At 37.1% G+C, this 144179-nt stretch overlaps 14 protein-coding genes across 15 annotated transcripts; 7 read left to right on the top strand and 7 right to left on the bottom strand.

Moving 5' to 3' along the window:
- Positions 1 to 6387: 6387 nt before the first annotated feature.
- LOC137746610 (mechanosensitive ion channel protein 10-like) lies at positions 6388 to 14811 on the bottom strand. Its single transcript, XM_068486618.1, has 5 exons — positions 13568 to 14811; positions 8896 to 9019; positions 8404 to 8697; positions 7556 to 7758; positions 6388 to 6880 (listed from the first exon to the last, which is right to left on the bottom strand). The coding sequence occupies exons 1-5, from the start codon at positions 14779 to 14781 to the stop codon at positions 6610 to 6612; spliced, it is 2106 nt and encodes a 701-aa protein (XP_068342719.1). The 5' UTR covers positions 14782 to 14811; the 3' UTR covers positions 6388 to 6609.
- Positions 14812 to 26141: 11330 nt separating this feature from the next.
- On the top strand, positions 26142 to 29728 carry LOC137747144 (serine acetyltransferase 5-like). Of its 2 annotated transcripts, none has more exons than XM_068487173.1 (3): positions 26142 to 26513; positions 28499 to 28922; positions 29101 to 29728. In XM_068487173.1, the coding sequence occupies exons 2-3, from the start codon at positions 28557 to 28559 to the stop codon at positions 29590 to 29592; spliced, it is 858 nt and encodes a 285-aa protein (XP_068343274.1). In that variant the 5' UTR covers positions 26142 to 26513; positions 28499 to 28556; the 3' UTR covers positions 29593 to 29728. The 2 variants fall into 2 exon arrangements, with proteins under 2 accessions (XP_068343274.1, XP_068343273.1); XM_068487172.1 differs by having other exon boundaries at positions 26144 to 26513; positions 28496 to 28922.
- A 371-nt stretch (positions 29729 to 30099) lies between these two features.
- LOC137747145 (uncharacterized) lies at positions 30100 to 33114 on the bottom strand. The gene is made up of 5 exons (XM_068487174.1): positions 32930 to 33114; positions 32723 to 32772; positions 32162 to 32267; positions 32018 to 32076; positions 30100 to 30490 (listed from the first exon to the last, which is right to left on the bottom strand). The coding sequence occupies exons 1-5, from the start codon at positions 33041 to 33043 to the stop codon at positions 30439 to 30441; spliced, it is 381 nt and encodes a 126-aa protein (XP_068343275.1). The 5' UTR covers positions 33044 to 33114; the 3' UTR covers positions 30100 to 30438.
- Positions 33115 to 38814: 5700 nt separating this feature from the next.
- LOC137747142 (putative pentatricopeptide repeat-containing protein At5g37570) lies at positions 38815 to 42082 on the top strand. The gene is made up of 5 exons (XM_068487169.1): positions 38815 to 40969; positions 41306 to 41382; positions 41490 to 41595; positions 41690 to 41829; positions 41926 to 42082. Exon 1 carries the CDS (start codon positions 39037 to 39039, stop codon positions 40714 to 40716), a length of 1680 nt encoding a protein of 559 aa, XP_068343270.1. The 5' UTR covers positions 38815 to 39036; the 3' UTR covers positions 40717 to 40969; positions 41306 to 41382; positions 41490 to 41595; positions 41690 to 41829; positions 41926 to 42082.
- A 4606-nt stretch (positions 42083 to 46688) lies between these two features.
- Positions 46689 to 48489, bottom strand: LOC137747143 (probable pectinesterase/pectinesterase inhibitor 51). Its single transcript, XM_068487171.1, has 2 exons — positions 47538 to 48489; positions 46689 to 47456 (listed from the first exon to the last, which is right to left on the bottom strand). Exons 1-2 carry the CDS (start codon positions 48475 to 48477, stop codon positions 46777 to 46779), a joined length of 1620 nt encoding a protein of 539 aa, XP_068343272.1. The 5' UTR covers positions 48478 to 48489; the 3' UTR covers positions 46689 to 46776.
- A 4731-nt stretch (positions 48490 to 53220) lies between these two features.
- Positions 53221 to 56711, bottom strand: LOC137747141 (probable pectinesterase/pectinesterase inhibitor 51). The gene is made up of 2 exons (XM_068487168.1): positions 55305 to 56711; positions 53221 to 54305 (listed from the first exon to the last, which is right to left on the bottom strand). Exons 1-2 carry the CDS (start codon positions 56329 to 56331, stop codon positions 53626 to 53628), a joined length of 1707 nt encoding a protein of 568 aa, XP_068343269.1. The 5' UTR covers positions 56332 to 56711; the 3' UTR covers positions 53221 to 53625.
- Positions 56712 to 59516: 2805 nt separating this feature from the next.
- Positions 59517 to 66791, bottom strand: LOC137747140 (uncharacterized). The gene is made up of 10 exons (XM_068487167.1): positions 66566 to 66791; positions 66087 to 66480; positions 65209 to 65415; positions 64442 to 64663; positions 63498 to 63564; positions 63232 to 63375; positions 62749 to 62840; positions 62018 to 62197; positions 61799 to 61935; positions 59517 to 59961 (listed from the first exon to the last, which is right to left on the bottom strand). The coding sequence occupies exons 1-10, from the start codon at positions 66679 to 66681 to the stop codon at positions 59724 to 59726; spliced, it is 1797 nt and encodes a 598-aa protein (XP_068343268.1). The 5' UTR covers positions 66682 to 66791; the 3' UTR covers positions 59517 to 59723.
- A 13486-nt stretch (positions 66792 to 80277) lies between these two features.
- LOC137746445 (RING-H2 finger protein ATL52) lies at positions 80278 to 81529 on the top strand. Its single transcript, XM_068486460.1, has one exon. The coding sequence runs from the start codon at positions 80358 to 80360 to the stop codon at positions 81408 to 81410; it is 1053 nt and encodes a 350-aa protein (XP_068342561.1). The 5' UTR covers positions 80278 to 80357; the 3' UTR covers positions 81411 to 81529.
- A 7242-nt stretch (positions 81530 to 88771) lies between these two features.
- LOC137747971 (plasma membrane-associated cation-binding protein 2-like) lies at positions 88772 to 89299 on the top strand. Its single transcript, XM_068488091.1, has one exon. The coding sequence runs from the start codon at positions 88772 to 88774 to the stop codon at positions 89297 to 89299; it is 528 nt and encodes a 175-aa protein (XP_068344192.1).
- Positions 89300 to 112472: 23173 nt separating this feature from the next.
- LOC137747972 (uncharacterized) lies at positions 112473 to 113000 on the top strand. Its single transcript, XM_068488092.1, has one exon. It carries the CDS (start codon positions 112473 to 112475, stop codon positions 112998 to 113000), a length of 528 nt encoding a protein of 175 aa, XP_068344193.1.
- Positions 113001 to 113767: 767 nt separating this feature from the next.
- LOC137746771 (BTB/POZ domain-containing protein At5g17580-like) lies at positions 113768 to 115360 on the bottom strand. Its single transcript, XM_068486775.1, has one exon. It carries the CDS (start codon positions 115223 to 115225, stop codon positions 113768 to 113770), a length of 1458 nt encoding a protein of 485 aa, XP_068342876.1. The 5' UTR covers positions 115226 to 115360.
- An 8913-nt stretch (positions 115361 to 124273) lies between these two features.
- Positions 124274 to 125848, top strand: LOC137747973 (uncharacterized). The gene has a single exon (XM_068488094.1). It carries the CDS (start codon positions 124274 to 124276, stop codon positions 125846 to 125848), a length of 1575 nt encoding a protein of 524 aa, XP_068344195.1.
- An 8038-nt stretch (positions 125849 to 133886) lies between these two features.
- LOC137747974 (uncharacterized) lies at positions 133887 to 135482 on the top strand. The gene has a single exon (XM_068488095.1). The coding sequence runs from the start codon at positions 133887 to 133889 to the stop codon at positions 135480 to 135482; it is 1596 nt and encodes a 531-aa protein (XP_068344196.1).
- A 2608-nt stretch (positions 135483 to 138090) lies between these two features.
- On the bottom strand, positions 138091 to 139936 carry LOC137746551 (transcription factor bHLH91-like). The gene is made up of 3 exons (XM_068486567.1): positions 139067 to 139936; positions 138501 to 138920; positions 138091 to 138309 (listed from the first exon to the last, which is right to left on the bottom strand). Exons 1-3 carry the CDS (start codon positions 139934 to 139936, stop codon positions 138208 to 138210), a joined length of 1392 nt encoding a protein of 463 aa, XP_068342668.1. The 3' UTR covers positions 138091 to 138207.
- Between the last annotated feature and the right edge of the window lie 4243 nt (positions 139937 to 144179).

Here is a 144179-nt window from a genome sequence, read left to right on the forward strand (position 1 = left end):
TTATCGGGAATCGCAAGATTACATAGATCAATAAAACTGTTAAATTTCGTGTTACAAGGAGTACGATGCCCATGGGTAGATCGCATCACCTAATCACTGCCATGATCCTAAAGAGCTAGCACACCAAAACGAAAATTTAAATTATGCACTCTCCTATAGAGAGAGAAATCAAACCAAACTCCATGACAATTCTTGGAAATTATTAAACAGAAACAAAATAAAAGGATAAATTATGTCACACTCCACATCTTGTGGACATCTGAAAGTCATATCACTGCATCGGCTAAACCCAAAGTGTCATACTGACTAAACTCAATCCCGACACAATTTGACATCTTCCATGGCTTCTTGGTTCACCCACATATCGAATGTGATAACTAGATACAAAACCTTTTGTTAAATGTGTGTTTGGGCGAAAAGATAATGATTATTACGGTGACTACAATGTCACATCAATAATTCAACATCAAATAAAAATAAACGAAAAGTAAGAGCGAAGAGACGATGATCTATTAATTTTTCATATCAATAAACACTACGTATAATTAAAGAAAAAAAATTGTATTTCTCATTATTTTCTTTTATATATCAATATAAATAGTTTTAAAATTTTAATTAGAGACGAAAACAGTTTTACCAATAATAAAAATAAAATAAAAAATCAATTCGACGCAAGCGTGCCAAAAGAGTAGTTCAGTTTAAATTTTATAAGTTGTATTGTGATTTCAATTTTATATAACTCGAACCCAGAAGTCAAAGCATACCTTAATTCCTAGTTTTGGTTTGCTACACCGACGAGGAGTGATGTTGATTGTAATAAAAAAATTAGAGTGAATTGCTAATTTAATTCTTGAATTATCATATGAGTAAAAATTAGGTTATTAAATTACTTTTTTAGAAAAATTAGTTCTTGAATTATAAAAATATGTCAATTACGTCCCTAATATTAGATTTGAAGATACTATATTCAATTTTTCGTCAATTTAAGTCACGTTACTTGCATGTGATACACATTGGTGGGTAGATTGGTAATTTTTCAAAAAGAAATAGTGTATGGAGTCAATTTAGAGGGTAAATTAGACGTTAGATTCACAACCTATATGAAATGTTAAGGGCTTATAGGTGGAAAATGATGTTATTACATTCTAAAGTGTGTTAAGTGACTTAAGTCGATGAAAAATTGGATAAAATAGCTTTGAATATAATAGTAGGGATGAAATTAGCAATTTTAATGAATTTAGGTACTTATTTTACCAAAAAAATAATTCAGGGACCTAATTTTCATTGAGGTGATAGTTCAGGGACTAAATCGGCACTTCACCCTAAGAATTATAGGATTGAGTACCTAAAACTTCCCAACTTTTTAGTGTCATTTCAAATTAGTCTCAATTTTTTAAAACATTTCAAACAAGTAGCCAATCTATTGAAAATGTCACATTCGTTAAGCCCCAGTTAAAAATTTGTTAAATTAACTAGAGATTACTATGTCTCCAAAAACAATTGAAGATCATGGAAGCATGGCCTCCACCAATTAACATCACCACAACCACCACCACCACCATCAGGTCATCACCTCCAAACCCAATGCAAGACCAACAACTCCACCCTACAGCTCAAGCAGCCAACATTAAAAAGAATGTCATGAAAGTTGCGGAAATGTCATGGATGTTGCGGAAATGGTATAGATTGCCATGCCCGCATAGAAGAACTCAAAGCTTTACGATCGAAAATCAGCAAATGAGGAAATCACATGAGCATAAACAAGCTCCTTGAAGATCTATATGAATTTTTAACCCTCTTCTTTGTTAGGAGATTGTCCCCTGACGTAACTTCAATTTGAGTCCATTTTTTATTCAGTTCAATACCGTTTGATCATTGGGTTCCTTATTATATAATCTATGTTTGAAATTTAGATTTTGAGTCAACTAATATTAATGTTGACCATGATATACCTTGTTGGTGAGTTTTAAATATAAACTATGTTTGAAAAATTAACTAGGGCTTAATGGCTGTGACATTTTCAATAAGTTGGGTACTAATTTGAAATATTTAAAACTGTTGAGACCAATTTGAAATAACACTAAAAAGTTGGGGAGTTTTAGGTACTTAAACCAAAATAATATTTAAACCATAATCTAATTCCAAGTCTTGGTTTGCTACATCAGTTGTTCACCAGCAACCTGACTTTCCGGCTGCTTTCCAGCACACGCTCAGGACTTCGTTGGCTTCAACCAGTTGCGTTGCTTGACGAGCTTGCGCACGCACTTGGTAAGCCGGGGCGGTGCTCGGCTTGGGATGCAGGATGGCTTGCTCAGCGCTTCAAGAGATTTTGAACCTGGGAGGAACTCCGGCGTGAGCTTCGTCATCGTCGGTGGACTTCCTTTTGCAACTGTTCGGTTTGCTTGGACTGTTTGGATTGTTTTGGTGCAGTTGTGGTGAGTATAGTACGGGTTACGGTGAGAGAGCGTCGGCCATGGCGGCGTCGCTGCAGAGTGAGAGGACCAGGTTGCCAAAAAAAAAAAAAAAAACGAGAATTTAAGTCAGGATGGTTTTGGATTTTCCAGAAATGAGCTGCTTGGAGTTTTGTTGAGCTATTTCGAACAATAAATTCAAAAAATAAAAATATAAAATATAAAATAAAAAAAATAAAAAAAAAAGAAAAAAGAAAAAGAAAGAAGATTTTTCGCTTCCTGGAGTTGAACTCGGTAGATCAATAATCCAAGTTTAATAATATTTAAACAAAATCTCAAGAGTCATTTGTTCATTTATTTATTTTTCTACTAGGAGAGTGATTTTATGTACAATTTTTTTTTCTTTATATTTTGAAAAGAATTTTTTTTTTATTTGAATCCATATAGCATCGCTCTATATCCAATTTATCCATTTCACTCGTACTATTTTTAATTAAAATCTACATTTCTTTAAACTTAAATTTACCATCTAAACTACATTCATAAACCAAATTCACCATGTAAATTTATCTTTATTTAAAAAATAAAAAAATCAAACTCAAAACATATGTGCTCTCCTTCCAATTTAGACCATCAATCCTAGTACAATCGCCTTGTAAACATATATAAAAATAATAAAAGATAAATATAACAAATAAAAATGGATAACTTGTCAAGTATTCACTGGTGTGGAGCCAAAAATAATCTCAAAAATCCTAGAGATGACATGTGTACTTTATCCCGAAGAAGACAAGATTGGCTTCATTAAATTGGCAGAGCACACAAATATTCCCATGCATAGCTCAGCATCCCTGGAAGTAGCAGATTACAACTGCTAAAAACTCCTTGCTTATGAGTCATCAAAGATAAGATTAAGACCACAACGAATAGAACATCCTACGTTCAAGGATATAGACTAGACAATGGAGATCATGATGTGGCCCCACGCTATCCTTCCGTGAGGCTTAACACAACAACTTTACCACCACGGAACACCGCCACTACAGTTGCTCAGGGTGTGGATCCAGTGGCTACAAGGACTGCCTAAGTAGTAAACCAAGGCCAGCAACCCACGATGGAGAAACAACAATAGCTGCAGCCCATAAGCTGCATGCCCAGGCACGAGAGGCAGCCCAAACTTGGGCCTCATGCAAGGCCCATAGTACACCATAGACAACATAAGCCTAGGAGAGGGGTGGACCATCCCACGGGCTAAACGGGCCTAACTGACATTTGGCCCAGCTCGTGGCACCCAGCCTAATAGTCAACTAGGCGGGTTAACCCATACCCACACCTTGACCCGTTCTAACTGCCTAGTTATCACTCTAGACCGTTCCCAGAATGGTTCAACTGATCCAGTTCCAGGTTCCTAAACCGGTTCAACCAACCCAATTTCAGGTTCCCAGAATGGCTAAGGCTGGATAGACCCTACATGTTTTTTCACATATTTAACCTATCTCGGCAAGAATTTTGCACCTAGAGTCCATTACACTTCCACTACTCATGGAGACGCTTGCCATCCAAGCTCTTCCATCCGAATGGTGAACCAAACCTGTCTCGATAGGTCCAGATTTGGCAAGCGCCCTTGCATAACAGATAACTTTGGTGAATCAGCTATTGTAGAACATCAAGAATTAGAGCAATCTGAAAAGGTCCCAAAGTAAGACGAGGGTAGGCGACTACGTTTCTTTCCAGCAGCCTCCCAATAAGTAGCAACTCAACTAGCCACAAACCGACCGTTCTGGCAGTGTTCACTCCCGCCTAGGACCTGAGATATTGTTTTCTCTCATCTCAGCGCGTAGAGAACGTTTCACTCCCACCTAGGTCCACTGGCAAGTGTGCATTCACGGTTGGGCACACACTCCGATGAGCATCCTGGGCACAATTTTAGGAGTACAAATTCTGCCAATCACTATCAATGCGTTCCTTTGTGGAATATTACAAAATGAGGTTTATATAGGACAACCACTAGGCTTTGTGGTTTCTCAGAAGTCTACTTATATTTGCAAGTTACATAAGTCTTTTTATGGTTTAAAACAAGCCTCAAGGGTTTGAAATGAGAGGTTTACTAGCTTTCTTTCTTCTCTGGGCTTTCTTTCCTTTTATGCAAACTTATCCTTATTTGAGAAATATGTTTGACAGTTTGTTCTGATCATTGATATTATCATCACAAGTAGTGCCATTGTTGCAGTCACTGAGGTTATTAGTACTTTAACCAAGGAATCTGATATTAAAGACTTGGAACCATTGTATTACTTTCTTAGGATTCAGATTACTCAGAATTCTGATGATTTGTTTCTTTCTCAAGCCAAATATGTTTCTAAGTTGCTTGTAAAGACTGAAATGAAACTATCAAATCTATGTGCTACTCCTTGTTTGCCATACAATAGGTTGTTAAATGATGATGGGAAACCTTTTAACAATTAAGAGTTGTAGAGAAGTATTGTAGGGGTTCTTTAATATCTTATATTCACCCGGCCATGTATTGCATTCTCAGTTCACCAAGTCTGTTAGTTTATGCATTGTCCTTTGGAATCTTATTTTCTTGCTATCAAAAGAATCCTTATGCATTTGAAAAGTACACAGACTTATGGTATTCAATTTGTTAAAGGTGCTTTCGATGGACATGCATTTAGTGATGTTGGCTAGGCTAGGGTCCTTGGGACCCTAATGACAGAAGGTCAACAACTGAATTGGTAGTTTTTTGGGGTCTAATCCTACTTCATAGTCCTCCAAGAAACAGGACACATCCTCTAGGTTTTCTACTAAAGCAAAATATAGAGTCATTGCTTCTACTGTTGCTGAAATTGATTGGATTAGGCAATAGCTTTGCCTTCTTGCATATCTTTGTACCTACTCCCTCTACATTGTTTTGTGATAATTTGTCTGTTATTACTCTTGCTTGTTATCCAGTCATGCATCAAAGGACTAAACACATTGAGATTGATGTGCACTTTGTTAGAGAAATAGTGGCTAAACAGCTTCTGCATATGCAGTTTGTTTCATCTAATCAACAGTTTGCTGACATATTGACTAAAAGTTTTTCATCCCCATTGTTTCATACTCACTGCTGCAATCTCAAACTTGGACCTTCCTCTCCTAAGCTTGAGAGGGAATGATAACAATATGGAATCAATGGTTGTATTAAGTGTCGTGTGGCAATAGATTAGGGACTTTGTAATGATAAGGTTGTTAAGTTGTAGATAAGGTTGTTGAGTTGAGTGTTTGCTTAGTCATTAAGCAAGTCTAAAGATATATATCTCAATTGTATATGTAAGAAATCATTACAGAAACTTCTTTCTTCTTCCTCAGGCTCTCTTTCTCTCTCCGAATCTCTCAAACTTACGGTCTATACTCTGCAACATTCTCTGTTGTTTTACATCTTCTGCCGTTGCTCTCCTAGTTTCTTGTACGCAATTTCTTTGGCCCCTAGCTGTGACCCATGTACGGGGCTTGAACTAATTTTGCAGTCATTTTATTAAGTGAGTTTGTTAACGACTCGAACAACAATTGCACCGTTTTTTGTGCAGTTTGCACGTTAGTGCAGCCTTCTTATCCAACGTGTAGGCTTTGTACAGCGGTCTTCTTCTTCGTCAGCATCTAGGGCAACAGCACACCATTTTGGTGCACTATATATGCGCATTAGCCTTCGTTTCCAATAATGCGCATTAGCCTTTGTTTCCAATACCGGTAGTATCCATCTTCGTAGTCAGCAATTTCTGTTCTTCTTGACTCCAGGATGGCGGTGACAGGATTGCGTTTTGTCTTTCATTTGCTACTATGTTGATACTTGATCACCAACTCTTGTTTGCCAATTTGCCAACTTCATCAAGCCCAATCCCTCCTCCTCGTAGCTAAATTACCATCTCCTACTACCATAAATATCCACCAGCAACTTCATAGTGTGCTTCACAAGAAACTGAACTCCCAACCTCATGATGGTATTAATAAGCATTACTGTAGTGCAATGAAAACACAACTTCTTCCTTTTATATTAAAAACATTCAAATAATTTTTACATTAAAACTTCAACCGCTTGAAAACCCATTAGTTGCATCTCTCATGTTTGCTTGATTCAGTTTGTCATACAAACGACATGCAAATCTAGCATAGTGAAGTGCCGGTAAATTTACAGGCTCCTCATGGAAAGTGGTAGTGATTAAGAAGGTATGGTTAACCTCTCATTGCTTGCGTTGAATTGCGGGAGGTTTACTTCTTGAGGAAGAAGATGGTACTTTATGCCAAGATTTTGGAAAATCTTCTTCAGTTCAAACACGAGCTCTGATCTTCGAGCACTCTTTTCCCCATAATTTTGATGGTTCATGGTGTGTTGAACACACAGCATCATTTTCATCTTGTCCACATTCTCAATCTCCTTCACTATGACTGAGTGTTTTGAGGACCAATACTTTGGCTTGCTGTCAATATATCTGCATAAATTCCATGCAGCATTTGTAACCAAAAAATAATTCCTCAACATATATTAAAATGTAGTGATATTGTAGTATTATTGCCACCTATCAGTGTGTGCCAAGTGTTATAACGTAACTTTTCGCTGTAAATAGTAGCAATTGCACACGTGAAAAAAAAAAATATGGAAGAGAGAATTTAGCAAGAAATGTGAAAGAGATTAATTTTTTTCTAATATTTTTATATAGAGAAAATTACTAATCTATCATTGTTGATGTACAAAATCAATGAAACTTTGGAATAACCTAAAGTGTCAAGTTTGGTTGCTCCGGTCACCCATTGAGGATAATATGTAAAGAGATAGAGACAAGAAAGCAAACACAAAAGTACGTGGTTTATCCTATATTTGGCTACGTCCATGGGGTAGAGGAGTTCTCATTAATAGTGAAGGGTATATACAATACATAAGCAATTATTATAAAAACGATCCACATGGCACTTTTTGTGTTTGAATTTGATGTTCTTAGTAATGAAACACTCTAAGCTTCTTTTCAAAAAAAAAAAAAAAATTGGTATCACTAGAAATAGCTTTTATAATCAGTTGTATTTTATTAGCTTGATCATTTCATGGTTATACAAGCAATTTAACAAGTCAAAAATGGAAATATGAAAGGTGGATGAGGCGGGTTGCTTACAATTGTATGGCCTTCTTGAGTGCAGAAACATCATCAACAGGAGTAGAGACATCAATTGTGAAATCAATACTGTCAGCCATATCTGGACTCCTTCTGAAATTACTAATAGGCTTTGTAAGAAGCACAGAATTGGGGTAGAATATTTTTTCATTGTCGTATCTTAAGAAAACGGTTGACAAAATGTTCATCTCTTCTACAACCATCTGCATAAAAATAAGCATTGAACGTTATTATTTCATCCAAGAGGAATAAATAACAAGACGAATAGCAATAGTCCTTATGCAATATGTTAGTATTGCTAGGGCTACTTAATTTGTTCACTAAGGGGTAAATTTCAACGGATTTAGGCATAGCAATGAACAAATAGATCATAAAAAGTTAGATATGAGGAATTACGAATGCCCTACATGAACTAATCAATAGGCATATGCGAAGAATTTTCAAATAATTACTTGAAATATGTCATTTAAAAATCTTACAACTTTGAAATACTCATATTAGCTTCTTTTCCATCCCCTACTCATGAAACCTTTTTTTTAGGTCATTATCATACATACTATATTGTATTTACACCCTATAAAGTTCTCGATCGCCATAAGTTTTCTAGCTTTTTTGGGTCAAATTTTCAGTCGGTCCAATTACAAAATTATTCCCCAAAATCTTCTTTACGTACCTATGTATTCAATTGGGCCATTCGTCAACAAATGAGCCCCTAAATTCCAAATTAGGGAACGCATGATAAAAGAAAATTTCTTAGGAGATGACTAAAGAAAAAAGGTTTGGGTTATTAATTAGAATAATTTCCTGAAGGAGGTAATCCGAAAAGTAGAGTATATAATATCTCTGACCTGAACTCCATCCACCACACAACGATCACCAACATCAAATGGATGCATCACAAACACAAAGATGATAGACTCGAACACAGTTTTGCACATGTTCTGGAACATGAATCCCACAAGCAGCAGTTGAGAAGTAACAACAAAGATCACCTTAGTTGTGGCCAGACCCATCACCAAAAGAGTCACCACAGTTATAATCACAATTACGATTGCACTCGCCAACTTGTGAAGTTGATGGACAGCAGTCTTGGTGTCATTCAAGGAGTGAGCCAATGCTTTACGCTCAATATAGGCATGCACCTATAAAACCCGTCAACCAATTTTATAAAATTATTAGGAAACGAGTAGTGCTATATATAAAATTAGCTTTGGATATCTAAATTGGTCAATGTGTGCCGTTTTGATTCGATTCAGTTTCATGTCTCTTTCTTTAAGTTTTGGTAACAACAGCTATATTGAGTGAGGAAATTGCTAAATGTGAATTATGTTGAAACTCACCACCCAATTTTTAAAGGACGACTTTGTAATTTTTCCCGTTTCAATAGCTCCTTCAAAGAGAGGAAATATGGTGTGAATTTCATCACTCTTCAAGAACCGTAGTAAATCTTCCTCTTCTATGTATCTGTATAAGGACGGCCAGACGAAGAAAAAAAAAAAAAAAAAACTTTGAGCCTTTGAGAATTGTATCATCGAAGCCTGGTCGGTCTCAATTATCTAGCCTACGGTGCATGAACAAAAAACCTAATTAAGCCACACAAAAAATGTTAACTGAAATGATATTATTGAGTTCATGTCCTTCGTGTGTGCCAGTATGCGATATGTGTGTGTGTGTGTGTGTGTGTGTGTGTGTGTGTGTGTGTGTGTGTGTGTTGTGTGTGTGTGTATATGTATATATGTATATGTATATATATTCACAATCACTATCGTCGTCAAGGACGTACGTTGGAATGAATGAAGGTGGATGTGAACATTGCAAGAAACTCTCAATTAAAAGGCACAAAATGACTGAATGATTGAATAAGTAAGAAGCTCTCAATTAGGAGTCATTAAGATTCCTTTGAATCGTTATTATATATAAAACAAGTGTAATCATAAACCAAGTCTCGTGAATGCATACTTTTGTAGGCTTAAAAAATTGAAAAGGCGAGACACTTTTTGAGTATCATTAACAATTTAATTTTGTAATTCGAATAATACTGTCTTGCTAAATATTCTGTACATGCTATGTTCCAGGTGTATCACACAATAAAACATATTATGTCTAATAAACATCCAAAATTAAAAAGAATTTGAGATCAACTTAGATAACAAACAATATATTAAGGGTAGTGTTATCCACACCTATTTTTACTCCTCACATACCCCTCTCAATTTTCAGTATCAAATTGAATGAATTGAAGAAGATCAATGACAAAATTGACAAGGGTGTTTGGGAGGTAAAAATAGGTGTGCGAATAGCACTATCCTATATTAAACGGTCTAATAAGAGCACTGTTTATATATATATATATATATATATATATATATAACAATAAATTTATTGTTATTCTTGGCCAAGAATAGTAAACCATGTAACTTAATGGCATATTTACTTACAAGAAATGAAATTCGAAAGAATGAGTATCATTCTCAGTCATGTATTCACTCGTTAACAACCAGATGAATGAAGAAATAGGTGGCCCCATAAGTTTTGGGTGTGATAGATATTAAAAATGAAGGTATCCCATTAATATAGGGAATTGCTTATCATATATCATTCCTTCTCATACTAATTTCTTAAAAAAAAAAAAAAAAAGCATAAGTAAACACGCTACTATCAGAAATTACTATTTGCCCGATAAAAGGTAATTCGTCGAGCAAATAGTCCTTACTTGAAGGAATACAAATTGTTGTCAGGCAAATCCAATCAATGTTTTGGTCTCTTTAGAGGCTTTTGCCTGGCGAAATAAGTTGGACAAGCAAAGTGTCCTTCGTTAGGTTAAGGTTTCGTGCCAAGAGAAAAATTCGTCGGACGAATGTATATTTTATGTTTTAGGGTTTAGGAACACGTGTCATACTTTTAAACCCTTGCCTTACAGACCCTTCCATCGAGAAAGGTCTGATATGTTACAACACCGAGAAGCTTTTTCTTCTTCTTCCTCGCGGCACGTCCTAAACTTTATCTCTCTCACTCCCTCTCTCTAATGTCTCACTCTACTCTCTCATCTCTTATAAAGGTCTCTCTAACTCTTTTTCTAATTTTGTTTTTTTTTTTGTAAGGTTGCATGATTGTGACATTTTGAAAATTGTACAAATTATTGTTTTTTTTCTTTTCACAGATGTCATCATGGTTGATCACTAACGGCCACCGCTTTGCCTTTGCTTCGGGTCAGAGTGACCTAGTGGTAGAGATACCCAATGGCATCCAGTCGGCCACTATCGAGTCGGCAGTCGGCCTCAATACTTCTGATGCATCAGGGCGGGTGCCACAATCTGTCAAACATGTTCATATTTGGAGATAACATGAGCATGTGCCAACCCTAGTCCACCCTGTTGAGGTTGCGGACCTCGATTAAGCAGTCGTGGATCCGAAGGGAGATGGAGAACTCCTAACCTCGAAGGAAGACAAAGTGCGGGGAATCTATAGAAGCTTGGCCTCCAACCAGATCACTTGCTTTTCGCAAAATCGGATCGTGGTCAATTATAACTCACACCATTATCGAGCGAGCACGAAAGTCAACAGTTTGTTGACTTACGATATGGGTGCCTTCATCTGTACGAAATGCCCCATGGTCGCCCTTCACGGAAGATGCTTACCCTTCCCTAGGTGCATGGCACATGATGAGATATGTAACATCCCACATCGTCTAGGGGAGTGATCCTTATATGTATATTCTCATCCTTACGTAGCACGAGGCCTTTTGGGAGCTCACTGGATTCGGATTTCGTAGGAACTCCGAAGTTAAGCGAGAGGGGGGCTAGAGCAATCCCATGATGGGTGACCCACTGGGAAGTTGCTCGTGAGTTCCCAAAAACAAAACCGTGAGGGAATGGTAAGCCCAAAGCGGACAATATCATGCTACGGTGGTGGAACGGGCCCGGGAAGTGATCCGTCCCGGGCCGGGATGTGACAAGATAGATTTCAGTGTGTGGAGTTTCGTTAATTAATTAATTCTTTTACTTTTACTTATTTAATGTACTTTTTAATCTAATACACTTGTTTCTTTTGTCTATTTCGGACCAACTTCTCCATCAACATGAAGCAGTTGGATACAAATGAGTACATACATTAGGTGTGGGTTGAGCGGTGCAAGTAGTGGACGTTATTACAAGACTTGTGCATCTCCAGATGGACTCTTACAAATCGACCCCCATAATCTAAGGAGAGGATTGGGCAGTGGGAGTGGTTTTTAGAGCCCGACATTTTTGGTAAGTTTTTTTTTTTTAATTTTAATTTTCAATTTCTGTTTTTTATATTTCTGTTTATTTTTTTAAGTTTAATTAATTTTTTTTTAATTCACATAAAAAATTGGCAGCAAATAAGGCTAATCGGGAAGCAAAGCTGCACCATGATCAATCTGGTTCTCAGCCGTTCATCTTTCAGGTTGAGGAACATCGTGATAAGAGTTTTCTTTTCCCGGAAGTCGAGGCTTGGGAGATACGCATGCCAAATATGGAAACAACATTCATGTACGTATTCCGTTCAAATTTTAATTTCAAACTTCATTGGCTTAAAATTTTTAAAATTATGATTGATAATATTAATTGATTACTTTTTTTTTTTTTTTTTTTTTTTTTTTTTTTTTGTAGGCTTCTATGTTGCAGAAGAAGGACGAGTATATCACCCAACAATAATCAGACACGTCAATGGAGGAGTTGACACTTGATCCAGAGGTATCTCTACAATTACGGATGGACGGGATTGGCCGACTAAAAGCAAAGAACTTCCCAGCCTAGGAGCGCGTCGGATTCGAGACCTCGGTGATCTTCTTCATCTAGCTGTTAGACTATAAGCGGGACGTCTTCCAGACTATAGCAGTTGGAGATGGAGTTAGTGGTCCTACGCCAGCGAGACGAAGAAGTTAGAGAAGATGCACGCTAGCGAGAGGAGGGCATTATGCGGTACATTGTTGGGATAGACCAATCAATGTCAGCCTGATCTTCTGAACCTTCAGCAACCATCCAACCAGCCACCTCAGCAGTCACCTAGTAGTTGTACTAAGTTTAGTATTTTTACGTATAATTGTTATAAATATTTTATTTTAATATAATTAAATAAATTTCTTTAATATTGTGATTTATTTTAGCTTTTTAGATTAATATAATTAGAATTAGTTAATTAATTAATTCTAATTTAAAATTTAAAATTTTGATTTTTTGGAAAAATGTTTAAATACTTTGCGCGACGAACAATTTCGTTGAGCAGGTATTTCTTGTTTTTTTTTTTCTTTCAAATAATGGCCCGATGAATATTTCGTTGGGCAAAATGTTTTTAATTATTATATTTTTAGAAAACTCGATGAAGTAATGTCATCAAGCAAGTTTCTTTCATCAGGTCAAGTTAGTCAATGCTCTTTTACCCGAAGACTTTATTTCGTCGGGCCAACTCTACTTGTCTGATGAATGTTTATTATTCGTTAGGCAAATAATTGAGCGACAAGTTTTGCATGATAACTTTTGTCTAACGAAATGTTGCCGGAAAAATAAAAGGCGACGGACATGTATTTAGTCTGACAAAGTTATTTCATCTGGAAATGAGTTTTTTTTAGTGTGCCCTAATAGCAAAGCTTCATAACATTATGAATAGGTGTGTTAAGTGACACTATAATGCACCTACCCAACAACCTGTGGACCTGTCAACCATCAAGGAGATAACTGCTAGAGATAAAAAAAAAATTAAAAAAAAATAAAAAATAAAAGAAATAAAAAAGAAATAAAAGAAGAAGAAGAAAAGCAAAAGTAAGAAAGGGGCCATTTATCTACCTTTGAAAAGAAAAAAAGAAAAAAGAAAAAAAAAGGGGACCATTTATGATTACACTTCAAATATATGATGAACCATCATTGTCACAAGAAGTGAAAAAGCAAATTCATAAAGAGGGTTGGCATGCACCATTTGTTATTTTATATATATAAATTATGTAGTGAAAGTAAAAGTATAGTAGGCAGGGACAGTGAAAAGTGAAAAACTTACTTAGCACCAGGCTTAGCAACATTCTTGAAAATCCTTTGAGCACTATTTCTCGCCTCCCATTCACTTGTAATCTCCGACTCTGCATTTCCAAAATCATCTATAGTTCTCGAAATCGTCGACAATCCCGAAGACCTAACGTAGTTTACAAGCCTCTTCACGCTCCATGCCGTTGCTCTACTCGCCATGCTCAACCTTTTAAGTTTCTCCATGTCAATCCTCCTTGACCCTTCTCGCCTATAGGACCTTGAAACCCCATGAGACTTGTCTCGCAGCCTTGCAGGCAACGACTTCGACGCCTGAAAACGACGCTGTGGAAGCTCCCTTTCTTCCTCGTCCAGTGGAGGCCCAGATAGGGCTTCCAAAATGTAGTGGTGGAAAACACTCTCTTTCATGCGATCAAAGAATGTAGCTACATGAAATGAGGATGCCAAGACTTTAACAAACAAGATCTTAAGCAGCCATATCGTGGCTCCGATCAACACTGCGATCAGAGCACGAAAGATATTCTTGAGGACCTTGTTGTGCTTGTCAGGGAACATGCTCATCCAAGCAACTAAAACTAGGCCTAACCAAGCACAATTTTGGAAACTCTTTCTCAAACCAAACACAAAGTAAAGTACCTTTTCTCTAAGCATGAAGTTTCGCTCTATGATAAAGACAAGAAACCCCACAACCCAACCAGAAACTAAACGCCCACAAAACGTAACCATGACCATTACACACCATTTCCATATCTCCAAGCCCCATTTCACTTTGTTTTTAAGAGAATCTAGGGTTAGAGAGCATACCAAGCAAGTCATTATTGTGAGGAACAAAGTCCACTCAATTACAGCTCGCTTGTTTATCTTTCTCTTCCTTCTCTTTAGGTGCTTTCCTTGCTTGCCATCGTTATCATCTTCATCGTCTTCTTCATTTTCGTACCAGTCTTCATCGTCATCTTCATCTGCGGACGAGTTGTTGTCTTGATAGGGGTCGAAGGGTTGGAGTTGTTCAGATTCATGAATTGTTTTTGGTGGCAAAGGGTACTTAATCTCCTCAAACCGTGACCGGGGCTTCGAAAAGTTTAGGCGTCTAAGGGTTTTTGCACTTGATAAGGGTTGTGGGATTGAAATATTAGAGTCTGCCTGGGGTGACTGTTTGAGTTTGGGGTTTGGTTGGTCTATGGTGACTACTACATGGTCTGTGTTGCTCTTCTGGACCTCCATGGCTTGCATTCAACTCTCAAAAAAAACCCCAAAAGTATATTATTGGATGGAAGGCTGTGGAAATGTGTTGGGTTTCCTCTAGGATAAAAGAATTAAGAAGAAAACATCATTGATCAATGGAGCTAGCTGTCGTTCTCTCTCTCTCTCTCTCTCTCTCTCTCTCTCTCTCTCTCTCTCTCTCTATATATATATATATATATATATATATATTCATTCTAGATTGTAGATGAAGACTGCTATTGTCGCGTTTTAGTTATGGATCATTACTTTAACTTTTTGGTGAACATTTCCGGTAATACAAATTAGGGACTGCTCCTATAAATTGTATGTCGCAGTCTAAAACCAACATTAATCAGTCCACAAATTTTGATATATAAAGGAAAAAGTCTTGGATCATAAATACGTCAGTAGTGTGTATATGTTCTTATTGAATTTTAACCCTGCTTTCTTGAAACTCTTTATACACTGAGGATTAACGTTATCAAACTCACATGTATAGGAGCCAAGCAGAGTTTGACGATTCCACCGCATCTCCACTCTACGCCACCATCTACCACTGCAAATCGACATAAAAATATAAAGTTCAGATCAAATTTAGTGTAAAAATGTGATATGTTTAGCATTATTTTTGTTTTGTTTTGGCACACTTACACCATTAAAAATAGTTACCAACAAAACTTTATTGAGTATGAAAACATTCACGCTAAAGCAGCCCCCTTTTCCCCTTTCCATCTACGAGCCATCCATTAGATTATATGATTCTTAATATGTACTATTTTAGTCAACTAAATAATTCTTGTCAACCCAAAATTAAGGAAAGGAACATCTATGTCGTCCTGTCGAATTGGTTATGCTTTTTGACGCTTTAGAACCGTTCCATTAATAGATGGTAACGACAGATGAGAATTTGTGTCCAGTGTCAACACCAACTTTTGAAAATCGAATGAAAAACAAACACTTCTAATACTTTCTTTAAAGTAAATCTATATATTATTGCATTATGTGGCGTGATTATCTCCAACAACGACTTGAGGTTAACAGTAATGCCTTGAGATTTAAACTCATTAGCTTTAATAGTTGGCAAAAAATTAGGATTAATGCTATTCATATCATGTCTTTGTAGAACATTTTCATTCCACTTTAGGTGACATTTGATGTGGACAGCCACATTATTTGAATTAATCAGATTTTTAAATTTAGTTCATTATTTAATAAAATAATAATTAAGAAAAACTAGTTAATTAAATGATGATTGTGGTATACGAGGAGTCTTTCTCCTTCCTTTCCTTGGGTTTGCAAATTTTTCAAATGATGTGACTGTCCCCATCAGATGCCACCAAGGTGGTATAGAAATATGATATAAATATATGGTATGAGTAGCATTACTCAAAAATTAGTTCCACTATATGTAATGACATGTCATGGTGACTGCATTAATGAACTATAAGTTATACTTCCTCCATGAAAAAGTCTTTAATGTGTTATGGATCATTTATTATTCAGCCAAGTGTTAATTTGAGTATGGTTTTAATTTCTTGGCCTAATCAGATAAATAGTCCTCGTCGTGATAAGGTAATCGTAAGATAGCCATCGTGGAAAAAAAAATTAGGATTTAAACCCTCGTAGTGTAGTCTGTTAGCAAATTTAGTCCAAATGTTAATTTTCTGTTAAATGTCAGTTAAATGCAAGGGTAAAAATGTACTTTGATGTGTGTCTGCTTCTTCCACATCTCTTTGCTCAGTCTATGATTTGTATTAGAGCGGCCATGTGAGTTTGAGTAATGAGAATGAGAATGGTGGGAGGGGACATTACTTGATGGGAAGCTAAAATCTTGAATCAGCTCAAGGAAAAGCCTGCAAGGATTGAGTTCATGTGGTTATTTTGGAGGAACATGACTGGGTTTTCGTAGGGACTTATGATGGGTTTAGTGGCCCTGATGCTCCTGATTACTTGCTTTCCAATTACTCTGTTGTGCCCAAAGAACTCAAAGGTTGCTCTGGAATGACAAAGTTCGAAATTGAAATCGAACCCGCAGAAATAAATTCTTTTTCTTTTGTCGTTAATATTAATGTGTATGAATCAAAATCCAACCACTAACCAGACATCCACATTTTCTCCCAGAATAAAACTAAATCTTCACTTAAAAACTTAACCGAAAAAAACAAAGAAAAATTACTATACCAAAATGAATCATTTACTTCATGATTTCCATAGATTGAAATCAAGAAAGGTGATCATAAAACCGACAACTACGACTACTTGAAACACTCGAAACAAGTTTTTCATTCATAGAAACCAAGACTTAGTTAAGCAGAAACCAAACAGACCAGCAGCATATGCAGAGATACGGTGAAATGGAAATGACTGGTTCAACCCCTGTCCGGGTACTCCCTCACGAAATTGCCAGACTCAGTGCACTGGTAGAAGCCTCCAGAAGCACCTCTGCCTCCACCACCGTTACAACCACCACCTCCATAACCGCCTCCGCTGCCATAGCCTCCAGTCCCTCGCCATGTGTCCAGACTCGCCACACTTGAAGAAAGAATGTGAATAGAAAGAAACAATGAGTTAAAATACATTTTTATCCTGCATTTAACTGAAAACTAACTTTTGGACTAAATTTGCTAACGAACTACACGAGGGTTTAAATCTTAATTATTTTACCATGAGGGCTATCTTCCGATTATCTTATCACCACAAGGACCATTTATCCAATCATGCCTAATTTCTTAACTTAAAGTGATATTGGAATAAGATGTGATTGGTTGTGATGTACCAAATTTACCGATTATTACAGATGGCGCTCTATTGCAATTACGGAAATCTATCATGCCTACACACCTTGGTGTGAGTTTAATCCTTATCAATGCTCCACAACTAACTATCCAACTCACTATAGTAAATTGTAGCAATGGTCCCTTAACTTTAACCCAATTAGAGCAATGGTCCCTCAATTAAAAATCAATTACCATTGGTTCCTCAACTCATCAAAACGTGCATCTATGGTCCTTTTGGTCAACTTTGTTAGAACTTCCATCAAAATGAGTCAAGTGCCATGCACGTGAGGCTAAATCAAGGGACAAATATGAAAAATCAAATAAGAAAAATTGTATCAATGGTCCCTCAACTTTAATTCAATTGGAGAAATAATCTCTCAACTTTAACCCAATTGGAGCAATGATCCATCAACTATAACCCAATTGTAGTAATATATGGTCCTTCCAACATAACTCGTTTTGACAGAATTCTGACAGAGTTGACCAAAAGGACCATAGCTACACATTTTGATGATTTGAAAGACTAAGAGTAATGAATTTTTAGTTGAGGGGCCATTGCTCTAATTTGGTTAAAGTTAACCATTGCTATAATTTACTCAACTCACTAACCTATAACTAAAATAAATAAATAAATGAATTTACCAACATGTCTTGTTGGTGAGTGTCGCATTGTGATAATTGATGATATACGATTAGAGTAATGCAAGGTCGACCAATTTTTTAAACCAAATAAACTAAATTATGTGTCACATGTTGATGCACAAAATTAATGAGACTTTGGAACAACGTAAAGTGTCAAGCTTGTGGCTTTCTCAAGGTTCCTCCAATCGCTAAATGTAGGTGAGTATGTAGATAGATAAAGATAGGGAAGCAAACGCAAGATGTAAGTGGTTCACCCTAAGTTGGGCTATGTTCCACGAGAGTAGAAGAGTTCTTGTTAATAGTGAAGAATTTACACAATACATAGGTTCAAGCATAATCACCATGAGTGGGTTCTAATGATGAGTTAAAATACAATAATGATATTAGCGATTAATTGTAGGAGAATGATCTCCTTTTATAGTTGAGGAGAGTCTTTGGCTTTCGTTCGCGGTCGATGTGGGACTCTAGGAGTTTTATTTTGATGTTGACACGTGTTATGTTGGGATTGGCATCCTGATTGAGAGAAACCTTATGCTTCGGCATGGGTGCCTCAACACGAATCCTTCAGTGGTCCCTGAAGTTATCAACTTGACTAATGCTCGATAGTTTTGGGACTGGTGAAGTATGGTATAAACAGTATTCCCCCAAGTTTTCGAGTAAGGAAAACTTCTCGGTTGGGGACTTGAAAAACTCAAGTCACTGAGTAATCACGAAACTTTCGATTACCAAGTCTAGGTTACAGAGCTGGATTTACATATGTTCACACATTTTGGACTACTCATTATTCTAATCTATTCTAAAAGGTATGGTTCTTGGATAACTATCCATCATCAAGGAAAACGCCCTTTCAAAAGCATAGTTAGAGGCATTTATGGGACCATGAATTTTTTAGGGTTGGAGTAAAGCGGGTCAAAATACTATCGCCTATGTAGTCCAATCACGGACTAACCGACTCTAGCTAGGCTAAGTCGTACAAATGGACCAGTAGTGCTACCACACAATTTGAATCCCATAATGGTAGCCAAGGCTCGCAGATCTTGTCAAGAATGACCATGCTTGTTCCGCAAGACATTGGATATGGTTTGGCGACCTAATTTCCTATTATCTTGGAGATTCCTACAATTTAGGGATTAGCTTAAGCCTTAAGTAATCAAAATCCTACAAGGAAGGAATATCTTGCTAGATATCCTTTATGATTTTCCCAGCTTTATGAGGATTCATTATCCTAAAATGATTCATTCACGATCACTATAAATACACTCAATATAGGGTTCATCAAAGGTATTTAGATATCATGCATATCGATTTCGCTCTCTTGCCCACTGCTTGAATTCCATAAACCTTGAGTAACTAGACCGTTGGAGAACCTTTGGCCGGTACCACACTGGTACCTTGGGGATTTCACAGTTCATTTGTTCTCTTCTTGCAAGTTGTTGTTCAAGCACTCCTCCCTAGATGATGGTGCGCCAATTTGGTTCCAACACATGTTGTATTTGTCTACCTTATCATCATGGAAAGGTTACATCAAATAAAAATCTCCACGGCCTATTTATTTCCACATTTGTTTCTTACTTGATAACTGATGCTGCTTGTTGACGCCTAACATGCAGTAACCATAGCCTCTCCAGGATTAGAAGAGGCTAGGCTACAACTTGTTCAATTCTGAACAGAATGACTCTCCAATTTTGTAATTTGAATATAGAAACCCAAAACTATTCCAAACTTCGTACTCCAAATTTAAACTTAGAGATTTTGCAACCCTACCCATGGTATCTAAAAATGAGGAGAAGAACCCATCTGTCATGTGGCAGAAATACTTGGTGTTTGAATTGAAAGTTGAAAGTAGGACACACACACGAGTTCTTTTATTTTTTGTTTGAAACAAATTAATAGTTTGACGTGGAGTTTAAGTAGAGATTGTGGGGTGCGAGGGTACTATTAAAAAGTATGTGGGGTGAGTTCAACTATATGTGAATTACTAATAAAACAACTTTTTTTTTCTTTTCTCACCACCCTATTTATCGCCAATGGATAAGTTTAAATTTTGAAATCTATATAGTCAATAGACACAAATCTCAAAATTTGAACGCATTCAATAACATTAAATAAGGTGACAAGTATTACCATCACTTGAAAATGGTGTGCAAAAATAGACCCTTTAATAATAGATTATACGAACATGACATGCATGATTTAATGGTCTAAGAAGTTAAGAATTAAAGACCTCGTTCTAATAGCTCACCTCACGTTCCCAAAATCTCAAAACTGGCCCTGCACAAAATAATACTAGCATTTGAGATCATCAACCTTGTATTTTGAGGTTTTTCTTGTTATATTAGAGGGCTGCGAACTCTTGTTGCGAATTAGAGGGTTCAAAATCTAGATGTATCATAATTCTAATCTCATATTCCACTACCGCTCACCACTAGTGTCAACCCAAAGGATTCTCACGGAGTTCATACATATAATATACGTCAAGAATCTTATACGTCTAATATTATAATGTTGTCATACTATCACACACAAAAAGTTTCATATATATATACATTGAGGATATTAAGTTCCTTATATTAGTATTTGGTGGGAGACATATTCCTGCAAAGGTATGAAAGTGCTTTATCATCTTCAGTGTTTTGCTTCAAGTCCGCTCTAATATATCTTTTCATTTATTGATTTTGCTTGAAATTTTTTGGACTAATTAAAATAGTTTTAAAGATCCCCTTATAATGATAATTCTTTGTCGTTAATTAAGGAACTGAATATTGAACATACATGTATGAACTAATTAAAATTGTTTTGGAAGAACTTGAAACAATTTTATTAGATACTAAATGGGCAATTGGTGATCTCTTCCTTTCCCCTGAACCCCTAAATAAAATGGTCCACCTTTGTGAAAAACTAAAGTCACTAAACGCAACACATAGTACATGTATGGCCTTACAAGTGCAATGGTTGTGATTCATGATTCTATCTAGCTTGCTTATTTTGTCTGAGTGAAAATAAAAGATGTAGAAGTCATGAAGAAAACTTGTCTGTCTCATTCTTATTATTTTGGTGAGAATTAAGGTTGATAAGTTTTCTTCATGACTTCTCCAGTTTTTATCTTCAATTGGACAAAATATACAAGTTAGTGTCCATATTTTCATTCAACATTCATTGAATTAGTGAGTTGTCTAGCCAAACATACCGAAGCATTAAACGAGACCAAAAAGTTTTCTAGTAAGTAATAAGACAAGTTAGGGTACTTTTAAAACTCAAACCAACGCATGATATATAGATAATTGAAATTCACTTGCTGACAAGAGATGATAAGAATTAGGGAGTGGACGGCCAAAGATTGGTAGAATCCGATAATAAAAAAGGAATAAAAACACATTTGGTATATAATGTAAACACTCCATGTTTACAATATCAGCATCGATGAAAATATCGATATACAAATTTGTGAATATCGATATCGATTTTGATATCGGTTGCTTTCGATATAAATGATGAAATTTAAAATGAAACTTTGAGAATGTCAAACACTGGCTTAGACAAAATATAAAACTATTTAACGATATGTCAGAAATATCGGCGAAATCTGTTGCTTTTAGCTAAATTTAAGAGGATGACTATTGTTATGTCTTTGACTTTCTTCCATATCTTTGTTTGATTTTTTGGATATTTCTATAAAAATATTGACATTTTCGAACAAATTTTAGACATTGTCTACACTTGGTATTTCTAATTAATAAAAAAAATTTATTTTGTTTCGAAATAAGGAGGACAATTGTGATAGTGAAAGTCAAGCACTTTTGGGACGTTCTTCACTCTGATTTGAGCCCCTCCCCTCGAAACCCCACTTAACTATTGACCGAAACATATCTTCTAGTTTTGGAATTTTTTTTCTGGAAAAAACATACAAAAAATCAACTAGATGTTCTACAAATCTCAATACTCAAACGGTAACATGACATCATCCAAACACTAGTTAGCAATAGCTAGCTAACGTCAGCTGAAGTCATGTACATAGACGTTGGAATTTGAATTTTTTTTAGACAAAATTAAAAAAAAAAAATTAAAAATTCTAATTTTGTTTTCCCTATAAATACCTAAGCCATTTCTACACTATTTCTCACACTCTTTTCACCATTCCATACTATTTTACCTCATTTTATTTCAATTCTTCACATTCTATTCTCTTACCTCTTCCAATAATCTTTCCTTTAATTTTTTCAATAATTTTCAAATGGCCACATATTCAACCAAAGAAAGTCTTGGACCCAAAAAGAAGATGATGTTCTTTGCAGGCTAATTGTTGACCCTAAAAACTATCAAGCCTACGTGGCGCATAGGCCGAGTAACTAATGAGCTAGCTACGTCCCTTGGTTATGTGTGGGGCATGCCAACTCGACGGCCAAGCTTGGCTGGAAAGTAAAATGTGTTGATGTTGCGTTGAGTGCGCTGCTAACTTCTTGATCTTGCGACTGTGCTCGAGGAAGGAACACGTCTTGGCGTTCGGGTTCTAGAGCTTAAAGACAAGGCTGCTAGTTTTGCGAAGTTCAATATCAGATTTGACTTTTAATGTGCCGAATGTAGTAACCTGGTAACACCTCACTTCGTCGAGAAGGCTGATGAGATGACCTCTACCAACAAGGACTTGTAAATCCTTGTCGACTGAGACTTGGAGAGGTAATCAGTCGACTTCGAAGCAGTCCTATTTATCCAAACTAAAAGTGCTCTGCGATCAATTGACTCTATGGTAACAGTGTTGTTTATCCAAACTGAAGATGTGTTGGCGAAAAAAAGAAAATAAAGATCTCAAGGTTGTTAAGAGGTTTCACGTAGAGCGAGAGTTTGTGCATGGCAGTTTGTGTGTTGAATTGGAGGGGGTTTAAATGTATGCTCCCTCCTATATTTATAGTAGCGAAACTCTTCATAGCAGGGCAAAAATCATACTTGGATTAGAACTTCTCAACCTAACCTGATTAGGTTTCGACCAATCCTAACTCCGAAAAGACTTTGAACCAAGCTAATCATCAAACCAAATTCATCTCCTAAGTCTTAGTCATGTCAGACTCCTTTCCACGTGGCATCTTCTTGGCACATTTGTCCTCTAATAATGACTCCTAAGGCGTGTAGACACTAAAACGCTATTTCGCCATAAAGTCACCATCATATGCAATTGGGCAGCCTTGATTTGCGAGCTTTTCGGCATCCCTAAGTCATGCGAACATTGAAACGTCCATTCATCATAAAACTCGCTGTCACATATAATCGTGCACCCTCAATTCGTGAGTTTTTCGGTTCTAGACTGAAAGGTTGCTCGTTGACTTTCCCATAATTGCTTTCTTTTTTACTGATCGTGTCTCAATGGTCATGAACTTCGTAGCTTTAACACTGGGTCTCACCGAGCGTGCCAAAATGTTAACCGTAAAAACTACTAAGCCTATGTGGTGCGCATGCCAAGTAACTAATGAGCTAACTATGTCCTTCGGTTATGTGCGGGGTGTGCCAACTCGACGGCCGAGCTCAGCCAAGGAGTAAAATGTGTTAATGTTACGTTGAGCGCGCTGCTGACTTCTTGATCTTGCGACTGCGACTAGGGATGGTAATTTTAACCGTTAAACCCGATGACCGTGGATAACCACCCCGAATAGATTGGATTTGGATATGAAAATTTAGGTATGGTACGGATATGGGGAAAAACCATGAACTTTATTTGGTTATGATTTTGGATATGGTTATAGGGGTCCCTAATCCATGTCCATTCCCAAATCCAACCCGAATATTATATATATATATATATATATATATGTGTGTGTGTGTGTGTGTGTGTGTTTGATATATAATATAATTTTATTCAATTTACCGAACCCTCCCTATATTAATTCATTATGTATGCATCAAACCCTATACTATCTTTATTATGCACCAAACATCATGCATGGGGCATACCAACAACCTCATCAATTCAATACGCTTATTGTTATACTCAACCAAATTAATTCATTGAATCATTTTATATATCAATTATCAAATGTTACAAGTTTATCAAATTCATCTCTCTTCAAGAGTCTCACTGTCAAGAAATTGGTGCATGCTATCATGAACAACTTCAAATATATTGTTATGTTTTTTGTAATTGGATGTTGCTACTTAATGACGGAATTAGTATCTACTCAAATTTATAGTGCATCAATTGGATGAATATAATTTATTTTTTTTTGGACGAAGATGGATATAACTGATAACCGATTGAAAATCCGTTACCCGGTGGATATGGTTATGGATAATCTCCGATTGTTAATTTGCGGTTATGGATATGGTTAATTTTCATGGTTATGGGGATGGATATAGCATTTCCGTCCCCAAACCGAACCGTTGCCATCCCTAACTGTGACCGAGGAAGAAACACGTCTCGACCTTCGGGTTCTAGAGCCTGAAGACAAGGCTATTAGTTTTACGAAGTTCAATATCATATTTGGCTTTTAATGTGCCGAATGTAGTAACCTGGTAACACCTCACTTCGTCGAGAAGGCTGATGAGATGACCTCTACCAACAAGGACTTGTAAATCCTTGTCGACCGAGACATGGATAGGTAATCAGTCAACTTCGAAGCAGTGATGTTTATCCAAACGAAAGGTGCTCAGTTGACTCTATGGCAACAGTGTTATTTATCCAAATTGAAGATGTCACCGGTTGCCTTTACGATGTTGTTTATCCAATCTGAAGATGTGTTGACGGAAAAAAGAAAATAAAAATCTCAAGGTCGTTGAGAGGTTTCACATAGAGCGAGAGTTTGCACAAGGCAATTTATGTGTTGAATTGGATGGGGTTTGAATGTATGCTCCCTCCTCTATTTATAGTAGTGAAACCCTTCATAGCCAGGCTAAAATCATACTTAAATTACAACTTCTCAACCTAACTTGATTAGGTTTCGACCAATCTTAATTCCAAAAGGACTTTGAATTGAGCTAATCATCAAACCGGATTCATCTCCTAAGTCTCAGTATCCTTAGCCTCTTAAGACTCCTCATTGCACTAGTTCTCAACTACTCCGTCCTTATCTAAACCAAGTCATCCTACAATAGGATTCGGCCGATCCTGAGTGGACGGCCTGCAATGATTGGACGGCCCATGACAATTCTAGAAGAAAATTACTGTGCCGAGAACAACTCCTAGCTCGGCCCAAAATAATATTTTGGGCCCAAACACTTATAGATGAATTTCGGAAGATAGTGTCAAGGGTGTTTCTCAAACAAGTGAAGGCATTAGGACTCGTACGTCCAAAAAGTACTATGAGTTCTACAAAGGCCCCACTCCACTGAGCCCTAGAAACCACAAGAGTTGTTTTCACGATGGAAAAAAAAAAAAAAAAACATCTTCATCCAAGTTTGAATAAATGGCATCAAGCTGTGATAAGGGCCAAAAGGAGATATGACAGCGGAGCCAATCTATACGACAAAGTAAGTGTTAACACAAGGTCTTTTAAATATTTAAATTATATTACATTTAATTTCATAAATTAATTTCCTTTCATTTTTGTAATTATATTTTCTAGGAACGCCAAGCGGAGCAATTGTATATGGATGACATGAAAAAAACCTTTACTCATCAAGGTTGTTGGGAAATTTGTAAAAGGTGGGTGTTATTTCAAGATTCACCACAAGAAAGATTTGGTTCTATGCCGATGTTCGGAAATGTTTCCTCAAATACAGTTGGGGATGAACAAGTATCTCTTATCATTGAAGAAACAAGGCTATAAAATCCGTCTCCGGGTCTCAATCTTCCATACCTAGGCAAGAAACAAGGGTAGAAAATTGAAGGAAAAGGGCCAGGAAATGAGGAGTTAGCCTTTCAAGAGGAAATAGCCTGCTCATTGCGATTAATAGAGGAGCAAAATGTCATTGATTTGGAAGAAAGGAAGCACACGAAGAACGGGCAAAACAAACATAAGAAGAGCTACTTCTTCTCCCCTCACTCTTTTTCTCGATAGAAGAGCTACTTATCTTCTTTTATAGCTAAAACGGTCGATCGGTTCGGATTTATGGATCAATAGGCATGCGGATCTATTGTTAAGCTTATTAGCTTACACTCGCGAAAAATACTTTTGGGAAACTGACCCTCACTCTCACTCTCTTGCTTTTCTTTGTTTATCAACATAGACGATAACGTTAGTTTGCCGTCAACTCCGTCAGATAAAAATTAAAAATAAGAAGAAACTTCGGCCCTTACATGCGGTGATTACATTTTATCAATCGTCAATCCCATCAGCCTCCAACCTTCACCGGCAACCGGCGGTCGTCCCCGGCAATCTGATTATCGGCTCCTGTGAGGTAATCTCAATTCACGAACACGTTGAACACAGAATTCAGTTTGAATTTCAATTGTAGTAGAGTTAGTTGATTTATCTTTACTTTTTCTCGTCATTCGTTGAGCTTTTATTTCTACTTGTTTTTCCTTTTGAACCATTTACAACCCGAATTTGATTTTTCTAGCTTGCATAAAGCTTTTGAATTTTGAGAACTGGGTTTTATTTACTTGTAAATTTTATGTAGTTTTTGAAAGAGATGTTCTGTTGGTTGGTGTTTATAGGGGTTAATGATGATTTAAAGGCCGATTGTGTATTACAAGTTTTGTTTAGCAAATGGGTTTCTTGATCATATTCTACTGACTCAAGAGATTATAAGGGTATTAAAGAATCTGGTTGAAGATAAAACAAATTGACTTTCTCTAACTTTCTGTAATATCTGGCGCTGTTAAGTTAGAAAGTTTAGGTGCTCTTAGTTATGAGATACCCTGGTTGTCTGTTTAATTGACATTTTGAGAAGCTGAGAGAGACGGAGAGATTATGATAGCATAAGTTTTTCTCTGCTCTGTAACATATCCTGCTACTGCAATTGCGACGTAAAGATAACATTCTGAAGCTGGCCAACTTTAGTTTGAAGTTCCGTTTGAATACTTTAAACAAGGAATGTCTTCTTGTTCCACATAATTATATTGCTGCCTCGGATCATAAAATTCAGTTAACAATGAAATCTTTTGGCATCATTTCATATGAATCTTTTTTTTTTTTTTGTCTTAGCAGACTTTGAGTGCCCTAAGTCACATAATGACCCAATTATGCTATCATTCTACTTCCATTTTTGCTATTAGAGTTTCCCTATTTAGACATCGTCAAAGAAGCTGTCCTAGTTGGAGCACGGAACCTTATTGTGAATCCTCTGCATTTTTTTTCTCGCTATTTATCTGCATTCTCGGTCTTGACAGGTCTTTGTTTCTGTCCCTTTAAGGGTTTTCCATCTCCCCTTCACATCTTGTCATTTCTTGTGGATGAAGTGGGTTTATTTCGATGCTCTAATAGGAAATTTCTGACACAGCCAATTTGGACAACCGGGTGTGGGCAGGAATTGATCGTCCTCATTATCTATTATGTCTTTTCGTTCGATGTTGTTCAAATGCATAATCCTGCCTAAACAAACTTCTGTCAAGGAAACAGAAATTCTCAAACAAAGTTGATAAAAAACAATTCTAATCAAGTAACTTGTTTAATTTGTCAGCAGAATGTGATTCTTAAAGTCTTTGAACTATTATGCAGCTCTTCAAGAAAGTGAAAAATAGCAAAGAGATGCAACATACAAAGAAAACATAATATCTTCAGTTAACCATCTAGCGAAGTGTGTATGACATGATAACTGATGCTCTTCTTTTGACGTGGATGCTAATATTGGGTTACATTTGTCAATTTAAACACAATGGAATTGATGTTCATATATCAATGGGATTTGGTGAGGTTTACTGGGAATAGACTTAACTTTGCATTGTGTTCTTTCATTTATGGGGCTATTTATCTACAATAGGTAATTTTCACCAATTCCATCACTTTTGATTGTTGGTGTATTGGCCTAATTATGTTATGTCGGATGATTAGGTTATTTGATCATTAGGAGGTTCGGTTGTTGATATCATGTGTTTCTTGCAAATCGGTTGCCATCTGTTTTTCAATACATGGGATTCAAACTAATAGTTGCTAATGATTATCTGTTTTCTTCAATATGAGCACGTTTTTTGAAAATGGTCTAGGTATAATTCTGTAAATAATATTCCGGTTGCAGTTTTGGGTTTTATTTTAGGTTTGCCCCTTGCAAACATGAATTGATAGTATACTGTATATGTTTCGAATGGCAAGATTAACTTCATGAAGTTAAGTTTTTTGTTTAATGTCATGATCATAGGAAAAGTAACAATATAGTGATCTGTGTTTTATTTATGATGGTAAAGTGGACTAACTTAATTTTGTGTGGTCATTTAATGATAGAAGCGGTGTCATATTCTAGCATAAGTTTTACGCCAGTTCCACCCCACCATCTGTGGTCAAGATGCCAGCAGGCGAGCTTTTGCACGAGTCATCAGAAGCCGAGGGCGAGGTGCGGGTGTGGGCCCAGATAAAAACTGAGGTAAAACGTGACGCTGAGTCTGAGCCAGCACTTGCAAGCTATTTGTACTCGACAATACTCTCGCATTCATCATTGGAGCGCTCACTGTCATTTCACTTGGGGAATAAGCTGTGCTCGTCTACTCTCCTCTCGACACTCCTCTATGATCTATTCCTCGATGCGTTTTCCTCTGATCCCTCTCTACGCGCTGCCACGGTAGCTGATCTATGCGCTGTACATGAACGTGATCCTGCTTGCGTCTCATACTCTCACTGTTTACTCAATTACAAGGGCTTCCTGGCCTGTCAGGTAAATAATCAAATTCAAATGTTGAATTCAAAGTAACTACTAGTTTTCAAATTATGAATTAGTTTAATTTTATAATTGCCTTTTGGATTAATTTTATATAATAATCATGAAAATTGCTATAGTTCGGCTCGTTTTTCGGAAATTTTAAGAAAAGATAATAGTTTGTGTCATTTGTTAGGCTCAGCGAGTAGCGCATAAGTTGTGGAGTCAGTCACGTAAACCACTAGCACTAGCACTCCAGTCACGAATTGCGGATGTGTTTTCCGTGGACATTCACCCAGCTGCAAGGATCGGTAAAGGTGTTTTGCTCGACCACGCAACGGGCGTTGTGGTTGGGGAGACAGCAGTTATAGGAAACAATGTGTCAATATTGCACCACGTGACACTAGGTGGGACGGGAAAGGTGGGTGGAGACAGGCACCCAAAGATTGGTGATGGTGTACTAATTGGTGCAGGTGCAACAATTCTGGGAAACGTGAAGATCGGTGAGGGTGCAAAGATTGGGGCGGGGTCAGTGGTGCTTATCGATGTGCCACCGTGGACGACGGCAGTGGGGAATCCGGCAAGGTTGGTCGGAGGGAAGGAGCGGCCCTCTAAACATGAGGATGTGCCAGGGGAGTCTATGGACCATACCTCCTTTATGTCTGAATGGTCTGATTACATAATTTGATAAGTTTTTGCTTTGGTTATGTTAATATCATGTGAAGCGAGTCTGAGACCTATAATCTATGACGTTTACCTCTGTAATGCTACAATGCAGTCAACTGCTCTTTTGTAATGTATAAATATTACAGAAGTTGTTTTCATGGGAAAATCTCAAGGGTTTGATTCAAGGACCTGATTACGGGTCGGGCTCAGAACCGTATGTAGCGTGACTGTATACACGTTATAGTCGGAGTAATACGGTATATAAAGTTTTAGAAGCTATGAAGGGGAGAGATGGAAACAGGGGAGTTGGTTGATAAAGCGGACTAACAATCATCGAAAGCAAGTTCCAGTTGCTCAGAAATTGTATGCTGTTGTTGTAATGTATTTTTACTCCACAATAAAAAGAACACATTCGAGCAACTTGTTTTCCAAGTAAAACTCTCTCCGTCTTAATAGTGATAGAGCAATAATACCTCCATTTTCATCTGTAACAAGATGAAATGCAGATGTTTGCTTTCTCATACTGAAATTCAAAAATATTGGTGTCCCGATTATGATTAGGCTAACCTCAGTTTCGTTCAAGCACATTATAGTAACTATTGAACAAGTCAGAAACATTCTCGTAATCATACGGATAATTTCCACGTCGGCTGAAGACAGAACATAAGCCGTAATGTCAGACACTCTGGACAGCCTGAACCTGGTGTGCATAGAACATTGCACTACATGCAAGGGGAGACAACCAAGAGATGACTGGGAAATGAAGTACGACTTCTGTGTTACCTGTTTTCTTCTTTTTCCAGTGGAGAAGAAATCCATGGCTTCATATGAACTTATTCTACAAGCATTAACATTGCCACCTGAATATTTAATAATTAAATGTACCCTTGATACCCTCAAGGCTCTCCCCCAAAGATAACCTGCAAGGCAACATGAATCGAGAGTTACAAAACAACCCAAACTAATTCGTCAATTACCATGATGCGGTTATGTATGTATGTAAACTGTCTCTTAAGTCGGTGGGAAATTGCAAGATTAACATGAAGAGGAGAAGCTAGAAACTTTTATGAAAGCACCAAAATGATCAAATGCCGCGATTAACCTGACTAAGCAGGCGGAAACTTAAAGAATAGGGCAGAGGCAAGCAATCAGCCAATAAGGCTTGAAACATCTGCAGAAAACATTCCTATGCTAAGCCTGTTTGCTTACGACGACATGCAGCTCATCCTTTTTTATCGCCAAGCACACAAACAGGCATATAGTTTTTGGATACTATATAATAAATTACACTGATATAAGTAGCCTAAAAATTTACTCGTGTATATTGTTTATTTAAGAGAAAAAAATGTGTGCTCATAATTTTTCGGTTACAAGGGAGAAAAAGAGAAAAGCAAACTACTATCCAGCTCTGGCAACACCAGAACAATTATCAACAGTAGCTTGTACTAAATCAGGAAAGGCTCCGCAAGCTCTTGAAAATCCATCTCACTTGTTAGACCCAACTTGGCTAACCCGTAGGCTGCAAAATTGTGTTCTCTATGAACATGTTGCAGCTTGCAATTCCAGTTCCCTTGAATCAAATTTCTACACTCCGAGACAAACACTGTAAAGAGGATGATTAATGCTAGCAAAACCACGAATGAAGATTGACGACCAAAGAAGAATCCACCTCCAGAATCAGATGAGAAAAGTTTCTTGTTATAGCCATCTTCAAACCATAATACATTGCCCAAAGCTCAGTATGGAGAAACTCCCCAACCCTTTTCTTAGCAATAAAACCAATAATCATTTAACATGCCAATCCCAAATTAATCCTCCACTACCAATCACCCCGTTGGAACCAAGCCACGAAAAGTCTAAAAGGAGAAGGTTGCCAAGCTAAGAAAGCCTGGACATGGTTGGTTTATTAGAGGTATCAACATTGGCCAACAAGCCTGTTTATACCAGCAAATGTGAAACCCAACCAACACTAATCCCCTAAATTGCCCCGACACTCAACTACAAAATGCACACCAAAAACAAACTTTTCCTTCAATCAACCCTTGTAATGTTGTCTAAAAAGTACTGCAAGAAATTTCGAAGTTTTCTGTATTCATAATTTCATATACTCCTGTACAAGCAGACAACACTATATTCCAACAAAGACTAGGCTTTTCACCTTCACAGTGAACCAGTTGGCAAAAGGAAAAAAAACAAAATAGATAAAAGCCCTTATGAAGGAATAAGAAACTCGGTGATTTGATGTTCCCGGTAATTTTTTGCATTAACACGTGTTTCCTCTGTTAAAAAATTCTATCTAATGTATCCACAAATGAACCCTAACAGAAATCCAGCTATGTAAATAGTTTGTAACCGTGGTCTTATGAAATCCTAAAAAAATATAATCTTCACTTTGCGCAAACTGAATTAGCAATAACATTTCATATCCATAAAGACATGGAACTTACTTATGCATACAATACTTGAACTCTTGGCCCCTAATCATATCTTTTTCACCTTCTTCGAGCTACAATGAAAACACACCCCATGTAAAATAAGAAATGTAACATGTCGAATCCAATAACAGAGAATCTGAATATTATCCATCTTACCGGATCACTCTCGTAGATAAGCTCATAGCAAGTCGGAGAAAGGCATCGCAAAGCACAATTCTCTTTTGCTATCAAAGACGACTTGCAATGCCAACCCCACAATCCGCTACTCCGATCATCGAAAACAAGGAGCAGTCAGAGACTACTCATTTTCAAAAAAAAACCCGCGTGCCAGTCCATCATCACATCTCTTAAAGCATGTTGCATATGCATTGAAAGAATTTTTCTCAAGCAGTTTTAATTCAATACAGTTTGCAGGTAGGCCATATCACTCATACAACTACCAAAAGCAGAAATTCTTGTTCCATTAAGTTAAAACAATTAAAGAATTCTTGTTCCATTCAGTTAAAACAATTAAAGTAGGGAAAAATGATTTCTTTAATAAATATAATTCGAATATTTTGGTGGGGTTAAATCACATCGCACTCTAATCACAGATCCATTGCTTAAAACAGAAATTAAACTCTTTCTAATTTTCTTGTCACAGATTTTCTAATTTCCAAGGAAGAAATAGTAAATTTAAGAAAATGGGAAAAAAAGGAGAGAAGGAGGTGGATGTACCTCTCAATGTCAGCATAACACTGGCTTTTCTTCTGCCTTGCCTCCATATCCTGTCAAATATACCAAAAACAAAACCCACCATAAATTAAGAATTAGTATTCAAAAATAAAAAGGCCCAGAAACATTGAAACAGATCAGAAATTAAAAGAAAATTGACAGAACAAGAAGAAGAACAAGAACAAGAAGAACAAGAGGAATTTGGAATACAGAGATTGGGCGATGAGACTTGGCATTTGTATTGGTGGGAGAGAAGAGCAAGAATACTAGTAGAAGAATTAGAATTCTGAGCGGGGAAGAAGATGAAGAATTCTGATTTGTCATTTGTCTTCTGTTTCTTGTTTCTTCTTCTGCTTCTGTTGGGAGTTCGGTTGAATTTAGGACAACGATGTAAAAACAATTATGTTATATTTACTTATGTTTAAATAAATTATGGGTTGTCCTATTTTTTAGGGAGTTTTAATGAAAAGAATTTGGGTCAACTTTTTTTTTAATAAAAAATCATCCACCACTTTTATTTAATGAAAATAACTTAATATTTAATGAAAAGAATAAAAGTGTTGTAATCTTATAAGTCATTCAATATGTGGATGGCCAACCCACTACAACTCAGTACAACTCTACATGTTTGTCCACTAATCCACTTGCTGCCTCATACTTCCATATAAAATCACACACAAAAACACAAAGCCTTACGGCAGAAAAGAAAGAGGAAAGAAGAGAGGAAGAAGGGAGAAGTCACAAGGCTCATGGTAAAGAGAAGAGAAAAAGAGGAGAGAATAGAGAGAGTTATCTTTGTAATCTTTTTACTTCAGATTATAAATGAAAGCATCATTGCTGCTCCGATGACGTACTCTAGTCACACTGTTGAGGAACCTCATAAATTTTGTGTCTTATTTTATTTATTCCACTACACACACCATCATTTTTACAACACGTTATCAGCACAAGAAGCTCTCGTGTCAGTGGAAAACACAAAGCCACAAATCATGTTCACCTATGTTGCCTGGAATCTCAAAGATAAATATATATGTTATTGTATGACTGTATATCATCCTTTGCAGAAGCAAAAGAGTACAGACTCAACATTCGTAAAGAATCTGACAGCCATGTAAACAGCCTCGGAACTCAAAATTTCAGACCTCAGATTGAAATACTTTCTTCTTCAAAGTTATTCGTCCGCCCAGTACCTACAACATATCAAATTTTCAGAAAATTCCAACGGTGCAATCATTGCAGATGCCTGAAATACCAAACTAGTTTCCAATTTCCGCAAAAAATTGGACAGGCACCTTATGAGTACCAAAACTCCATTTCGGTAGCTCAGATCAAAATTGTTTCTTCACGAAAGTTGTTCGGTATCCTCTTATCCATATCATACTAAAATTTGAACTAAATATAACAGTTTGTTCTTCTCATAAGTTACAGACACTCTTGACTCCAAAACTTATGAGAACCGTTTTGATTTTTTTCAAAACTCACCGAAGGAGGAACACCAATTGGAAATTAGTGTTACTATTATTTCATGGATAACTAAAATGACTTCGAACTGTGAAATAATAATAATAAAAGTAAAAGGGATGAAATAAAAGAAAATGGCAGACCAAGAAAAAGAAAAAAGCAAAAGATGAGGACTTAATCATTGCATTTTCTGTTTTGGCATATTTATGTGCATGGTATTGATTTAAAACCCTATCACAAGTTCTATATATTTATAGTGGGTAGAATTATTACCCTTGACCTTAAAGCTTTAATATTTATGTGAATGGTATTGAATCAAAGCCCTTATCACAAGCTTTATTTACTTAAATGCAATTTATTTATCATGACTGGAATTACCGCATATTGCTTTAATTTATTTATTGTACTTCTTTTTGTTACGATGAATGCATATTGGACCCAAAGTTCCTTGATCAGATCAGAACCTGAAGTTTCTTAATCCTCATCACATAAAATGATTGGACCCGAAGTTCCATCATGCAAAAAGATCAAGCATGAAGTCCCTAGATCCTCAAGATCGGACATGAAGTTTCTTGATAAGTACCTTAAGTTTGAAGAGTCGAAGTGCCACAACTTAATTGTAATAAAGGCTATGAGAGTCCCAATTCATAGGCTATTAAATAAGGACCAAAAGTTCATTGATGTATGATACATTTTGCTGGAGAGTTTACATCTCGAAGTTTTGATGAGTATTGCATGTCATTGGGCAATCATGTTGAACACCATGTTCCTCATGTTCATATTCAAAAATGATTGAGTAGAAGTATTTATTAAGCGGATGAAATTGATTACCCACGCTCTGCTCATGAAAACGAGATTGCAAGTTTTTCTACATGTGGACATACCATTATACATAATTCACTATTAAGTTTGGTTGAGACCAGTTACCAACCATCAATATTTCTCAGTACAACTCGTGTTTGGGCACCAGCCAAACATTACACATGTACGAGTTTTTGATTATGTTAAGACAACTTTTTTAAATGGTGGTCTCAATGAAGAGATATATATGAAATAACCAACTGGATTCATTGAAAGGGGGACGGAAAACATGGTTTGTAAACTTAACAAATCAATATATGGACTCAAGCAGACCTCTAGACAATGGTATAAAAAAGTTTGATCAAGTTGTGACAGACTTTGGTTTTCTAAAGAACAAGATTGACAACTACATTTATTTCAAAATGGTAAAGTTCACCTTTATCTTTATGGTTCTCTATGTGGATGACATTTTACTTGCTAGTTCTAATGGTCATTTGCTTAGAGAAACCAAAAACATGTTTTCCAGTAGCTTTGTCATGAAAGATTTGGGGGAAGCACACTATGTTTTAGGCTTTGAGATTGCTAGAAATTGGTCCAAAAGATGGTTAGGGTTGTCACAGAGAGCCTACATTGATAAGGTTCTCAAAAGGTTTAATATGGAGAATTGCAGTGGTGGAGATTTACCACTCGGCAAAGGTAATAAGTTGTCATTATCTCAATGTCCTATAACTGATTATGAAGTGCATACCATGAAGGATAAGCCTTATGCTTCTTTAACTGGTAGTGTGATGTACGAACAAGTTTGTACCAGGCCTGATTTGGTTTTTGTGTTAAGTGTTTTAGGAAGGTTTCAATTGAATTCAAGGTTGGCTCACTGCAATGCTGGCAAAAAGGTGTTGAGATAGTTAAAAATGACTCAATTGTATGTGTTGTGTTATCATCATGTTGACGATCTAGAACTAGTATGTTATACTGATGCAGACTAAGGTGGATGTATTAATGACAGAATGTCTACCAAGGGCTATATTTTTTCTAATGTGTGGTGGTGCTGTCTCATGGAGGAGCAAGAAACAAACTACAAGAGCAGTATCCATTATGGAGTTTGAATACATTGGCTATTTTGAGGCAATGAAACAATGTAACTGGATGAAAAACTTAATTTATGAGATGAAGATTATGAGAAGCATTGAAAGACCACTTAAGCTTTACTGTGATAATACATTTGCAGTATTCTTTGCTAAAAACAACAAAAGATCAGAGGCATCAAGACTTATGGATATTAAGTATTTGAAGGTTCAAGATAAAGTAAGAGAGGGTGTGATTCACATTCAACATATCAGCACATATAACATGGTTGCAGATCCAATGACAAAGGCTTTGAATGTTATAGTCTTCAACAAACATGTACAGAAAGTAGGTTTGCAGTCAACATGTGATTTAGTGCTAAAGGTTAATGTCTTCAAGATGCTTAACGATTATTCAAGTGTTTAAGGTATCTGCAGTGCCTTGTGACCAAAGAAATATGGGAGTATTTAATTTGCATGCAATTCTTTCCCAAGAATTTCGTTCTCTCGAATACAACATAGATATATTGGAGTTTGATTTGTTTGTGGTTTTAGAGTTCTGACATTGTATTCAATGTTGAATAGCTTTAAAACTCAACTGGTGAATTTTCAATATGTAGTTGTTACAGTCATTGAGAAAATGCAATCAGTGATCACATTTGTACATATATTTGTAATTCAGAATAATGAATAGATTTTGCTCATGTGGGAGAATGTAAGAAACCCTAAAATGTAGTGAGCTTCATCAGTTCATGTTTAGTGCAATTATATAGAACAAAATGGTTGTATCTCATTTAGGACTTATATGTGCAACTCGTACATGATTAGAGCCACAAATGAGGGAAACTTAAGTTGCAATAATTTGAATTTAGTAGCAGTGAAATAGATAAACTGCTTGTAATTGCATACTTGATGGGAGGATGAGTTGCAGTACATATAAATATCACTTTGGTTTCTCTTCTCGGGTGTGTATGATCCTTCACGAAGAAACGGTCCCATTGAGTGTTCTCGGATCAATTTCGTAACCAAGAGAAGAGAAGACAAGTGATTAATTTGCTATCAATGTCTTCTTCTACAAGTACGTAAACCCTTACCACTTGTTATAATCACTGCATGCATAATAATGTAATAATTGCAGCAGTTATCACTTAATGCTATATTTCTAAACTAGGGTTAGGGTTTGATTGTTAACGATCCTTATACATATAGTTCCTACAGTAGCTTGATAGAAGATAAAGCCCCCATTAGGGATGCTCTGAAGGCTGAGGTGAGGGGGACAGTGCACGGAAATGGCAGAGAAAGAGATGAGAGATAGTGTAGTATGAAAGATGAGTGAGGGAGAGAATTTGTACAATTTAAAGTATAAAAAGACAGGGACGAATAGAATCTCAAAAAAGAGAGAGAAGGGTAGGGGACACGGGACAAATATGTGGGCCCTAGTGGCTCACAAAACAAAGTTATTGAATGCAAAATGGAAAAATAATTACGAACGTAAAATTACCTAAATACCCTTGACGTTCAAAATTCGTAAAAACTTCGTTTTAGCTTCGAATTCAAATTCGCTAGCGCCTACACGTTCGCATCGACGAGTGCAACGTGAATATGTTAAAAGAAAATTTCCTACATGTCATTACATGAGAGTCAACGTTTTCACGGGTATTTTTGTAAATTTATCGAATTAAAACGTAATATTTGAGACGGTTTGTTACACATGACCTCTAATAGTGGGTTTGCAGGTTTGAAAGGAATTATCGATCTTGCACAAAAGATGGTTGAAACAAAGAAATATCATGCTTACCCATTATTGTACTTGCTTTTGACACTAGCACTCATCTTATCGGTTGCAACTGCAAGTGTAGAGCAAGTCATTTCTACTATGAACATTGTGAAGAACACCTTATGCAATTGAATGGGTGATTTGTGGATGAATGATTGTTTGGTTGCTTATGTTGAGAATGATATTTTTAATAGTATAGAGGACGAGGCTATCATGCAACGGTTTCAAAATATGAAAACTCATTGAGAATAATTAGTGTGATTATTAGGAATATGTAATATTATTGATGCTATGTTATTTTGAATTTTGGTTACTTTTCACGTATATATTATGATGTTTTGGTTAGTAGTGTTGTAAATACTATCCGTTTAATTTTTATTTTTTTTAAACATTTGTGATAGACTCCTAACTCAAAATCGTGGTTCTGCCACTCAGAAACAACCAATTAAAATTGGGTAAAATTATGATTTTGGGCTGGGTGGAGGGTGGTTAGAATTTGGGCTCAATGGGTTGATGCTTCAGAATCTTTTTTGAATTTAATTTGAAGATTGTATTTTATTTTCATAATTTATTATAATTTTAATTGGTTGTTTGCCTACATGGCACAAATTTGACATTATATTAGTAAAATGTACAATTGACAACCAAATTAACAGATTGACTAGTTGAGTTATGAATGTATGATATTGAAACGAATTCGTAAGTTGATATGCATGACATTGTAATGTTCAAAAGACAATACTTTGCCTAAAACAAAAAAATTTATGGGTTCTTTATGTGATCCGAACTTGAGAGTGATAATATAATTTAACCATTTTGTTTTTACTGACACTGACGGTATGTACTTTGTGTTATGTAATTTTTTCTCCCTCGAGAGAACCAAATATTGTGATCGCATCGCGCGCGCGCCCCCCCTCCTCCTCCGCCACGTCACCCTTTCCTTCTCTTTGTAGTTTGTGCACAAACAACGCAGACAGCCCCGCGCGCAGTGAGACTGAGGCTTCCCCAGAAAATATTCTCTGCCTTTGTCACCATTTTCCCAGTGTTTTCTCGGCAACCAAGCAAGTTTTCCCTCCGATTTTTATCTCTCAGCTGTTACATGGCCATTAAATTGTACCATAACATCTTTAGGAAAACTGAGAATGTGTTCCTTGAAGCCGATTCCAAAAGTTGAAAGTTAACGGTGTAATTGGACTTGAAACAGAGAGAGACCCATGCCTACAATCCGCCTCTACTCATCGCTAGCTCCGCCCAACAGCCGCCGTCCCACTTTTCTGCAGCCGTCAATCGCAACGTTGCTCAAAGCCTGCAAAACCCAATTCCATCTCCAACAAATCCACGCCCACATTGTACACAAAGGTTTGGAGCAAGATTACTTCCTCATAACCCAGTTCATCTGCCTCTCCAACGCCCTCGCTTCCCTCTCTTACTCTGCCGCCGTCTTCGACCGCGTTCTCAGCCCCAACACCTTTCTCTGGAACTGTCTGATCAAAGGGTACTGCGAAAGGTCTGGTTTTTTGGGCATTGTTTCTCTGTTTGTTCGAATGAAGAGGGAGGAAGGCCTTCCGGATAGGTATACGTACCCGTCTCTCTTTAAGGCGTGTGCGAGTGAGGGGAGGGTAAAGGAAGGAAGGGCGATACATGGGTCGGCGGTGCGGTGCGGGGTTGATGGGGATGTGTTTGTAGGCACCAGTTTGATTGATTTGTACGGAAAGTGCAGGGAGATTGTTTGCGCTCGCAAGGTGTTTGATAGAATGTCTGAGAGAAGTGTGGTTTCGTGGACGACTATGGTTGTTGGGTATGCTAGTGTTGGGGATCTGGTGGAGGCCAACAAGCTGTTTGATCAGATGCCCCAGAAAAATGTGGTGTCGTGGAATGCGATTATTAGTGGGTTTGTGAAGATGGGGGATTTGGTTAATGCTAGGAGTATCTTTGATCATATGCCTGACAAGAATGTGGTTTCTTATACAACTATGATTGATGGATATGCCAAGTACGGAGATATGGCGTCTGCGAGATTTTTGTTTGAGCAAGCCCCGAGTAAAGATATCGTTGCGTGGTCAGCATTGATATCAGGGTATGCTCAAAATGGTCAACCTAACGAGGCTGTAAAGATATTTCAAGAAATGAGTACGAAGAATGTTAAGCCCGATGAGTTTATAATGGTGAGCTTGATGTCAGCTTGTTCCCAAGTGGGCTGCTTGCAGGTGGCTAAATGGGTTGATTCTTACCTGAGCCAGAGTTCCGTTGATGTTTGTCAGGCTCATGTTCTCGCAGCTCTGATTAACATGAATGTAATGTGTGGGAATATGGAAAGAGCAACACGTTTGTTTGAAGAGATGCCTAAGCGGGACTTGATTTCGTATTGTTCTATGATACAAGGGTTGTCAATTAATGGTCAAGGGGGTCAGGCTGTTGACCTCTTCAGACAGATGCTAAATGAAGGTTTGGCTCCGGATAAGGTTGCTTTTACAGTCATCCTGACAGTTTGTAGTCGGTCAGGGCTTGTTGAGGAGGGTTGGCACTTCTTTGAATCATTGAGACATAAGTACGGTTTAATACCCTCTCCTGATCATTATGCATGTATCATTAGTCTTCTTAGCCGGTCAGGACGGTTAAAAGCAGCTTATGATCTTCTACAATCAATGCCTGTGGAGCCTCATGCTGGTGCTTGGGGTGCACTACTTTCAGCCTGTAAGCTAAACTGCAATGCTGAGCTAGGAGAGTTAGTTGCTCATCAACTTTTTGAGCTTGAACCCCAAAATCCTGGTAATTATGTGCTATTGTCCGATATCTATGCAGAAACAGGCCGCTGGTCTGATGTTTCTGCAGTGAGGACCAAAATGGAAGAGCAAGGGATTAAAAAGATACCCGGTATCAGTTATTTAGTTTAAAGCGTGAGCTTCTCGGTAACTCTCTTTATGCAGTGCCTGGAGTGTATACAGATGACACACCATCTTCACTAGCGTCTACATCATGGAGTTGGAATTAATAAAAAAGATTTAGTTCTACTCCTAGCTTATTGGTGCTTGAGGAACCAAGTTGCCAAGGCTGCCTTCTACGACACTCCTTATTGCAAGCTTCAAGTGGGATTGCATCCTGAGAGGATGGTAGAGACAGAGACATAAATGTTTTCGTACAAAGGAGGTATTGCACCACTTGTATTTCAAAACTTCTGAGTTCATCTGTGGAAGTTGACCAACTTGAAGCTTATAACATCAGTTTTGTAGTTAGTCTATTCAAACTCTGATTTCCTATATTGCCAGTGCTGCTAATAAGTAGTCCTGTGTAATTAAGGACTTGTCGATTACTCACTTCCATAAAAATGGCATAATTTGATCCCTTTTATAGACAGTTGTAATAAGGCGACCATAAAGTTTTAAATATCAGCTTCAGCAACCTTATTTTATTTTTAAACTGTAAATTAAGTAATTTAATTTGTTAACATGAAAGGGGAAATGTGTGCTCTGCTTTGTTTTTCAGGATCTGGAATACTATTATGGGGACTTTGACATTTCATTTATGCATTTTTACTCGCACAAGGGCTTCAAATGCAACTGGTGTGTGCTTTCTATCCACTTTGTTTGCTTATAGATTATATTAACTCTATGATTTCCTTTTATATGGTTTATGACTTTCGATATGTTTAACTAATGCATTGATGCAGTTTATTAAGAGAATCTGCTTCCCTTGAGAGCTTAATCCGGGATCAACTATCAGCCAAGCAACCTGAAGCTTATGAGTGGTTTATCTCTAAGCAAGTTCCGTTGGTGGTAACATCCTCTGCTTTTGAATGCAACCCGTGCTTTACTGCTAAATGGATTTGAGGATTATATAGATTTAATGCTGCATTCAATCTGCTTCCAGGCCTAGTAAGGGAACGCACTTGGGGTCTAGCAACACAAATGACACATCTCTCCTCATGCTTACACTGACTGACTGACATGCAATGCTGCAATTACAAAACTTGGCCAAGCAAAAATTTCTTGCCCTCAATTCTTTGTTAGGTAGACCATAGACCTGGAATTTTTTGACAGATGATACTTAAGTTTGACATTGCTTTGTTGGTTTGGTTGTGGATTTAGTTGTTTCCATATGTGCAGGTTCCTGATTGGGGGCAGCATCGTATACTATCCTCGGCTCTCATCAATAAGCTCTTATTGATTGTATGTAGAGGTAGCATGTAATTTCATAACCATCTTGTGGATAATGCTTTGTGGTTCAAATATGATATCTAATGATACATAAGTTCCACATGTAGACCTTGGGCATCATAATAGCTGCACTGGCTTCCATTTTATCCAGGCAATTCTGGTATCCCTTGGGCATCCAAATAAATGGGAAGGACCTCCCAATTATGAAACAATCCCATAAGTTTTAGAAGCTTGTTTTCAATGGATGTAGAGTCTTATCAAATACGGTGAATGGCTGGAGAGCCCTTCTAATGTTAAGGCAGTGAGATTCTCTTCTCATAGCCGTAGCGCATAATTTTGACAAAGTTCTTTTTATCATCATTTTTTAAGCACAACAAATTAGTGGACATATGGAAGAACGGGGTACATTAAAGCAGGTTAATGACCAAAGTATCTCGTAACTGTTTTTAAATAGTTTCTACTGTAATAGTAGAGCTATTAGGACCAAAGATTCCATCTCCCCAAGTAGTTTTTTTATCCGATCGGAACACTAAGTTTGTCGCCTAATAGTTGGAGATTGTCGTATAGCAGTTGGAGGATTGCACCTTTTAAACTGTGATGCAGGAATGAAGTGATGAGAATATACCATTAACATTGTGCACTATATTTGACGCATCTTTTGTTTGTTTTCATGGCATTATTTCTGCATATATCAAAGCTATAAAAGATATGTATGATAAAGTAAGGACTGTCGTAAGAACTTACGAAGGATAAATCGAAAGCTTCCCCATAATTGTAGGGTTACATCAAGGCTGATCTTTAAGTCCTTACCTTTTTGCATTGGTAATGGATGAGTTAACGGGACATATTCAAGTTGATATTCCTTAGTGTATGCTTTTCAAAGACGATATAGTGTTGATAGATGAAACTCAGGAAGGAGTAAATGCAAATCTTAACCTTTGCAAGTTCAATGCAAATGGAGGCTCAAATGAGTTAGGGGTGAGGATTGGAGATCAGGAAGTGCCAAAGAGCGATCGCTTTCGCTACCTAGGATCTATCTTGCAAAAGAAAGGAGAGTTGGATGAAGACCTCAACCATAGAATACAAGCTGGATGGATGAAGTGGAAGAGTGCATCCGGCATGTTGTGTGTTCGTCATATGCCACTAAAGCTCAAGGAATTTTTTTTATAGGACGGCAATAAGGCCGACAATGCTTTATCTCATGGAATGTTGGGCGGTCAAGCATCAACACGTACATAAAATGGGTGTAGCGGAGATGAGAATGTTTAGTTGGATGTGTGGGCACACGAGAAAGGATAAAATTAGGAATAAGAATATTCGAGGTAAATTAGGAGCAGCCGAAATTGAAGGAAAGATAACAGAAAATTGGTTACAGTGGTTTGGACATGTGAAATGAAGGTATGCTAACGCTCCTGTTAGAAGATGCGATTACAGGACAGAGGTTCAGGGTTGAAGGGGTAGAGGAAAACCTATGAAGACTTTGAAAGAGAATCTAAGAAAAAACGTAGTACTTGGATGTAACGAAAGAAGTGACACAGAATCGAGTACAATGACGTTATAGGATTCATATAACCGACATCACCTAGTGAGAAAAGGCTTGGTTGTTGTTGTGTTTCTGCATATAACCTTTTAGATTAATAATTTAATCATGCGTAAATGGTCACATGGGCTCTATATTTCGTTTTAATAATTACCGGCGCAAAAGAAAGCTATTTGTTGCTTTTTTTCTTTTTTTGTTGGGCAATATAAGAATAGTACGGGGGGTTGAATCAGGTCAAGCCCTTGGAAGTGGGTGGATTTGTCACCATAGTGTACAGAAAAGAACAACTAGATTTATTTAAAGGTGCCTTTGCAAATTTGTTTTTTCTGTTCATTTATTGATATTATTAATTAGTTTATGTCGATCTTGGAATTAAAACAAATTTGCATGATGGTAAAGTTAATTGACACAGTAGTTCTGAACCCCATCGTTGCAGTGTCTTACTTTAACTGATAAGCTACATAAACAGGTTCCACATTCCATTGTACTTGTGTGCTTGTCATCCAGGAAGGTAATCGCTCTTGGTCCTCTCCTCACGAGCTGAACAGTTCCTTAAAAGGGAAAACAGAGAGAATGAGGGCAACAGGTATGAAGCTTTAGGTCTTGTCCACGCAGGCGACCATTCTGTTAACTTTAAGATTTTAGCGTTCCATGTAACCCAACTCTTTTTTCTTTTTCCTTTTTCCTTTCTCCTTTTTGGTTGGGTTCAATACATTTTGTATGATAAGGATATCTCATTTCAAAAATTTATTTTTAGAGCTGCTCGGAGATTGTGGAGCTCCTTTATGCACCCTCCAACTGCAAAGCGCAACCTTGAGTTGATTGTGGATTAATATGTATTTTCACAATGATATGTACATTATATGCATTTGCTTTTTACCTACCTATTGCACTATCTAATTGCCAAAATATATTAGCGTTTAACTGGAACTCTCGTTATCTAAAAGAAGATTGTGTATGCTGCTGTCTCAAATTTTGATCTTTTTGACTTATTTAACAACGAGGGCATCTTCAAATGAGATATCAAAATGTCTAAATTAGCAATAATGCTAACAAAAGACAGCATTAATGTTTTCCAACCAAGAAGCCAAATCTAATGTGGCATGACATGGAATGACAGATCTCCCCTTGCTGCGAAATTTGACACCTTCAGAATTTTTGATTAATTATTAAATACTTTTTATTAATTTTTTATTGGTTTAAAGGATTATCCTTTTGTTTATTTTCATTCCCAATGCAAAGAAACCAAAAAAACCAAAAAAGCATGTGTTGAGATCCTTTGTAACTGAGCTCTTGAATCTCTTATTTATGAGATTGTATCTTGTTGCTAATTGCTAATTGCCTACTCGATTCAGGAGCACATCTACTTTGTTGTTGGAAATTGGAAATGTGCAATCACTCAAACCAAGTTGCTTGATTAATGTTTGCTTCCTTCATACAGGATAACGAACTTTGATGAGCAGACTGCTTCAAGTGTGAAATTTGAAGACTCAGAATCAAATAAGATATAGCGTTTTAATATTTATGGAATGAGCTGACAGAACTCAAAAGACGGATGATAAGGAGTGCTGATCAATCAGAAAATGAGAAGGTATATCTCGAAACTCTGTGCAACTTGACGCCATATCTTCTGATACAATAAGAACTTCGACAATAAAAACATTCAGAACGAGTACCAAGCCTTCTTTAACCGTATCCATTTTAGCTGCCACCACCACAAAACCAATTACGGTATAGGATATCTATCAATACATGTGGCCGTCTCCATCATTATTTGTACTTAATGATGAGCAGGATGTCGACTCCTAATTTTTTTAAATAGTTGTTCTAATTTCCTTTTCATTACTTTTCATTTTCTGTTTCTTCGAAAAGTTGATTGGCAGGATGTGTCGCAAGGAACTCAATTACTAACAATTGACGTTGGCGCTGCTATGGGGTCGCTTACAAGGGTCTTGATGGGAGATGAGCTCTGACCGACTTAGCTAGCATTAGCTGTTCCTATTGGTGTTTTAATGCTTCTTCCGGTGAGATTTCTGACGTGAATGATTCCGGCCAAAAAAACTTATGAAATGATCGGATTCTCATCTTCATGTTCATCCAGCTGACGTGGTTTATTACTGGAGGAGGTTTCTGGGCGGGAATATAACAAGGTCAAGGCGTGCTCCTGTTACTTTGTTTCTGTTGCATTATTTGCGATAGTGCTTGTCAATAACCTGTATAAACCGTACCTTTGTAAGACGTATGCAATGAGTTATTTGTATGTTGCAACTCTTTATAAATCAAATTTTCGGTTATAGAGATAACAGTCAATGATTTCCCAGTTGCTTGGAAAGGGGGCTACAAGGAATCAAAGGATATCCAAGCCACACAAACCCTCTTGGATACTTAATATTCATATTATCTTCATCTTGATTACACTCACTACTGGCTACTATTGGTTATAAGTTTGATTCTTATAAAATAGAAATCAAAATCAATTTTTCCGACCTACTATGAAATGCATAACTGACACAAAAATGATTTTTACGTTCGTATTCTTTTCACTCACACAATAACCCCTGTTTTTACTTTTAGTTTTTATATTAAACAAATTAAAAAGTAGACAAAAAGTAGTGTATGAGAATCCTTTCTTTTTTGAAAGGAAACTAGATAATGGTTTCGCCATAGCAGTCCATTCTTTCGGAGGTCACAAAGACTTATAGAGACATTTCAGCTTTCTCCTTGCCATCATCATGCGATTCACCAGCGCCAGAAATCAAACACAGGACGTGCCGTGTGAAATACAAGCCTGAAATTTGTCTCTAACTATTAGGCCTCCCCATATTTCTTATTAGTGACACGTAATTTGATCTGCTAATTTGGTTTGAGTAATGCTATTCATACCATGTTTTTGTACCACATTTTCATACCACCTTAGATGACATTTGATGTGGACAGCCACATCATTTGAATTAATCAGATTTTTAAATTTAGTTCATTATTTAATAAACTAATAATTAAGAAAAACTAGTTAATTAAATGATGATTATGATATACGAGGAGTCTCTCTTCTTCCTTTCCTTGGGTTTTGCAAATTTTTCAAATGATGTGGCTGTCCACATCAAATGCCATCTAAGATGATATAGAAATATGGTATAAAAATATGGTACGAATAACATTACTCATTTGGTTTAGGTCTACCTGCATTACCCATTGATATATTCATTATTAAAATGTGGCCTATAATTTTTACCAAAAAAAATGTGGCCTATAATAATTTGTCAAGTTGACATCCACTCATCTCCCTGAATAAAATTCTGCACAGAATACGTATTAACATGTTGAGATGGGATCTTGCTAGTCCAGTTCCATCTCTGGGACAAATCAGAACCCGCCCCAGAATTCCCGAACTCCCCAAAATAAAGGGTGTTGAGAGCGAAATCCCCACTCCAAGGCATCCACCCTTGGGGTGTAATAAGAGCTTCCATACTGCAGTTTATAAAAACCGTCCTCGAATACTCCTTCCACGGCCTCCCCAAGTAGTTCTTGTGCACCTGCGGCTTGCTCCGGTACAACCTCATGTACTCTTCCGTGCCGTTGATCGAGCAGTTTCGAAACACGAAACCCGTTGCCAGCGCAGGGTCTGTTCTTCCGTGGGCTGCGACGACATTGTCTTCGCCTTTCTCGGGTAGGAGTTGCCGCGGACGAACAAGGATGGTGCAGTCTTGGAAGATAGAAGCTGACTTTCCGAAGATGAAATCAACGTTGCCATGGATGGTGCACGACTTGTAGAACTGGCGGTTTCCTTGTGCGTAGAGAGTGTCCTGGTTGCCTATGAATTCGCAGTTTTCGATTACAGAGCGGTCGCTGTCGGATCTGAAAGCAACTGCTTGGCTGGCTTCGGGACCTGCTGTGTTCTGGATTGTGAGTCCTCTTGCCATGAATCCATCACCGAGAACCCCTGTCACATCACATACATCAACAAATTGACGAAAACTTCTGAAAAAACAAATAAAAGTAAACTCTGAGGAGAAAATCTGACCGACGGTGGCAGTGTTGTAGGTGGAAATTCCGGGCTGGCCGACATTCAACGACCCGGTAATGACCGTTTTGCCGATCCCGTCACCCAAAAACATCACGTTCCGCTTCTCTAAGGGCACTCTCACGGTCTCCTCATACACCCCAGCCTTTATCCCAATCACGAACCTCTCGTTTCCCGCGTTATCCGGTGCGGCATTCACCGCCTCCTGCACCGTCCTGTAATCACACCATTTCTCCTTGCACACCGTCACGTTCGCCGTTAAACCCGACGGCACCCCGCCCCGAAATCCCGGGTCGGGACCTCCGTGCTCCAGCCGCTCCCAGAACCCGTCTCGCTCCGTCTTCGGCGGGGCCCACATCTTTGTGTCGTTGCCGAAGTTGTCGTACGAGGCCATCATGCCGAGCGCGTTGCTGGATTTTCCGATCAAACTGTCGAGAAATGACATCGTCTCGTTGACCATGATGGTGTCGTTGACGTTCTTGAGGCCCGACCAGCACCCGTACTGGTAGAGCAATGCGGAGCTCATAGAAGCACGTGCATTTTTTATTTTACCACGTGAGAGACTGTCGATCGCGAGAGAGATTCGGTACTGGGAGTTAGCGAGGATGTCGAGGCAGTTATTCGCGGCGGTCGTGCGGTTTTGGCTGCCCGGGGACGAGTCCAGGATAGTCTTGATCATTCCCTGCGCCGTCTTGACGCCGTCGCCGGAGAGTTGAACGGCGAATTGGATGGTTTGGAGTGCGGTGGTGTTGGGTTCAGTGACGAGGTTGGTCAAGGAGGTTTGACAGGCGTCGGGGAAGCGCGTGGCTTTGCAGGCTTGTTGGATGTGAGGTTGTGGGGAGGTGAGGAGGTGGTGACGGTGGTGGTGGTGGTGGTTGGCGGAGGAGAAAGAAAGGAAGAGAGTGAGGGAGAGGAGAAAGAGGAAGAGGAGGGAAGCCATGAGGACAATGAGGAGGAAGACAGCATTGCCATGGAGATGGAGGTCTAAATAAGGCGGGCATTGCCATGGACATGGAGGTCTAAATAAGGCGGGGCGGCATTGATGGGTGAAATATAGAATGGGATATGGAAAGTCATGTGATATGTGGGGATTTGATTTGTTGCTGATTTTTGTTGGTTTTATTTATTTTTGGGACGGATAAGAAAAGAATTTTCAGTTGCAGGGATTGCAGCTTCTTTGATTGGAGGGGGTAAGTGATGTATATATTCCAGTGTTAAGTCAAAGGCTTTTGTTATATATGGTAATCTTTATAGCCGACGGTCATATTTGTGAAAAAAAAAGAGAAAGCACGAGTTTATAATTATTCGGGCGAAGATTTTTCTCGAGAAGGGTCCTCAAACCTCAGCATAGCTCCCCAAATGATTGGCACTTTAGATGTGTAGTCAGGCTCTTGCTTATTGATGTGCTACAAGAAGAGGGTGGAGTTAATTCTGAAAGGTTCCTTTGTGGGGCCTTAGGTGTAGGCCTTGAGGCTCGCAATCAAAACTAACAAAGTGCTAGGCATGCCACTGCTATCTTAGTATAGCAGATGTAGAACAAGTTTATTTTTAGTCGATTACTTGCACCCCAAGTTACTCGGACTTCTTGTTATCAAAGGATTGTCGTGGATGGGTTAAGTCCACATTAAGTTCTTTTTCTTGCCTTGTAAACAAGGACTTTTAGTTCATAATCTTGTATGTTCAAATGAAGGGAGTCCAGAGCCCCTTAAGTCATTTGCTTGGCCCTAGATTGCTTTTAATGAAGACATATTCATTAGACTAACCAAATCCAGATACAAATAAAGATTCTTAAAGTAGGAAAGCAGGTGGATATGACTTGAATACACACTGAAGAATGCATTAAGTAATAGATCTACAAATTTAGAAAACAAACAAAGAGTGTCAGGCAAGATTTCACCTTGTCTGTCAAGGTTGAACCTCTTGCAATCACTTCTCTTTGAATTAACAGGGGTTTATATGCTAAAAAGGAATGGATGGTAAATAAGTTTACACAAGGGAATTGATATTACGCCATTGAGGGAGACAGCAGAGCTTTAAACTGAACAAGAGATAGCTTGTCACTAAAAAGGACTGAATCTGAGTTGATTTTAGCTTTTGGATGCAAATCTGGCTTGAGAGCAGAGTTTGTATGTTTGTTTATTTGATTGGCTGAGTGTCCTTATTTCTGGGACCTCTTCCTCCTTTTATAGGCAAATTAGCCCGACTGCTATAACTTTGTTTTTGCCTGAAAGCACTTGAAGGTTAGTGAGTTATCAGTTTTTTACTTGGAATGCCACTAGAAAGTATTCTTTGGTTGGTAGTAGTGTGAAATCCCATTTTTGGATTTCATTGTTATAATCTACGTATTTGTATTATTGAGATTTTATATTATTTCTCGAGAATTTATTTTAAATTGTTTGAATTTAGATTTTAACTAAACTAGTTACAAAGTTTGAAGTTTGAAAATTAATTGTTTAAAATCCGTAGACCTTTGGAGGTCACAATTTATATTTTCAAATAGATCTTGAAACCACGAACGTATAGGCGAAAGCCGTTTGCGAGTCCAAATTATAACTGTATAATTACGGACATTTGAAGTTGTTTTACTAAATTATAGATTTTAAATCAATTAAACTTCCACAAGGAAGAAGCTTTATCAGATTTAAGCAAAAATAAGAGGATCAATCAGCGTAAAGGAGAAGGACTAATCAAATAAAAGAAGGATGAGGAGGGGGGAGGGGGAACCTCCCCCAAAAAAGGAAAATGGGGCTGCTGCTAATTCGTTTTGGGGGCGAATTAGATCCGTTAACCCACAAACTTGATCCACTTGTATCTTCTTCATCCGAGCTCCGTTTTGGGTGATCTTGGTATCCATGGAAAGCTCTTGACGAGCCTTACATCTCTGTAGTGTTAGATTTCCCATTTTCTTTTCCATCTTTGCAGTTCAAAGCCACAAAGCCCACAAGTTTTCCGGCGGTTTTATCATTTTTTCCGGTGATTTCGGCAACCCTTTCCTTCGAGTGAAGTATGAAACTTCATCTACTCTTCATAATCTTCAAGTTGGTATGCTTAATTTGTGCTTTCGTATTCATTTTAGAGTTGGGTGTTTAGAACCCTAGAAATCCGGTTTTCTTCGTTGAATTTGGATGGTTTCCAGTTAGAATTTATCGTCGGTCTAGTTGTGAAAAGTGTTTCCTTTGTTGAACTCTAGCTATAATGTAAATTTGAGCTCATTTAGTTAATGTTGGAAAATTCGGGCTTTCTAAACCCTCTACCTTGACTACTACCACGTGTGGCGGTGCGTGGGACCGTCCACGAATGTTGTCTAGGTACCAAATACCTTCTAGTGACCCTGTGAACCTATGTCTAGCTCGGTTTCCCAAAATTCCATTGTTTGGTGTGGTGATCAAATTGGACCACCACTTGTTTGGGTGATTGACAATAATCCGACCGTTGGATCGTCACCAAACCTCAATGCATTATAGAACATAATATTTAGTTAAAATTAGTATTAATGGAAGCCCTGTGAGGCTTTGCGGCTTATCTTTGTGATTGACTTTAACATATGTGATATGGTTATTACCTTGATTTCTTATATTGGTATCATCTGTGAATATGACTTGGTTTTATAATGTGATTTCTATTGAAATGTGATTATATATATATATATATATATATAGTCATAGACCTATGTTTATTAAACATGACGCTTGTATACTGATGATGATCGTGATATGTGATTTGATGTGCATATTTGAAAGGTGGTTGATTTGCATAGGTGGTATGATATGATGAAATGTGAGTGACTTTAATATATGTGAATATGAAATGGTTTTATAATTATGTTTCCTATAAATTGTTAATTTTTATATTTAGCCATCGATGGGGTTTGTTGCTTCAAAACGTGTTTCACCCCTCGTTTCATTATTTCATTTCTTGTTTCGTTGAGCTTGTATAACTTGAGTAACTTGATTCATGTGTTATTTCATTGATTGGTTGTTATGCATTGTGCTCCACGATTCCGTTGAGTGATGGTTTGGAATAGTGTCTTGGTTCGGATTCCATTGAGTGATGGTCCGGAATCGTATCTTGGTTTGGGTTCCATTGAGTGATGGTCCGGAATCCCTCATACTCTACTCCACGATTCTGTTGAGTGATGGTCTGGAATCGTATCCTGGTTTGGATTCCGTTAAGTGATGGTCCAGAATCCTTCATACTTCACTCCACGATTTTGTTAAGTGATGGTCCGAAATTCCTCTTACTTGATGTTTTGGTTCCATTGAATGGTCTGAAGCCTGATATTGATGGATTTCGTTGAGTGATCCGAAATCGCATCATTTGACTTGTTGGTTCCTTAAATTCAAGTTCAGCTTCAGACTTCAGCCGAACTGTGTTGCACTAGCCCTGCATTTTGGTGTATTGTGTTTTATTGATGATGTGAATGTGGAATTATGTTGATTGTGATTGTGGGCACTATGAGTAGATTTGTTGATCCATATGGCTAGAAAATATGATTATGCTTCATTGTTGTTCTTTGAAATATTGCATGATATGCATTGTAGTATATTGCTGAGATATAGCGATTTATGTGATGAATATTCGAGTGTAGTGAAATAATGAACTACGAATGACTTGATTCCTATTTAGGGTACGTAGGCGGTCTAACGAGGATGTTAGATGCAGCCATAAAGTCTACGAAGAAATATTGCGCAGTTGGATCTAAAGTTGTGTTTTGCCATTACCCGGTGGCGGGGTATGTTAGAGATACGGGTATTTGGTGACGTCACGTGTCGATCCTGGACGTATGTCAAGATCGGGGCATGACAAGTAGGAGTCTCCGTCACTTGTCTTTTCAATGGTAAGCATGTGGCTTGTATTTTGGTTGAGAAGGCTTCAATTTGCCTTTGGGCTCGGTGCTGAGCTTTAGCCAAGTCCCCTTTTAGTTAGCATCCTTGGGCTTTCCTTCATACAAATCCAATGTTCAAATATTAACCCAAACAATAATATTACACTTTTTACGTTAGTCCATGCTTCAAAGCAATTTTACCAGGAATAAAACAACAAAAATGAATTCATGAGAGTTTGATTACTGAACAACTTACCGATGACAAATTACTTTTAGACTAGTCTTATTTCTCTAAGTTACTCCAATTTGATGTTGAATAACCTAAATTAGTATTTACATTATTTTTGTTAGTAGGGTATTAAGCCCTAGTTTGGTATTGAGGTGATTCTGCAAAAAAGTGGCTATCAAAAAAAGCTAGGAGCTTTTTTATTTTTGGTAAACATTCAACTTCAGGTTTTTTTCACAGTTTTGGGTGAAAAAAGCCAAAAACACAAAGCTGCAAAACCCATCTTTGAAAAACCAGTTTTTTTTTCACATCTGTTTTACATAAAAATTTATCAAACACTATAATACTGTTTTTTTTTTTTTTTTTTCAAAAGCATTTTTACAAAAAAGTTTAACAAACACTCTGCTGCTTTATTTCACAGCTGCTTATTCTCACATCACAGTAGAAGCAATTTTTTTTTAAAGTACAGTAATACCAAACTAGCCCTAAGATGAAGTCTCTTGAAACTTATCACAAGAGCATCTCAAATGGGAAAACACAAATTTGAGACGTGAAAGTCATATTCACATCCCATTTTATATTCTTGGTACATGTGAAAGAAAAATTTACTCTAATGGGAGAGATGTAAATTTGAAATCTCATTTACATCTGGATAATTTACATTCCTCTATTAGAAGAATATTGTTGCATTGGTTCAAAGCCTTTGTCAAACCTAAAGTAGGTGTGAAGCAAAATACCCGCACCTTAGCTTAAATGTCCAGATGCTTAACGTTTACTTAACATGGTAAGTATCAAGGAAATGGGGAACAAAAGAAAGAGCACCGGATCAACTAGCTCCCTTGTCGATCTGCCACATGATTTTCATGTATTAAATTACGGGTTTTAAAGGAAATTCCACATTCTATATATGTAAGATAACATAGAAAAAGCTGGGGATTGAAACAATATGCTTCCACTACTAATGTATTGCGTTCCTACTGCACTCACTAATTAGTATTTTGTTATTAAAAAGGGGAATTTAAAAACCCGCTCATATTTCATGCTTTAATCCACTCATCTCCCTGGATAAAATTCTGCAGAGAATACGTATTAACATGCTCGGGCGGGATCTTGCTGCTCCAGGTCACTCTCTGGGACAAATCAGAACCCGCACCCGAATTCCCGAATTCGCCATAGAAAAGGGTTTTCAAAGCAAAATCTCCACTCCAAGGCATCCACCCTTGTGGTGTTAGAAGAGCTTCCATATTACAGTTTATAAACACCGTCCTCGAGTACTCCTTCCACGGCCTCCCCAAGAAGTTTTTGTGCACTTTGGGCTTGCTCCGATATAACTTCATGTACTCTTCCGTGCCGTTGATCAAGCAGTTTTGAAATACAAAACCCGTTGACTGCGCAGGGTCTGTTCTTCCTTGGGCTGTGACTGCATTGTTTTCGCCTTTCTCAGGTTTGAGTTGTCTAGGACGGACAAGGATGGTGCAATCTTGGAAGATGGAAGCTGAGTTACCAAAGATGAAATCAACATTGCCTTGGATGGTGCACGACTTGTAGAATTGGCGGTTGCTGTGAGCATAGAGAGTGTCCTGATTGCCGATGAATTCGCAGTTCTCGATTACGGATAGATCACTGTCTGATCTGAAAGCAACTGCTTGGTGAGCATCGGGACCTGCGGTGTTCTGGATTGTGAGACCACTCGCCATGAACCCATCACCGTTAACTCCTGTGATATATGAGATAATCAAACAATCAGCATCTGAGTAAAGATGCAATCAAGGAGTCACAAGAAAACTCGACGAACAAATGATGCTTTCATAATATGTTGTTCCTTGCATTGTCATCCCAATATATGGCCCATTTGTGGAAAGTATAAAAGTAATGGCCGGATTTGTGGAAAATGTCAGCAACGATAGAAAACATATGCAGCTGCGAAGGCTAATTGCAACTTAAACCGGAAGGATTCAGGGCTGTGCACACTAATGGTCAAGACGATTCCATGAAGATAAAGACGTTCCTCGGCAATACCATCACAACTCCAGGAGTCGTGCACAAAATACGACAAGTACTGCGGTCCTAAGCTAAATTCTGGAAATCTTCGTACCACAGACTATGCCTCTCAAATCATTCTAATTCCCTATGCCTCTCCATCCATCCTGACGAATAACGCTACCCACATCACATTTACTAACAAATAATGTTTACATCTATCACATTTACTAACGACATTGTGTTATGCATCGGGTCTCACATGTGAGAACGACGCAAAAAATATGGTCGCAGTTGGACAACAAGCAACCCACTAGAACTAGGAAAAGCTACCACCTACGCCTACTTCCCTATACTCTACGAATACATTCCAACCGCGTGCAATCATGGACCGCACCAAAATAATGTGCTCCAGCATGTCATCACCCACCCATCCTCTGCCATTACGTGGGTGCGGGGTCACACCATAAGAGTGTGATCCAGCACGTACTGCATTTTCAACTTACCAAATATGACGTCATATTTTAAAAATCTTAAAACTAAAACTGACCTAGAATTTTATTTTATTTTTTTTTCAGACATATGATACCATGGTTCAAAATTGAACTTAGTGATAATCGAACGTATGACATCTCGTTTACAAATAAAAAGAATTATCACTAGATGACAGCAGACGAAAAAAAATTTAAATCAAATCAAAATACAAAAAGTGATACGTATTGCGTAGTAAACATACCGACGGTGGCAGTGTTGTAGGTGGAAATCCCGGGCTGGCCCACATTTAATGAGCCGGTAATGACGGTTTTGCCTATCCCGTCACCCAAGAACACCACGTTCCGCTTCTCTAAGGGCACCCCTACGGTCTCCTCGTACACCCCCGCCTTTATCCCAATCACGAACCTCTTATCTCCCGCGTTATCCGGCGCGGCATTCACAGCCTCCTGCACCGTCTTGTAATCGCACGATTTCTCCTTGCACACCGTCACGTCCGCCTTTAAACCTGGCGGAATCCCGCCCCGAAATCCCTGGTCGGAGCCTCCGCCCGAGAGCCGCTCCCAGAACCCGTCCCGCTCCGTTTTCGGCGGGCCCCACGACTTTGTGTCGTTTCCGAAGTTGTCGTATGACGCGATCATGCTGAGCGCGTTGCTGGATTTGCCGATCAGCGAGTCGAGAAACGACATCGTCTCGTTCACCATGTGGGTGTCGTTTGCGTACTTGAGAGCCGACCAGCAGTCGTACTGGTAGAGCAACGCGGCGCTCATGGAGGCACGTGCGTTCTTAACGCGACCACGTGACAATCCATCAGTGGCAAGCGAAATTCGGTAGTGGGAGTTGCCAAGGACGTCCAGGCAGTTTTTCGCGGCGGTGGAGCGGTTTATGTTCCCTGCGGACGAGTCCAGGATGGTGTGGACCATGCCCTGCGCCATTTTGAGGCCGTCGTCGGCGACCTGGACGGCGAAATGGATGGTCTCGAGAGGGGTGGCATTTGGGTCAGTGAGGACCTTGCCCAGGGAAGCTTGGCACGCTTCGGGGAAGCGCGTGGCCTTGCAGGCTAGCTGGATCTGGGGATGAGGGGAGATAGAGTGACCGGGAGGACGGTGGCGGGAAGCGGAGGATAGAGAGAGGAAGAGAGTGAGGGAGAGGAGAGAAAGGAAGAGGAGGGAGGCCATGAGGAGAATGAGGATTGGGGATTTGGGTCTGGAGGAGCAGCATGGTGGTGGCTTTATAAATTTGGTGGGTTTTCTGTGGAAATTGAAGGTCATTGAATGATTGGGGTGCGGAATTAATTGGTCATATTTGGAATTCGGAAAGTAATCCGACGTCGCGATTTGATTTTTGTGGATTCTAATTGGTTCGAATTTAGGAAATTAGGAGTCACGAGGGAAAGGGGAAAGTCACGGGCGGGGGATATTTGGAGGAATTCAGACTGATTGTTTGGGTGCTGTCTGTCTGTGTCTGTCACGGATTCACAGATTGTAGTGGGAGCAAAAACGAGAGCAGCAAAACCGCAAAGGATCCAGTAATTGCTGTGCAGTTATCCAAGTGAGATATGATCTGAGAGGATGTGTTGACGGTGTCAGTGTAAAACTGTGTGTCCAACTGAAAAGTAAAGCGGGAAAACGACAGACAGACGGACAGACATATCCAGGAATGTAAATGACTTATTCTAATAAATTATGTTATTCAGTAAACAGAGATTAACTCTTGATTTTTGACATCTTTTCTGATTCGAAGCATAACTAGTTTCTAAGAATTCCTTATTGTACTAGGATTCGGCCACTCACCCTCATCTAGATGAAAGTTGAAACCATTTTTCAATAGGACTCAGCCAAATTCCACTGGGCCAAGCCCTTGGTGGGAATATTCATGATCTCTCTTATTGGACTGAGGCCAAACATGGCTCACCCCAAAAATGTCATTTTGGATCCAAACAACAACAAAGACATGTATAAACAATTTAAAAGTATATCAGTCATAGAAGTCTCAAGCATATGCGGTCCAATATCCTAATAGAAAGGGTGTTGAGTTTCCCTCCATACGTCTTAGGTTCGAAACTTCCCCTCTCTCTCCAGCTTGTCAACATCTACAAGTACTTGATGAAAGTAACTAAGTATAATTTGTACCAAAAATAAAAATACAATTGATTATACGTACGTCTCAATAGCATGAACTATGGGTTTTTTACGAACTTACTCCACACTATAAAAGAGAATGAAATACATAACTCTGAAAAAACAAGATATGCCTAATTCCATCTAATGGATTGTTAATGTTGCCATGTTTTTCTTCAATGTACTACTTATCACCGGCGTTTCGAATGTGTTCTTCTTGCTTTTTCCCGATGTTCTTCTTCTCTCCGGGGTTTCAAATGTGTTCCTGCAACTTTTTCCCATGCAGTACTACCTGTCTCCGGCGTTTTGCATGTGACATTGCTTCTTCCTTCCAACACAGGAATCTCTGTGACGTGGTTGAGATAGAAAGGTCTAACATAATTCTGGTAAATATATGTCGACCCGCTGAAGCGTGGGCAGACCAACCAAAAATACATAATCAGCTTAACATATGACTAGATTGGGATGAACTCGATGACTTTGGAAAAGGTGAGCTCAAACGTTGTGATCATAGAATACAGAATCCAGTAAGTAAGCCACTGCCAATCGTCGGCAATATTAGACATGATCTCCAGTGCCCTGATTGACGCATATAGTGGATAAACAATAGAAACCACAGGCATTGCAAGAACGTCAAAGTTATGAACAAGCACCTTGATACTGTCTATTACCATCTCCGATTTCTTTCGTCTCTCGCTAGTCACTCCTCTCTTTGTGATGAATCCTGTGCCAGATTAATGAAAGGAAATTCTCCGGTCGGACACTTAATTAGTAGTTTTATGAACGATCTATATTCTAGGGATGAAGAGGCAGCTTTATATATATTGGTGTTACTTGTGTGAGTTTTGGGTGTAAAATAATGGGATTCCTGTAGTCAACTGGGGAATTATAAGGCAATAAGGGAATGTTATGTAGAGAGGTGGGACTGGTGAGCGTTTTCAGCTCCTTTATGCATCTAAGCAAAACCATCAGATTAGCCCTTCAAAAAGATTTCTACGGTCAAAGGGTATGATCTTGGTTTCCTGTTGTTTTAGATCGAATTCCTGTTTGCTTATTTCCCCTTTTCCTTTTGGAAAAATTTATCAGAACTCCACTTCCGTACAACATTTTTTTTAAATACCAAAAGTACCCTTGAGATAAACTCCAAAGTAATTTTGTAAATATGAAAACTACTCTTGAGATAAACTCCAAGTAATTTTGTTAAAATAGATGGTACAAATCTTTGAAATTCGATGTGGGGTCACACAACTAATTTCCATTTTTTTCCCATTATATAAATAGTCTGATGATAACTATACTCTCATTCACAATTTTTATTTTGGGAAAGTATTTGAAATGTCATATGAACTTATACATTCTATTTTAATTTGTCATATAAACTAAAAATTTAAGCGTTTTGTCATATCAATTTTCTAAAATTATTAATCTGTCATTTCACTAACTCTGATAAGTTTTACATTCAAAATAAATAATGGGCAATGCACATGACTTGTGTTCAAGGTTTATTTCGAACTTTTGAGACAATTTCGCAAGGTTTTTTTTTTTTTTTTTTTTTAAATCTATTCTTATACATAGATATATTATGTGGGGGAATACATAGGTTCATGACTTTTAACCTCTTTTTCACAAGTTCTCTACTTTTCCTTAGTACGAACCCAACACATTTTGGTGGTAAAAAAAATAAAAAAATGCGAGTTTCAAAAACTTATTGTCAACAACTATAAAAGACATTTGTTCACTAACATGAATTTTAACTAATTGTAAGCTTTGACAATTCAACACAGTCATTCGTATCTATTGAAAAAGGAGTTGAAATGTTCGAAATAACTTCAAAATTTTCAGAAAAATCTTGACAGGGAGCAAGGAATTGAAATGTCCAAATTAACCTTAAAAACAAGTCATGGGCAAGTCACATAACTTTTAGATAGAAAACTTAACATAATTAGAGTAATGTGGCAAATTAATAATTTCGAAAAAATGATAGGACAAATTACTTAAAATTTTAGTTCATATAAGAAATTGAAAATAATGCATAAGTTCATACGACATTCAAAACATCCCTCTTTATTTTCTAGTTTTTGTGATTATGCAAATGGCAGAATGACGATTTTATGCAATGGGAGTCAATATACAAACCATGTAATTAGTATTTTTATATAAAAGAATAAGAAACTCCAATCTTTCAACCACGTATTCTATGCAAAAGGATAAATGACATGACATCTCGTGGCATGCAAGTTCACTGATACAAATCCTACGTCTAAAATTCAAAGGTTGGTTTGCAAAAACTACGACTCAATTTTACTATTAAAACTGAAAAAGGGTCAACCCGTACATACAAGGAAGAGCTTCTCATTTAAGCAGACATCAAATTTAAAGTCCCAACTTATCTCACAAATATTACAAATTCAGGATGCCAAAAACATTTCTTATACAAAACCCACACAAGGTATCGGGAAAGTCTTGGCACCACGAGAAATCACGAATAGAAATTCACCCACCAATAACTTGTCTAGCTATAATGCGCTTTACCCCCGTATGATTCATGAACATGACATTGACTCTGTATCGCCCTGTCTATTTTCGGGGAGTTCAAGTCCTTCTGGGAAGATGAACTTGCTGGTGGCTCCAAAGATGTTTGCTGTCTGTGAAATTACAGTTTGACAAGCCGTTGACATTGGCGAGACAGAAACTGGAAGACATGGCGTACACTTTGGAATAAATTCCTTCTTATTGAAGGTTGGAGCAAAGAGTGATAGCACAGCCCGACAAAATATGAACCTAAAGGGAGAAACAAAAATTATACACATTAACATGTTTCACACACAGGGAACACAAGGAACCGCTACCTAGAACATAACAATTCTAGAAAATTATTGGCAAATTAAAGGTCAACCCATTTGAGAGCATCTAATAATATTAAGCGCTGACAATTGTTAATTTCACCAAACTTTCAAAGACATGAACACGCAAACGTCTGTGTACGGGTTGAAGAAATAAAACTAAGGCTTTATCACCAATGGTCCCTGAGCTATGTGAAACACATCAAATGGGTACCTGAACTTACAAATTCAATAAATATCATCCCTACACTTTTGTACACATCAATGTGGTACTTCCATGAAATGTTGTTTTTAAATTTATCACGTGCAGCGCACATGACCTCTGTTTAAGGGGTATATTTGGTATATTCAATTCTCTCCTACCACTGTCTGCCACCACCTTATCACTGTGTTTCCCTTCCACCCTATCTCTGTTCATGAAAACCCAAGTATTTCTTTATTTTCTCAAATAATTGCAGCCATAGAAGATTCAGGACTGTCCTTTGCATTAGAATGAACTGTAGGAGAGTTCTATTTTCACATACAAATACTATATATTACATTAAATTAACTAGCAAAGGAATTCGATGGTGTTCTGACTGGGGATAAGAAGAACTGTAGAGTATTAGTTTCACCAAAATGCCCCTCAAACAGGAGAATGACTTCCATGGAACACGTTCACTGCCACGTGGTGTCCCTTGTCTAATAATGTATTGTCATGTGCAAGTTTTCCTCCACATGGCAATGTATTACTGGATCAGGATGCCACGTGGAAGTGAACCCATTCAATGTAAGTTGCTCTCCTCAAACAGAGGTCATGTGCGCTGCAAATGACTAGTATTTAACTGAAAATCTAATGGAAAGGATCACAATGATGTGTGGTAACGAAGTATAGGGATGATTGACTGATATTTAAGTAAAGGGGTTAAATTTATGAGTTTTGAATGCTTTAGGGACCATTGATGATAAAAACCAAAAACAAAAGAATCAAGAATGTCCAGTTGCAAAATGGCAACTGCCCACCAGGACACCTTGCCAGAGAGATACTTGCAGACTTGTAGTTTAGTGTCCAATCAGTGGAAAGTCCTTCAAATAAAAAGTCCATTAGACCAATGAGTTTTAGGCGTCCCTCGTATGTTAACTAAAACTAGATCTATGAGCGCTATATTAACCGAAACCCTAAACACTAACATTCAAGATGGAGTCAGATTGGAACTTATGTACCCTCAACTTTTCAAATCTTAAACTCAAATACATTTAAAGAATAGCTTATGCTGAAGTTGAAATTTTGTGCATGACAAACATGTTGCGGTGAGCTCGGAAAAGACCTTTCAGTCCTGCCTGAGCTCGAATAAGTCTACCCAGCCCAGTTGAACCTATTTGACACTTCACAGCAATTATCCGAACACCCAAGGACAATGAAATAACAAATTTAAACCTTCCATGTAAACAGGTTAAGCATTTAAGGCTCAAATCCGCCTCTTTATGGGTGCCTTGACCAACAAAACTTGTGATTGAGATTTTGAACATTAAATCCTCTAGCATTGTGCATATAGGAAGAAAGAACTTGTACCACAAAACATTTCTGTCAAAATTCGTGCCAGTTTCAAGTTTAATCAAAAGTGCATCCTCGTGCAGAAATCATGATGCATTTATTCACACTAAAATATTTCTTGTAAGAGCAGTCGAAGCTGACTATTGATAAAAATAATACTGAAATAAAAGAGAACACTAGAGACTGTAGGCCTACACATTGTAAACTACTCCATAAGAACAAAGGTTAAATAGAGGAGTACCTCAAAAGGAGTCGCCTTAGGAAGGGGTCACTCAAAATCTGTGCCCAAACAGGATCAATAGTGTCCAATGTCACCAAAGTAGACCCCCATTCACTTAACGAACTGGAAAGAAGCTTCTCTGCCTTGTCAAATGTTTCCTGAATTCGTTCCACAAAAGTTAGGAGAAAACTAAATAACCAATCTTATTAAGAAGAGACCAAGTGTCAACATTATACGCACCATGTCAATGTCAGAACCTGAAATACCAAGCAGTAAACAGAAAGCCTGCACTGGAGCTGTGAGGAAAATAGTGAATAGGCTTCCGCTTGACTGACGAGAGGAACCGAGAGTAGTGTGATATGAGGAGCTAGAAGATAGGAGCATTGCAGCGGTCTCTCCTTTTTGTACTCCGTTGATAGCCTGAGTACATTTAATCATTAATGAGATCTGTATTGATGAAATTTAATGGAAAAGAGAAAGAGATGAACGTAGGGCCCGCTCATTAAGCTACCATATAAATAATACTGCACAGTGGGGAGACAGATTGGGAGGGGGTTGAGGTTGTTAAGTTTTGATAGTGACAACTATATCCTCCATTTTGCTTCAGGATGGAAATCTGATTATGAAGTAGCTACCAAAGACAGAGTACTCAAACTTCAATCATTTCGTGAACTATAAGAACTGGCCACTTCTAGCCTCTAGGGATGATCAGTACGTTCAATGAATCCATATGGAATATTCAAGAAGTAAATAAGGGGATAACTAGGAACTTGCATCAATGCAGTGTGATACGAATTATGACGAGCTAGAAATATTTATATATTTGATAGTACAGATTAAATACATACTTTTTCAAATACCTAAACTTCTTTACAGGCAAAAAGGTTATTGGAAATGCATTCCAATTCTCATAAACACATCTAAAAATTTAGGAAAGATATCCCACTACAAAATAGAGTTAATATACTTGCCTCAAAAGCTTCACTGCTGTCACAGTCAATAACTAAAACAAGTGGTCTTCGTGTAAATGGAACCAAGTCACTCGGATAAATGTTATTCACTCCTGAAATAGAGATTTTGTATGATATCAGTTTATCATGGAAGTTATGCAAAAACAAAGAAATGAAATACAGAAATATGACCAGATCAAAGGTTTAAATACACCAGTCACATTGATCAAATCATCAAATAATAACCCGGAAATCCATTAATCAATTATACATCAGATAAGCATGGCATGTGAGTAACAACAATTATAGTTGTAGACCTTCTAGGCTTCTACAGTGCATAATTACAAATCCAATTCAAGTGTAAATTTTAAACTTCTTACTCAACCTGCCCTACACCCCTTGAACCACAGTATACTCGGAATAGATATAACCTTATACTTTATTATTATTTCCGGTACTGGAGACACTTATAATTGGGAGTAAACAAACAAGCTAAGAACTTACCTCCGTTTCTATGGCTACCAAACTGTAAACAGCCCGCCTGAGAGCTTGAACCATCTCCTTTACCTTGTCCACGAGAAGGGTTTATCCTATCAGACGAATAGGCCAAGGTAGAAGGGGACGTCGCATCAGAGTACATTCCAGCACCTGCTGGGGACAAAATATTATGTCTTTTAAATGAACCAATTTAATGATGTTAAAGGAATGTTGATTTTACACAACACAACAAAAAAACCCAAGGGCTAAGATTTAAAACTAAATTTTCACACCTGAAGCTGACAGATATATCAAAACAACTCCATCAGGAGGAAGCTCCTCACAAACTGTGGCCAAAACCTGACAGTCATGCAAACAATATAGGAATTTTATTACAAAGGCAGTTCCTTACAAAAATATTAGTGTTGAAGCAGTCTTGCAGAGAGGATGGCAGGATTCAGATACAAGGAGCATTAACTATCGCAAAAAGGAAAAGATGATGGTAAGATTTCATATTTCATCCAAACCTTCTCTATGTGTTTACCGAACAAAATCATATGCTCAATCGAAATCGCTCATGGTTCTAGAAACTGATATGTGGTAGTAACTGATAACTATACGTGGTAATTATTAGCTTGCTCAACTATAGGTGCTATGATCCATAGAAATATATCCTAGGTGGAGTGTCACAGCACTTGCTAAGTGTTTGAAATAAAAGGGTTAAGAGCTCTGACACAACTTTGACACAATCAAACAAATCTGTGTCCTATACAAGCATGGGTTCATGCAGATGTAACATAATCAAGAAGGAGATGATACATCACAGATGCATAGCAGGATGATAGCTGCTCAAATCTAGGATAAAACAAGCACATACTTTCCTGTAATTTGCACGGGCAAGAAGGTCCAACCTCCCAATGTTTACAAGAGCATGATTGTGTCGGTCACTAGTCTTTGAATTAATTCTAATAGTTTAGGAAAACAAGGATTTTGCTTGGCTTTCCATATAAACTGGTTATCTAAGTTTAAACTTAAAGAGATACTATCTTTAAGCATTTAGGTAGTTGATAATTGAACATAAATGTGCACGACAAAACAATATTTCAACCTCATCATCGATCTATACTTTTGTGATATCAATAAACCCAAAATGTACTACAGCCTAGAAACCAATATAACAAAACACTGAATAGAGAAACAGGCAACAGATCAGTAAATTATTACCCATTATACTCACTGCTAGAAAATGTGTAACAGACGGATGGTATAAGACAGCCTTTCTTGGATTAGGTGGCAGAGTAGGATCGGTAATATCTTGAGAGTAATTAATGCGGCTGGACGCCGGTGCCCCATTCTGACCATTTTTAGCCCCACTAGACTGGTAAAATGAGCCACTAGGTTCCCACTCCAGACACTGAAGCATCCTAAAAGTGTCAAGAGTAAGCTCTGAAAACTTTACCTGATTGAGATTTAAACATAGAGAAAACAGAAAATATCAGAAATGATTCCATTTATCATATTCATAAAGCATCAAAAAAATGTAATTGAGAACCTTGACAACATTTGCGTATTGGAAAATGAACAAAAGTGAGAACCTATTCCAGTAAACATAATTGCAGTTTCAGGAAATCTCAGATTTCACACATTGGAAAGCTGTTCTTATCTGCATTTCATGGTTATTATTTTTTTTCAGAAAAACAATTTTCTTCAAATTTAAGATGAAAGTTACAACACATAAGACAAGTTATCCCTTAGAGATCATTCATCCCAACTACATCTAAAACTGAAACTCAATAAAAATAAATCAAAATAGCTAAAAAAGAACTACATTGTCCACACAAAATGGCCTTTTTTCTTGTTGTTAGCTAGAGCTTTTTGTACACTGGCTATTGTTTATTTAGTGACACAACATGTCTACAAGCATTGTGATTGTTTAGACTTATACACATATGGTTTCATATTCCAAGCGAAAAAAGAAGTGAAGGAAAAACCTCAACACCTAACCTCATTATGATGGTAGCTGCTCAGTATAGCATCTCGCAGTCTCAAGGACCTCTTTGCAACTGCTGTGGAAACATGTGGCAGGGAATCAGGATGACAGTCTAGAACAATACTGTATCTCAAAGGCCTGATATTCATAAAAGCTGTGTCAGCTTTCAAAAATCTAACTATTTCCTGAATCACCAGCTTCCATTCTTTAAAATCAGTTTCCTGGAAACAAAGATCATTGAAATGTCACTATTATTAAACCTATCTGCAAGAACAAAGATGCTTAAACTTCCTACTTCTATACATGAATTTAAGGAGGAGAAAAAGCAGAGTTATGCATTAATATATTAAATGGAAACGAAACAGAGAGTGACTGACAGTCTTAGACCTCAGTTAACCGCGCAAATCTTCCAAGAGAAACAAAGCATTACCCAAAAAAACTCTTATGATTCTACAACCGAAGCTACAGAGCATGGGGACTTCATAAAACCACACCTAGTCAATGTCATTCCATTATACTTAACGACTGCACAGCCTTTTAAAACTTTGCCTTTGTCCATGTTCGTATTCTCAATCACTGCATGGTTGTTATACATATCATATATACATTATACATATATACACACACTAGGTTATTATATATTACATTGTAGTTTTTCTTTACTTTCATTTTCGCTCAATTTCTTTCGTTGTGTAAACTTATACTAATTGTCGATAATTTCTAGTCATTTCCACTGCAATTAAAATAAGTATGTAGTATAAACACACACACACACACTTTCTATTTTCCATTCTAAAAATGAAACGAGAGCACGTATGTCAAGTGAATGTTGTTCACAAGTAAATCAAGAAATCAAAGCACCCTAATAACAAAACAATGGAAAATCACAAACCTGGAAGGTCCTCTTGCACTCATCAACCAAGACTCTGAGCTGATTGAGCAGCTGCTGCACCATCTCTCGCCGATTCAAGAGCAAGCACACCATTAAAAACCTCGAAACAAACCGGAGCTGCTTGTTGGCCAAGCTCAGGTCCTGAAACATGCCCTCCTTGAAGTACTCTCTGCTGAGAATCGCCTCGTAGAATATGTACGCTTCGGAGAGGTAGCTTGCCTCGCTGGTCCTCATGTACTGCCCCAAGTAGAGCTGCGCAATTCGCGACGCGATCTCGCCAATCTCCGATCGACGGAGACCGGACTCCACGAGTTTCTGGCGATTTTCTTGCTGAAATTTCCATAGCTGCGTGTACACCTTGAAGACCTTGTAGAAATAAGCGTCGTACTCGTGCCTGAACAGAATTCAAAAAACAAGATTAAGGAATAATTGTTGGGAAATTAGGGTTTAGGATGAAGAAATCGGGGAGATTGAAGGACCTGTTGCGGTGGTAATAGGGGAGCTCTCTGATTTTGGAGAATTTCTTGTCAGCTTTGTGGAGGAGAGACCAGTAGATTTCGCTAACAGGGATGTTAGGGTTTTGCTGTGCTTGCATTGTCGTTTTGGGTTGGAGATGGTGTCGTTTTGGGTTGGCGGTGGTGGACTGCAAGTGTGAGTCGGCTGAGGGGGGCGGGGCAGGGAGGAGGGAGTAATGGAAAGATTTTGTTTGTTGTTTTTGGTCGGAGAGTAGTAGAAAGATTGGAGCTGGGCTTTTATGTTTCTGGACTTGGCTAGTAATTTGGGCCAGGAAACTGTCAGTCACACTCTTTTGTTTTTTGTTTTTTATGAATATCATGGAATGGAATGTATGATTGGATTGGACGGAGCTAGAAATTTCTTCTACTAGAGGCAATTCTGAAAAATAATTAACAAAACCTTATTAAGGTTTGACTTTATACTAATTTGGTAATGGGGATGGTTTCAAATCACAATTTCAATGTTATAAATATCAGTGTCGTTAATACATGAGAGGCAAGAGAGGGATTTTTCTGTTTGAATGATGGAACAAGAGCACATGTGATCATATTATTTTTTTTATATTTTTATGGAGAAGAAGCAGTAGGAACGATGCTAGTGCAGATATTTTCTTCAAATATAATAAGTGTATATATACCTACAGTATGTAGCTTAACAACGAATTACTTAAGTGTTGAGTGGGGGGCATCAATATCCAGTGGGCCTTTATGGGCTCCATCTATACGGTTGGATATTCATATTTTCTAAATATATTCGACATCTACAATTTATTGGTTGCAGATCAAAGTTCCTTGTGGCTCCTCGACACAATTTGTGTTGACATACAGTGTTTGGTAATACATTTTTTTATCTTTTATGTTTCAGTTTTATTTTTCCAATAACTATTATTGTACTATATATTAAAATAGAAAATGTTGATAATAACCTTGTGTTATTTTGTTGTTTTCCCTTCTTTATTTTGTGAATAATATCTCATTAGGAAATGCTGAAATGTTTCTGTGAATCTTCTCGACTTTTGAAATGGGTGAATAACCGCGATTGCCACTCGTTATCTCTCTTTTAAAAGAAAATATGTGATATAATTCAATTTCTTTTGTAGGAATTAGGATGTGTGACTACGATACAAGTGTTTAATTAATTCCTTCTAGTCATCTTTTATTCATTCATGTATACTTTTTGCATAAGGATTATGACTTACTAGTCAAACTATCTCATATTTGGGAATCCTTTCTCTCCCACCCAACCCCATCTGGTGCTAGAGAGAGACAGAGAGAGATGTAAAGAGGCAACCCGGGGAGAGAGAAAAGTCTCCGATCTTGATACGACACCAAGAGAGACTGGAAAATAGAGAAAATGGGAGGCTTGGCTAGAGCCTAGAGGTGAAGACTGGTGAAATTTCCATAGTTTGATTTTTGTCTTCTTTAGTATGGTTGTAATAACAAGAACATGCTATTATCTTGTTAATCCATTATTAGTTTAACGCGACAAGGCCAAAACAGAAACTGATTATACCTTATGACATCTGTTCGGATTTAGAAAGTTGGGATGAAGGCGAGGCCGTCTCCAGTCAAGGGCATTTGGTCAATATTTGCCCCAAAATTAAACAAAACTGTTTCTAACCAAAGATATTTGTAAATTGGTGTGTTTTTGGGGCTCAAATCAGCCCCTAAGAGCAACTCCAGCGTTGGAGCCCTTCCCCCTGGCAATACACTATTCAATCCACCTAATGAACAGTAACTGCCCTTAATGAACAGTAAGTAGTCCTGGCAATAGAATTTACATCTCCACCGTTACACTTCAATAGCCCTGGCAATATGCAATAAAATATTAGTATTTTTTTTTTTATAAAATAATACAAAATAATTTTAATTGTAATATCGGATAAGATTTTTAATCGTTCTCGTTGCGCCACGTGTCATTATCCGAAGTATTATTAAATAATACAAAATAATACAATTATTGGTGATGGATTTCTGATAAGATTAGTAAATAAATAATACAAACAAACAAATAAATAAATAATACAAACAACATAATTATAATGTAACAAATAAGTAACAATAAATAATAAATTTTGTACGTAACAAATAAATAATACAAACAAATAATTATAATGTAAGTATGTAACAAATAAATAATACAAACAAATAATTATAATGTAAATTTGGGTATCAAATAAATAATATATTGTTACCTGATCCGAGTAATTTTCCCCACTTCGAATATTACTACTAGCTTGTGCCAAAGCGTCTCTCCACGTACTAAATGATTGGCTAAGTAATTTCCAACGACTGGACATTGATTCTTTGGTTCTTTTCCCACCAATTTTCTCAAGAAAATTGGTATGAATAAGACTCCACATTTCTCGCAACTGCATCTCATTACCCGTAAGCGAACTATGAGTAACTTCAACCCAGCTAGTACACAACGCAACATCTTCAATAAGCGACCAATTCGTACCTGCACCAGTGGTCATTTTGTTGAAAAAAAATGGATTCAAACTTTGAGACAAAGAAAGGAATGTGATTGAAAGTAGTTGAGAAAATATGAAATTGTTGTGTAAGGTAGATGATAATGAGAAGGTATTTATAGAAAAGTAAAAACAATTTTTTTTACAATTTTTTTCAGATTTTTCAGATATTTTTTTGAATTTTTTTGAATTTTGTACAATTTTTTTTAAATTTTTATTCAATTAATTAATCTCTGCCGTTAGATATAAAAAAATTTGAATTCCAACGCTCCAGATTGTGCCACGTGTCACAACAGTAACTTTTCAGATTTTTAAAACTATTTTTTCATTTATTTTTTAATTTATAAAGCATTTTAATATCCACCGTTGATCTCAGATCAAACGGTGGATATTAAATAATGGGCTGACGCTACCCTGGCGTCAGCATTGCGTCAGCCCCACCTCAGGCTCAAGGCCTGGCGATCCCTCACGGGCCTGGCCCTCGGGCCTCCCCCTGCCTTCGGCCTCTCCCACGCTGGAGCATCACCACCGGCCCTCGGGCCATGGTTTTGGAGCCTTTCCCCCGAGCAAAACCCCACGCTGGGGATGCTCTAAAAGGGCTAAAAAATGACGGCCCCAGACATTTAAGCATTTCTTTTTTGTGGAGCCCATCATTTGATTGTATAGTAAAGAAATATTTGAGTATACTAAAACGTAATAAAAATATAAAGGATCTAATATTTAGTCTTCAATGATTGGAGACGGAAAAAATTAACATGATGAATTATATTTTTGATGGCCGAAAATTAACATGATAAATTATATTTTTGATGGCTGAAATTATGGCCAGGACTTTTCCTTCATGGTTGGAGAGGGCCTGAGGCCCCCTAATACTATTCAAATTATTAACTATTTGGAATTTTAAATTAGAGCTGCATTTTAACTTTTTTTTTTTTTCTGGGTCAAGAGCTGCATATTTACTAGCTGGAGGAACCAAAAGATAAAGTTTGGAGCCTATATTTTTTTTTTTTTTTGGGCCGGGTAGGATTTTAAGCCTATTTAGACGACACAAAATTGGAAAGGCACACCATTGGGTGATGTTGCGTTCATGTGGATTTTTATGTTATTTTGGGGATTGCAGAAGGGAGAGAGAAGGGTAAAGTTCCCATCTCAATGCACAAAAATCTTTATCTTTCGCTTTTCTGTTTTAGGTCAAAATTCAAAAGCAGTTTATATGCAACAACTTCATTCTCACTCTCACGTAACGTCTTTATAGATGAACCCAATGAGGGTTCATTGGGTGCAGATGCCCCCATTCAAGCAATTTGATGTTAAGCTACATATTGCATATATATACTACACTTGTTATATCTAAAGAAAATGTATGTGCTTAATATCAAGCATACGTTCATATTACTTCATTTAAATAATTGTATGATCACAAGTACTCTTGTTCCATCATATAAACAAAAAAGTCTCTCTCCTGCCTCTCATGTATTAACTACACTGAAATTTTGTAACATTGAAAGTGTGATACATCATCATTTGAAGTCATCCCCGTTATCATATTGGTATAAGTCAAACCATAATAAGGTTGTTTTTTAGGGTTGCCCCCTCTAGAAGAAACTTCTAGCTCCGTTCCTGGACATTTCAATCTAATAATATAATTGCCACTTAATATCACGTCTGTGGTATTCCTCTTCATTAAGACGTCTTAGGTTCGATTCTCGCCAAAGACGAATTTGAGCCGCATTATTGCTAGCCCATTGTGAGTCTCTTCCAAAGTCTTCCTAGGTTTTTCTCTACCCCTTCAGTCCTGAACCTCTGTCCCGTAGTCCCATTTTCTAACTAGAGCGTCAGTAGGCCTTCGTTTCACATGTCTAATTCACCGTAATCGATTTCCTCTCATCTTTCCTTCAATTTCGGCTACTCCTACTTTACCTCAGATATCATCATTTCTAATCTTATCCTTTTTCATGTGCCCACACATCCAACGAAGTATTCTCATCTCCACTACACCCATAATTTAAAAAAGTATTTACATATGACATTATATTATCCAATAGAAATATTCAAATAGCCTTGAACTTGCTTCATATCAATCAAATATCTTGCTTAGTTCCCTTAAGCCAACAAATTAGATGTAGGCAATGCATGGGACTCACATGGTTACATGTAGGGATGGGCAACAATTATCGTGGGTGGATAATTGCAGGTGTTTACCCATAACCGTTTAAATCCTTACCAAGGTTCTAAAAAACGCTAGGCTTTAGTCGGGCGGTGGACTGGGGCCTAGCCGGGTGTCTAGGTGGCCTAGGCGGATTTAAGTAAATTTAGTATTTATTATTATAAATATTTACATATTTACTCATAAAAAACTATACTTCCATTTTCATTAGTTTTTAGTTCACAAAGAATGTTCTTTGATTAATAGGTAGTATAATAAACAATTAATTGACAACTCATTAATAGATTGAATAGGCTTATTTTGGACTTTACTATTTGGGTGGACAAGCCCATCACAGTGTGTGAAAGCTCGTTAAATTCTCACTTAAAAAAAAAAAAAACCAATCAACAACGTCGTTTAACCTTAGGTTATTTTAAAAGGTTACTATTCATCATCTTTTTCTCTTCTCGACCTGTGCAACCTTTTTTTACCCAGATGGCAGAGAAGATGAAATGGTGCAGCTCCAAAAATTTAGTTGATCTACTGCCTCCCAACACCACCTTGTCCCGCCTAGCCCCCGCCTAGCGCCTTGCCCCGCCTAGTCCCCCGCCTAACTCCAGCTAGTGGGTGATCCGATTTTTCTACCGATTACGCCGTAATCGTAACGGCAGCCAGCCGTGGAGCGCCTAGGTGCCACCTAGACCCTTTTTTAGAACATTGGTCCTTACCTGCATAACCATTTATCCATTGGGTATTTGCATAAATAGTTATACCCATACTCATAATCGTTTATAAATGGTTAACCATAACTGCATACCATTACCATAACCGCATACCCATCTTTAACCCGTTTACCCTTTTTTTTACTCATCTACATGTTTTTTTAACAACTTGAAAACTAAAAAAAAAAAAAATTATTGTCATAATTTTTTCTTTCTAACAATTAAACATTGTTATAGGTACATTAACATCCATTTTCGTATTAACCACAATATTATGTATGAATGTTTGTCATGTCTCCCAATTATTTGATGCTCAATCTATTACAAGAATCATGCATGTTATAGGTTAATTAATATTCTTCTATATATATATATATATATATATATATATATAGATACACACACACACACACACACACACACATTAGTCCACTAATAATCTAACTTGAAAAATATATGGATTTTTATTTAGAAACATATGTTCATCAATCCAGGTCATTTAATAGATTTTGTTGCAGTCATATTTAGAATAGGAATGTGATTGTGTAAATTCTAGTGTATCTAGGGACATCTTGGAATATTCTCTTCAGTAGATATTATCCTATTAGAGTTGTAATTCTATTAAGGTAAGGATTTAACCTATCTTACTACAATAAATAAAGGCACAATGGGGTGAAATACTACACACCTATCTCTCTTGCCGACGGCCTCCCCTTTCCCTTAGAATAGTTCAATCAATTAGGCCTATAACATGTTGTCAGCACGTTCTTGCCAGAAGCTAAGGAACTGAAGGATCGTAGGATGAGGCTTTCTTCTACAAAATTTAAAGGCTTTTATTTGTTTTCTGCCAATCAGGTACGCTTAAAATAAAGTAAGATATTTGAGACGCCCACGAAGCATGAAAACATTCCCCATGATGCATAAACCCCCTATATATATATACTGACATATATATATACACACGTTTCATGTATTACGCAATTATTATTTCACTATGTGAAATTTGTGAGTCAAAGTATATAAATAAATTAGAAGTAATTTAGGGTTTTTCAAACCTAGTGATGTCGAAAAAAGAAAAAAGAAAAAAAAAAAAAGGGAAATATGCAGCATGGTTGCGCCTCGCCGCCGCCGCTGGCACCACTGTCGACCACCACAGCTGGCCTATAGCCCAACCTCATGGAGCACGTCGTTAAAACGATGTCGTTGTGATGTCTAGACTATGGCAGCAGCCATTTGGGCTTTACTACGCCTACACGGACACCAGGTTTCGGCCTGGTAAGGGTTACCATAGGTATGCAGCCCCTCCAAGCCCAAAACCAACAACTTTTGAGTTGCTGGGTTTTGTCCTAAGTCCCTGGCCCAAACTTGTAGTAAGCTCGCAGCTTGTTAAGTTTACCCTGTGCCCTAGGCTCACCTACATCAAGCCCGTATCGCTTGTTGAGCTTTGCCCAAGTCTCGGCGCACTTGCTCGCAGTTTATGCCGCTGGGTTTGACTTGCCCTGACCCAAAAATCCGGGAGCCAGCCTCGGCCGGGCTTTCTCGCACCAACCCGCAAGCCAGCTTTAGGTTGGGCTTGCCCTGTGCCTTGTTTTTGGCCCAGACCAACAACTTTTGTTGCTGGACTTACCCAGACCACACAGCCCGGAAGGCTGAGAGACCTGCAGGGCCCATCCCCACATCGCAGCCAGCCCATTTTTGGCTGGGCCGCATTATTTTTTTTCGACCCAATGGAAATTTTTTGGCATCCCCGTATTATAAATCATGCCTAAATATTTTTTTGTGGTACTTTGATTTACGCTGATTAATTCTAATTTAATTATTACTTGGTTTATCACCAACCAAAGCTAATATGACTTGTCTGTCATTATTTTGCTTCCACAATCGACCCCTAGGGTTTTTTTTTTTTTGGATTTTTTTTTTCTGTCGTTAATTTGTGAATGGTGTTAAAAGAGATTGGGCATCTACAAAGCCACGAAAAATCCCCAAGTCCAATTCTAATTTTTCACTCTTTTCATTTTCTTTGTTCCTTGCAGATTCGTGAAAAGCATTGGGACTACAAAGTCGACACTCTGAAAAATTCCGTGGATCACAAAAACAAAGCAGCAGTGTAATTAATCATGGTCTTTTTCCTTCTTCATTTACATGGTTGCACTGCTCGAAAATTTTCTCATTTCTTGCTTGGACTTTTGATCAGCATTTATTTTTTTAAGCATATTTTGTAATGGGTAGTTGGTGGGGGATGTTGGTCTCTCTTTTGTTTATCTGAGTATTACGTTGGATTGTATTGCACTTGGTTTGATGTTGTTTAGGTCAGCAATGTAGGGATAGAAGAAACAAAGAGGTCTAGATACACGGAAGGAAGAAACTGCCATTATTCATCAAATTTGGATCACAAGAAGGGAGCAGCAAAGTAATTGACCATGGTCTTTTTTCTTCATTTACATGGTTGAACTGCTCCAAAATTTTCTCTCATTTGTTGGTTGGACTTTTTATCAGCATCTATTTTTTTTATGCATATTTTGTAATGGGTAGTTGGTGCATGGACGTTTTGAGTCTGTGCTTTATTTTATGAGCATGATTGTTATTCAATTTTCTCGTACTATTTTTAATATTTTCCAAAATTCAATTCACACTCTTCTCTTTCTCACTCTTCACTTGTAGAGACGATGATTTGTGCTTTATTTAATGACCATGATTGTCATTCAATTTCCCATTTTATTTTTAATATTTTTCAATTCACACTCTTCTCTTTCTCACTCTTCACCTGTATAGCCGTCCCATGTGTATAAGTAGTTGAATGCATTAGATGTGAAAAGCTGGCATTCTGGGAGATGGTACTTCAAAAGTATTTCTCTATCTATTTCTTTTGCGTTTTATTAATTTATTTGGCTATCAAATGACGCTCTGTTCTTTTCTATCTTAGATTTTGTCTGAGAAGACAAATGTTACGCCTGCATGTTTATTAGGCACTCATCGACTCATATTCAAAGGTCAGAGAAGCGAAATGTATGAGATCACTCTATTTGGTACTCATATGTTCCTCAAGCTAGACACGCATCCTTACTTCTTTGTTGTGAATACTCTTCATTTCATGTTATATATTTTCTTGCCAAAGAGTAAATAGGTAGAAAAATTAAACATTTGTCATTTGTTTTAGCACAATACTATGACACGATTATCTAATCTACCTCATCAAATGGCACTGTCTGTTTTGTCCATGCATTTTTATGCCATCCATAAATGAAATAATCCCCCTTTTGTGATCCTTAAGGTCAATTCATTCACCCACCATAAAAATCAAATGAGTAGAAAACATATTATCTGATTACACGAATAGATTTTTTTGTAACGGATTGTTTCTCCGTTCATTACAAAAATCAAGATGAATAAAACAAGGGCGTGGAGGTGAAACAGATCGAGAAAGAGTCTTCCTTGGTACAACTTTTCAACTCTCAATCTTAATCTTTTATTCTCAATTCTCATCCTCAATCATTTAGTGGTTTGCATTACTAATATCAATTCCCTATCTACATTCTCCTCATTTCTTTATGGTTGAATAGGCTTTGGTGCAGTGAATTAGTGGAGCATTCAAACAAAAATACAAACAGCATTACTGCATTGCTAAGGTATTTTCCTCATTTCATTACTAAGGTATTTCCCTATCCATTCTTAATTTTGTTAGATGGTAGACAATCACACAACATGTTTAATATTTACTTTGAATGCCGTCAAAGGCATCACTTTTTTATGCCTACTGTCATAATTTTGGTTATGGTGGTAAATGTTTGGCTCCCTCCTATTAGTTTGTGTTTTTCCCTTTTCGAAATTCTCAATGTTATGTACTTTGTCAATTCGATAGTGTATAATTTCATGAATCTTTTAACTATCATCTAATTTGTGCAAGCATCATTTTCCATTGTTGAATTTCAATGCCATGTTTTCATATTTTTCTTCAATTTTACCTTTATTAAGAATCATCAAATTGAAATTGAAATTTTAAGATTTTTAGAGAACTTCAACATATCAAGTATGGAGGGAATTGATAGAAGCAATATGTCAGAGGTTGTTACCTTATCTGCATTATTCCTCTTCTGTATAGATGATTTATTTTTTCTTCTTTTTCAAAAATAAAATTCATTCTCTTTGGCAATTTCTCAATGTAGGTCGACAATGAAGAAGTTCACTTCGGACAAATAAATGTTCACAATTCTCAACAATTAGACCAAAGGTATGATAGGAGCAATCAACAAAGCCAAAGACGACAATTTATGAATTCATCACAACGGGCTCGAATTTCAATGCGACGACATGCCAATTATCAAATCCAATTGAACTCAATAAATATGGTACAAAATCAAACCAAGAAGACATAGGACCAACATCGGCGGGTAAATATCATTTTTTTTTCCTCTATTAATTATATATTTGTAAATCCATACATTGTATGAATATTTTTGTACAAATTATTAAGACACATCTATTAAGATTGAACGAATAGTGATTTTACATTGTCATTGCCTTTTTGTACTATCAATGCAAACATCCATTTAATAATTTTGTTATATCTATAACAATTTCAACATTTGGATTGTATATATTTACCACAATGACCAACGTTTTAACAAGTACTCCAAACAAAAAAAATAATAAGGAAAAGAATATGTCTGGAACGGTAGGTGATACAAATTTTATGTAAACTTGGAATAACAGTTCAACTATAATAGTCAAGAGAAAAATATAAAAAGAACATCACATAAAGATATAGTATATCGATACTAAAAGGCAAATATTGTGAAGGAAAAAAAGCATCATGATAGGACCAACCAACAATTATAATCCACTATTAAAGGGCAAAAATTGAAGGAAAGGAAAATGGATATAGATATAGTATATCGATATAGCAACATAAATTAAAAAATGAAATGTCTAATCAAAATTAGTGGAGTGAACCACTTTTAATGAAAAACCACATTTATACATTTCCCTGGTACTATTCATTTTACCTTTAAAAATGACTTTTTATTAAAAGGGAAGTTTTTTGGACTTTTAGTTAGTTTTTCCTTTTTTTTTTTTTTTTTTTTTTACCCCAAAGCATTGAGGTAGTAGAAACCATTCCTCCTCCTCCTCTCTTCCTGTGTCACTATGTGGTAAATCAAGTCTGCTGTAAACTAATTTTATTTTACCACTATTATAATATTTACTCTTTAATAAACGAAGTCAGCCGTAAACTATTTTTTTCCCAATGAAACAAAAAAAAAAAAAAACATAATGTATACCACTGATTCAATTCCAAAAACAAAAGGGAAAAAAAAGTATGTAGGTATTTAACTAATATTTTTCGTGCACCATTACGTTTTTTGGTTTAGAGCGACAAAATGCATATGTTACTTACGAGAGACAAAGCCAACGACGGCAATGGCAGGATCAACAATGTATGAGGCGGAATTCAATGAGTTCAAGGCAAAGACACGATTACTTAGCACGATGACGATCCAATTATCATGTTCAACAAATTCAACGCTCAAACATAATGTCATTTGGTGGCGATACTGATCAAGTTCAACACCGTCTGCATCTTAGGTTGTTGCAATCATAGTAGGTAGTGAAGGATCAGAAAACATTAGAGGTCGAGATATTGTTTTGCAAACTACAAATGGTCAACTTAAGAGTATCAAAGACTGTGTCGACTACTGTGATCCTTTACAATATCCATTCGTGGTGGCCGCCTATTGCAACAATATGTAGTTGACAATTATATAAAGATTGAATCACAAAAGCTTAGATGGATGCATGATAATCAACACACAATTCGATCTGAATTTTATCAAAGACTACAAGACCCATTAATTGCAGAACAAAATAATGCAGGTTGAAGCTAATCAGTTTATAAAAAAAACATGTATTCTTCATGTTCATGTTTTGTCACATTAAATGAGACTTATTAATGGGTTGAAACAAAACAAACGTATTTAGACTTATTAACTACTTATAACAAAATAAATACAGGAAACGTCGGTTGTCGTAGGATTATATTACCATCATCTTTTGTTGGTAGTCCTTGTGACATGTATCAAAGGTATCAAAATGCAATGACTTTGGTTCAAAAATATGGAAGACCAGATATTTTCCTAACAATAACATGTAATCCAAATTGGGAAGAAATAAGTGATGAGCTATTACTTGGCCAAGCTTCACAAGATCGACCAGATTTGCTTACAAGGGGTTTTAGTGCAAAATTTGAAGAGTTGAAGAATGATGTTATAAAAAAAAAAAAAGGTGTTTTCGGCAGAGTTCTTGCATGTGTATATGTCATTGAGTTTCAAAAGCACAGTCTCCCTCATGTCCACATGCTTCTCATGTTAAAAGAAAATGATAAGTTTAATAGGCCAGATGATTATGATCAGATGGTACGGGCTGAAATACCAAATCTAATGAAGAGCCTGAATTGTATGGTGCCGTGTTAAGGCATATGATACACAATTCATGGTCACCGTATATCAAATGTGGTAGTTGTAAACGAAATTATCCTAAGCTACCAACTACAGTTCAAGGAAATGATTTTATCCAGTCTATCGTAGAAGAGACAATTATGATCCAGTCCCATTAGATCATAATGCACGTATAATGGTGAATAATCGATGGGTCATTCCGTATAACTCATGGCAACTCCTCAGATATGATTGTCATATTAATGTTAAGATTTATTGTAGCATTAAGAGTATTAAGTATATGTACAAATATGTTTATAAAGGTCCCGATCGAGTAGCTTTTGAAGTCCATCCTGAACTTATTCAAGATGAAATAAAGCAGTTTGTTGATGTAGGATGGGTTTGTGCATCTAAAGCTTTATGAAGAATATTCAAAGTTGTAACCAATCGACTTTATCCATCGGTGGAATGATTACAAATTCATCTTCCTGAAGAACAAACTATTCATTTTTACCCTCACCAAAGGGTAGCAGATATTTTGACAGATGACACAAACTCAATGACTATGTTAACAGATTTTTTTTAACAAGAATACCACTTGCCCTGGAAGCACGATGATACTTATATCGGGAGTTCCCAGAATGATTCAGATGGAGTCAAAGAGATAAAAATCTGGAGTGAGAGGATGAATAACCATAAAGTTATTGGTCGGATATATGCAGTCTCGCTGAATGAGGGTGAAAATTTCTACTTATGCATCTTTCTTAATCATGTTAGAGGACCTACATCATTTGAGGATTTAAGAGCAGTTAATAAAGATAAACATCAGGACCAATTTGACCAATTTGACCAAATTAAAAAAATAGACACCAAACTGACCGATAGAGTAAAACTTAGGGACCATTTTGACATTAAAAAGACAAACAACACTAAACTAAAATAATGATTGTCGACATCAGTAACTAACCTTCGACAAATAAAATACAAAACCAACATCTACTATAGGAATTGGCGACTTTCACTAAGTTGTCATGGTAACTAAACATAAACTATTATTATTTTCTCAAAAATGAAGAATACAAAATGTTTCAACAAATTAAATTAGGCCAATTTTTTTTTTGTGGTCCATGTGTGTTATCACACTTTAATATGACCCTCATAGTAAAAAAGTTGTTAATAAAACTCTCGTAATGAGCTCTGTTAACAATTAAGGTTCACATCTTAATTTACGAAAAAATCTTTGGTCCTTTTTTAAAGGTGGCAAGAAGGTCGTGGTTTTTTTTCTTTTTTTTTTGGTCAAACAATAAATTTTGTTAAATTAGATATTACATTAGTTACCAGCAAAATTTGAACTCACACTATCATGCAAATACTTGACACATTTTCACCATCATAGTAAAGTGCCACATACAAGAAGGCCGGGGGTTGAGTTAGTTGGAAGTGTTGTGTAGCTCTGCATATAAAAATGCAAAGAGTCCACTCTCGTCATCCCGATATTCTTTTCTTTTGGTCAGATGTCCTCTCACCTATATTCACCGACTAGAGAGATTTGGATTGGATCACGAACTCAACTGCCAATCATATACTTCCAAATAGACAGGAAAACAAGCCATCACCTCCCATAAATAATTCCAAACAAAAAGAATAACAGATTAAATAAAAAGTGGTGGAATAAAAGGGAGACACACATCAATAATCCACCCTCCTCTCTCCTCTCCTCTCCCCTCCTACGTTGCTTCCCTTTTCCTCCAACCCCTCATTTTTTAATTTTCCTCCAACCCCCTCATTTTTTCTCTTTTATTTTTTTATTTTTTTTCGTTTTTTCTCCTTTTTCTTTAACCCCCCACACTCTCTCTCTCTCTCTCTCTCTCTCTCTCTCTCTCTCAGGAAACATTATATTAAAGCAAAGCAAAAGTGAGTGACCAAATTACGAAAAAGAGGACTTGCAAGATCTGGTAGTAGCTAGGGTTATTGAGTTTTTTTGGTCATATGGGCTCTGCAAGAAACCAAAATCCATGGGGACCATATGACTCATACAAAGATTGTTCCCAAGGGATTTGCAGCATCTACTGCTCTAAATGGTGCTATGTCATTGGCCCCCCACCTCCTTCACTCGATTTCACCGAAGCCGATGACCAAAACCACGACTCTCCAACAGATCTTTCTCCTCTCATTATAGCAATCATTGGCATCTTTGCTAGTGCCTTCATTCTAGTCACTTACTACACCGTTATATCCAAATACCGCAGGCAAAGAGGAAGCGATGGAGCTCAAGACATGAACATGGACAGTTCGAATCCAAACCTAGTTAGTGAATCGAGGCAAGGCTCAAATAACGGTCTGGATGAGTCCCTGATCAAGTCCATCATGGTTCATAAGTACAAGAAAGGTGATAAGCTTGTGGAAGGCACAGACTGCTCGGTATGCTTAAGTGAGTTTGAAGAAAATGAGAGCCTGAGGCTGTTGCCGAAATGTAGCCATGCTTTCCATGTTCCTTGCATTGATACTTGGCTCAAATCTCACTCCAGTTGTCCACTGTGTCGTTCAAACATTGCTGCTCCTGCCATTGCTCTAGTTCCTCATCAGCAACTAGCGCTGCCTCCGGTCGAAGAAAATCCACAGGAGGAGGTGAATGTGTCCGCTTCGGAATACCAACATAGGAGTAATGAAAATATTTTGGTGGTACAAGATAATTCGGAAGAGGCTGTTAGTCAGTTGGAGAGTAGAGTGAGTAGTTGTGAGATTGAACAAGATCATGGGATCCAGCAGCAGTTGAGGAGATCAGTTTCCATTGCTGATGTGTTGCATTTGCATGATAGTGAAGATGATGATGAGGACTTGGAAAATCAGATGGGAAGTGCCCAATTTTCCATGGAAATTGGATCATCAAAAGGAGTTGATCAAGAACAGAATTTCAAATCCAGTAACAGCCCTAGAAGTAGTGGAGTTTTCAGCTTGGTAAAGGGTCCTCTTGTGATGAAGAGATCAACTTCAACAGGGAGATTAGTTTCTCAAGGTATGGAAGGGAAAAGAATTCTGTAATTCCTAATTGAAACCATTGTTTTCCTCTTTTCCAAAATTAGTGTAAAAATCCCCCAATTTCTACTTCGCTTTTGTATACCGTATTATATACCCAAAAAGAGAGACCCTGCATACAAATATGAGACTAACTGACTTAATCTAGCGCTATAAATGATTGGCTTGTTAGAGGAGGTTTGAGTTCAAATCTTGTGTACGAGAATTGTTTAATTAAAAAAATTCTTACACGGTTATTATACTTGAAAAAGCATAAACTATAGAAATAGAAAGCTCTTAGAAATACTAGAGTTTGCTAGTTATGGTCTGCAATTACCATTTGTTTGCACCTTGAACTGCTAAATATATTCTATCTCATTTTTTTTTAGTTCTTTATATTATGGCATAATAACTTGTGGGAATAAGGACTTGGGACTGAGATCCTCTAGGAATATGGAAAAATAAAGGGCAAACAGGGAAATCAGTCTAAATTGATTCCATCTATTTGGTAATGGTTTTGAAACTGAATTTGGAGCAAGCTCCTTAGAGCATCTTTAATGATGCTCTAAAAATTGTCCCTACCACTGTATGTCTTTAACTTTAAGAATTTTGTGGCTTTTAATGGAACAGAGCTCTAGTCTATATAGTCGAGGGACTACCCTAAGGTTGTGTAAAAATTCCAACAAATGAGGACTACCTAGAGACCGAAAGAGGGGGTCCAATGTTGATTTTGAGTGGGAAAGAAACCCCCCTACCACCGTGTCTCTTTAACTTTAAGAATTTTGTGGTTTTCAATGGAACATAGCTCTAGTCCCAATAGTAGAGGGACTAACCGAAGGTTGTGTAAAAATTCCAACAAATGAAGACTACCTAGAGACCGAAAGAGGGGGCCCAATGTTGATTTTGAGTGGGAAACAAACCTCACCCTTGTGAATGTTGTACAATAGATTATCTCACTCTCTTACCCGCTAACAGTTGCTGATGCAGCATTAGTCACGGACCCCACGCAGAACTTGTAACATTTTTTTTTTTTTACTATTGGGAAACCAACAGTAGAGATAGCTTTTTGGTTTTTTTTTTTCTTGTTTTTATCAACAGACACAATACTCCAACAAAATTAACAATGATTTTTTTAATATTTTAGTCTTTACCTTTAGGCACCTAAATATTCTCTTGAAGTCCCTAAAAGACTGGTGGAGACCCTAAAATAGGGTCTTCCATTGAAGATCCTCTTAGCCCATCTCGAATGGTCTTTCATTTGGTCGTTAAATTATCTTGAATTCTTGGACGCACATTCAATCGTTAAATGTATGTCATTATTGGTGTTTGTTCCCAAATCTCTTGTTGAGGAAGAGCACAATGAGGAATCACCAACCACCACAAAATCAATCATGGCTTGATTGAGTTGAAACCAGAGAATTAAAATTGAAGGAAATGAAACATCTTAGGCTCTAAAATATCATCATATCGACTGTGAAAGAGTAGAAAATGGAAGTAGATTGGGACCAATATAACACTTCAGAGACTAAAGCCACATAACTACTGATATGGATAGGACATCTGCCAAACATTGAGTTGGTAGCCCAACATGATATGGATAGACATCAGGTAAAGCCCAATATATGAGCCCCTAAAATAGAATCACCAGCCCACCAGCATGCTAGGGTTTCAAGAACACAAACCAACTATAAATATTCGTATGCCTCTTCCACACAAACTCCTGCAGAGCTTGAGGGCACAGCTATGGTGACGTAGAATCATGATTTATGCTGACAGTTTCATTATCCTACGTTCTTATATGGCCCTCTTGAGTTTCTCAAAGGTCTTTCTCTATTTGTTCGACCGTGATTTCTCTGTATAAACAGATGACGTAATTGTTTTTGTCATCTGATTAGGTTGGATTTAGAATCTGATGACTTAATGTTTTTTTGTTATCTGAAGTTTGTAAGAGAGTGGACTAGGGTTTCGTTTTGTAACAATTTCTTCAATGATAAAATCTCATAATGTAATTTTGTGTATCAAAAAAGGATTTAATTGCTCATGTCATTGTATATACTCTGTTACCCTAGAACTGCAGTTACGAGTATATTATTAGCATGTGTTGCGTTTTAAAATTGAGAGATTATCAAGGAACCTTGTAGCACTCATTTCCCACCGGCAAAATAAAATAATGAACAACTCACAAATAGTTGAAGAGATTTTGTGTCAAAAGAGCAAATGAACACCTAAAAATTGGGTAGGAAAGCATGAAGAGCAGTGCGGATAATATATGCACCAATTTTCTGCATAAACTCTGCCACTCAGTCTTTAATTAAAAGTAAAAGGTTTTAGGCTCGAATCTCGTGGATAACGAATTTGTTACCAAATTAGGTTATCCATTGTGTGGATTAACCGAACTCCCCTAGTGTAAAAATATTGATATAATTAAAAAAAAAAAATTGTACCAAAAGAGCCTAGCTCCTTCTAGACGATTCTCCCTAGAAAACCCATCGACTTTAGAGCAACTCAACCATTGCTTACTGTCTTGGGAATAGGCAACCCAATCCACTTCTCCCCTCTCAGAACACTCTAGTCCACTCGGGTAATTGGGCTCAAGGTGAGACCAATAGAGAAGTCAAGCAATAATTGCCTAGGCCAACGCCATGCTTATGTGACGCAAGGTTGACGTCATGATGATGTCACCCACAATTTAAATTATAAAAAAATTATTAAAAAATTAATTAAATATAAAAAATTATAATTTTTTTTAATAAATACCTAATTATTTTCTTCCAATTTACACTATATTTCAATATTTTTAAATACTCTTTTATTATTATTCGAAATTAAAAATAAAGTTATCTTTTATTATTTTATAAAATAAAAAAAATAATTATTTAATACGAATTGCCTGAGCTATTCAGTTTAGAGGTGAAAATGTACTTGGACAATTACTATTCATTTAAGGGAATTGAGTTGCCTATCGCTTAGGGGGCCTTACTACACTGGAAGTAAGGACGATAATTTAACTCATCAAATCCGATCCCCACAGGTAACCGATCTGAACGGTATGGTTTCAGGCATCAAATTTGGGATATTTTACAATTATGGGTAACTGTCAGATTTTTTCGGTTTCGGATTCTGTTATGGTTATTGGGGTATCCGCCCCAATTTCATACCCAAAACCAAACCGTTTCATTTAATTATAAAAAATATAAATATTTATTATATAAAGGGAGTTGTTAATAATCATGGATTGTTAAATATGAAAATTAAATGTTCACTTTTATATCATTAATAGTAGCATTTTATAATTTTCAAGAGTTTATATGTTTTCTTCGTAATATAAACATTTAATATTACTTATCATATGCTTTAATGAAAAGGGTTTGGGCCAACAAATATTTAATAAAAAACCATCCCAAAATGTTATTTACCAAAAGGGCTCAAAGTTTAATAAAAAATCATCCAAAACTATTGTCCACATGCCAAACTTATAAGCCCAACCCACTACAAATCTACATTTCTGTAAATACCCCTAAATCATTCAATATTGTCCTGACTCTTCACTAACCTCAACCCAACACGAAGCCACCATAATAACTCCCTGTCTTCCTATCAAATCAAATTCCCTCATTTCAAAAACAACCAAATCAAAATTCAAATCAAAGTTGAAAAAAGAAACATTCATCGGAACAAAATCGTCGAAACAAGTTCACAGAAGTTCGGTGACAGAAACCGGCGAAAAAGTGGTGCAAAACTTACCAAAACCTCCGTCGGAACAAACCCTCGAAAAGTGGTGCAAAACTTACCAGAACCTTTGCTGGAACAAACTGGAGAAAAAGAAGTCCAAACTTTACCACAACCTCCGTCGGAACAAACCGAAAAAAAAGAAGAAGTGCAAACCACACCAAAACCACCATCGGAAAAAATCGGAAAAAAAAAAAAAAAAAAGAAGTTAATAATCTTATCCCTGTTAAACTTTCACGCACTTCTTAAAGTTAAACATTTCTAGAAAATAGTATGATTGTTTTGCCACTTTTTTAGAAAACAATGCGACCTATTATTATTTGAATCCTTAAACAGTTTGTGCCCTTATATAAAAACTAACACTGTCTCTGGAAGAAAATGAACCAAAACATAAAACTGTTTCTAGAGAACCCAAAAGATAACACTGTTTCTAGAAAAACAATCAGTGTTTGTTTTGTCGATGTACAAACAAATATTGTATCTGAAAAGAAAAGAACCAAAATCCAACCACCGCAATGTCCCTTATTATGATTTGGATCTAGAAACAGTGTGATTGTTTGCTACTTTTCTAGACACAATGTCCTTTATTATGATTGGGTCCAGAAACAGTTTAATTTGTGTAAAACCTAGCGCTAACTTTGAAAAATCCAACAAAAAATAAACACTCGATTCAGAAACAGTGTGATTGTTTGCTACTTTTCCAAACACAATGTTCCTTATTATGATTTAGATCCAGAAATAGTTTGATTTGTGTAAAAACTTGACCGTTGACTATCCGTTTTCTTCAATCTATGTTCTGGTTATTCTTCTTGAACAGTTAATTATAATTCCTAAGCTTTGTTCATTTTTACAAATGCAAGTAATCAAGAAAATCAGAAGGAAGACTTTTGCAAAGAAATCAACAATGGAGAAGAAGAAAACTCCAGTGTATAAGAAGAAAACTTCAACTGAGAAGAAGAAAATATATCGGAGTATATATCTCCAATATCGGTGCAATATGATCGGGTTTTCAGACTCAATGGAAATTGACAAGCCAATGCTTGAAGACCGCAAAGATGTTTGCGAATAGTTGAAAAAGACACCATTCTAGAGTCTTATTAAACTCTACATGGATCACTTCCTCGTTGTAACCAAAAGGAAGAAGAAGTCCGGTATAGACTTAATTAAGATTATAAATTGCTACGACACCAAAGAGCAGAAGTTCAGATTTGGAGATCTTGACGCAAGAGGAATAACACCTAATGATGCTGCTCTAATCTTTGGACTAAACAACGATGGAGGGAAACTGCCAAACATTGACAAATCCTCCAAATATGGTAAGGAGGACAGATTCATAGAGAAGTACTTTCAGAATGTTGAATGAATGAAAAAAAAAAAAACCCCACATTGTTCAAGCATATAAAAAATCACTCATTGACCAAACTCTAGAGAGTGCAAGAGATACAGCTTCCATAATATGTGCACATCTCATCCAGTCCCTATTATTTGTAAACTCTGGCTCATACATCACATGGAACTTCGTGCAAATTTGTGGAAAATTGGAGGAAATGAGCAAATATAATTGGGCAAAGGGGATAAGAAACTACCTCTTCCAAATGATTGATAGATCACAAATCAAGAAGAAGAAAGAAGGAGATGAAACAGTGTTGCTTAACAAAGGAGAAACAGTGACTTACAAACCAAAAACATTGATATATGCATACATCATTACTTTCTAGCACTATAAAATCCAGAAACAGTTTTGTTTTTAAATTCCATAGACAATGTAGTTTCTAGTTGGTTATTTTCCAGAAACAGTATGCCATATTAAGATTTAGATATAGAAGCAGTGTTACTACAAATACTAAAACAATGATATTCGCATGCCATTTAGTATTACAAATCTAGAAAAAGTGTTACTTAACAAAAGAGAAACAATGACTTACAATCTAGAAACCTTGATTTATGCATACTTTCATACTTTCTAGCACCGTAAAATCCAGAAAATAGATTTTTTTTTTAATTTCATAAACAGTGTAGTTTCTAGTTGGTTATTTTCCAAAAACATTATACCATATTCAGATTTAGATGCAGAAACAGTGGTATTTGCATGCTATTTAGTACTACAAATTCATAAACAGTGTTACTTAACAAAAGAGAAACAGTGACTTACAATCTAGTAACCTTGATATATGCATACTTCTTAACTTTCTAGCACTATAAAATCTAGAAGTAGTTTTGTTTTTAAATTCCATAAACAGTGTAGTTTCTAGTTGGTTAATTTCTAGAAACAGTATGTCATATTTTGATTTGGTTGCAAAAACATTGTTACTACAAATATAGAAACAGTGATATCTGCATGTTATTAGTACTACAAATCCAGAAACAGTGTTACTTAACAAAGGAGAAATAGTGACTTACAATCCAGAAACCTTGTTATATGCATACTTCCTTACTTTCTAGCACTATAAAATCCAGAAACAATTTTGTTTTAAAATTCCATAAGTAGTGTAAAATTACAATTGTAATTAGAATTCATTTTGCAAATCCATAAACAGTTTCACACTAATAATTTGAATTAATATTTAATACTTGTGTAACTATGTGCAGAATACTAATCCTATTTCTTCTACTGAGAAAGGAGAGGAATTTTCTAAAAAAGGCAAAGAAAAGACTGTTACAAGGAAAAGAAAGAGGACTGCTGCTGAAAAAGATGTGATGGAACATGATTAAACAAGAAGTAAAACAGACGAAGCACATCAGTGAAGCACAATTAATGAAGTCCAAGAACAGTTCGACAAGTTGTACGGTGAGGAATTACGAAAGCTCGGTCCAGATCATCAAATTCACATCCTCGGTATTGACACAACAATAACTGACAAGATGTTCATACAATTTCAAAACTGTACGGCATGGAACTGAGGAGGTATACAGTGCTCAAACATATGATGATGCATGCAATTGATAGTCTTTAAACAGATTCTATAGTTTCGGGTCAAATAACTGGACGACTCAAAAGAGACATCCAAAAGCTTCAAGAAGAACGAGAGTTGAACTAGAAGAAAATCAATGATATGGATGTTGAAATCCTACAATTGTAGTTGAAGAACATTGAAACTTCAGGAAAAATCAATCAACTTCTCAATGAGATTAGAATCTTAAGAATAGGCTACAAGAAAATCAAACAAAAGTTCCAGAAGTTCTAGAAGATAACACTACAAAAGAGCAACCTCAAGTTCAAATGGATGTTCAAGTAGAGAGTCAAAATGAGGATAATCAAATACATGAAGGAAATTCGAAACTTGACGTTGCCAATAAAAAAGAAGCCTCCAAAGACCAAATGGATGATGTTCAAATAGACGTTGAAACTACTAAACAACCATAAGAGATCACTGGAAAAGAGCAAGCTCAAGTACCGATTGATGTTCAAATGGAGAGTCAAGAAGAAGCCTCTAAAGATCAAATGGAAGATGTTCAAATAGAGGTTGAAACTTAGGATGTCGAAATTGCCAAACAACCAGAAGCGATCACTGGAAAAGAGCAAGTTCAAGTTCCAATTGATGTTCAAATGGAGAGTCAATATGTTGAAGCTGCCAACCAAAAAGATACCCTTAAAGTTGAAGCTATGAATGAGGATTCTTCTGCTAACATGGCTATTCCAAAAGGCAAGGCTACTAAAGATGGACAAGAAAAAAATGCCACTAAAGAAAAAAAAGAGGACAAGAACTTTGGTAAAAAATATTCGAAACAGGGATGATCGTAAAGCAAACGTTCTTCTGAAGTTTGCCTATGTCCCCGTCCAAAAAAAGCCAAAAAAGAAGGCCAAGTACATATATGTTGTCAGTGACAATGAAAGCCCTTCCATTGTTATATCGCAGCTGGAACAAATTTTTGAAAGAGAGAATGATAAGCAAATAGTTGAAGAAGAAGAAGAAGAAGAAAGGCCAATAGCTGAAACTGAAAAACACAAGCCAATGGTTGAAACTCAAAAGAAGAAGCCAATGGTTGAAACTGAAAAGAAAAAGAAGAAGCCAATTGTTGACAAAACAAAGGAGGAACCAAAAGTGGAAAAAGCAAAGCCAATTGCTAAAGAAACAAAAAGGAAGCCTGCAAAGAAGACAAATGCAAAGAGCTCAGAGATTGATAAAGGCAGTTACCTCCCTGCGACAACAAAGGCTTATAAGTTCCTTGACGATGAGACAAGATAAAATCAAGAAATGTTACAGACAAGATGAATTGTAAGTTTTCGGTAACATTAATAATGAACTTATATTTCATAAATAGTATGCTTATTTTCTTAAAATTCATAAACAATATGCTTATTCCATAAATAGTCTATGTGTTTAAACTTGGACCGTTTTTTATTTTTTTATTTTTATATACATCAGTTGATTATATTTAAGAAACATTGTAATTATTTTGCTTTGAATCCAGAAATAGTGTTATATTTGACCTTTGACTGTTTCTTTTCTTGCCTACATGTTTTTCTCGATTTGCTTAAATTTCATAAACAGTGTGATGTATATATTTATATGTGTGTGTGTATTTAACACTTTTAATTTTCTTACACATGGACTATTTTTGGATGCAACCAAAGAAACAGAACATGGCACATGAGCTTGTTGTTCTAAAGTTAGATTTGACATCATTGTTTATCGATGGTGCAATTGACTCAAATATAATTGATGAGTCCTTCAGCATGTTAGAAAATGAAACAAAAGATAGACAAGAGAAAAATATGTATCTTCCTTCATCTTTGTATGTGTAAACAAGTTCATTTACAACAAATTTCTGTTTGTCAATTTCATAAACAGTAAAAAAAAAGTTATGTTATTGTTTTAGAATGACATAGAGAAAATAAATTAAGAGAGTGACCAGTAGCATATTGATCGAACGTTGAAGAGGCTCTAGGAAGAGAATGTCGACAAAGTTAGAAAGGTCTTCATGATAATAAAGCATTATTTCCACTTCACCCTGGTAGTTTGGGATGTTAAAAATGAAAAAAATGACACTACAATTTCAAACTACCAAGGATAGAAAGCAGTACATACATATACTTTAAGCATGTTGTGCAAGTGGTAAGAAAAAAACCAATTAGAAACTATCATACTACGGTAAGAAAGACAAATCAAATCTCCTTTTTTTTTTTTTTTTTTTTTTTTTTTTTTTTTTTTTTTTTTGTTTTGCAGAGGGACAAAATAGAAGCATTGTACAAGGATTTCAAGGTTGGCCAAACCCTCAAAATAGAGATTGAAAGATGCTTGACTTGTGCATAGCAAAGAGAAGACTCGTAAGTACAAAAATATAGTTTCATGTTATTATTTGGGTTCTTTTTCATAAACATTGTTCATATTTTACTTTGGATCCAGAGACAATATGATATGTGTAAACAACTAGACAATGCTTTACTATTTTTCTTTTTCATAAACAGTGTGCCTATTTTGCTTTGGATCCAAAGACAGTATGATATGTGTTTCTTGTTTTGCTTAAAAAATTAGAAACAATGTGTCTATTTTTCTTTTTAATCCATAAACAGTGTGATATTTGACCTTTAACTATTCCTTCAATTCCCTACATGTGTTGCTTTCTTTTTCTTTTTTTTTTTTTTTTTCTTTCAGCCTTCTTTTCGTAAAACAGTTTCAGAAATGTAGATCCATTTTTTCACTCCTATCTGTCATTTAATGTTATAAACTTATCTCATTATCTATCATACTTCTTTATTTTGTAAAAAATTGCAGATTGGATTGTGGCTTATTTGTCATTCACTTTGCAACCCAACTTCAAGAAGGCAAACCAATAAAATCCACTTTTCACAAGGAAGAAGTATTTATGAAAAGAGTTTCAATTTCAACTATATTGGTGAATCATCCGCACAATTATCCAAATGGACTAAAAAGGTTACTTGAAGAAAAAAGGGTTGCTAGGAAATATGATTACATTGATGAACTTTTTGGAGATGATGATGATGACCATATTTCATTGTAATGATTGATTGATATGAACTTATTAAATTCCAAATTATATATTCTAGTTCATTTCCTAAACCTCTCAAAAGTCAATTTCCTTGTAATTTTACTACATCTATTACAAAAAAGAATATAAAATCATAGAAAAAGAAGAAGGTCTGCAAAACAACAATGAACTCCATTAACGACGAAAATCTGAAAAAAAATACCTCGAAAACAATATGAATAATGACAAACGATCTGAAAAGCAAAGATCACATTCAATTTGATTAGCACTTCAAAAGTTGAAACGACGATCACATTCAAATTGATAAGAATTCGAAACTCTGGTTCTCAAAGCCTTCAACTAGCCCTGACCAAAAAAGAGCTTAACAAGAAAACCAAACAGAACAAATTTAAAACAACTCATCCTAAAAAATTAGGGGTAAAATTGACAAATCATAATTTATTATGGTTGGGCCATTTTTAATTGGACTGCTTTAATATGGGTCATGTACTAACCATTAAACAAAACTTATAACATAGAGTCCTGAAGAACATCAAAGATACCTAGCTCGACGACGTCTAATAGCATGAGAAAAAAGACAACAAATTCCAACTCTATATGATGATCATATTATGACATCCCCCAGTAACATACAACAATAAATTATTGGTATTTATTTCATATTCCTTTTTCTTTAACTCATACTAATGCAAAAATAAAAAATAAATTTTTTTTATAATTTATAATTTATCTTTTAACTATGCAACAAGTAGGTCCCAGTAATATACAAGAACGAGTTCAGTTGGCTAACTATGATGTTGAGGTCGACCCTAGTAATATACAACAACAAATTCCTGTTATTTATTTCAATTTCTTTATTTGTATTTGTTTCTTAAAAAATTAGTTAATTTTTTAGAACAAAATTTTGTGAATTGAAATCTCATTTTATTCTTTTGTTCGATACTCTAATATTGATCTCAATGTTGTTGTTATTTTTAGTGGTAGTCTTACGAAATATTAGACTCACAACTAAATATATTAAATACTAAACACAAAAATTTTAACTAATCATGTTATAATGTGGTCTATTTATTAGAACAGATTGAGCATGAAAGCGCAAGTTCAAGGGTTTTGTCAGATATCACAAATTGTGATGACCAAACTTCTGCTAGAATGCGTATTCATATGGGACAATTGGCACATTTAAATAGGTCATAAATATCTAATAGGATGCTTTCAATTCCTTCCCACAATGGTGAGCTTAGTATATAATTCTATCTATTTATAGATATATTTTTAGTTACGAAGAAAATTCTTATACTGAGTGTTGGATATTCATGTAAAAATATCAGAAGAAGAACATGTAAATAGAACCAATCGTCATGTGCGCCAAAGTAGAGGAAGAAGAAACCACAATTGTGCTAGAAATTACAATGAGAATCGGGGTATCGTAGGTTGCCAATTACCTGCTCCAACCACATGTCCGTACTGCTATGCACGATTGTTTACTTGAGAAACTTTGAATATGTATTACTTGAAAGGAAGAATTGCTTTACCCCCAATACAGTCTCCACTAGAAATGGTTGCTCTTTTATCTGACCAAACAAAACACGGTAGACACTTTAGGCAAAATATTCGAGCTTACAATCACGCATTTGCATTCACTTCAATGGGAGTACATATGGATGAAAGAATAAATATTGGTGGTCGTGGGATTTACACATTTTGTGCTCAAGTGCATTATATCATAAGATTGGTGGACTTTACCAAATGAAGAGAACATACCGCAATTTTTACAAGCTTATATATATGACACTGAGCATGAAGTTGAAAACCGAATGTGTGAAATTGAAGTTTTAGATAGACCTGTGGTTGAAAAGATACAACAGATGTTGAACAACCATAATCCTTTTGTTCATACATTGCGAAGCCTCGGACAACGCCAAGATTTGCCGAATTGCAAGTTGATCCTAAAAAAGCAACCAATAGTTTGGCGTCAGTATAGTCTACCATCAGCATCACAAGTTGCGGCAATTATAATAGATGGAGATAATGCCACAATTGCAAATGGTAGGGATATCGTGCTGGAGACAATTAGTGGAAAACTTTCTCACGTCCGAGACTGTTTCTTTTACAATATCTACTATTTCTACCTTACGATACATATAGATGGGATGTTAATAGTCGTGATGATGGTGGAAGAGCAATAACATGTTGCGACTATTATGAATATATATTACAGGTTTGTACCGATAACATAATTTACTTCCCAGTATATATGGATGAATGATGATTTCCATATTAAAAGCAATATATGAAATTTACTTTTTGTAGATACGCCATAACAGATCATCACTTTTGCTTCGAGATGGACATCTCTTACAACAATATGCTGTAGATAACTACGTTAAAATTGAATCACAAAAACTTAGATGGTTGCGTTCTAATCAAGCCACAGTTAGAGCGGATCTCTAAAAAAGACTTGAAAGACTCTTTAAATGCAGGTCAACATAATGCAGGTATATATATCGCTTAAGCCATCGTTATTTAGGAATATAACTTTGTTCAAAATGTGTACAATATATATAGTTACTAATTGAAAATAAAAAATTATCAGGTAGCATCGGGTGTAGAATTATTTTACCATCATCATTTGTTGGAAGCTCACATGACATGTACCAACGATACCAAGATGCAATGACTCTAGTTCAAAGATTCGACAAGCCAGATCTTTTTATTACCATGACATGTAACCCAAGTTGGGAAGAAATCAAAAGCAAATTACTCGCTGGACAAACACCACAAGATCGTCCCGACTTACTAGAGTATTTCAGGCAAAACTTGAGTAACTAAAAGAAGACATCATTGAAAAGGAGGTATTGGGCAATATTGTTGCTTAAGCATACGTTATTGAGTTTCAGAAATGTGGTCTTCCACATGTGCATATGTTGGTGGTGTTAGATGAAAATGATAAGATCAATAACCTAGATGAGTATGACCGAATTGTTAAAGCTGAAATACCAAATGAAGATGTAGAGCCTCAACTTTATAATGTGGGGTTAAATCATATAATTCATGGTCTGTGTGGGATTCATAATCCTCAATCTCCATGTATGAAATGGGAGTTGTAAGAGAAAGTTTCCCAAACCATTTGCACCAATCACTGTTCAAGGGAATGATTCATATCCAATTTATCAAAGGCAAGGAAATCGATTGCCCGTCGCACTTGATCGACAAGGAAACATAATGGTTGATAATAGTTGGGGCATTCCATATAATCCATGGTTGCTATTAAGATATGATTGTCACATCAATGTTGAAATTTGTGCAAGCATAAAAAGTGTCAAGTACTTATATAAGTATGTTTACAAAGGCCTAGATAAAATGACAGTCGAAGGGCAATTAGACCCTGAATATGATGAAATAAAGCAGTTTCAGGATGCAAGATGGGTTTGCGCACCGGAGGCATTATGGAAGATATTCAAGTTCATTATTAATCGAATTTACCCATCTATTGAGCGATTGCAAATACATCTTCCTAATATGCACCAAGTTCAGTTTCGTGCCGTCGAGAGTATAACAAATATTCTACATGATGAAAGTACAAGAAAAACAATTTTGAATGAATTTTTCACATTTAATCATGTGGATGCTGAAGCGCGACAATATTTATACATGGAGATCCCATCACATTATAGATGGATTCAAGCTCAAAGAAAGTGGTCAAGAAGAATGAATGCAAGGTTATTGGGCGAATATATGCAGCTTCACTGCTGAAGGCAAAAAAATTTACCTTCGGATTCTTCTTAATCATGTTAAAGGACCAACATCTTTCACAAACTTGAGAACAGTTAATGGGGTTTTGCATCCAACATATAAGCAGGCAGCAGAACAACGAGGTTTGTTAGAAAGAGATGACAGTATTCAACAATGTTTGATAGAAGCCTCCACAATTCAGATGTTGTCGGCTTTAAGAAGATTATTTGTCACCATATTGGTATATTGTGCACCAATTGGTGTTCGAGGGTTATGGGATGAGTTCTATCCATTCATGATAGAAGATTATGTTTCCACGACTAACATAACTCCCACACTTGCTACCAACAAACTCTTGTGTGAGTTGAACACACTTTTGGTTCAATTTAATAAGAGTATAAACGAGTATGATTTGCCCCAATTGACAAGAGGAATTGAATCAAGTTCAGGAATGACAAGATGTATTGAAGATGAAATATGCATATGTATTCCACAACAAGATCTTAATGCAATCAAACGCTTAAATGATGACCAAAGAAGTGCGTTTAACACAATAATGGGTGCAGTTCAACGATCGGAGAATGCAACTTTTTTTGTGGATGGTCTCAGTGGAACTGGAAAAACTTACTTATATCGCAAATTGTTAACAAACTTGAGAAGGTTAGGGCACATAGTATTAGCAACAACATCATCTGGAATAGCAGCTACGATCTTGCCTAGTGAGAGGACATCACATTCTAAATTCAAGATACCACTTAGTCTCGATGCATCATCGTAAAGATTTTAAAACTCAAACAAAACATTAGATCCATAAATGATTGTGAATTTTCAAAATTTTTACTTCGTGTTGGTGATGGGAATAAAGATGTTATTATGGATGATATGGTAAAACTACCTAAATGCATGGTGATACCATGGGAGAGTGAGCATTCCATTAATCAATAAATTGCCAAAATCTTCCCTGACTTAGAGGATCATATAAATGATGCAACCTACATGGTGGAAAAGGTAGTGGTAACTCCTACAAATGAAGACGTTAATATGTTGAATGAAAAGATAATCAATATGTTTCCAGGTTTAGAAGAGACAATGTATTCATTTGATTTAGTTGAGGATGACATAAGGAATTTTTATCAGCCAGAGTTCTTGAATTCAATCTCACTTGGTGGTTTGCCTCCACACAAGTTAACTCTAAAAAAAGGTGCTCCAATCATGCTTTTGAAAAATATTGATCCGAAATTGGGATTGTGTAATGGTGCAAGATTATTGTGTCGTGGTTCTTACCGAAATCTTATTGATGCTGAATTTCTAACTAGACAATTTGTCGAATCCAAAGTTTTCTTACCAATAATCCCTCTCAAAAGCACTGATACTGCTAGGCTTCCATTTGAACTTACAGGAAAGCAGTTTCTAGTGAAACTAAGTTTCTCTATCACTATAAACAAATCTCAAGGTCGAACAATACCACATGTAGGCTTTTACCTTCCAAATCATGTCTTCAGTCATGGACAATTATATGTGGCTTTATCGAGGAGGGTCTCAAAGTCAACCACAACCGTGTTAGTAAAAAATGGCTTTATAGTAGGCCAACAAGGTGTATTTACACGGAATGTAGTATTCAAAGAAGTCTTGCTTCATTCCAGCTAATTATGTTGATTCTTAATAGGTAACAACTTTATTAACGATAACCTTTCAGTATGCATTTCTCACTTATCAATTAACTCTTTTTATTTGATTTTTAATTTTCTCACTATCGTTTGTAGATTGGCAATGAAAATTTGAAGCATCAATCAGGAACAAATGGGTGGAAATTGCAGCATTGATGTCAATATGTAAACTTTCTTTTCAAAAGAAACAGTGCAATACAGACTTTATGGGTATTGTGAATAATGTACATATTGTGATGTAGGTTTTATATTTTGACATTTAAGTTGTTTTGTATTTTGCTACTAGTACTTAATGTTTTCATCTACTCTTTTTTTATTTACATCTACTTACTATTGTTCATGGACTTTAGGTAGGAACTTGCATCCAAAATCCCAAGTTGTTTGACAATTGCATGAATAACATTTAAATCATTACTTTACTTAAAGTGAAAACGAAAAACATGACAACTTTTTAGGACGTGCATGGTAAAGAAAAAGTTTCTCTTTGCACAATACATTTAAAATATATCTTGACAATTACAATGGAAAAATAATGGAGAAAATCGTTCCCAAATGAAAAATTCATTACCTGACTATAGAGAAAACCCATTCGGGAATTCTACGATTTTGGGTTCGGTTATGAGGATGATACATCCAATCCTGATCCACCCTATTGTCATCCCTAACTGGAAGTGCTCTTTATAAAAGCTCAAAGGAGACCTCAACAGCCCATAGTCTTTTTACAAAGTGCAATTAGGGTTCGAGAGGAGCCACTATATTATCCACGTACCTTTCTATTTGGGTGATTACAAGTCATTTTATTTTTAAGCTTATAATTTTCAATATTTTTCGAATGTCTGTTAACCTTTAAGACCTACTTCAATCGTTGGAGTAAAACTCAAAGTTTAAGTTCCAAACTTCCACCAATTTGCTCCAACCTTTGGGGCAAATTTAGCCCAAAATTTCCCCTTGGGTTAGTGGGTAACATATATATGTATTTTTTTTTTAGTTTTATATTTATAAATTCATTGAATCCAACGACTAAGACCTAATATGATCAAATCTAATGGTAAAAAAATATCTAACAGTCCAAATTCAAATCCAACGGCTAAAATAATTTAAAAAAAAATAAAATAAAATCTTTCATGTGATTCGTATTCTTTCATAGTGTTGGTTTAGTAATTTTTCAATATTTATCGGAATCTAAATATGTTTAGGTTAAAATATTCATAAAATTAAATTAGGATACTTTACATAATTTTTTCTTATAAAAAAGTTATTTAAAAAAAAAATTATCCTAAATTCATTCTTTAATAATCTCGGGCTAAAAATTTAACTCATAAGGGTTAGAGCAGAAAAAATTATTTCTAGGTTAAAAATTTTAGGTTTTAACTCAATGGTTGAAGATATACTTTAATGGGATGAATGTTATTGATTTTAATTTTTCGGATTATGAGTCATCTGGATATCTCATTTACAGTTTGACTTTTAAATTTTTATTTTATTTTTTTAAATATGAACCGCCCGTCCAATAGATGGATTGAGTTGGGTATATTATTAACCTAATTAAAAATCGACTCACCTGAATGTCAACTATTATTAAACGTATATGTATATTAGATAGATGTATACATAAAATTTCGTATAAAACACGCTTGTTTATATATTTTTTCTTTTAATAAATAAAATTCAAATATTATGTAACATGTAGTGATTCGCAACACTAACACATGATTTAAGCATAAGTTACATGACTTTTGGATTATTTGTCTACTCACATTAGGAATAAGAAAAACGAAAGAATAAATCCGACTCGTAGAACTCACCAAACCTAACCCGCCAAAGAATTAATGGTTTGGATGAGTTGGTTTGGCCATTTTCTTCAGTGGCAACGGGTTATAAAAATGTCAATCCAAACTTGTTGGATTGGCTTATTGTTTGAAGTCCAATCCAACCAACCAACCGACCCGATGCCCTCTGTCATGGAGGGTTATCTTGGTGTCTTTTGCATATTTTTAAAACGCACATCTCTTTTATTATTATTATTTTTTCTTTCTTAAACGTTCATCTCATGTTTGATCCTTCATCTTCTACACTAACACCCTGGAATTTCAACATGAATGATATTGGAAGAAGTTCTAGGGTTAGTCTAAGTTAAATCTCAAACCTAGTCGGTAGACATAGGTGTATGTATGGTGCACTGCAGTCTAACAACTAAGTATGGCTGCCATGGTTGTGTATGGCTGTCATAGTTGTCATTCTCACTAATTCAAGGGATTTTCTACCTTGCTTTAGTTGTTAGCTGATTGTCCTTATCTTTAGTTGTTGGTAAAGCATAAATCAAGGAAAGTGTTGTCCCTTGATTTCTGCTTCTGTTTTCTCCTTTTCTTCCGCTCATATATATGAGCTTTCCTTGTACCTTGTTTCATATAATGAGAAATAGACATTCAAACTTCAACATGGTATCAGAGCAGTGATCTCTATCGATCTGCTTCTGTATACCGTCTTCCTGTTCCTATTTCTTCTCTATCATGGCTAAAGGGAGCTCCGTGCAAGGCGAAGAAGTAAACTCGCATGCTGCGTCTTCCCCATCTCATCTAGACGTGGATATTAATCCAAATCAACGTCTCAGTTCCGTCCTACTAAATGAGTTCAACTATCTCCCGTGGGAGAGGGCTGTCACACTTGCTTTAGGAGGACGATCGAAGCTGGGTTATGTTAATGGCGCGATCCCAGCGCCTAATGTGTCCTCATCAGGTTACAATGATTGGCTGTGCAAGGACCAGCTGGTCATGTCATGGCTACTCAATTCTATGGATCAAAAAATTGCAGAAATCTTCAGTTATGCTGAATCTTCGTATACTCTCTGGAAAAACCTCAAAGAGATGTATGGGAATCAGAATAACGTAGCTCGAGTGTTCCAGCTAAAGAAGGATATTGCTAGTCTACAACAGGAAGGGAACTCATTTGTGCATCATCTTGGCAAGTTGACCACCATGTGGAACGAGTTGAATGTTTATCGGCCACACACCATTGACGCTGCCGTGCTGATCAAGAGAGCTAAAGAAGATAAAATCTTTCAGCTTCTAGCAAGTTTGAGCTCTGAATACGAAGATCTCAGGAGTCATGTTCTCATGAATCATGAACTTCCTTCCTTCTCAAGTGTGTGTGCCACTATCCAAAGGGAAGAAACTCGCAGAAAAATCATGATTGTGGAATTAAAGTCAAATATACCAGAATCTAGGGTATATTTCTCAAACCACAGGGCTAGTGAAGAGAGAAGATATAAAGGAAAGAAACCTACTGTGAAATGTAGCCATTGCGATACTGGTGGACATACACGAGACCATTGCTGGATTCTCCATCCTGAACTAAGGCCCAAGCACTCGAAGGACAGCAACAAGAGCTTCACTAGAGGAGCACACTACCCATCACCCAAGGCAAACCATACCATGACTTCTCATTCCGAGGAAGCACAGATGTTCACATCCAATCCGGCCATGCTGATAAATGAATTTGCTGCCTTTCTTCACAAGAAACAAGGTGGTGGAGAGAATGAAGGATCAACCAGTCAGGGTGACAACAAACCAGCTGCTCTACTTGGACAGCTTGCTGGTTTTTTGGCTGGGAAAGAAGGCATGACACAACAAGATATTCCAGGTATCTTGCGATCCTTCTTAACTGCTCTTGAAATAGGTAATATGCATGATTATTGGATTATAGATTCAGGAGCCACTGATCATATGACCAACAAGTCCACAAATCTATATGATTTTAAAAAACTTTCACGTCCATCTCAAGTGTCAGTCGCTAATGGCAAGGGTGCCATGGTTGTAGGGAAAGGAAAAATACATCTGATCTCTAATAATGTCGAGTCTGAGGCACTCTATGTTCCTTCATTCCCTTTTCAGCTTTTATCTGTTGGAAAAATCACCAACTCACTAAACTGCACTGCCATTTTTTCTCCCAAAATTGTGATTTTTCAGGACATCACCACCAAGAAGAGGATTGGTGAAGGTTTTTTTTCTAAACGGTCTTTACTACCTCTCCAAGCATGTTCAAACTCCCAAGGTTTTTCAAGTCACCTCAAGCCTGATTCAAGAATAACAACTTTGGCATCGATGCCTTGCACATCCCTCTGATAAAGTCCTATCTTTTTTGTTTCCAAACCTGTGCAAGGTTACAAGTTCTTGTGATGTGTGTCATTTTTCTAAATTCACTAGGTTACCTTTCACTTCCTCCCTATCTAGGGCTAGTAATCCTTTTGAAATCGTGCATTCCGATGTTTGGGGACCAGTTTTAGAGTCATTTGATGGATACAAATACTTTGTAACCTTCGTGGATGATTTCACAAGGATAACTTGGTTATATCTTTTGAAATTTAAAAGTGAAATGCTGGAAGTTTTTCAAGATTTTCATAGACTTGTAAACACTCAATTTGCTTCAAATATTCATGTCTTACGATCAGATAATGGCTCCGAATATATGTCCCATAATATGTCTCATTACCTAAGCACACATGGCATACTACATCAAACCAGTTGTGTTGGAACACCCCAACAAAACGGGGGTAGCAGAAAGGAAAAATAGAGACCTGCTTGAAAAAACTAGGGCACTGATGTTTCACTCGAACGTACCAAAAAGATTTTGGTCTCACGGTGTCCTTACTGCTGCATATCTTATCAATAGATTGCCAAGTAAGGTTTTGAATTTCAAATCACCTTATGAGATTCTGAAAGGCAGACAGATAGATTTGTCACACTTACGGGTGTTCGGATGTACTTGTTTTGTTCACATTCAAGCACAGAAACGTGACAAGCTAGAACCACGAGCTGCAAAATGTGTGTTCTTAGGCTACTCTTCTACTCAAAAGGGTTACAAATGTTACAATCCCACAACTAGGAAGATGGTTGTTTCAAGAGATGTAAGATTTGAGGAACTAATGTCTTACTTCACTCAACCCCTGGACTACTCTCAAGAAGGGGAGGAACTGCTTGACTTGTTTCCAATGCCATATCCATGTGAAGAAGACGCAACGGATGTCTTAAGGGACCAAACACTGGATGAGGTCCATTCTCAGCCAGTGGTACCTAATGAACTTATCTCATCTGAACTCTCGAGGAATACTGTCAACCAAGAGACTGCTCAACTACCAGTGGCTCAACCTTCCACAGTTCGTCGAAATCCTTCCCGTGAGAGGAGACTCTCATCCAAGTTAAATGATTATGTAACTTATAATGTCAAGCACCCCTTGACTTCTGTTATTAATTACAGCAAAGTGTCACCTTCATTTGCTGCATTTCTTAATACAGTTACTGAGACACATGAACCTCAAAGCTTTCAAGAAGCAAAATTACACAGCGAATGGAGAGCTGCTATGGCAGAAGAGCTTCAAGCTCTTCACGAGAACAACACCTGGACCATCATGAAGCTTCCCAAGGGAAAGAAGGCTGTAGGAAGTCGTTGGGTGTACAAAATCAAGTTCCATTCTGATGGCACGATTGAAAGACACAAGGCTCGATTGGTTGCTCGTGGATTTACTCAGACTTATGGAGTAGATTACAAAGAGACCTTTACACCTGTGGCAAAGATGAATACAGTGAGGGTGTTGTTATCTGTTGCCATTAACAATGCATGGCCTCTCTTCCAAATGGACGTTAAAAATGCTTTTTTACATGGGGAACTAGAAGAAGAAGTTTTCATGAAAATCCCTCCGGGTCATCCTCAATCAAACAATCCAAACTTGGTGTGCAGACTTCATAAATCCATTTATGGACTCAAGCAAAGTTCCCGAGCATGGTATGCCAAGCTCAGTCATGTCCTAGAGGGAGTTGGTTTATCTCGGAGCAATGCAGATTCCTCTCTATTTGTGCGATCGGGCACATCTGGTAAACTTGTTGTACTTATTTATGTCGATGACTTAATTGTTACAGGTGATGATGTTTCTGAGATTAGTGCCCTTAAGCAATATCTCAGTCACAAATTTGCTATCAAAGATCTAGGCATTCTTAAATACTTCTTAGGGATCGAGATGGCACATTCCCACAAGGGCTGTTTTCTAAATTAGCGAAAGTACATCATTGATCTTCTTCATGAGGCAAACATGACAGATTGTAAACCTGCTCGAACACCTTTGAATAGCAACTTGAAGCTGCAGTTCCATGGTGATCTCATTCCTAACATAGAATACTATCAGCGACTGGTTGGCAAGCTCATTTACCTAACTATCACTCGTCCTGATATAGCATATGCTGTGAGCCTTGTTAGCCAGTTCATGCATGCTCCAAACACAGATCACATGAAGATCGTTCACCGTGTGCTTCGCTATCTGAAGGGTTTCATTGGTAGAGGGATCCTCATGCGCAATAATGGTCATACTCAGATCTCAGGATATACAGATGCAGATTGGGCAGGGAATTCTCTCGATCGCAAGTCTATCACTGGTTTTTGCACATTCGTAGGGGGTAACCTTGTCACCTGGAAGAGCAAAAAACAAAGTGTGATTGCACGCTCAAGTGCAGAAGCGGAATATCGTGCTATGACATCAACGGCATGTGAGCTTACTTGGCTCAAAACTCTACTCTTGGACCTAGGGTTTCCTCATCCGCAACCTATGTCTTTTCATTGTGACAATCAAGCAGCAATGCACATCGCATCCAATCCTGTCTTCCATGAGAGAACTAAACACATCGAAGTTGACTGCCACTATGTTCGGAATCAAGTGCAGTCCAAAGTAATTGCTACACACTTCGTTCGCAGTCATGATCAGATTGCAGATATCTTCACCAAAGGACTGCCATTTACCGTTTTTCATCATCTCCTATCCAAGCTCGGATCAATTAATCCCCTTGATCCAGCTTGAGGGGGAGTATTGGAAGAAGTTCTAGGGTTAGTCTAAGTTAAATCTCAAACCTAGTCGGCAGACATAGGTGTATGTATGGTGCACTGCAGTCTAACAACTAAGTATGGCTGCCATGGTTGTGTATGGCTATCATAGTTGTCATTCTCACTAATTCAAGGGATTTTCTAACTTGCTTTAGTTGTTAGCTGATTGTCCTTATCTTTAGTTGTTGGTAAAGCATAAATCAAGGAAAGTGTTGTCCCTTGATTTCTGCTTCTGTTTTCTCCTTTTCTTCCGCTCATATATATGAGCTTTCCTTGTACCTTGTTTCATATAATGAGAAATAGACATTCAAACTTCAACAAATGATAAAAATAAAAAATAAATAAATAAACCTCTCCCACACGTTCATAATGCCATTTCAAACATTCTAACAGTTATCATAAATCACACTCTTAGGGTTGGTTTTTCTTTTTCTTTTCAACCAAAAAAAAAAAAAAAAAAATCTGAACCACGGCAAACGCCAAAGGTTACAAAGAAAGTCCAGACAAAGGGCTAACCTAGGAGAAAAATCAGCAACTCTTATAAATGAAAAGAGTGTAAGAGGATATAGGGAGATAGACGCTGCAACGTAGGTTAAGACATCTCCCCACAAACACCCTACGTAACACCTTAAATAAAAGGACGGTAAGGCAGGGCATCCTTGTTGAGGATGTGCACGAGTGAAGATGGGGTCATTCAATGAAAGTTATTCATATACTGATGGAAGCCTTTAGAGTATTGTTGTATAATTGGATTGATCGTTGTCGTCTCATGCTACAATCAGGGAGTCCAACTGTATGAACGATGCGATCAGTGGACATTGACTAGGAAATTCAACAAGAAAATAATGCATGCCACTTGGAATTGCTTACGATGTGTCGATCAACACATCATGTTCATTAATGAAGGACCTAAAGAGGAAAATCATCAAGCTTTTTGTTTGATCAAGGGAAGATTTTCATAGCGGCCAAAACAAAGGCAAAAAATAGAGAAATTAAACCCAGAGAACGAATGCAGAGCTATGTTCACCGAAATGAATTCTATACATTCGTTAGATTGTCAAAAACTGGGGTTTAGTAGAAGAAAGAAATATACAGTAAATGTTGAACTCTAAAAAAAATTAACATTTAATACCACAACCTAGTGGAGGAAACTTTACGGAATCATGTGGAGTGGATTAGTGGTTGGGGATGAATTTCAAACTCATATTCCACATAGTTTGATTTCTGGTGCTGACGAATCGCATGATAGTGGCTAGGCGGAGGCAGAAATGTTTTTGCAAGTCTTTCTAGCCCACAAAAATGTGGATTGGCGTAGTGAAACTACCAACTGATCCCCTTTTTGAAAAGAAAAATAAAACTAAGTTTGTTTTCAAATAATTCATTTTTATTTATTTATCAGGATTTCAAATAATTTTAAATGTACAAAATCTGCGTGACAAGCTTGGTTACTATGATTGGACAATAAACCCCCTTATCTAATCTATGCGACAATTTTGTTATTGTGATTGGACAATAAACCAACTTTACATAATTATGTGACAGCTTAGTTACTATGTTTGGACTGCGAACAAAATGAGTTTGGGCCAGACCCAATGAAGTATAGGGGATGAGGACCGATTCGTAATGCCAAACTTCGTAAATGCTTTTATGTTAGGCTTTTCAACTAAAATGATCCTTGAGATTTGCATAACACATCACTTTGTTATCTGAGATTGAAAATCAGTAGAAATGGTCCATGAGATTGTCCACCATCCATTATTTTGGTCATTCGGTTAAAAACTCCGTTAAGTGTCCCAGAGCTCTTGGCCGAAAGTTTGGGCAATTTTCGAAGCTTCGTAACTCAATTTTTCTTAACCTTCGACCCATAATATATCAAAATGAAGATAGGAAAGGGTAGAACAAGATTATACCCATTGGAAGCCCAATGGTTCTCGAAGATGGCTGGAAAATAGCCTAAAAGGTGACTGGTCCACGAGAAAACTGGAAAACTCGTCGAAAACTGGGTAAACTTTAAATGTTCATAACTTCTTCAATACTCAATGAAATTGAGTGAATCAAGGGAGCACTCTGGGGAGGACGAAGTGAGGACTGAATGGCATTAGCAATAGCCTCCCCAAGTTGGGTAATATCCGTAATATTAGACTCAGAAGAGGTACATGGCTCTCTACGAAGTGGCAATGTTCTGACATAAGACATCAAAATGATTAGAAAACTCACAAAATATGCAGGACTACCAAACCTGGCTCTGATACCAAACTGACACACCCCGACCTAAATCGAGGCATGCTAGCCGTCACATAAGGATGACGTAGCCATGTGCGCAGTGCGGAAATGATAGTCATACAAATATGTGGGTAAATAAAAACCAAACTAGCTACTTTACACTAGGTAAGTATATAAGTACGAGTGAAGGTGTTTAAAATAGTAATGCAAGTGCTCAGAGCGTAGGTAACCTAAGTGCAGTCCAGCAGGCTAAGCATTCATTATAGAAGACATGAAAGAAATCCTACATTATTTGAAGTCTGTCAAAACCGCCGTAGAACCCTCGAAAGCCACCAACATGAACTTCTACCTAGAACCTGAAGGGGCGCAAAACAGAAAGTGTGAGTGGGCAAAAACAAAGTTTTTGAAAACATCTTTGCCTTTAAAAATGTAATAACCCCTCATCGTAAAACTCGTATAATTTCCTAGAAAATAATGCTACGTAAGTACATTCACGAAAGCAATGGAAACCAAGTATATGCCATGTCACTATCAAAGCAGTAAATATGTAAGCTAGGTGATATAAATTAATGTAAAAGTGATATGCCAGCCGGAGTCACCTAAGGTGACCTGTATGGCACTAAACCTGCACACGAGTCAAAACCACCTAATGTGGTCTGTACGACAGGCTGGGTGTAAATAAGTACGCTCGAGTGCTACAATCACGTGAAGGCTGTGCGACGAATCACAGGTCACCTACGAGTCGAAACCACCTAATGTGGTCTGTATGACAGGCTGACACCTGACTTGGATCCAAGCTGAGCATGTGGTGCAGAAGGTGAACGATCACATGAAGGCTAGGCCCTGGCCACGGGCGGAGCACTAACACTGGGGTGCAAGACAATAAGCTCTATGTGCATCAACTCATAATCAATTACCATGCAACCATACCGTCAATATATACTCACCTAAACTTACCTAGGCCTTCGCAGCATCATGCAATATTATGCAAAGCTATACTAATGCATATGCTAAAACGTAAAGCAAACATGACATGGCATTTTAAACGAAATTTTGTTTAAAAATAGTTTCTGGGAAACGCATATACACATACATATACACACATATATATATATATATATATATATATATGTATATATATATATATGTATATATATATATATATATATACACACACCAAAAGGCCACTCACTAGTATGTAGAAGGGTCGTAACCCCCAGTCTCGCCTGGCTGCGCTCGTCCTCCGGAAACGTCTCACCTATATGTGAAACAACTATTTTAACGTTAATTTTAAGCACATAACCAAAACCGTGTAACAACTTCTCATACATTGCTCAATTGAGGTATTTGAATATGCCATCGTGGCCTACTCAACACCATGAGCATCCTAATATTTTTAGAATAATTTTCCAAAGGCCCAAACGGCCTCATGCGCCGGCTACGAGTAGGCATGTGCCTGACACACTGACGAATTCCCTAACATCGTTAGGGAATATTCTGTTAAATATTAGAATAGTCCGTTAAAGTTACCTGACGCTGTCAATATATTCCGTCAAAGTTGACAGAATATTCTCCCTCCTTCTCTGGTGGTTCACCGGATTCCGGAACCGATCGCCTCTGCATCATCGATTTCCGAAAAAATTTCGAACCTCAATATCACCTTCAAAACTTAACCAAAATCAATGAATTTTATATGGATTTGAAGCTCTCAGAGAGTAGAACAAATTCTTACCTATTTGAAGTCCTAAAACCGACGAATAGTGGTCGAAAAATCTCTAGAAAATTCCGGCTAAACTGGAACTTCCTAAATCCATGTGTTCCGACGTCCAATCCACTTAAAACTTTTTCCAAGTTGCTAGGGAAGGTAGAAGAACACCTTTTTAAGTCTCAAAACCAAATGAATCCTTCGTGATCACGTCGGAGGAAACTGGATCCCTCGCTGGAGCTCGGGTTTCTCGAGTTTGACACGTCTTCCCTTCAAACTAATGGTATGGCTAGTCTCGTGAAGTCAAGGGGGGTACGAAAACGTTATCCATAAGTTTGATCTCTGTGTGTGTGATGGTGTTTGAAAGTTAAAGGGTTCGGTAGTACAAACGAAGGAAAGATCGAGAGAAAAGGGGAAGGGTGAAGGTACGTATGTGTGTGTGGGTGTGTGCGTGTGGTCACGGTTAGGCCTAGATAAAAGGATCTTAAGCCCTAATGGGGCTACAATGTTTAGGGCTCAAGAAAATGAGTCCACTAGAAATAAAACCAACCCAATTTCACTTATTCCTTCGTAACATTTTCGTTACAAACCTGATTCGACCCTAACTCGCGTAAACACGTTTATGACGTCGAGTACAATTTAGTCACGTTAGCGAGAAAATAATTTAAACTATATATGTACATCCACATCACCAAGCCAACGAGGGTATAAACGTCACTTACATACATGGGGATAAAATATATACAATAAATTGGGACGGGTCGTCACACCATATATATCGTTTTAGGTTGATATATTTTTGTACATGGCCTTTTTTTTAGGAAGCCAATTTCTTCCCCCATGTTTGAGTCGTATGGTTTCTTCTCCCACGTTAGAATTCTGTGATCCTCATTTTTGAATTTTGAATGGACTTATCCATTTCAATTAGTGGTTGTTTTCATTATTTTATATTGATATCATTTGAGATAATTAGACGTATTCTCTATTTTTGGAGGTTTGAGGCTGGTACGTTGAGATAATATATTTAAACGTACCAAAATTAGCTTAAGAAATCAAATGTATCTAGCATTTCTGATTCTCTACATGTGATGTGTTCAAGTTGTATTGAGGGTAAAATTAGCAAGCTACCCTTTGATTTAGCCACATACAAATTTGTCAAACCTTTTGATATTGTCCACAGTGATGTATGGGGTCATGTCCTGTGTCTGTCTATAGAAGGTTTTAAGTACTATGTTACCTTCATAGATCAATGTACTTGATTTTGTTGGATTTTTCCACTTGTCAATAAAGCTGATGTTTGTCCCACATTTATTACCTTCTATCAGTTTGTACTTAATCATTTCTCAGTGTCTATTAAAACATTTCAGAGTGATGGAGGGGGTAAGTATATAGGGAACCAGTTACAAACCTTTCTTGCTGCCAAAGGCATTAGTCACCACTTATCTTGTCCATACACACCAGAACATAATGGTTTGGCCAAGAGGAAACATCGTCACATTATTGAAACTACAATCACTCTTCTACAAACATCTCACCTACCTGCACCATTTTGGTCTTTTGCATGTCAAACATCAATATATCTTGTTAATCGAATGCCATCACAAACTCTGAATCAGAAATCACCATTTGAAATGCTATATGGTTCTGTCCCTGATGTCAGTCACCTCAAAGTCTTTGGTTGCTCTTGTTATCCACTCTTAAGACCTTTAACCTCTACAAAGTTACAACCTAGAACAATTAAGTGCATTTTTCTGAGATATGCATCAAAGTACAAGGGCTACCTATGTTATGAAATCATCAAAAACAGAGTTTATATTTCTAGGCATGTTTTGTTTGATGAATCTAAATTTCCTTATTCAGTTATTGAATCAATGCACCAAGTCTCCATACATCACAAGTGTCAAAACCAAGTATACAACCATCAATGCCTAATCTTGATAATGTGCTAGTCTCACCATCATCACCATTGTCCATTGATCCTAACCTACTACCTTCAACACAATCCATCAATGCAAGTGAACAATCTTCATCTACACATATCCATGTGGCTCCAGAGGTTCCAATTGAGAACTCTATGGTCTCTAAGTTTCAACCTGATAGTATTCAAGCAGTGTTATCTATTCCTCCATTGAATTTGCATCTAATGCAACCCAGATCAAAGAGTGGTATTTCCAAAAAGAAGGCATTTCTTACCACAGTTCAGGAAAGTGGGATTGTGGATCTCTTTACTGTTGAACCTACAACATACAAATCTGCATTGAAGTGTAAAGTTTGGGTTGATGCAATGAAAGAAGAATTAGATGCACTCTATACTCAGTCTACATGAAGTCTAGTTCCTCTTCATGCATAGAAAAACATTGTGGGTTGTAAATGGGTGTTTAAGATTAAAAAGAATGTTGATGGGTCCATAGGGAGATATAAAGCTCGATTAGTGGCAAAAGGATTCAATCAAAAGGAAGGCATTGATTATGGGGAAACATTCAACCCAGTTGTTAAGCCAACAATTGTGAGGCTTGTGTTGGCTATGAAAGCTCATTTTGGGTGGAATTTGAGACAACTTGATGCTAAGAATGCATTTTTGCATGGAGTACTACAAGAAGAGGTGTACATGTCACAACCTCCAGGTTTCAGTGATCCTCAACACTCTGACTATGTTTGCAAACTACACAAGTCTCTATATAGGTTAAAACAGGCCCTTAGAGCCCGGAATGACATGTTTACAAGTTTTTTGCCATCATTTGGTTTCAAAACAACTCATGCAAATCCATCTTTATTTGTGAAACAGTTTGACTCTTCTGTTGTACTATTGATTCTCTATGTGGATGACATTATCATTACTGGGAATGCTCCAAGTTTGATCAATGATGTGATTGTTACCTTAACAAAGGAGTTTGATAGAAAAGATTTAGGTCATCTGCATTTCTTTTTGGGAATTCAGGTTATTTCACAAAATGATGGTTGGGTTTTATCACAGGAAAAGTATGTTAAGGACTTCCTCACAAAGACTGAAATGCTTGATTCTAAGCCTTGTTCAACCCTTTGTCTGCCTTACAATCGATTAGTTCTTAATGATGGGAAACCTTATAACAATCAAGCATTTCATAGAAGTGTGGTTGGTGCTTTGCAGTATCTAACATTCACTAGGCCAGATATAACATTTGTCGTGCATCAAGTATGTCAGTTCATGCAAACTCCCATGGAATCTCACTTTAGTGCAGTCAAGAGGATACTCAGATATCTCAAAGGTACTATCCGTTTGGGTATTAGGTATGTTCGAGGAGGATTTGAAGTTAATTCAGACACTGTGAGAGCATTTTCTTATGTTGATTGGGTCAGAGACCCTAATGATAGAAGATCTACTACTGGTTTTGTGATATTTTTAGGTTCAAATCTGATCTCGTGGTCCTCTAAGAAGCAGCAAATAGTATCCAGGTCGTCAACTGAGGGCATCATGCAGAGATTGGGGGTATTACTCCTGGAAGCATGCCACATTTTTTCAAGTCTATATGGGAAGAAGGTGTTGCCATAAAAGCGTTCAAGCTTGGGGAAAAGGGAAATTTTCGAGAAGAATGAATCATTCAACTTCTTCGATTCCCTTCTTCTGATGAATTGGCTCAAAAGATCCCAGGAACTCGCAGGATTCAAGATAATTTATCAAATCTTCGAGCTCAAGTACCTGCGAACCAGAGGGGAATTACCCTTATCAAAGAGCTTATCAAGCAGTGTGGTTTAGACATTGTTCAGGCTTACATGACCTATGTACAGCTAAATGCAAAAGAAGCAGTGAGAGAAAAGCTTAAATCTGTTGCTGCTAGAGTTTTATCTCAGTCGGCTAGTTCCGGAGATCAGAGTTCTGTTACTATTGAAGAAGAGCATTACATGGATGATGGGTCTGTTATTCATTTAAAACTTACAATTGATTCTGTGAAAGGGGAAGCAAATTTTGATTTCAGTGGAACTAGTCCTGAAGTATATGGGAATTGGAATGCTCCAGAAGTCGTAACAGCTGCAGCAGTTATATGTTGTCTTCACTGCTTGGTGGATGTTGATATTCCTCTAACTCAAGGTTGTTTGGCTCCTGTGAAAATCTATACTCCACTAGGCTCTTTCCTCTCTCCAAGTGATAAAGCTGCTGTCGTGGGTGGTAACGTTCTCACTTCTCAGAGAATAACTGATGTTGTGCTTACTTCATTTCAGGCTTGTGCTTGTTCACAGGGTTGTATGAATAATCTCACTTTTGGGGACAGTACATTTGGTTACTATGAAACAATTGGAGGTGGGAGTGGAGCTGGTCCAACTTAGGATGGGACGAGTGGAGTGCAGTGTCATATGACCAATACTCGAATGACTGATCCAGAAATTTTCGAGCAGAGATATCCTGTTCTTTTGCGTAAATTTGGCCTGAGAGAGAACAGCGATGGAGTTGGCTCTTTAATGCTCCAGCAAGCGATGTAAATGTTTTTATTTCACATGTAATGAAATGTCCTATCTAAAAGGCTCAGGACCACTTTCATCGAATAAATTTGAAATTGTGTCACTAAATCATACATTCAGCGATTTTTTTGGCAAATTCTATTTTCTTCATCAACTCTTGTGGAGTTTGGAGGTTTGAGTTAGCGAGTGTTGAAGGTCCTAGAAAGTCCAAAAGCAAATAAGACTAGTTCTGTTAATTCAACTAACATAACAAGGCTGAAAGCAGTAGGAGAGAATCACTCTCTCTCCTCTCCTCCCCCCCCCCCCCCCCCCCCCCCCCCCCCCCAAAAAAAAAAACTAGCATCGCCTTGCATAAAATAAAAAGTACTAAGAAATTGTAAATTTACTAAATAAGAGCACAAAAATCGCATCCTATAATTAACTGTACATACTAGAGTACATCATCAATTCATTTTCGTCATTTTCGTTGTCATCATTATATCTTTAAACTCTTGTTTTGTGCATAAATAAAACTCGTTAGTCAGTTAATAACAATGCATTGCAGTTACAAACCAGCCCCGCTTTCACCGCTATGTTTTGAAACCTTCTCACCACCTGATGTATCCTCCATAATTCCCATCCACCACTTTGTTGGATTCCGGCAACAACTCGACCCAGTCTAACCAAACTAAAAACGAAGACAGACAATATCCAACACACAAAAACAATTACACAAAACTCAGAAAACATTATCGGTCACGCCGCAGAAGAAAGATCCTGTTCGCTCTTTCTTTACCTTCAATGGAGGAAAGGAAAGGAGATGCTCGAGTCTCTGTCATCTCCGGCCTTTTCTTCATCTGCATTATTGCCGGCGGAGTACTTCTTTTCCTTTACATGCTTCTACCTGAAGAAAAATCCCAACCATGGTTCCCCCCTGCAGGAATGGTGCTTGTGGCTATTCCATGGGCGTTTTGGATCACGACATGCATCTACAGATGTTTTAGGCCCGCTGCTGCCACGCATACTGGGGACAGCGGTCACTATGCCAAGGCAGGCAGCAGCCGGGCAGCCACCATCCCCACCACAAGCGGCGCATTGACAGCTGGCATTGCATCATCAGCTACAGACTCCCCTGTTCATTCACCTAATGGTGACCGAAGGGTGCAGTTTGCCGCGGTGGTTGTAATGGGGAATGAAGATCAGGGTGGACACGGAGGCCAGAATGGGAAAGACAACCATCATCAAGCCATAGACATGGAACATCATAATGCGATCAATGAATCAGTTGGTTCTAAAGATAGTGAAATGCCGTTTAGATTAATGGTTTAATTTCTTTTTACAACAGCATGGATGTTGCCAAGTAGTATCGATATATATATCTCCGTTCCCCGGCGAATAGACTAGCCTCATTGCAATTGTGGTGGAATGGAATGGAATGGAATTGAGAGATTTTAATTGGCTTCAATCATGGAAAGAATCATATGCAACTATGTATAACTTCCTTCTCTTGCCACAGGGAACGAAAGCTCAAGGACAATATTATGTATATGGGGAGGTGAGTTTGGAGTCCATTCTCGGTGTGGCAGTGGTAATGTTGTCTGAAGAACGCAGGAAAACAAATTTTAGAGGTAAATTGGAACCATGTAAAAATGTTTTGCAACAATGATCATATATATGCATGTAGTTTGATGCTAGAAAGGGAACTAACAAAAGAGGAAAGGTTTTCTTTGTTGTAACTTGATTTTCTCAAGCTTATTAGTACAATGTAGTTCAGATTGCCCAATTTCTTTTCTGTTTTTCGTGAACCTCGGTGTTCTAGTTGAGTTCTATCTTTCAAGAACACGAACTTCTTTCTGTAATGAAGTTCAAAATCAACTTCTTGATTTGCAGATAACTTAATTCTCTTTCATTATTCATATCAATAAATAACCAGATTATTTGCAAAAGTAGGGCTAGACTAGATAAAGTTGAAGCTGTACTTAGACAAAGCAGAAAAAGGATTTATTTTTTAAGTCGAGGATCAAAGCTGAAAAATAATTCAATGAATAGCTAGATATTTGCCAAAAGAAGTCTTAGATGGAAGAAGAATCTACATGTCACACTCCATGTTTTGGATGCACCTTCTTCTTCTTCTTCTTCAGTTGGCAGTTAGAATCGCCCACGCTGTTGATGCACCCGAACTTCCTCTTCATTTCTCTCCACAAGCTAGTTTTCTCCTTCTTCACCTTGGGGTTGCAGCCATTATCAATCTCTTTCCTCATCTTATAGCACTCTCTTTCAAGCTCCATCACCTTTATGCTCATTTTCTCCATCTCGGATCTCATTTCTCCCTCACCAACATCCAACTTTGCTTCATTCTCCTCCGCAGCCTCCTTTGTTGATCTTTCGTCTGAACCCTGCACCTCATTGATGATCGTATCCCGCAGCTGCAACTGCCCTGCAAATAACACCTGCACCACCACCCTCAGAGGCAACATTTCATTTTTGGTAGCGTGTTCACATGCTTCGGGCGACATCTTTTTGAAATCCAAAACCTGACACACTTCCTCTCGTTCCATCTCTGTCAAGTGCCTGTGCTTATCTAAATAGATATGAACCGCCCTGTATATTCCATCTGAGGTTCTTTGTATACCCAACGATGCTGCAATCGACATCTCTGCTAATTCAACAAATGTACCTATCTTCAGATCTATGTCACTGGAAATTTCAGCCAAGAATTCTTCAATGAGTTCAGCTACTGCAACTAGCCCAGATACATCTGAAGAAGTAAAACTTCCATAGAACACTTTCAGTATCCGCCTCAAACACCCAATCTCGTATTGCATTTCCTTGGAATAGCCTTGAGATGGTATCAAGAGGTCTTTGACTGTTGCCCGATCCAGTTGTTTTCCAATTCTGATCTCAATCCCATTTCTACAGTCAGAACTCGCTTCCAAAAGAATAGCGAAACGGAGGATTTCAAACAATAATGTGCATGGAAGTAGTCCAATTTCATGAGGCAACAACCTCTCCACTGCTTCAAGGATTTCCCTTTGATAGTTCATCTTACCTTCCTCTCCGCTGCTAGTGAAAACCCATTTCTTTGTATAGTTACAAAGGGATGCGGCCACATACCGCGATGGAACGCCATGCTTTTTCATTCCAAGGATGACAGGCTCATAGATCCGGAGGGACAGTGTTGTCAAGTCTTCCGATTGCCAGTCAAGAACAAAGAGCCTTCTCCTTGCACTCGGCCTATAGCCTTCTTCGTCATCATCCTCACTATCGTAATCACACTTCATCAAATTCTTGATTGGCTCTCCGAGAAGGCTGGGATTAGCTAGTGCCTTTTGAATGATAGAATCTATACAGGCATCGATTAAACCAAGCTTCACAGACTGTTGGAGGAACTTTTCTGTGGCTCGGAAAGCCTTCACAGTTTCATTCCAGCTCGGGAGGATTCTTTCTTGAAAATAAGAAAGCGCCTTACTTAACAGATTATTTTTGCTGTGGTTTTCAGTCATCTCCAAGTAGTGAGCTACACAAATGAGAGGTACAATATTTTCAGTGGACATCTGAATTTCAAAGCCGTGGTAGAATCTGGCAACAAGCTCAAGAGTGTCTGTGTCAGCAGGGATATTTCTAAGGAAGCGAGAAAGATCATCCTGTGATTTCTGTTTGAGAAATGCAGCAACTTTGGCTGATTTTTCAGCCAGAAGAACCTGCGAACAACGATTATTATTACCAAAGAAAAATTATAGCACATCTGGCCTTCATTCTCTCATAGAAAAGGAGTTCATAAATATGTCGCGGTAAACAAAAACTGCGGTAGAATTACGGTTTTTAGAACACTTACTTTGTCCATGAACGGCGCACCAAGTGCGTTGAGTTGCAAATCTGGTGCCAATGTAGGCTTAGACAACCTAAAAAGAAGTAAACGGCAAGGGGAACAAATTGAGTGAAAAATACATACAAATTTCAAATAAAAAAATAATTTTATATAAATTCAGCCTCTATTTTACCAGGATGATAAATCTTTGCATTGTCTCATTGCCATCTTTTGGTGATTCCTTTGACTGCAGCGTTTACAGTAGGGAAGTTTCCGACGATCGACTCTGGCTTTGCAATGACCTCTTCACCAATAAAACTGTATTTCCTTTTGTACCAGCCATACAGAATAAGGTATAACATGAACAGATAGGGTTGCTTCAATGGCAATGTATATATGCATACTGTAATTTCAAATACTACTGTATGTTCTGCAATTGAAGGTTAGCATGACCCATGTGCAAGAATGACACACGTAAATCGAGAAAGAAGGAAATTGAAAGGGTTTTTGGCCTGGTGAGAATAGTTCAGCACAAACACATGAACTGTTGATGATAGCTTTTTCAAAAAATTAATAAATTAACAGGAAGGGGCTCGCTTAGTGAGGACAATATGAATTGCAACTCAATTTGTTACTCATTCTCTCACTTTTTGCTCACTGTTCATATGACTCAATGGTACATATGCAAAAAATTTCATTCAATAAGAACACAAAAGGAGGTAAAATTTAAGAAATTCAAACAACTAAGGCATGCAAAATCCACATTAATTACTCATAATTATGCATTTACTACTACTGAGGATGCAAGTAAAAACGTGATCCAGATAACGTGAAAAAAAAAAAATCTATATCAAAATCTGGGACAGTAAATATTTAACATATTCCATAGGTTAAAGAAGGAGAAGAGAGAGGGAGACTTACTGGGAAAAAGTGAGGTGGAGAGAGTGAGTTACAAATTATGTTGAAGCTTCTTGTGGTAATTATGGACGTTTGAACTCACATACACAGTTCAGTCAATGGCTTGTTGAAATATGGACGTTAGAAATCTGATTTTTCTCCTAAACATGTGGGTTCTGTTAATATCTGAGTATCAGATTTTCATTAGTTTGAAAAATTAAATTAATAAAACAAAATTTGCGGGGTTACATTTGCTTAACAAATTATATGTCGTTGACTGACATGACCCAAATATGAAGTGGATCGGATATCCACTGTTTGGTTTTTTTCTCCCTTATAATTTGCTTCCCTTATTCTAAACCTGCCACGTCAATTATAATCGTCCAAAGACAAAAAAAATTGGTACACATTGACACATATTTTACATTCGTTTGTCTCCGCGTGTAGATCAACAGATAGACTAACGAATCGATTAACAGACGTTGGAATGGCAGGAAAAATAATATTTATGTATGAGATTGAGATCAAAAAAGTTTTAGTAGTAAATTTCCGGATGGTAAAATGGAAAAGGAAATAAACATGAAGTGTGCAGTGGAAGAGAAAGGGTATGTGGAAAATAAAACCACTTTCCAAATGAAAGCTCCCTTGCGGAGTGTGGTGTGAAGTGCGTTAGTTTCTCAGACTTCGTTTTTATGTAACGTGTCGTATTTAAAGAGGTCAAGTTTAAAGAAGACTGATTCAAATCTAGTTTTCATTTTTTTTTGCTTGGATCTAAATTTGGGCCATCTGTTGGAGGAGTTTTTTGTGGGTCAGGGGCTCAAATTTTAAGCCTTAAGCCTGGAGATGTTCTTACCTAACAATTGCAAATATGGTTTTCATTGGCCCTTTGGTAAAAAGATAGAACGTGATGTTTCCTCCAATAATTTATGTGTTAAACCCTTCAAGTACTTAGGACCATCACTCAATGGATAAAAGTTATTTTAGGGATAACAGGCTGATCCTTCTCAAGGATTCACATCGACGGGAAGGTTAGGCACCTTGATGTTGGCTCTTTGCCACCTAGGGTTGTAGTATGCTCCAAGTGGATCAACTCCAGTGGTTGGAATAAAACTCAAAATTTGAGTTTTAAACTAACTCAAAGTTTTTCCAATCATTGGACTAAAAAAGGGTTTTGGGTTAAAACTTATTTTTGGCCCAAATTAAGCCCAAAAAATGAGCTAAGTTTAGTGTATGTGACCGAGTTGCTGACGTTGTCGACCACTTGCAAAAACACCAACAACTATTTTTTTAATCAGAGGCCCACATACTTGGACCAATGGTTCAACACCAGGTTCAATTTTTTTTTTTTAAATCAAATTTATAAGTACATTAAATTCAACGGTTGCGATCAAATATGAGTAAATCTAACAGTAACAAAAAGATTTGACAATCAAAAATTAAATCCTACAACTAAAACAATTAAAAAACATTCTTTCATGTGGTGCATGTGTAAAAATAAGATAGATTTAGTGATTTTTCATTATTTATGTTCGTAAAAATAAATTAACATAATCTACATAAATTTTATTTTCAAAAAAGTTACAAAAAAAAAAAAAAAAAACCTAAATTCGTTCTTTAATAATCGTAGGCTAAAATTTTAAGTCAAAATCATTAGAAGAGAAAAACTGTTTTGGGTTAAACCTAAATTTCCTAGGCTAAAAATTTTAATTTTAACCCTAACCATTGAAGTTGGTCTTAGAAGAGTTAAAGTAGTTTGACAATCTTTTGTAATGAGAGGCTAAGAAAAGTAATTTCATAAGTTTATTAAAGAACATCTAAATAATTTGATGTCATTGGCCAATGACACAATCAAACATGATACTCAATCATTTTGGTTTATGCTTTGCTGCTTGATATCCACTTCATCTCACTAAAACAATAATTGCCCCGTCAATTGGGAAAAGACAATTGTTGCCTTACTGAATAGTAATTACTCGAATACATCTCTACATATAACATAAATTATGCAGGTAATTGCTACTAAAAAAATTATTTTTTTAAATTAATAAAAAAAATTTATTATTATTCTTTTCACCTTTTTCTCTTCTTTCTTTCTTCCTACTTCTTTTCTCCTATTTTTCTTTGTGGCAATTCTAGCCTCACCTCTCCCTTTTTTTCTCCTCCCCTTCTCGATCCCTTCCTAGATCTTCATCAGCTCCAGATCCCTCTTTTCTCCCTCTCCCTCCCTCTTTTTCGTCATCCCACCCCTCCCCTCGAATCCGACTTTATCACCTTCTTCACCTCATTCTCTTGCAATTTTCCCCATCCTTTTGCGATTCCTCATGGTCCTACAATTTGTCCTTCTCCTCCTGCAATAATTTCTTTTAATATTTTAATGTGGTTGACATCATGCTAATGTTAGACCACTCGGGCGTTGGGTTCGGTGATTGTGGTCCGATTGAGTAGTCAGACTCTGTTTCCTTTCACTGTAGCCCGACTGATTAGGCTTGGGGTGGAGAGTATTTTGTGAGTTTTAAGGGATTCAATCGCCCAATGACGGGAAATTAGGAGAAGTGGACTTGGTCTAAGAATTTCAGACAAAAATGAAGGTGCAGCCGTGCAGGTGGTGGGATGAAATCCTCTAGGCAAAGAGGGATGGTCAGATTAGATCCCTTATAAGAATTTTTTATATATAAATTACTAAAATTCGCCTAGTTTGTCTAGGCTCTGCTTAAGCGCTAGGCATTAGCGTACATCATGTCACTCGACTAGCGTATAACGTCTTTCAAAACCTTATGGAACTATACTATAAGAAACGATGCTGAAATCCTCCTTCAAATATTCCAATTAGTCCAAATCCTTCATTGAATATTTCAAGTAGTTTAAATCCTCATTTGAATATTCCAATTAGTACAAATTCTGATTCGAATATTCTAGATAGTTCTCAATAAAGTGAGGTCACTTATTTAATGAAGTATTGTCTAATCTTTCAACATATCATGGACTTAGACATCATATGGTTGTCTACATTTTGCGGGACCTTTTAGCCTCTTAAATTTTGCCTCTCTTGAGAAATTTGGTGTGAATTGTAATATATTGGATGATTTACAAAATAGTACAAATGTTCTTATAAGGAGGACTCAGTATTGAGAATACAATATCAAATATCATAGAAATCTACTATTAACCAAATATGGTCTCTAAACAATAGCTATGCAATCTTTGATAGAGATAATCACAATCACAATATCAATTACAACGAATAGCATGATCAAACAAATAATAAAGTATCTCGACAAGTCCCCCTCAAGTTGAAGAGTGAATCTCATACACTCTGAACTTGTCAAGTAGTTTTGAGAAAAGTAACCTTTCCCAAGGGCTTTGTAAATAAGTCTGCCAATTATGAACTTGTTGGCGTAACGCAGTGGAAACCAGCCCAATTTTAAGATGTTGTCATACAAGATGACACCAACTCAATGTGCTTTGTTTGTTTGTGAAAAACAAAATTCTTGGCGATGTGTAATGCTGATTGGTTGTCACAATATAATTTAGCTGATCCTGGATGCTCAACACCTAAGCATTTGAAAATATATTGAAGCCATTTGAGTTCACAACAAGTATCCGCCATGGCTCGATGTTCTGCTTCAGTGGAAGAACACACCACAATGTTCTGCTTCTTTGCTTTTTAGGAAATTCATGAGTTTCCAAGGTGTGTACAACATGTGTGATGTGGAGCAAATAATAATTCCAAAAATTCTCGATACAACAAGTGGACTCTTTCTTGAAGAAAACAAAAATGTCTTCATTAAATGGGCATGGCCTAATAATATTCTCACACACAGTTCAACATGCCTAGAGGCCTAAGTAGCATACTGCGACATCAACAAACTCCCTACTCATGGCAAAGAGGAAAAGTCAAAGGAATCCTATCTTTCATTCCTAATTGAAGGCCAACTTAAACAACTAAGGAATCCTCATTATATCCAATCAAGGATACTTTTAAGAATATCCCAAGATATTATCTCATGATTAATACTTCATATCCCAAGATATGGGTGACACTTGGTTAATGGGAAGCTACTATATGTAGGGCAGCCACCTCCCTATAAATACTTCATCAACATTAGTTTCTAGTAAGCTTTTGCTACGCAATTAAGCCTAAACACTCTCTTTTAAGATAAATTGACTTAGGCATCAGAGATCTGTTGGCCAACCCCCTACCTTGTGGGCGCGTGTGGCTTTGGTTGTTGATCAAAGGTGTTTATTTGTGTTGTAGGTATAAACACATCATGACTGAAGACGGCAAACTTTTGCTACCACAAATTGGTGCTTTCATTGAAGCCTGATTTAATGCTCGAAGAACGCTCTCGCAATTACTTTTGGAATTTTCTGTCACGTAAAATTTCTCACACGTAGTAGTCACTGAACTTTTTAATAAGTTCTTTGACTAAGTCCCTGGACAAAGGATACGAAGTTGAAAAATTATGAAACCATGACAAGCGACACTTCCTATGTACCTGGGTTTTCACCCATACGGCAGGCCACAGAGCCTTCAAGCTAGAAAAGTTTGAAGAGCATTCAAGTCAATGAATAACGAATATGGCATGAAAAGAAGAAAGCATTTGGTTAAATTTCTAGCAAATTGATAAACTTGCACTTACTCAGTCCCCTGAAATCTGACACAAGTAAAACAAATCAGACTACTTATTAGCAACTTGGATGATCTCTGGCTCTCTAACAGCTACCTAGTCTTTAGCAGCTCACACCATCACCATTTCATTTTCAGTGGCTCCAATCTTGGCAGCTTCATCTTCAACTGCTCTATCTAAGCAGTTGAGAAACAAAACTTGAGCAATTTCTTCCTTTTTGGTAGACAACACAGATGTGGCAACACTAAAAGAAGCAAGCTTTAACATTTCTTTGGTAGCCCAATCCATTTTTTCAAGTGACAAACTTTCCTCCCCACTTTTCATAGCGGCAAGTATTTCAGAAACCAATCTAGACTTAGCTATAAATGGACAATTCATTATATGTTCAAACATAAACATTGGGGGTAGTAGGGATCTCTTACGCTGAACACTCTTCTTAGCCAAGACTTCAATCTATTTCTAAAAATAGTAAAACTCCTATAAGTAGAAGAATGAGTCCTTGAATTATTCTCAACTGAAGGTCTAGCAAGCAAGCCAACCTACCAACAAGGCCATATGCCTTTCTTGCGGTTCCTTGACGCCGAGGCTCACCTCCGCGGCTTCAACGTTGCACCGACCTAGAAGGTAACAATTATAGCAATTAGTGCAGCCCAACTTCACACAATCATCCAGCCTTATGGCCTACGCCACCCTGCACCTTGACTCCTAGCCATGCCATCCATTCCTCGACCCTGACCGAGCTGGATCTATGATTACTATCAGGTAGCCCTTGTTACCATATCACCCACTTGGGACTTAGCCTACTGTAACAACTAGTGCAGCCTAACTTCATACAGTCATCCAGCCTCATGGCTCGCGGCACCATGTACCTCGACTCCTAACCATGCCATCTATTCCTCGACCCTGACCAAGCCGTATCTACGTCTACTATCAAGCAACCCCTGTTGCCGTGTCACCCACTTGGGACTCAGCCTACTGCAACAACTAATGCAGCCCGACTTCATACAGTCCTCCAGCCTCACGGCCCACGACACCCTGCACCTCGACTTCCAACCATGCCATTTATTCCTCAACCTTGACAAGCCGCATCTACGTCTACTATCAGGTAACCCCTGTTGCCATGTCACCCACTTAGGACTCAATCTACTAGTCCTGAGCTACCCTGCGACAACAACAAGAAGAAAGAAACTATTTTCTTACCTTTTGGTACAATAAACAGCTATTTTCATAAGGCAACCAAAGAAGAAAATTGGAGAGGGGGAACAAATCCTAAAATTTTGTCTCTTTTTGTTCTGAAGAAAATTGCTCTCTTATTTTATTTAATCCTCTACTTAAGGTAGAATTAAATAAAATATATAGGCAGTTGGACTTCGTTTCCCAAAGACATTTACTACAAGTTAGAGCTTATAATCCAATGTGGTCGAAGAACCCATTTTTGGCAAACCTACTCAACTTGGACTCTACACCTCCTGGACCTCCTATGTACAACACAACAGGTGTGGGGGCATTTGTTAAGCAAAAAATGGTCTCAAAAATCATGAAGACGACACGTGAACTTTTTACCAAAGAAGACAAGAATGCCCTCATTAAATGGGCATGACCCACAAATATTCTCAGGCGCAATCCAATATCCGTAGAAGCCTGAGTAGTAGACTACGACATCAACAAGTTTCCCTGCTCATGATAAGAAGAAAAAGTCAAAGGGATTATAGATAGGTGAATTATTCTTTCCCCATCCTACAGATAACAAACCTTGGCTAATAGGAAACCGCCACGTGTAGAGCAGAACTCTACCCTTTGTGGCCAGCCACCTCCCTATGAATACTCTATCTATACTAGTTTCTCATAACCTTTTACTACACAATAAGCCCTTAACACTCTCTCTTTTCAAAGAAATTGACTTAGGTATCGGAGATCCATTGGCCAAACCACTTACCCAGTACACGAGCGTGGCGTTTGATGTTGGTCAAAAGTGTTTATTTGTTTTGTAGGTACAAATACATCAAGACTAATGACGGCACATTTTTGCTACCCCATGTGTCAAATCTTGCAAGAAAAGGTTTTTGAACACGCTTATGGTGGTATTAAGGACAATTAGAGAAGGAGAGAAATAGAGAGAAACAAGACGAAAAATGGAAAGAGAGAGAGAGAGAGAGGAGGGGCGCAAGGGTTGCCGCCTGTAGGGTGAGGTGGATTGAGTAATGGGTGTTGTCAGGGTTGTTTTTATTTTTTATTTTAATTTTATTTTATTTAGACTTAACAATGTTAAATTGGAATTAACTATTAAATTTGATGTGTCATGTCTTGAGTTGTTAGATGAGAATGGTATAGATATAGTAAAATGCAGGTAAATGCATGAAACCTAAATATAGAGACTCAGGATCCAAACTGAAACTATGCCGGTTACAAATCAATATTTAATAAAAGAAAGATAGTTTTCACAACCGCTTTATAACCTCTGACACACCCCTCTTAATTTTGATCATTGCATTAAATAAATCAAACAGAAACAACAATTATATCAAACATACTTGTGTGAGGCTAAAAAGGGCGCATGTTTACATTTTCTTATTTTTCGCTATTCCACTTTTACTCTACACAAAATCATACTTTACCCTACATACACTATACTATGGCTCACTTACATCCTATATTCATTCTTCGTTTCTCATTTTGTCCTATTTCGTTAATTCAACTATATAAATCGTTAACTTGCTAATGTGACACGGACATTCTGGGAATTTTAAAAAGTTAAAAAATATATATATAAATCTCCCTATACCCACCTCACTTCCTCTTCCCAACCCTCGAGACAGCCACCTGGAAGAACTATAGTACCTTGCTGACTAAGTCTTATTCAAAGTTCGGTTTTTTTTTTTTTCCTCACACCTTTTTTTTCAGAAGACATAGCCTTACTATTCATGCAAAATTTTCTATTTATATACAAGAAAAGCCCAACAAAAGCGTCGATCAATATGGGACACCACTACAAAATAAGTTCATGCTAGGTGTATATCCCATCTTCTTTACAAGTTTTATTCAAGTAATGTGAGAAATTAAATAATTAATGACTGCCACATACTTTGCCACGCACGAATGAAGCAGTAATCTCTTGAAAAATTCACGGTCTGGGATAAGTGCAAAATTCATGATGATTAGTTTCAGTGAAAAAACATATATATAGTTTAGTTCTTTAGTTATAGCACAAGCTTGTTGCTAACTAAACAATTGATTGAGATATACATAGAAAGAGAGAGAAATCAAATCGAATGGCATTGCCAAGGTTTGTGGTCGTGAAATCAAACCATAACAGAAAATTCTTGCGCTGCATGAAAGGTAATGGAGAGGAGAATGCGCCAGCCGGGTTTCTCAAATTCTCCGAAGAGGAGGCCAGCAGCCATTACGCAAAGTACGAAGTGGAGATGGCAAAGAATAGAGGGAATAAAGGGCTAGTCCACATTAGATGTTGTTACAACAATAAATACTGGGTAAGCGTGACGGGAACGCATATGTTTGACAACCAGGTTTTAATTGTTGCAGGGGCAGACGAACCCGAGGAAGACCAATCAAAACCCTCATGTACCCTCTTCGAGACCGTCTACGTGGATCCGATAGACAAGGACGATGATAACAATAATAATACTAATAATGGTAACAATAATGATGGTGATCTAGAAGATGATAGTCAGGTGGTCCAATTTCGGCATGTCCACCTCGGACGTTATACTACCTTACACAACAGCTCGGACGCCTTAGTACTTTATGAAGGCTCAAACGCCGCTGCAGATGATCCTAACAACGTAGAGTCGCAAGATGTGTGCACAGTCGTGAATTGGGAATCGCTGGTGATATTGCCGAAACACGTGGTGTTCAAGGGAGACGAAGGTAGCTACGTCACAGCCCATATGGCTGACCGCAACCATATGGACCACGGAGACGAAGAAGAAGATGGGCCATATCTCCATTTTGATGGTCATGACGTATGTGATCCGGCTGCGACGCATGAGATCTTCAGAAACCCTGACGGAACCTTACAAATAAAAAACAGTTTCTTCGAAAGATATTGGAGAGTCGCCAAAGACGAGTGGATCTGGGCGGACGCGTTTAACCCAACTGCCGGAGACAAGAACTACAAAGACACGTTGTATCGGGCGTTTAAGCTTTCTGACAAAGTCATAGCTCTCATGAACGTAGGGAACAACAAGTACTGCAAGAGATACACATGGGGGATTACTGGTATGTGCGCCAACGTGTCTAATCTCTCCATTTATTCACACCTCCACGTTGAAGAGCCTGTTAAGTCAAGGACCATCTACAATGTCAATTACCGTCTCGCCCATGCCAGGATCTACAATTACCAAAATGACACGGAAATCGCAGCCGGAGAAGCCGTGAACTTCACCCAAGAAACCACAAACGTACTACTCAAGTTGTTCTACAAGAAGTCCAATATTTGCAGTTGGAATGATATCAGTAGAGTCTATTCCATAAAACCAAAAACCAATGTTGAAGCCGATGGCGTTCCACGAATCACGGCAGGTGACAACGGAGCGGTGAAGTTTGAGATTTCAGGGGGAGAATTTAAAGGAGAGGTCCAGTGGGGAGAAACCGAGACGTCCGAAACTCAAGTGGAGACTGTTTGCATGGTTGGTGTGCCGGCAATGAGTGTAGTGAAGGTGAGGCTGCTGGCCGCCAAGGTTTCATGTGATGTTCCCTTCTCCTACTCTCGTCGGGACACTGGTATCAACGGTCAAGTGCATGCTACTGATGACTTGGACGATGGTTTTTACAGTTGCATCAATGCCTTCAACTTCAAGTACGATATCAATGAAGAAAGGCTGTGATGATTATCAGAACGTACGGGTCATGATCATATATCATTATTAATCATACATTTATTTCATTTTTATTGAACGAAAAACTTCAGCACGGTTTCAGCTCTGCCTTTTATCTTCCAGCATTTCCCCTTGCTGCATCTTCCATGTTTCCAACACAGCAGCATCTTGCAGCAATCAGTTCGATCAGTTCCGCAGCCCTAGGTTGCATGTTGTTCCCAGGAATTTGCTTTTAGGGTTTTTAGGGTTCGGTTATTCCTAAACCCTAGGTTTTAGTTGACTTATTGATATATGCTTCCTTTAATTAAGGAATGCTGTTTGATTACCCTCCATTAAGGCTGATTTTAGGGACGATTGCGTGTAATCTTCCCTTGATTTTCTGTTACTTGAAGTCCTTTAATCTCAAAATTCATAGTAAGAAAATACATTCGAAAGTCAAAACTAGAGGGGGTGTATTCAATTTGGGATTTTGAGGGATTTTAGTTCTTTTAATGAATCTAGGAGTATTCAATCAGGATTTTAAGTGATTCTCTGAAATTCAATGTGTATTCAATTAAGATTTTAAGATAGTTTATTAAAATTATTAGAAATCCGAGTGTATTCAATTAGAATTTTAAAGAAGTTTATAACTTTTCGGGTGTATTCAATTAGAATTAGAATTTAAAGAATTTGGAAAAGTTGAGGAATTAGAGGGAATTAGAGAGATTTTGTAATGTATTTTAAGCATCCACAAATCTCACCTCTTCCCATGAGATTTCGAGGGAATTAAATCAAAATTTTACATGGAATCTTTACAATCAGTTAAACTCCATAAAAATCCATGGATTTATAAATCCATTAAAATCTCTCAAATTCCCAATTGAATACACCCCCTTAGTTTTTCCACATGTTATTAGAGCAGTGTCTTTCTTGGGCATGACTGTGTTGCCCTTTTTCTCAGTGTTCTTCGAACTTAGCCATCAACATCGAAGAAAATTAAGAGGCTGAGAGCACACTGGTCCCATTCTCTACAAATTTTTCTAAGGTTGGTATCAACCATAATAAGCCGAACATACTCTTAAGGGTTGCATGGTTTTTTAAAAGTCTTTCACAGAACTTAATGAATCTTGCATATTATATTTAATCTGAACATAATATATAGATTGCATGTTAAATATACGTTCTTGCTTGAACATAATGAGGAGAATATGCATTGGGAAAATCTAACCTTCAAAGCATGTATGTGATAATTCATAAGTAATTGATAGAACTACATAGGATTGTTAATCGCAACGACTAAACCCTAGTGCATTTTTATCATTTTATTAAAACTGTGTGCTTTGCAATTTGATTTCCTTATTTTTTTTTTCTTGACGATTTGCTTAATTATTTTTATAAAATTCGTTTTTATTATTTTAAATTACAAAATCAATCTTTTCCTAATTTTTTTATTTTAAATGATTATTAAGAATTGGTTTTAAATATTGTTTTAATAATCCATGTGGAGAATGACCTTGCATGAGTATTTATATTACAACTACCTTGTTCTATTACAAGTATTTTTAAATGTTTTTATCCGTAGTTTTGCAAGTGGTAAACATCTTATCACCATCTACGCACGTGACAATTGTCTCTTTTTTACTATTTTACTTTTTGTTTTAATTTTACTTATTTTAGATTTTTTTTTATTTTTATTAAATAAAATTTGAAAAATAGTGAACTTACTAACCACCTTACATGGCTTTTTTTTTTTTTTTTTTTTGAACTGAGGATATTCTTTACACTAGGGTGAAAGTTTGAAAAATAACCAATTTTAAAACAACGAATTGAATTTGAGCCAAACTTTTTAATTTCTTACAATTATAACCAAAAACCAATGTAAAAAGTCCTATTTGCTTTTTAGTGATACTAATCTTCTCTTCCCCTCTCCTTTGTCACAAGCTTGGGTCGCTAGAATTGTTACGATAGTCGGGCAGCAAATACTGATCGTAGCCCGGTAGCAGCCCCTTTCAATTTTTTTTCTGGGATCATTCTGCAATTAACTCACAACGGTTTATTCATGCAAATAACTCTTACTATTAAAATAAAATAAGAAAGAAACCAAGGGTTGAATTAGACTTGTATATTGTATTCACGAGAAATTTTTAATTGTGACGGAAACACAAATGGTACACGACTTGTTTTAATAGAGATGATGAGAAATTTTATTTTTTAAATTATTAAGTTTTTAGAACACATATCCCACCATTTATTTAGTGACACCTGATATACCATCTAGTGTACCAGTTACATTGAAAAATCTCTCGGGTATTCTCAATCTTTGATTCTTTGCACTCGACATCAGCTCGCTCGTCCTCGGTGCCGCATGTCCCAGCTTCTCATAGTGATCTGCGGTTGCGGATTTTCTCTCGCCGCCCGTATTGATTTTCCTAGTATTTGTCCTCGTAACCTCCAGACACGTGGTGACCCTCGGCCGCGAATTTTCTCTCGCCACCGTATCGATCGTCCTGGTCTTTGTCCCTGTAACCTCCAAAAGAGAAGGATGGCGAAAGCTGATCCATTAGTGAATGAGTGGGTGAAGAAAAGTAGAAGTGCTTTATCTTTATGATTATTGGTGGTCCTTTCACTTAGTGATGTTAAAATCCACATTTCGCTTTTTAGGACCCTTCCGCAGTGCCATCGCCGTCCTGATTTCCGTCGTTCTTCGCGCTAGTAGACAAAGACTAGTTTGAGAGGATGCTTGCGCCCAATCTGCACCGCCACCGCAGCGTTGCTGCCCTGCCATACCCGCACCACAACCACGACCTGCATCCACGCTACTGCTCACGAAGCCTGAGAATCCGCCACACCGTTGAAGCCATGAAACGCGCCCACGGAGCCCAGGATTGGTTAACCCGTGAAGCCCCCGGAAGAAAATAGAGAAGAAAATGAAAAGAAAGTGGGAAAAAAAAAATGGTTCTATAAAGAATGAGAAAAGGGCTATGCCGGCCTAGGACCAGCGCTGGCTGCAAACTAAAGGAGAGGGGAAGAGAGAAGATAGTGAAGATTAGTATTACAAAGGGTAATCAAGACTTTTACGTGGATTTTTTATTACAGTTATAATAACTTAGGCTAAAATTCAATTTATGTTTCTAAAATTGGCTATTCTTAAAAATTTCCCACAGTAGGGGGAGGAGCCATTTCGTTTTAGGATATGCTACTGAGCCGGGCAAAACCAATAACATAAAGAAAAGCAACAAATCTATTCACCGAGTATAAAGGAGAGAGAGGGATTCGAACCCTCAATAGTTCTTTGTTTTGAACTATACTGGTTTTCAAGATCGGAGCTATCAACCACTCGACCATCTCTCTGAAAGATAATTTCTATTTTATTTTTATTCCACCCCATAGAATATGGACATATGAGTTGATGTGTGCTATATTTAATCTTTTGTTTTTCAAAATCCTAATGAAAAGGGGCAATTTTGGTATTATGAAAGTTTCACCTCTTTTTTATTTTTTATTTTTTATATTAACAATATATATATATATATATATATATATATATATATATCGAACAGATCCGTGACACTATATTTTTTACATAAGATTTGACACAAATTTTAAATCATTAGATTAACCGACTTTGAATGGTTGAGATATCTTGACAATTCATTTTCTTTAAGTGTTTAAACAAATATACATTAGAAATCAATAATCTGAAATTTTTTTAATTATGACTTTAGTTCTTCCTCTTCAATAGTTAATTGTGTTTTGACTCTGACATAGTCTCCTTACCTTCTTTTTTTTCCTCTTCTCTGTCGATCCTCATATACGGGATGTGATATTCAGACATTTTATTTTACTTTTCACATATCTTTTTAATTTTTGACCATCGGATCGGATGAATTGAAGAAGATTAAAGGATAAATTTAACAAATGGTGTGTAAGAAGTAAAAAAATATGTGTGGATAGCAAACCCCTATACTTAATCATCGAGTCGGACTCATCTATTCTTATACAAACCCTCAAACATGGCAGGGAATCTGACACGGAGATTGGGAGTATCCTTTTTTATATTAGGAATATGGTTCTTCGAGTCAATTTCCTTCGCGTGTGCCTCCTCGGTGAAGTGGCTGCGGTGGCAACTTGTGGGGGGGGGGGGGTGGGGTGTGGGGGGTGGTGGGGTTGGGGTGTGAATTGCGATGGGGTTTTTGATTTCCTGATTGTTTTTTGTTTAATATTCTTGTGGAAGATGTAAGTCTCTCTATTCGACTTAATGAAATGAAAATCTATCATTTTGACAAAAAAAATGGATATCATGTATGTTTGAACAATACTATGAGAAAAGAAGAACAATTCTTACCATTGCTACCACCATGTAAAGTGATGGGTTTGTTTCTAAAAACTGAAAATGATTACTAGGCTGCAACTCTAAAAACAGCCACATATGGTGATTAAGCACAACAAAATTAGGTGGACTTGTACAATCAAATAGTAACGAGTTCTTAAAGAATTTCAAAGGACATGGGACTGCAAGAAATTCGGAGATGACACAGGAAACAAAAAACAAAGAGAAAATTGTAAACAAACACGAAAGAGATCTAGCAGATCGTATTAAAGGGAAAAATGAGAGAATCAAACATATTTAATGCATAATTAATGATATAGGCAAGAGAGAAATTATAATTGGAAAGTTCAAATTTTTATTTCCAATATGTATTGTTTGATAAAATGATTAATCAATTGACATGTCAAATTACATCCCAACCATTAAAAGTGAATTTTCTAATGGTTTAAAGTCTGTGTCAAATCTTGTGTAATAAATATAGTGTCACTGATCCGTCCTATATATATGTATATAGTCACTTCCTCCATTAAAAAAGTCATTAGTACTTTCATAAGAAAACCTCATTAATCTGTTAAACTATTATGTATAGTTATATAAAAAAATATTTTTAAAATTTATGGTACTTTTATATTTTAAATGTATCAAGAAACAAAATGTACCAAATATTTCAATATACCAATATTATAGGTAATTAAACATAGCTCTAATAAAATGGTAAAAAAAATGTTTGATCAAATTCCATTCGAACTTACACACTCTATTATGGGTAGAAATATGTGCGGAAAACAAAGTACTCAAATATTTAACTGTACGAATAATTTATATAAATTTTGGTACAAAATAAAATTAGAAAACATCGATACATACGAAAACAAAACTTTTGCAGCTACAAATCAATATTAAAATAAAAAATAAAAATAAAATAAAAAAGAGATGTCTTTATCAACTTTTGGCTATAAATGTAACATCGCACATCTTCAGGGGAGTAAATCCTCTATGCCTTATATGTATATTCTCATATCTACCTAGCACGAGGCATTTCGAGAGCTCATTGGCTTCGGGTTCCGTAGGAACTCCGAAGTTAAGCGAGAAAAAGGCCAGAGCATTCCCATGATGGGTGACCCACTAGGAAGTTCTCGTGTAAGTTCCCAGAAACAAAACCAAGAGGGCGTGGTCAGGACCCAAAGCGGTCAATATCGTGCTATGGTGGAGTCGAGTCTGGGATGTGGTGGGGGCTCGGTCCGGGATGTGACAATTTGGTATCAGAGCCAATCCCTGGCCGGAAGTGTGTTGACGAGGATCTCGGGGCCCTAAGAGCAATTCCATCCCTAAAAACTTTGTGCCAGCACCCAGCCCATTTAATCCACTCAGTGAACAGTGATAGACCCAAATGAATAGTAATAGGCCAATGCATATCCATCCCTAAAACTAAATAGCCTAGTCAATTTCATTAAAATATTATTAATTTTTATTATAAAATAATAAAAATTAATAATTTGATTTTTAATTTTTAATTTTTGAGTTTCTCCCCAAAAATGCTCCTCAGACCAAAGTACGTCAACCCACCCCCCATCTCCGCCCTCCATCAAATCCCCACCTCTCCTTCACTCTCCAATACCCTTTGCGGTCTGACCCACCCCAAACCGGTCGACATCGGTGCCCGAGCTCGCCAACTCCAAACTTGCCGCCCTTGGACCTCCGCCCTGACCTTCAGCTGCATTGTCGGATTTGTATGTCATCGTCCTCAATAGCTTCCAAGACCAACTCATCCTCAATAGCAAGTTCAGGGTTGGTGGCCTCATCCTCGAAGGTAGCATCGTCCAGCCGTCTTCCTCACCGGAGATGGAGTTCGTCATCACCGATTTCAGATCATGACTTCAACCTGACGTCATGTAGGCCGATCCCAACGTCTGTCAATTTTGGGTTGGCCTAGAGACCAGCTTGGGCTGGGTGCTAGGCAATCCCGTGGGCTGGAGAAACTTCCCTAGGTGCCGAGCCATTTTTTGGTTGTGTGCCTACCCATCCCACCCCCGGTGGAAGTGCTCTAAGGGGGGGTGGATTGTAACATCCCACATCGCCTAGGGGAGTGGATCTTCTATGCCTTATATGTATATTCTCATCTCTACCTAACACGAGGCCTTTTGGGAGCTTACTAGCTTCAGGTTCTGTAAGAACTCCAAAGTTAAGCGAGAAAGAGGCCAGAGCATTCCCATGATGGGTGACCCACCGTGAAGTTCACATGTGAGTTCCCAAAAACAAAACCGTGAATGCGTGATCGGGGTCTAAAACGGACAATATCGTGCTACGGTAGAGTCGAGCTCGGGATGTGGTGGGGGCCCGGGCCGTGATGTGACAATAAATCAACTTTTGTCGTCGGATTGAAAAATCAAAAAGAAACAACAACCGCCAAATTAAATATAAGTGTGTGAAAAATTAAAAAAGGCATGTGTTTATCATTTTCTGATTTTTAGTTATGCCACTTTTACTTTGCACAAAGTCATACTTTACCTTAACAATCTATTATGACTCACTTACATCTTGTGATCATTCTTCGTTTCTCATTTTCTTCTATTTCATTAACTCAATCGTATAAACAATTAACTTGCTAATGCCACGAACTTGAATTTTACTTAAAGAATTAAGTTAGATTTAAAATGTTTTCTTTTTTTTGAATAAATGATATCCACACTAAGGAGTAGAGGAGTCAGGTAAGCCTCACACTCACAAGTGCAAATGAATACAACTAAACTGTAGTACTAAGTGACAGTTTAAAAGTTGAAAATAAAGAGTGTAGGATAAAGTTAGTATTCTTAAATAATCTCACAAACTTGAATACTTTATTTTTCTTCATAAGGACGTTTTTATAAGATTACAAAGTAGCAACAACAGGAAATAAATCAAATCAAACCTTTGTCCACAAGACAAGGAAACCTATATCCAGATCAAATCGAATTCTTAATTGCAGATGGCGCTTAATGCTTATGAACCTTTTGTGCGGGTTCGATCCCCCTCTCTCAAACATTTAACCTTTTACTCTCTAACGCTATCGTTTGTTAAAAAACAAAACAAAACAAAACAAAAATCAAATACCTAATTAAATAAAAAAAAATACATTCCTTTATACTTTGCAACAAAAAATATCCAAATAGAATAAAAAGTTTTTTTTAGTCTTTTGTAAATTGAAATAATTCAACCCGTTTCCACACCTCCAGCCGATCTTACTTTGGAAGTCTAAATTCATGTCTAAAAATAGTTGTATCTATAGCCTAGCCTGCTAGTCTAAACTACCTCCCAATTCCAACACTCCTCCAAACCCTCCAGCCACTACTTTGTCATGGGAGGACGAGCATGAAGTTCTTAATGAAACAAACAACTGGAAGCAGACTTTGCCTATAATTTTAACAACATAAAAATTTCAAAAAAATCTCAGGCTTGGCTTTGAGACAGCCACCTGGAAGAAGCCTTACCATTCATGCAAAATTTTCTCTATATATACAAGAAAGCCCAATACAAGCGTCGATCAATATGGGACACCACTACGTACCATGCCATGCATGCATGAAGCAATAAGCTCTTGAAATTCACGGTGTGGGATGAGTGCAATATTCATGGTGACTAATTTTAGTGAAAAAAACCTATATATATATATATATATATATATATATATATCACAAGCATGTTGCGAACTAGACATCTATTGCAATATACACTGAAAGGGAGATAATTAAATCAGATCGAATGACATTGCCAAGGTTTGTGGTCGTGAAATCAAACCACAACAGAAAATTCTTGCGCTACATAAAAGATGATGGAGAGGAGAACGCACCAGCTGGGTTTCTCAAATTCTCCGAAGAGGAGGCCGGCAGCCATTACGCAAAGTACGAAGTGGAGACGGCAAAGAATGGAGGGAATAAGGGACTAGTCCACATTAGATGTTGTTACAACAATAAATATTGGGTTAGCGTGACGGGAACGCATAGGTTCGATAACCAGGTTTTGATTGTTGCAGGGGCTGACGAACCCGAGGAAGACAAATCAAAGCCCTTATGTACCTTGTTCGAGCCGGTCTACGTAGATCCGGTGGACAAGGACGATGATAATAGTAATGATAATAATAATAACAGTAATAATAAAAATAAAAATAATAGTAATGGTGATGATATTGATAGTCAGGTGGTCCAATTTCGGCATGTCCATCTCGGATGTTACGCTGCGTTACACAGCAGCTCCGACGCCTTAGTACTTTATGGAGGTTCAACCGCAGCAGACGATCCTAACAATGCAGAGTCGCACGATGTGTGCACTGTCGTCAATTGGGAATCACTGGTGATATTGCCGAAACATGTGGTGTTCAAGGGAGACGATGGTAACTACCTCACAGCCAATATGGTCGACGACAACGATATGCACAACAGAGGCGACGAAGAAGATGGGCCGTATCTCCAATTTGATGGTCATGACGCATGTGATCCGGTTGCGGCGAATGAGATCTTCAGAAACCCCGACGGAACCTTACAATTAAAAAACAGTTTCTTCGGAAGATACTGGAGACTCGCCAAAGACGAGTGGATTTGGCCGGACGCGTTTAACCCGACCACCCGAGTCAAAAACTACAAAGACACATTGTATCGGGCGTTCAAGCTTTATGACAAAGCCATAGCTCTCATGAACGTAGGGAACAACAAGTACTGCAAGAGACACACAAGCGGGATTACTGATATTACTGGTATGTGCGCCAACGTCTCTAATCTCTCCGTTTATGCACACCTCCATGTTGAAGAACCTGTTAAGTCAAGGACCATCTACAATGTCAGTTACCGCCTCGCCCATGCCCGGATCTACAATTACCAAAATGACACGGTAATTGCCGCCGGAGAAGCCGTCAACTTCACCCAAGAAACCACAAACGTAATACTCAAGTTGCTCTACAAGAAGTCGAATGTTTGCAGTTGGAATGATATCAGTAGAGTTTACTCGATTAAGCCCAAAACCAACGTTGAAGCCGATGGCGTTCCACAAATCACGGGAGGTGACAACGGAGCGATGAAGTTTGAGATTTCAGGGGGTGAGTTTAAAGGAGAGGTCCAGTGGGGAGAAACTGAGACATCCGAAACTCAAGTGGAGACTGTTTGCATGGTTGGTGTGCCGGCAATGAGTGTGGTGAAGGTGAGGCTGCTGGCCGCCAAGGCTTCATGTGATGTTCCCTTCTCCTACTCCCGTCGCGACACTGGTAACAACGATCAAGTGCATGTTACTGATGACTTGGACGATGGTTTTTACAGTAGCATCAACGCCTTCAACTTCAAGTATGACATCAAGCAAGAAAGGATGTGATGGTTTATGTCATTTTCTCTAATGATTTAATACTGTAAAAATTCCAGCTATACCACATTTGTTAATCAATTATAAGACTCGTTAACTTGCAACTTAAACTATATGTAACAAACTCACATAGGTCGATCCTCCCACTATTTATAGCTAGAGGTGTACGAAATCACTATAAAGGTACTGCTTTCCAAGTATGATTAGTACATCAAATTATATTATTAATGTAGAGTTTGATAGCTAGAGATCACCATAGAGTTCAAACAATGATGTGGACCGTCGAGCTGTTCACAATTTGTGACAACATAAGCATTTGATTGAACAACAACAACAAAGCCTTATCCTACTAAGTGGGGTCAGCTATATGAATCTTAGAACGTCACTGTGCTCGGTTTTGCACCATGTCTTCCGTTAGATCCAAGTAGTTCAAGTCTTTTCCTAGAGTCTCTTTCCAAGTCTTCCTAGTCCAAGTGCTAACGGTATTCAGATAAAACCACAAAAGAAAAACACAAAACCAGAACTAGACATGCAAAACCAAACATTGACAATAGAACTTGGAAGATGCCAACTTCCATAAATCATATGCAGGGAAGAATTTGATGCTTTTGGGATATGTTAGCCAAATACCAAATCTATACACCCCTAACTATGTATACTGATACCGGCATCAGATACCAACTACACATTCTGCAGTCTGCAGCACGGACAAAGATTTTTATCCCAGTTTAAGAAGTAATCAATGAATTTTATATACTAATCTCTAAAACCTCACTCTTTTCTCCTGCCTTAACCCACCACAAAAGATAATACATTTCACTAATTAATCGACTTCAAAACTAAAACCCGAAATACCGACTTTCCAAATAACCAAATATCATTTAACGTGGACAATTGCAATACTAAAACTAACTGAGATCACATAAGTAAATCAATCACTGAAAGCGCATAAAAACTTCCAACAAAATGCAGAAAGCAATCAATTTCTTCTATTAATTAAATGCATCGAATGATAACCATTCCCCAAAAACTCAATTGAATTCAACAATTGGACACCAAATCCCAAGTGGGTCAAGCTCCAATTCGGGTGAAAATCCACAAGAAACAGAAACTTACTCATTGAATGTACTTGGGTAATTCCCCCTTCCTCAAGAGGGAGAGAGAGTAGTCAGCAGCATCAACGAGGTCGTCAATGTTGTGCAGGGACCATTATGATAGAAGTTCTAACGGAGTTGACAAAAAGGGTCATAACTGCACGTTTTGATGAGTTGAGGGACCAATGGTAATAGAATTTTAGTTAAGAGATCATTGCTCTAATTGCGTTAAAATTGAGGGACCATTGCTACAATTTACTCTTTTTTTAATTGATGCAATGATATTTCCATTTTCATCTTTTGTGGAAATGGATCCTCTCCAAATCTCTTCCACTAAATCCACCCAATCAATGAATCTGAACCCTTGAACTTTGATCCAACAACTAAAGTTATTATAACTTTTAAAGATGTCCCCTGTTTTTAGCCATTTGATCAAATTTCAAGAGTCCGGATTCATTGATTGGGTGAATTTTGTGGAAGGGATCCGGAGAGGATCCCTTTCCATCTTTTGTGTCCTGATGGGGAGATACAAATGTGTGCCGGTCTAAATTGTACAATGTCATTTTAGTTGAATGCACATCAAACACTTTGTTAAAATGTTTGATTAGAAGGCTTTTCTAGTTTGATTCCATTGATAACACGAAATATATTTTTCATGCAATTTTTGTTTAGCACATAACTGGTGATTCTTACAGAAAGCATTCTAAGTACTTTTGGAAATAAAAAATACTTTAACTAAAAGCGCTTTCAACCAATTTGAAAGTATATTCCCAAACGAGCCATATTAATTAGACCAAAAAAGAAACTACTGAAAACTATGTACAAGTAAATACATTAGTATGTAAACAGTTGATACTTGTAACATTTGCTATATCATCAAACTAGTTGCTTGTAATGTATTGTTTGTGTTGAGTGTATCAATCTCACGTTGAGGAAAAAAGGAACCTTGCATATGTTTATAAGTAATTGAGCTACTTTTTATATTGCCAATTGGAATTATGGTGGAATCTCAACTTTCTTCATCATATCATAGCAGGTTGTAGACTCATGTGTGAAGCCTAATGGCTACACGTACTCCACATCAATCCATTTGTGTTGTTCACATGTTAGGCTTGAAAATTTGCCACACTTGAGAGGACGTCTTGAGAGTATCAATCCCACATCAAAGAAAATAAGGACATTGCGTGATTTTATAAGTAATTTGACTACTCCTCATATTGGTAATTAGTTTTATGATAAAACCTTAACTTTTTGAGTTAGCATGTAAGGAATTCGTCCTTGTAATGTATTATTCATTCACATCTATTCAAAGACTAATAATGATTTATTCTTTCCAATTCAATCCTCTACCCCTAATAAGGCCTGAATATCAAGTTTATATTCAACTTTAAACCAAAATAATCTGTTTGAAACATTGACAATTTAGTAATCAAATTAGTTTTAATCGTAATTCAACTGAACTAGCTAGTAAATAGCTTATATGAAATTAATATAATTTAGAAATCATCTCCAAACAATTGGAATGATACTATTTATATATTGGATTGCATTTAAAGTATTCAGAATCATATAGTAAAACCAACTCAAGAAAATGATACTATTTAGAAGACTTAATATTAATTCAATGACCATCAGATGCGTTCCTAATAACTGCTGGTAGGTGGAACTGCTGAATATTGTCTGTCCAGAACCTCAATGAACTTGCCAGCAATAGCACTTGCATACAAACAAGACCCTTCATACATCTGCAAAATTAAAACCAAACCCCCCATTAATAAAACGAAACTAAGTGAATTAGGACACAGTTGGTCAAGTGTATTCGCCTCATTGCACACAAATTTGATTTCTCCTTCTCGTATATTAGACGAGTTTAGAATATCGTTTTGTCAAAAGAGAAAAAAGTGAGACTAATGGCAGACTAGTGAAAAAAGCTAACCTTGGTATTGAACAAGAAGCTGTAGGAATTGCCAATGTGGCCACCAGCAACATGATGAAGATCAAGCTGCAGCTCATCAAGAAGCCTGGACACAGACAGCAACAGGTTGATCTTCTTCCTCTGCACCAGTTTGATGGTAACCTCGTCGTGGATAATGCGGATATCGACCTCGGTGTCTTTGGATTTCCTTTGCAGCCACGAGCTCCTCAGAGAGCCGTTGTTGTAGGACTGGTCACGAGGCTCAAACTTCACATTACAGTTCTCATCATCTCCGGCACCACCATCTTGTTCAGTCTTGTGCCTCTTGCTCCTCTCTCTCCCACGCCTTTTCTTCTCCACCAACAATTTGAGCTCGTCCACTGTCCTCAGAAGCTCGTTTATGTAACCAATCGCATCTCCCACAATTGATGCTCTATCATTCTTGTATCCCAAGCAACAAATGTTAGGCAAGATTAAATTAACCAAGCCAGAAAAGCAGAGGCAAAAATTGGAAAATTAAAAACAAAACTGGCACATTAAAATCAAAATTGGAAGGGGATTTGGAATTGTGAATTTTATGATTAAACCTTGGTGGGGTTGGGAATCAAACTCCTCAAGGTAAAGAACTTGTCATTCAACTGCTGTCTCCGACCGCGATCAATGGCAAGGTGTTTGGACCCTTTGAGATTTCTTCCCCTTCCAATAGAACCCATTTCTCTGGAGAACTCCATCACTCCATTCTCAAATATAGACCCATTAATAGTGCCATGATCTGGGTAAATCCCTCCTCCGCTCCCTTCCCTCTCATCGCCACCGCTACTGAACAAAGACCCATTTCCGGAGCCAGGCAACGTGTACCCATGTGGCAAAGACTGAAGCAGTTCCCTGAACATTGGTGGCTGTGGAGGCAGGTTCAAATGCAAAAGTGGGTCATAGAGAACGGAAGAAGCCGTCCCCAGTGGGGTGTCAACCGCGGTGGGCAGGTCACCGAGGAACCCAAAAGAGGTCGAGGTTTTTGGGAGCGTGTTTGTGAAGGTGATGGATGAGTTTTGAAGAAGAGAGGAGGGGGAGCATCTGGGTAAGGTGAAAAGGTTGAGAAGGTCAGGCGGTTGTGGGTATGGAGTAGAAGTAGGAGAAGTAGTACCATCTGGGAATTGTTGCTGCATCTGATCATGGACTCCGTGAATGTCGTTGTCCCAATTTGTTGGGTGATCAAAGGACACCAAATGGGAATTGTTGATGTTGGTGTCATGGTCAGTGGTGGTGTTGAATGGGTTATCGACATTGAACCCAAGTTCGTTCTGGAGCTCCATCTCCATGGAGGAATGATGATTTTGGTCATGGTGATGAAAAGAAAGCCCTTCCATCAGACCTTGCGGTTGTTGTGGCGGCGGCGGCGGCGGTGGTGGGGGAAGAAGGTTTGGGTCAAAGTTGCAGCTTACTGTGTCTTGATACATTTTTGGACCAAAACTCTGCTTCCCTTTGCCTTCAGCCTATTATGGACTGAAACTGCAAATAAGATATCTGTGGAGGTGAGAGAGAATTGTATCTTTAATTTGCTCTCTCTCTCTCTCCGAGATTTTCCAATCTGCCAGGGCAGCAGCAGAGCTGGGAGTTTGTTACTGAGATTCTCATCGGTGGGGCCCATTCACAATCTCCTTACTCTGAAATTCTTGATTCTGCCTGCCCATTTTGCACTTTCACTCTAACTTTTTTTTCCTTCTTTTTTAACACCACAAAATTGTTTTAATAAAGCTATATATTTATATTAAATAGAATGAATATAAATTGATATCAAACTTGTGATCTACAAACTTCGAACATAAATTTTTTATTTATAAATAAAAAGATATACTAGTTATTATAAGAATAAGAAATTGAAAATCGAGTGCAATAGAAAGGGCAAACTACCAATTCCTCATTCTCCCTAATTGCTTATTTTTCTGTTCATTGTTATGTATTTATATTTAAATCTTGTAATTAACGAGAGAAATAAAATTGGGTTTGCAAGGATTTTCCCGATTAACTTTTATCAAAAAATAAATTTCATACAAAACGAATGAAAATTTCGTAATTTTCTAGTGAAGTAGAAAAACACTAGGTAGTCATTTTTTCCCGCAAGAGATAAGAATTTTTATAGACTTCATGGCTTCTTCGTTATTTGCTTGTTATTGTTAAAAAAAATCTTGAATAATTATAAATGATCACATTCACTTTTTTACTCGTTTAAGACAAAAGTTAGAGCCGTGAGACCCAAGCAAACCATTGTCTCCCTCTGTTTTGGCCTCAAGAAACTTTATGCCACTTGAAAAAGGTTTCTTTCTTCCTTTTTAATTTCCCTTTGTTTCTTTGCATCCTTTTCTCTTTCTTCATTTTATGATACCTAAAAAAAAAGATTATGACAACGTTAATATTTGATTTGATTAGTATTTTCATTTATACAAGTGACGACGGAGAGGGAGGAAGAGATCGAACATAAAATTTTGGGTGCAAAGGTGAATAATTCTTAACTACTTAAGGCTTAAGCTATACATTCTTTGAAAATTTTATCAGTGTTTTGACGGGCAAAGAGACATAATAAGGTGTAACCCAATTATTGTTAGACAAATGATAAACATACACCATTTTTAGCCTTTTATAAGCATCTGTTCAATCATGTTTGTTGCTTTTGTTTAATTTAATCAGCTCGATGACTAGAATTAAAGACGGGTGTGTAAGAAATTAAAAAAATTGTGTGTGAGATTCACTTCCTTTTTATTATTGAAGAATTTAGATAATGTACCAAAGTTTATGCAAGGTTCACGCAAATTGTGGTTAGTCTTTAAGGAGAGAGTTTAGGTAGGAGCTGTGTTTTTTATACAAATTGTAATTACCGATTGCGTGAAGAACCCCACCTCTATTCTCTTCCATGCGAACCGTCAGCCCAAACTTACTATTCCAACCGTTTAGCATTTAACCAAGAACATTGGGAAGAATTTTTATTTCGTTTTCATGGATCCCTTATTTAACTTTAGCTTTCATAGTAAAGAAAACATCACCATCTTCTATTGTGAGATGCAATTTTGAGAATTAAAAACTATATTTACATCTCATTTTATATCTTTAGGAGACACATATTTAACCTCTCTGTCAATCACCGTCTAATTAGACATTAAGTGTTGGTGTGCCATAGACTTGGCTCACATTTTAAGCACTCTTTGACTACTAATTTCAATGTTTAGTACTTTACTATTTTAACCTTTTATGAAATTGGCAGTTAACTTCTGCATAAAATATTAAAATGTCAGCTTAGTGTATGCCACAACCATCAACACTCAAAATTAAGAGGTCAACTTTAGATGGTCGCGGGTTAGTGATCATCAATCATAGTTAACTTAGAAGATATGATCAAGATTAATAGTAGGATGAACACAAAAATATATAGGGATCACCTATAGACAGGACTACATCCACTGTAGTCTGTATATATATTTGTGTGAGTTTACAAATGTTACATCAAATGGCTCAAAGCTTTTATTTGGCATGTGGAAAACCCAAGAATAGTAAGTTTTCCCCATTCCATTAGACCTCCTTCTTCTTCATCCTCTTTTCCTTTATAAGGTTTTCCCCATCCCATTAGACCTCCTTCTTCTTAATCCTCTTTCGTTTATATAGACCAATGCTACCTTCCGAACAAATATCTAGTCTTGGTCAATGGATCTTCATTCAATGGTGTCTATTCGTAGAGCGCTCTAAAATGTGGTCGTCTGTAGAGCACTTGGGGATGTTGTCGTCTGTAGAGCACTTGGGAAGGTGGTTATTAGCAAAGTACCTGGGGAGGTGGTCGTTTGTAGAGCACCTGCAAGGTGGTTGTCTGTAGAGCACCTGAAGAGGTGGTCATCTGTAGAGTACATAGGGAGGTGGACGTGGTGTAATATGCCAAAACTAAAACTTGGTGACTTATTTTTACAAATTTTGGGCCATGATTTTCTGGGGCCATGACAGATGGCACCTCGGGTGGCAAGAATGGCTGGAACGCCTATTGCCCCTGGAGAGTAGTTAGATATCCTTAGTCTGGCAGGCTAGGCTTATGGCCTATTAAAGATATTAATTGTCTCCCAAGTAAGGAAACCCTAACTCAAGTCAAATTAGAATATAATGAGAATTAGGCAATTAAATCATAATCAAAGGAGAATTGATATCTCCTAGATAATCTCCCGATTTAATGGAGATTACTTCCCTACAAAGACTCTCAAGATCTATAAATACTCTAGCCTGGGTATTTATCAAGGGACTTGATTCTGGATTCTCTAATCAATCACAGTAGAAGATACAACTCTCTTATATTCTCTTTAAGCCTGATATAGGATCATCCTACATACACGTCACCATCGATGTGTACACATGTCCATGAAGAACTCATCTCCTAAAACGCCCTACCATAGACTATTCGTCAAGAATGGTTCATGATGTTTTGCACATCACACCATTGTTTCTTAGAACTACACCCGTGGTTTAATTCTCCTTCCTAGAGATAAGTAGGCAATCCAATTTGGATTCAACCACACACCCCCACCCATCAACCCCATTCTCTCCTCATCGGAAATGATGGACAATCGTAATGAATTTGGCCTCCATTGACGGGTATGTGCAAATTTGATTCCAACATAAATGATGTTAAAATCTTAGAGTGTAAAGTGTATTTAACATTTTTTAACAGAAAACTTTTTCAATCACTTGCGCTTCTAGAATTATCTTATTTGGAAATAAAAAATAAAAAATAAAAAAGCAATTGATTATTACTTTTAATCTTCTGCTCCGTACATACACAGGGGCTTTAGCCTTTGCAGACTAGTATAACATTTGGGATTAAAATTATCTCTTCTTCTCTTTCCATCCTCTTTTATCTCATTCTCTCGCATTTTTTATTTTGTCTTTGTCTTTTTATATAAAATTAATATATGATGTTAATGTGCCTTAAGAGAAGGAGAAAAAAGAGGAAAGATAATCCTATTCCTAACATTTGACCCTTATAAAAGGAGGAGGAACTATAAAAAAAAAATAAAAATAAAAAAAAAAGAAAAAAAAAAAAGAAAAAAAAAAGGGAAGTAAAAAGAACGACGACAAGTATAGCAGAATTACCAGAATAGCACATGCAAAACCTGTTAAAGTTGGAGGGTATGTTTGGCTAAGAATAGTACAGGGTAAACCGCCAAGGTAAACGTTAAAGGGCAGGGAATGACTCAGTCTCCCCTTTCAGAGCCAGTACATTACGTATGAGTCCATGACCTTATCCATGCTGGTTCAACTGTTCACGCCTTTTAATAATTTGAAAAAATGACAAGAAGTTTTCAAATCTCTTTTGATTTTTAAAGATTTTGAATACTCTATTTGCTGTCAATTTTTCTTCTAAATTTTAATTTCAATAATGTGATGTGAAGGCGGTACTCTTCTCGTTGAACTAATGAAATTGGTAATAAAAGTTTAACGTCACTATGGATGTTCTTTAAAAACAAAGATATTGCCTTTTTATAATAAATAAAATTCAATTCTACCCATCAAAATGATTGTTCTACCCATGTGTTTGAAAGAACTAGCAAGATGTCTTTGCTAGAATTAGTTATATGGAGTGCCTTTTCAATGAATTTGTTTGAAATTACTATATGCAAAGAATAATTTCAAATCCGTTTGTTTCATTCATTTCTTTCTTCTCCAAATTGT

This window comes from Pyrus communis, chromosome 10 (genome assembly GCF_963583255.1).
Source record: "Pyrus communis chromosome 10, drPyrComm1.1, whole genome shotgun sequence".
Lineage (NCBI taxonomy): Eukaryota > Viridiplantae > Streptophyta > Magnoliopsida > Rosales > Rosaceae > Pyrus > Pyrus communis.

Coding starts and splice junctions, on each gene's coding strand:
- LOC137746610 (XM_068486618.1), bottom strand. CDS start 14,781: ATGCAAGCCATGGAGGTCCAGAAGAGCAACACAGACCATGTAGTAGTC. Junction 9,020..13,567: donor GTTGCTAAGCCTGGTGCTAA/GTAAGTTTTTCA, acceptor GTCCTTATACAG/ATACATAGAAGAGGAAGATT. Junction 8,698..8,895: donor CGTCCTTTAAAAATTGGGTG/GTGAGTTTCAAC, acceptor CGGGTTTTATAG/GTGCATGCCTATATTGAGCG.
- LOC137747144 (XM_068487173.1), top strand. CDS start 28,557: ATGCCAGCAGGCGAGCTTTTGCACGAGTCATCAGAAGCCGAGGGCGAG. Junction 28,923..29,100: donor AGGGCTTCCTGGCCTGTCAG/GTAAATAATCAA, acceptor GTCATTTGTTAG/GCTCAGCGAGTAGCGCATAA.
- LOC137747145 (XM_068487174.1), bottom strand. CDS start 33,043: ATGACAAATCAGAATTCTTCATCTTCTTCCCCGCTCAGAATTCTAATT. Junction 32,268..32,722: donor TGTTATGCTGACATTGAGAG/GTACATCCACCT, acceptor TGATCGGAGTAG/CGGATTGTGGGGTTGGCATT. Junction 32,077..32,161: donor TTATCTACGAGAGTGATCCG/GTAAGATGGATA, acceptor TTTTCATTGTAG/CTCGAAGAAGGTGAAAAAGA.
- LOC137747142 (XM_068487169.1), top strand. CDS start 39,037: ATGCCTACAATCCGCCTCTACTCATCGCTAGCTCCGCCCAACAGCCGC.
- LOC137747143 (XM_068487171.1), bottom strand. CDS start 48,477: ATGGCTTCCCTCCTCTTCCTCTTTCTCCTCTCCCTCACTCTCTTCCTT. Junction 47,457..47,537: donor CTACAACACTGCCACCGTCG/GTCAGATTTTCT, acceptor GTGATGTGACAG/GGGTTCTCGGTGATGGATTC.
- LOC137747141 (XM_068487168.1), bottom strand. CDS start 56,331: ATGACCTTCAATTTCCACAGAAAACCCACCAAATTTATAAAGCCACCA. Junction 54,306..55,304: donor CTACAACACTGCCACCGTCG/GTATGTTTACTA, acceptor CATATATCACAG/GAGTTAACGGTGATGGGTTC.
- LOC137747140 (XM_068487167.1), bottom strand. CDS start 66,681: ATGCAAGCACAGCAAAACCCTAACATCCCTGTTAGCGAAATCTACTGG. Junction 62,841..63,231: donor TGGTAGCCATAGAAACGGAG/GTAAGTTCTTAG, acceptor TCTCTATTTCAG/GAGTGAATAACATTTATCCG. Junction 61,936..62,017: donor CAGGTTCTGACATTGACATG/GTGCGTATAATG, acceptor GAACGAATTCAG/GAAACATTTGACAAGGCAGA.
- LOC137746445 (XM_068486460.1), top strand. CDS start 80,358: ATGGGCTCTGCAAGAAACCAAAATCCATGGGGACCATATGACTCATAC.
- LOC137747971 (XM_068488091.1), top strand. CDS start 88,772: ATGGACAAGAAAAAAATGCCACTAAAGAAAAAAAAGAGGACAAGAACT.
- LOC137747972 (XM_068488092.1), top strand. CDS start 112,473: ATGGAGGAAAGGAAAGGAGATGCTCGAGTCTCTGTCATCTCCGGCCTT.
- LOC137746771 (XM_068486775.1), bottom strand. CDS start 115,225: ATGTCCACTGAAAATATTGTACCTCTCATTTGTGTAGCTCACTACTTG.
- LOC137747973 (XM_068488094.1), top strand. CDS start 124,274: ATGGCATTGCCAAGGTTTGTGGTCGTGAAATCAAACCATAACAGAAAA.
- LOC137747974 (XM_068488095.1), top strand. CDS start 133,887: ATGACATTGCCAAGGTTTGTGGTCGTGAAATCAAACCACAACAGAAAA.
- LOC137746551 (XM_068486567.1), bottom strand. CDS start 139,936: ATGTATCAAGACACAGTAAGCTGCAACTTTGACCCAAACCTTCTTCCC. Junction 138,921..139,066: donor TGATTCCCAACCCCACCAAG/GTTTAATCATAA, acceptor TTGGGATACAAG/AATGATAGAGCATCAATTGT. Junction 138,310..138,500: donor GCTTCTTGTTCAATACCAAG/GTTAGCTTTTTT, acceptor TTAATTTTGCAG/ATGTATGAAGGGTCTTGTTT.